The 124,403-nt window shown below is 47.2% G+C and overlaps 3 protein-coding genes and 1 non-coding gene across 8 annotated transcripts; 3 read left to right on the top strand and 1 right to left on the bottom strand.

Moving 5' to 3' along the window:
- Nucleotides 1-34,144: 34,144 nt before the first annotated feature.
- On the top strand, nt 34,145-34,218 carry TRNAG-CCC (transfer RNA glycine (anticodon CCC)). The gene has a single exon. It is a non-coding gene; the product is annotated as a tRNA-Gly (tRNA).
- Nucleotides 34,219-42,506: 8,288 nt separating this feature from the next.
- On the bottom strand, nt 42,507-68,679 carry ZBTB49 (zinc finger and BTB domain containing 49). Of its 4 annotated transcripts, XM_061145521.1 has the most exons (8): nt 68,548-68,671; nt 63,520-63,690; nt 59,118-60,220; nt 55,642-55,688; nt 48,780-48,853; nt 47,239-47,321; nt 46,982-47,143; nt 42,509-43,570 (listed from the first exon to the last, which is right to left on the bottom strand). In XM_061145521.1, exons 2-8 carry the CDS (start codon nt 63,669-63,671, stop codon nt 42,894-42,896), a joined length of 2,298 nt encoding a protein of 765 aa, XP_061001504.1. In that variant the 5' UTR covers nt 63,672-63,690; nt 68,548-68,671; the 3' UTR covers nt 42,509-42,893. The 4 variants fall into 4 exon arrangements, with proteins under 4 accessions (XP_061001506.1, XP_061001503.1, XP_061001505.1 ...); XM_061145520.1 differs by lacking the exon at nt 55,642-55,688 and having other exon boundaries at nt 42,508-43,570; nt 59,038-60,220; XM_061145523.1 differs by lacking the exons at nt 55,642-55,688; nt 68,548-68,671 and having other exon boundaries at nt 42,507-43,570; nt 59,038-60,239; nt 63,520-63,602.
- Nucleotides 68,680-68,738: 59 nt separating this feature from the next.
- On the top strand, nt 68,739-86,756 carry LYAR (Ly1 antibody reactive). 2 transcript variants are annotated; one of them, XM_061145518.1, is made up of 9 exons: nt 68,739-68,887; nt 75,659-75,840; nt 77,155-77,269; nt 78,098-78,205; nt 78,330-78,413; nt 81,987-82,398; nt 82,742-82,828; nt 85,841-85,926; nt 86,431-86,756. In XM_061145518.1, the coding sequence occupies exons 2-9, from the start codon at nt 75,719-75,721 to the stop codon at nt 86,563-86,565; spliced, it is 1,149 nt and encodes a 382-aa protein (XP_061001501.1). In that variant the 5' UTR covers nt 68,739-68,887; nt 75,659-75,718; the 3' UTR covers nt 86,566-86,756. The 2 variants fall into 2 exon arrangements, with proteins under 2 accessions (XP_061001501.1, XP_061001502.1); XM_061145519.1 differs by lacking the exons at nt 78,098-78,205; nt 78,330-78,413.
- Nucleotides 86,757-100,433: 13,677 nt separating this feature from the next.
- TMEM128 (transmembrane protein 128) lies at nt 100,434-111,173 on the top strand. The gene is made up of 5 exons (XM_061145517.1): nt 100,434-100,586; nt 102,078-102,219; nt 106,349-106,507; nt 108,775-108,883; nt 110,549-111,173. The coding sequence occupies exons 1-4, from the start codon at nt 100,490-100,492 to the stop codon at nt 108,872-108,874; spliced, it is 498 nt and encodes a 165-aa protein (XP_061001500.1). The 5' UTR covers nt 100,434-100,489; the 3' UTR covers nt 108,875-108,883; nt 110,549-111,173.
- Nucleotides 111,174-124,403: the final 13,230 nt, after the last annotated feature.

Raw genomic sequence — 124,403 nt, 5'->3', positions numbered from 1 at the left:
CCATGCAGAATGAAAAACTGTGTGTTCTTCCCTGGGACCCCAGTTTCATCCTAACACTAGCACTCTGTAATTCCTGGTGCCTCGCAGGATATTTGACAAGGATTTGGTTTTTCTAAATGACTCTTGCAGGGACGTTTCTAGAGCTATGTTCCCTTCTAGGGACAGACCCATCACTGCTAGATGACTGCAGTAACTACCACCCCACCTACCTTCCATGGGGTAGGGCAAGCAGCTGCTGTTCCCCAACACTCAAGACCCTGTCGTTCCCAGATTCTAGCCTCTCGGCGACTTCCTTTGTCCCACTTTGTCCCACTTTGTTGGAGCCCAGACTGCCACAGCAAGAGGCGAGCCGACCCAGTCTGATTTCCAGTCCTGTCTCTCCCATTTCTAGCTGTGTGACTTTGGACGAGTTGCTTCACTTCTCTGTACTTCAGTTTCTCCTCTGTACAATGGAGAGGATAATAGTAGTCCCTCCATCAGTCTCATGAGGATCAAATGAGCCATTATTTTAAAAGCCCACAGTGCCTGCCACGGCTCTTACTATAGCTTTGACCTCTCATTAGGTGGCCTCTGTTCTTGGTAGCATGTGTTGTAGCCAGGCGGAGGTGGTAGAGGCTGGTCCTGGGTGTAGGATGAGGGCTCAGAATAACTAAGAAGACTCTTCCAGGGTCCTGATGAGCCTCTTTGCAGCTCAGGGAAGTAAATGCTTGGTCCCAGGTCACAGAGCTCTGGGCAAATGCAGGGCAAGCCCTGGGCTCACCTGACTGGCTTCCCAGATCAGCCTGGTCCCCAGGCTAGGAGCAAATCCTGCTAAAAGAACGTAATTTCTCATTTCTCCATCCCCCGTGCCTAGAACAAGGCCTGGCACACAGCGACTCCTCAGGAGCCAGATGTTAAATGGAATAGGCACCCTCTCATCTTACATTCACAGTAGATTCAGACATCCTAATGTCAGGTTTGTGAAGCCAAGCTCAACTGTGTCATGAGAAAATTCATGGTCTAATTCAAGCTGAAGGCAGGCTGGCCTGTAGCATCATTGAGACATTCTGCTTCCTAGGTTTAACCCTGCTGCCAATGCTCATTTCTGGAAAATGTGAAGACCTGGTTTTAAAATATATGATGTGTAGGCAAAATCATAAATACAGTCATTTTTATGATTTTAGTGTTTCATTCACCTTTGTAGTCTGCAGCCCTCAGCACACACTAGGGACTCGGTGAATGGTTAAGAAATGAATGAGTGATACTTTTCTTCCTTTCTCTGTACTTGTAGAAACTAAATAAACAGGATTAAAGGGGCTCCAAGTCATTAGGTGACCTGTTACATTTTAAACAGAACTATGGTATTTGGGGGTTTTAGAAGTCTCCAGGGAGAGTTGGGGGGGTGGTTGTTTGTTGTTGCCTGTATGGCCTTAGTGAACCACTCAACAATTCCTGATTTTCCTCAGATGTTTCTTAGATCTATCTCACTTGGGCTGTGAGGGTAGCGGGGTGGGGATGGGGGCTGTGAACAAGAAAGACACAGGGCTCTGGGTAGTGATTCTGTCCATCCTGTGTCCTCATCTAAAATGATGGGAGTGATCACAGAGGTTTCTTTTTTTCAGCTTCCTGATTTGGGATATAAGAAAAGAAGTTGTTTTTTTTTTTTAATTCTGCATTTTTTAATTTTAAATTTTTTAAAAAAATTTTTGGCCACAACTTGTGGCATGAAGGAACTCAATTCCGCAACCAAGGATGGAACCCACGCCCCCTGCAGTGGAAGCATGGAGTGTTAACCACTGGATCACCAAGGAAGTCCCGAAAATACGATTTTTAAAATGCTTCCTACTTGAGTTCCGCAAATTTTTGCATTTTCCATCAGAGAATTGCAATTTTGGGTGACTGATGGGCATAAAGTCAGCAGAAGTTGATTTTTTTTTTTCTGTTGGGGCTGCCCTGATAGCTCAGTTGGTAAAGAATCTGCTTACAATGCCGGAGACACCAGTTCGATTCCTGGGTTGGGAAGATCCTCTGGAGAAGTGATAGGCTACCCACTCCAATATTCTTGGGCTTCCCTGGTGGCTCAGCTGGTAAAGAATCCACCTCCAACGCGGGAGACCTGGGCTCGATCCCTGGGTTGGGAAGATCCCCTGGAGACGGGAAAGGCTACTCCGTCCAGTATTCTGGCCTGGAGAATTCCATGGACTGTATAGTTTATGGGGTTGCAAAGAGTCAGACATGACTGAGTGACTTTCACTCACTCAATTGTCTCCAAGAAATGCTGGTAGCTCCAAATTCCTATGGTTTGCACAACCCAGGCTGCTTTCAAATGTTCAAACCTGTCCAACCCTGAAATCAAGGACAGTACAGTATAAAGATAGTGAGGACAAGGCCTGTCACTATCTAGCAGAGGGGACCTAAAACAATATCCACTGACCCCCCCCACCCGCCCCACCCCCAGGTTTTCCGCGTTTGCAGGGAGGGAGGGGGAAGGAGGAGCAGCAGCACCTCCATGTCACCCTATGCCCCGTCCCCCACCCACCCCCGTCCCCACCACCCCACCCATCCTTACCCCCCACACATAAGGGGCTGCGGGGAGGGGAGCAGCGCATTCTAAGAACATCCAATGTGGTTGTTTTTTGAGGGGAGCAAGTTCAGAACACACATCTCCACAGTCCTGCCTGGGGAGGAAATGCAGATCAAGTGACAATGTATCTCAGGATCAAGGGCTTTTCAGAGGTTGACTCATCCTCTGGTTCCACACCCTGGTTTCCCATTTTTCATCCAGGGAACCTGAGGCACAAGGGGAGTCTCGTGCACTGTTACCAGCCTCTCAGAGAAGGAGAACCTGTCCCTTGGGCTTTCGGCAGCTCATCCTCCCTGGGACCCCGGCAGTGAACTCACAGACCAGGTGGACTCCCTCCCCCATCCCTTCCCTTCACCTCCCAGGCATCCCCCCTGCGCTGAGGGCACTCCCAGGGATGTGCTGGGCACCCCTCCCCCTGCCCTTTTTCCTCCAGACCCATTCCCACTGTCCCATCCTCTCTCTAATCCTGCAGACATCATCGTGCCCTCTGACCAATGGGATCCTGCATCCCTATCCCTAGAAGAAGGTCACTCAGGAGGAGCCCCGCCCCCTGCTCTGCCTTCGTGCTCCCCAACCTGGACCACACCTTCTGGGCCCCAGACCTCGGCCACACCTTTGCAGACAATCCCTCTTCAAACAATCCCATTTAGCAGGCCACCTGCTACCTCTGGTCGTCTTGACTCATGATACAGATGGCAAGGGAGAAACTTTTTGCTCCTGCCTAGCATCTGCATCTGGTCCCATCACCTCATGGGAAATAGATGGGGAGACAGTGGAAACAGTGTCAGACTTTATTTTGGGGGGCTCCAAAATCCCTGCAGATGGTGACTGCAGCCATGAAATTAAAAGATGCTTACTCCTTGGAAGGAAAGTTATGACCAACCTAGATAGCATATTAAAAAGCAGAGACATTACTTTGCCAACAAAGGTCCATCTAGTCAAGGCTATAGTTTTTCCAGTGGTTATGTATGGATGTGAGAGTTGGACTGTGAAGAAAGCTGAGCGCCAAAGAATTGATGCTTTTGAACTGTGGTGTTGGAGAAGACTCTTGAGAGTCCCTTGGACTGCAAGGAGATCCAACCAGTCCATCCTAAAGGAGATCAGTCCTGGGTGTTCACTGGAAGGACTGATGCTGAAGCTGAAACTCCAATACTTTGGCCACCTCATGCGAAGAGTTGACTCATTGGAAAAGACCCTGATGCTGGGAAAGATTGAAAGCAGGAGGAGAAGGGGACAACAGAGGATGAGATGGCTGGATGGCATCACCGACTCCATGGGCATGAGTTTGAGTAAACTCCGGGAGTTTGTGATGGACAGGGAGGCCTGGCATGCTGCGATTGATGGGGTTGCAAAGAGTCGGACACGACTGAGCGAATGAACTGACTGACTGACTGAGACACTTCCTGGAGCCTCCAGAAAGCCCCCATGTCCTGCCCTGACCACCTCTTGGGTGAGGAACTGTATGCCATTATCCTTTCCTTTCTCACTACTCAAAAATTCCAAAGTTTTTGTGTGCTCATTCATGTCTGACTCTTTGCGACCCCATGGACTGCAGCAAGCCAGGCTCCCCTGTCCTTCACCATCTCCAGAAGTTTGCTCAAACTCATGTCCACTGAGTCGGTGATGCCATCTAGCCATCTCATCCTCTGTTGCCCCTTCTCCTCCTGCCTTCAGTCTTTTCCAGCATCAGGGTCTTTTCCAATACGTCAGCTCTTTGCATCAGGAGGCCAAAGTATTGGAACTTCAGGTTCAGCATCAGTCCTTCCATTGAGTATTCAGGGTTGACTTCCTTTTGAATTGACTGGTTAGATCTCCTTGCTGGCCAAGGGGCTCACAAGAGTCTTCTCCAGCACTACCATTTGAAAGCATCAATACCAAAGTAGTGGGGGCAGTCATTGTTGTTGAGTCTCAAAGTATACCCATTTTACAGATAAAAGAACTGCAATAATAGGTAGAAAGCTCTGGTATCAACCAGAGCTAACAGGGCAGTGAATGCTATCAATCCCTGCAAACCACTGTATGCGGTTCTATTATTCCACCTCTCAGACGAAACCATTGGGTCTGAGACGAGATATGGTCATTAAGACGAGCTCAGGGAACTTCCCTGATGGTCCAGTGGTTAAAGCTCTTCACTTGCACTGCAGGGGGTGTAGCTTCCACCCCTGGTCTGGGAACTAAGATCCCACATGCCTGGTGGTATAGCTGTAAAATTTTTAAAAATAGTAATAATTAAATAAAATAAGGAGAGCTAAGCTTTAAAAAAAAAAAAAAAAAAAAAAAGACAAAGCTCAGAAGAACCTAGCGAAAATGTAGACTCTCCACCAAAACTACCATTTCCTCCTGGAGGAGGAAATGGCAACCCACTCCAGTATTCTTGCCTGAAGAACCCCATGGACACAGGAGCCTGGTGGGCTAGAGTCCATGGAGTCGTAAAGAATGGGACCGGACTGAAGCGACTGACCACCAGAACTGCAGCCTGCCCTCTGCTCCAAGTCCAGACCCTGCCCGGATGCTCTTGTCTCTGCTCTCCCCTCCCCACTCCAGTTTCCACTTAGGACCTGAAATGGGGGAGGGCAAATCCCCTAAATCTGAAACCCTAAACTCTGGCCCAGAGGTTATATGCCCTCACTCCCTTTCCTCATTGGCCAGCAGTCATCCTAGCAACGTGGCCTTGGGCAAACCACCAACCAGCCTGGGCCTCAGTTTCCCCTTCCATAAAATGGACTAGAACTATAACGTAATTCCCCTCCTGCTTCAGGACACCCCCGCCCCAACTGGGTTCACTCTCCCCACGACGAGAATGCCCCCAGGATAAATCAGAACCAAAATTACTGAGGGCATGATGAGGTCAAGCAAGGTACTGCAGGCAACCAGGGAATAAATTACAAGGGCCACGTAATTCCATTCAGCTCTTCCCCTGCTCAGTTCAGAGGCATTTTCGTATCACCCAGCACCAGCTAAGTGCCAGGTTTCCAGCCTATAGCAATAACTCATATTAAATTATTTAGCTGGTAAATGATTAGAAAAGCCCTTTGCCGAAGAAAAGAACCACAAAAAGACCAAATCCTAATAGCAGTAAGACCACCGCATGCTGGAATTAATTATTGAATTTTTAAAAAGCCCACAGATGGCTGAGTGCAACGCATTCCATGCTCTGTGGAGCCAGGGTCCCTGAGAGAGCGTCTAAAATTCACAGCATCCTCGGAGTGTGCTGGAGATTACGCAGCGCCAGGCTCAGCTGCATTGCAGGCAGCTCAGCTATGACCTGACGGGCTGTTCTGTCCAGAATCTGTCCCTTCCTGAGGCTAGGCTGTTTTGAGTAGTTGCAGCCCGGTGAAATTAGCACAGGGCCGATCCACAGGCTCCAAGCTGACCTAGGACTTCTGGCTGTGGTATGATTTTATTTTTTTAATCCATAATTTATAACCCTTTCTATGTCAGACAGGCTCCCCTGTTTCTCTGGTCCAGCTGGGGAATGGGGGTGGGTTTTCCCAAAGATTGAAAATTTGCTCATTTTGGACCACCGTGACTCTAATGTGGAAAGTACGTTACCCTGTCTTCCAAAACAGAGGATGCTGAAAAGAATCGTACCGCTTCTAGAAGAATGGGGTAGCTTTCTGCATGAACTGGACCGGAAGCAGAGAGTCAGGAACCTTCCCACAATGGGTGTCTCCAGGCTCCTGGGCTTGCACAGGGCTGATTATTGACATCTCTGTGGCCTCCGCCCCATCAGGGGGCTGCTGGTAACCCTCCTTAGCACTCACCCCGTTACCTCTATCCAACTTGCTGTGAGCAAAATATCTAAAATGCCAAATTTATTAGAATAAATTTAAAAAGAGAGAGAAAGGGGACTGTGGGAGTATGTGCTCAGTCATGTCCGACTCTTTGTTACTCTATAGACTGTGGCCTGCCAGGCTCCTCTGTCCATGGGATTCTCCAGGCAAGAATACTGGAGTGGGTTGCCATTTCCTTCTCCAGGGGATCTTCCCGATCCAGGGATCGAACCCTGGTCTCTTACATCTCCTGCATTTGCAAGCAGGTCCTTTACCACTAGCACCATATGCATTTTTTAAATAGTCCTTTAGAATAGCAGTCTCCAACCTTTCTGGCACCAGGGATTGGTTTTGTAGAAGATCCTTTTTCCACAGATCAGGGCAGGGGGATGGTTTTGAGATGATTCAAGTGTATTCTATTTATTATACACTTCATTTCTAATATAACGCCACTGCTGATCTGACAGGAGGTACTGGTCCTTGGCCTGGAGGTTGGGAACCCCTGATTTAGAGTTTTCAAAGCATTTCATGGTGACAAATTTCCACAACGGGAGTTGGTGAAGGACAGGGAAGCCTGGCGTGCCACAGTCCATGGGGTTGCAAAGAGTCAGACATGACTGACCGACTAAACTACAAAAGCTTGACAGAATGGCGGTACCTGCTCTGCACTGCTGTCTCTGCCGGGTGGTCCTCACAGGAGCTTGCTAACTCCTGTCCATAGCCTGATCCACAACGTGGTGCTTCCTCCCCTCGAGGGGAGACCCTGCACTGTGGGGTATAGAATCCTGAACCTGCCTTTCAGACCTGGAATGGAACTTGTTGGTCCAAAGCTGCAATTCTCAAGGTGTGGTCCTGGGACCAGCAGCATGGGCCTTACCTGGGAGTCTGGTTACATGTGCAAATATTCAGATTCCCCTCACCCCCTGGACGTGCTGGATCAGAAACTCTGGCTTAACAAGCCCTCCAGGTGACTCCTAGGCACACACAGGTTCCCGAATCATGGCTTCCAGGTTTTTTACAAACCTGGAAAATTTTACACTGGAATTCTGCAGGCTGGGCTAGGCTAGATGCACAGATATGTTTTGCTTGTGTGCCCTTTTAAAAAATGCTTTCATTGGAAATATTGGAAAACCAGGAGATTTTGCAAAACATCCATATTTCCTGCTTTCTGTTGAAAAATTGAGGGATCTAAGAATAGAGGCATTCCTACATGACAGAAATCAGCTGCGTAGGAATAATGCCCCCTCCCACCATGCCCCCATCCTCCTTACACCTCTGCTACCTCACCTGCTTGGCCCTTGGAGGTGCTTGAGTTTGAGATGCTAAGACCTCATTTTACAGGTGGGGACACTAAGGAAGAGACAAGGCAAAGAGCACTTGCCAGCATGTTTGCTGGGTGACCTAGGCAGCTGAGAAGACTTTGCAGGTACTTAGGCAAACACAGAGGTTCATCTGGGCACCTGAGAAAAAACTACAGTCCTAGGAGTCAGTCCCTATTAGAAATCCTTGAGGTACTGCGGGCCATGTGGGGAAGGGGAAGGCAGGATGGGGGCGAGGTCATGGAGAGAGAGACATAGAGATAGTGGGGGGCTGGCTGTAACAACAACTACTACTACTACAAAAGACAGTAACAAGTGTTGACAAGGGTGCGAAGAAATTGAAACCCTCCGACACTGCCGATGGGAATGTAGAATGGTGCAGCCACCATGGAAAACAGCATGGCGGTTCCTCTAGAATTTAAACATGGAATGAAGAGCGGGCCCAGCAATTCCACGCCTAGGAATGCACCCAACACAGGCTCACACAAAAAAGAGTACACCCGTGTTCATTCTAACACGAATCATAAAAGCTGAAAAGTGGGAGCCACCCAAATGTCCATCAGCTGATGAACAGGTAAACAAAATGTGGTCTCTCCACAGAATGGAATATTACCCAGTCTCAAAAAGGAATGATGTACTGATGCAGGCTACAGCATGGATGAACCCAGAAAATATTACGTGGAATGAAGGAAATTGGTCACAAAAGACCACATATTGTGTGATCCCATTGGTATCATCCCAATGGGTATCATCCCATTGGTAGACAGTGTTCACATAGAAAGATTAGTGGTTGCCTGGGGATGGAGGAAGGGGAGGGGGAATAGAAAGGGAGCGATAACAGAACGGGGTTTCTTTCTACGCTGATGAGAAAGCTCTGAAGTTAGACGGTGGTGAGAGCTGCACTGGTCTGTGCTGTGTGTTTCGCTCAGTCACTCACTCGTGTCCGACTCTTTGCGACCCCATGGACTGTAGCCCACCAGGCCCTCTGTCCCTGGACATTCTCCAGGCAAGAATACTGGAGAGGGTTGCCATGCCCTTCTCCAGGGGATCTTCCCAGCCCAGGGATCAAAGCCAGGTGTCCCCCATTGCAGGCGGATTCTTTACCAACTGAGCCACCAGGGAAGCCCAAGAATACTGGAGTGGGTAGCCTATCCCTTCTCCAGGGGATCTTCCCAACCCAGGAATCGAACCAGGGTCTCCTGCATTGCAGGCAGATTCTTTACCAGCTGAGTAGTTGCACTACTTTGTGGACATTCTGAAAACCTGTGACTTGTACACTTTAAATGGCTAATTGGGACTTCCCTGGCAGTGGTTGGAACTCCATGCTTCTACCACAGGGGGTACAGGTTTGATCCCTGGTTGGGGAACTAGAATCCTGCATAACGTGCAGGAAAAAGAAAGGGAAAAAATGGCAAACGTTATGGTGTGTGAATTACATTTCAAAAAAGGGAGAGAATGCTCAGGTCACAAAATGGTTGGTGTGTTGGCGGTTGGGGTGGGGACAGAATGATTCCAAGGCACAATGCTATTAATTGCTAACACTTTTAAACCGTTTACACAACAGGCACTGCATTAAGACTTTTTATACATTGGCTTATACACCAACTTAGTTAAATACCATATTTGCAGTGGCAGCTACTGTGGTTAGAGCCCCTTTGCAGATGTCAAACTGAGACCCGTCCAAGGCATGGCAGGGCTGAGACTCAAACCCAAGGAGTCACCCACTCTCCCTCTATGTCAGCTGGCTTGTGACACTGAGGCTGTGTGTGTAGGTGTGGTTATTTGTGCAGGAGTCCATCTATGCATATATATGTGCATGCATTGTTCATGTGTGCGTATGCATATGTGTGTTTGCATGTATACCTGGGTATGCACGCACATGCATGCCTGTATGCACGTGAGCATGTTTTGTGTGTGTGTGTCTCGCACACCCATGAGAGGAACCTGAGGGCCTGTGAGGGAGCCCCTCTGTCTCCTGGCTGGGTCCTTTCCCAGGGCGGGATGGAGCTGGGTTGAGAGAAGAAAATCTCCTGAGGAAGTCAGCCTGTACGTAAGGGCCAGACGGACCGAAAGATGCTGGGCCAGGGGACCGGAAGCAGCGCTGCCTTTGCCAGCCCTCCTGGTGAACTTCGAGACCACCCACCCGGGGGGGCAGCTCCGCTACCACCCGATCTGCTCCCCAGGTTGAGGCTCACTCCCTCCTTCCTTTCAGCCACAGGACAAAGCGCCACAGCCTGGGACTTAAACCACAGACACTGTGTTCTCGGTCCTGGAGGCTGCAGTCAGGGATGAGGTGTGGGCATAGATGGTCTCTCCTGAGGCCGCTCTCCTTGGCCTGTGGGTGCCCACCTTCCCCCCTGTCCTCACAGGGTCCTCCCTCCGTCCTCAGTGGTCCTCCCTCCGTCCTCAGTGGTCCTCCTTCCATCCTCAGTGATCCTCCTTCCATCCTCAGTGGTCCTCCCTCCATCCTCATGTGGTCCTCCCTCCACCCTTATGGGCTCTTCTCTCCATCATCACAGGGACCTCCCTCTGTCTTCTCAGGGTCCTCCCTCCATCCTCATTAGTCCTCCTTCCATCCTCACGTGGTCCTCCCTCCATCCTCAGTGATCCTCCCTCCATCCTCACATGGTCCTCCCTCCATCCTCGTGGGCTCTTCTCTCCGTCCTCACAGGGTCCTCCCTCCATTCTCTCAGGGTCCTCCCTCTGTCCTTAGTGGTCCTCCCTCCATCCTCTCAGGGTCCTCCCTCCGTCCTCTCGGGGTCCTCCCTCCATCCTCAGTGGTCTTCCCTCCGTCCTCACAGGGTCCTCCCTCCATCCTCTCAGGGTCCTCCCTCCATCCTCTCAGGGTCCTCCCTCCAACCTCTCAGGGTCTTCCCTCTGTGTGTGTCTGTGTCCTAATCTCCCCTTCTTTTTTTTTTTTTAGAGCATATTATCTAATATCCTTTATTATCATCCCAGAAATTTTCTACAAATACAAGCGTCTTATTGAAGTAAACTACTTATTGAAGTGAAGGCCTGTCAACAGTGACTCAGTACTGATTTACTGAATGAGGACTACCTTGAATCTGACCTTCACTTGTTGGTTTCCCATCTCAGAAACTTAGGACATTGATTAAGCGCCACTGGTAACTAACTTAGTGACTAATTAAAAGGAGGCCAGCAGGGGTTAGCGCATAAGGCTGTAAAATAAACACTTGGGCATCCTAAAGCCTTTAACTGGGCCAACGGTAAGTTACCTAATTACCTCTACAAACTCTACCCCACAGCCTAGATCTGGAAAAATCAGGCGGAAAGCCAAAATAAATAAATAAATAAATCCCCCCTTCTTATAGGGACACCAGTCACATTGGATCAGGGCCCACCTTAATGACCTCATTCTACCTTAATCACCTCCTTAAAGGCATTTTCTCCCAATGCAGCCACATTTTGAGGCTCTGGGGGTTTGGGCTCCAACATATGAAATGTGGGGAACAGACTTCAGCTCACAACCTGCTCCCACATAGAGTAATGTTTCAGAAAATAGCTTAGGCTTCCAAGCCTGATGGGCCAGGCTCAAACCTGGATTTGCTCACTTTGTAGATCTAAGGTCATTTTCCCTTTCAGAGCCCCAGTTCCCTCCTCTGAACCACGAGGAGGCCTCGTGAGAGTCCAGGACCGTGTCCTCAGGTCTCTGCAGCTCCCAGAGCCTGGCACACAGCACGTGCTCAATAAATGACACTCCCCGCCATGGGAGTCATCCCGGCTTCCGGTCGCAGAGGCTGCCATGGGCCAGTCCTGGGCAAGGGCTCAGGATTTGTCCACCTGATCCTCGGCGGGCCGGGGGAGGAGGGAGGCACCCTCATTTGCTGCACGTTACCTGTAAGGAAACAGAGTCTTGCCAAGGTGAAGTACCTGCCCAAGGTCACACACTGGGTGTTGGGGTGGGCAGCTGGGGGTGGGTCTGTGTCTCCCGTTAACCCTGAGGAGACAGAAGCTGGGGCTCATCCATTTAACGCCCTCATGCCTGGCATGGGCCCCTTGTGGGTATACTCTCCATAAACGGAGCTTCAGTTGCATTGAAGTGACTTGAAACAGACAAGAGAAGGGATGGGGGTGATGATGGGCCATCACGTTGACTTTGTCCTCTGGGTCATCCTGGCTTCTGAAGACTGTTTTCAAACGTCTAACAAGGCGCTGCAAATGTGAAATGAAAATGTTTTCCCAGCTAAAGATGCCTCTGTCCAAGCGAAACAGGACACTGGGCCATGAACAGCTCAGGCTACGCTGCTCCCCGCTTCACCCCGTGAGGAAGGAGAGGAGATTTATAAACGATACAGCTAATTCTGTTTTTCTACTAGATTAATTTTATTGTCCCATTATCTGCTCCTTCTGAATCCATTCAGGGGTGGATTATGTCTGAGCTTTCAACTCTGGGGCTTTCGTTAATAATTAGGTCACCTTTTAGCCAGGAGCCCTGGATGGTCCAGACCGGGGAGACTTAAACTTGATTAGAACCCCCTAGCGTGTTGCAGTGTTCCCACTGCTAATGTCAGGATGCCCTGGGGCCTGGGTACAACAGGCTTCCTCCAATGCCTAATGTCGGGAGCAGGGGACTGGTACTTGTTTGGGGTTTGCCAGATTGTAGACACTGTAACCAGGGGTAGTTTGTCCTGTGAAACCTCACAACAGCCTGGGAGGTCAGCGCTATTCCTCTTGATAGAGAGGAGGGTGAAGGTCACCTTCACAGGAAGGCATAGCTTGCCCCCAAGCGGGTGCCATCCCCCCACCCGGCCCCACGCCACACAGGCACCTCTCTCTGCAGAGTTCAGAGAGTCAGAGGACGGAGTTTCACTCTCCTGAGATCAACAAGCTAAACCCACCAGAACCGTTTCTAACAAGATGCCTTAAAACATTGAAACCGATTATTTCTCCATTTTGGGAGTTGTCTTTGTTCAGTCACTCAGCCGTGTCCGATTCTTTGCGACCTCATGGATTGCAGCATGCCAGGCTTCCCTGTCCTTCATTGCCTCCTGGAGTTTGCTCAAACTCATGTCCATTGAGTTGATGATGCCATCCAACCCATCTCATCCTCTGTCGTCCCCTTCTCCTCCTGCCCTCAGTCTTTCCCAGCATCAGGGTCTTTTCCAATGAGTCGGCTCTTTGCATCAGATGGCCAAAGTATTGGGCTTTTAACTTCAGCATCAGACTGTCTAATGTATATTCAGGATTAGTTTCCTTTAGAATTGACTGGTTTGTTCTCCTTGCAGTCCAAAGGACTCTCAAGAGTCATCTCCAGCAGCACAATTCAAAAGCATTAATTCTTCAGCGCTCAGTCTTATTTATGGTCCAGCTCTCACATCTGTACATGACTACTGGAAAAACCATAGCTTTGACTAGATGGACCTTTGTTGGCAAAGTGATGTCTCTGCTTTTTAATATGCTGTCTAGGTTTGTCATAGCTTTTCTTCCAAGGAGCAAGCATCTTTAATTTCAAAGCTGCAGTCACCATTGGGGCAGATGGTGGAAGGGCTGGAGGTTAGGATACATTATCATTGACTAAGCACCATCTCTTTGGGAAAGACTCTGATGCTAGGAAAGATTGAGAGCAGGAGGAGAAGAAGGTAGCAGAAGGTGAGATGATTAGATAGCATCACTGAGTCAATGGACATGAGTCTGAGCAAACTCAGGGAGATAGTGAAGGACAGGGAAGCCTAGCGTACTGCCAGTCATGGGGCAGGAAAGAGTCAGACGTGACTTAGCAACTGAATAACAAAGCACCAGCTAAGTGCCAGACAAGCTCCATGCCTGTCCTTGGTCTTCTCCACAATCCTAAAAGGTAAGCTATATCTTCTTCTGTTTTCCAGATGAAGTAACACAGGTGCTGGGGCCAGACACTGAATGATCAACTCATCGATTGGGGCCCAAACAATACAGTTGAACATGTGAGATGTTTACGATTTTTCACGGTGACAAGTAACACTGTAGTGAGCATCTTTGGGCATATACAGGTCTGTGCACAATGATGATAATAACAATTGGCATAACAATTACATGGAATAACAGTTGGCATGCAGGTTCAGCATGCCAGATCTATTGTCTAATATGCTGGAAAGCTAACTGCTTGGTTTTCCACACCCCTGGGGCTAGAGAGGCCATGAAACCCACTCCTGTCCAATGACTGTATACAAAGTCTTCTGGGAGTGTCTATAAGAAAGCTTTCATTTTCCTGCTGAAGAGGGACACACAGACTGCAGTACTCTTCATCCTTCTTCCTGCCTTAAACATAAAAATGATGTCTGGGGCCACAGCAGCCATTTTCTGTCCATGAGGCTCCAAGTCTGAGGATGGAAATCAACCCTCAAAGCGTGGTCATCTTTGCAATAGTTACACCACATGAGCAACCAAACGCTCCTTGTTGTTCAGGAAAAGCAAAGCCTAATTTGCCGAAGCCTTGTTAGGGCAGGACTTCTGTTCCTTCAGGTGAGCGCATTCCTGACTCACAGGAAGGTTCAGCGTGCCAGATGAGGACCATTCCGACACCCATTCTCCCCTTCTTCTGTTGCAATGGAAGTTCCCTCCAGGCATGTGTCTGCTCAGAGTGAAAACAATTGTCTCACCTCCTTTGTGGTGAGGTGTGGCCCATAGGTAAGCCCTGGCAAGAAGAAAAATGGGAGGGAGTGTTGTGTGGCAGCTCCTAGTAACCTTCCCTCAGGGACAGCTGGTGCCCACTCCTTGCCTCTTGCCTTTGCCCCTTCCTCCCTCCTGCTGCCTGCTTGGTGGATGTCACCATGGACCATGAAGATAAGGGCCCCCGTCAGGTTGGAGGAGCAGGGAGCTAGAAGGAGCTAGGACCCACTCGAAGGAGCTCACGGCTGAGCCCTGCCCCCAGCCCTGACCTACTTTTCTCCAGGCTTTGTACCCAGCTCTCTTCTTTGAGCCACTCTTAGGTGGCATTTTCTGTCACAGTCAAACCCAAACAGCTGTATTTGTTTTCTGTGGTTGCTGTAACAAGGTCTCACACACTTATTGGCTTCAGTTCAGTTCAGTTGCTCAGTCGTGTCCGACTCTGCAACCCCATGGACTGCAGCACGCCAGGCCTGCCTGTCCGTCGCCAACTCCCAGAGTCCACCCAAACCCATGTCCATCGAGTCAGTGATGCCATCCAACCATCTCATCTTCTGTTGTCCCCTTCTCCTCCTGCCCTCAATCTTTCCCAGCATCAGGGTCTTTTCAAGTGAGTCAGCTTTTTGCATCAGGTGGCCAAAGTATTGGAGTTTCAGCTTCAACATCAGTCCTTCCAATGAAGGACTTATTGGCTTAAAACAATACAAACTTCCTCTCTTAGGGTTTTGGAAATCGGAAGTCTGAAATCAGCCTCACTGGGTTGGCGGAGTTGGTTCTTTCGGGAGGCTCTGGAGGAGAATGTGTTTCCTTACCTCTTTTACCTTCTCATGGCCTCCTGTGTTCATGGCCCCTTCCCCTTCCTTCAGAGCATCTCTTGAAGTTTCTGCTTCCATCATCACTTTGTCCTCTCTTCTTCCCATTTTCTCCCGCTTGGACCAGTATGATTAGATGAGGCCATCTTGATGATTCAGGGCGACTGCCCACCTCAAGACTCTTAACTTGATCACACCTGCAAAGTCTCCTTTCCCATATAAGGTGACATTCACAGATTCTAGAAATTAGGTCATGGAAGGATTTGGAAGGATTTTACTCAGCCTACCACACTATTATGGACTGAATGCTATGTCTCTCTCTCCCAAAGTTTGAAGCTCTGACCCCCAATGTTACTGTATCTGGAGATAGGCCCTTTGAGGAGGTGATAAAGTCTAACTGAGGTCATAAGGGTAGGGCTTATCTTAAGGGCTGGTGACCTTGTCAGAAGAGGAAAGGACCCTAGAGAGCTCTCTTTCTCTCCACCTCGTGAGGACACAGTGAGGAGGTGGCCGCCTGCAAGGCAGGACAAGAGCCCTCACCGGAAACTGATCTTGCTGGACCTTGATCTGGGACATCTGGCCTTCAGAACTGTGAGAAATAAATTTTTATTATTTAAGCCACCAAGGAGATCCAACCAGTCCATCCTAAAGGAGATCAGTCCTGGGTGTTCATTGGAAGAACTGATGCTGAATCTGAAACTCCAATACTTTGGCCACCTCATGTGAAGAGTTGACTCATTGGAAAAGACCCTGATGCTGGGAGGGATTGGGGGCAGGAGGAGAAGGGGATGACAGAGGATGAGATGGCTGTATGGCATCACCGACTCCATGGGCATGAGTTTGAGTAAACTCTGGGAACTGGTGCTGGACAGGGAGGCCTGGCGTGCTCCAATTCATGGGGTCGCAAAGAGTCGGACACGGCTGAGCGACTGAACTGAACTGAACTGAAGCCACCCAGTTTACGGTATGTTATGATAGCAGCCCAAGCTGGCTTACACGCTGACCCACCAGTCCATTTGGTAACTGGCTCATGGTCATCAGGTTGGTAGGAAGGACAAAGGTAGGAATTGGGATCTCTTTCCAATGCCCAGCCTGCAGTGGCCAGCCTCTGATTGCCATCGGGCCGTGGGGCAGGCAGCATCCTGATGAATGCTGAGGCCTGGGCACCACTTGTGTTTCAGAGATTCAGTTATTGTCAAAGACAAGTAGATGAACACTGCAGTGAAGTGAAAAGTGAAAGTGTTAGTCTCTCAGTTGTGTCCGACTCTTTACTACCCCATGGATTATAGCCCGCCAGGCTCCTCTGTCCATGGGATTCTCCAGGTATGAATACTGGAGTGGGTTGCCATGCCCTCCTCCAGGGGATCTTCCAAACCCAGGGATCGAACCCAGGTCTCCTGCATTGCAGGTGGATTCTTGACTGTCTGAGCCACCAGGGAAGCCCATGTGTGTGTGTGTGTGTGTGTGTGTGTGTGTGTGTGTGTACACTCAGCCATGAGAAAGCAGCCATTTGAAGCAGCATGGATGAACCTAGAGATTATCATAATAAGTGAAGTCAGACAAAGGCAAATATTATATGATATCACCTATATGTGGAATGTAAAAAAATGATATAAATGAAATTATTTATAAAACAGAACAGACTCACAGACACAGAAAGCAAACTTATGGTTACCAAAGGGGAAAGAGGCAGAAAGAGGTAAATGAAGAGTTTGGGATTAACACAGACAAACTACTATATATGAAATAGATGAAAAGAATCTACTGTGTAGCACAGGGAACTATATACTCAGTATCTTGCAATAACCTATAATGGAAAAGAATCCAAATATATATATATATATATATATTTATATTTATATTTATACATGTATGTGTGTAACTGAATTTCTTTGCAGTAGCCTGAAACTAACACGACATTGTGAATCAACTATATTTCAATGAAAATTAAGAACGAACAACCACCTAACCGAGGGTCTCCTCTTAGGAGCCAGGCACAGCGCGTGGTATCAGAACACAGAGATGGGCACTTCCCTCACGGCTCAGTGGTGAAGAGTCCACCTGCCAATGCAGGACACAGGTTCTATCCCTGATCTGGGAAGCTCCCACATGCCCTGGAGTAACTAAGCCCGTGTGCCACAGCTACCGGGCTTGTGCTTTGGGGCCCAGAAACCACAAGTACTGAGCCCTCGGGCCCCAGCTGTTGAAGCCCACACGCCCTAGAGCCTGAGCTCCACAGCAGGAGAAGCCGCCACAATGAGGAGCCTGCACGCCACAGCGAGAGAGCAGCCCCCGCTCGCTGCGACTAGAGAAAAGCCCAAGCGGCCACGAAGACCCAGCGCAGCCAAAGATAAATAAATAATACAAATAAAATTAAAAAATAGTAACAGGACTTCCTTGGTGGTCCAGTGGTTAAGAATTTGCCTTCCAATTCAGGGAATATGGGTTTGATCCCTGCCTTGGGAACTAAGATCCCACCACCCCCAGGGCAACTTAAACCCCCATGCCTGCAATTAGGGCCAGCCTCAGCCAAAAATTAAAAAAAAAAAAAAAATAGTAACAAAGAGGTGAGTCTGTGCAGGCTCTGCTTTCCGAGTGCTGTCACAGAGATCCACTTTCTGTCTCCAATGGGCTGGCCAGCCTCTCCCACAGAGGAGTGTGGAAAGATCTCAGGCTGCTAAGCTGGAGCCCTGGTCATCCGCCTGCACCCCGCCGTGGGGCTGAGAGCTCTGCTCCCTGCTCCCCGAATCAGGGGCCTCACTGCTGTGTGATCTGCCTTCATGGGCTTGCTGCCCAGCGGGAATGAAATGCTATCTATTTAGCTCTTTGCTAACTGGAAAGCACTGTGTCCGCTGGAAGGAGCATGATTTTTTTCTGCACGGTAATTGCATGCCTTGGGCTTCCCCCGTGGTGCTTGTGCATGCGTGCTAAGTCGCTTCAGTTGTGTCTGACTCTTTGCAACCCTATGGACTGTAGCCCACCAGGCTCCTCTGTCCATGGGATTCTCCAATCCGCCTGTGAATGCAGAAATGAGGGTTCAATCGCCTGGGTCGGGAAGATCCCCTGGAGGAGAAAATGGCAACCCACTCTTGTACTCTTGCCTGGGAAATCCCATGGACAGAGGAGCCTGGTGGGCTACAGTCCACGGGGTCGCAAAGAGTCGGACACGACTGAGGGACTAACACACACATGAGGGGATGACTATGAGTGTCTCCACTTCACAGACGAGGATACCGAGGCCCGCAGGGGTCCCCTGCAGGCCTGTGCCAGCCCCAGTGACCGTAGGAACAATTTTTTCAAACCAAGGGGTTCCTGGTTGATGATAGCTGGATCCAGGGTTGGGGAACTGGCAGGACCAGTGAGGGGACAAGCCCTGAACTTCGATCACAACCTTGGAGCTGGGAAGGAGGGTTTGGATTCTACTCTCCCTTCAAGCCATGAGGTTTAAAAAAGAGGACTCACCCAGATGCACCCTGAGTCAGTGGGGAAACATGGACGACAAATCTCTGAGTTCCCAAAAGGTCAAGAAGATAGGCATTTACAATAATTTATCAGGAGGTACAGAAAGCAAGGGATGCCATGAGGCTTATCTGGATCAATTGGGAGGGAGACACCTGCCAGCCTCTTGGAAATGCTTAACATGCCCAGGGATATTTATTGCTCATGAAGCATCGTTTCACTCATGGCTAACTCTGAGCACAGGCCATAGCTTCCAGCTGGGATCCAGCGTTCGCTACTAAAGCAGCATCTACCGGAACGAACCCAATCTAATAACATTGGGGCTGCCACTGGAACCCTGCTCCCAATCCTCTCCACCAAGGCAGACTCACAGCCAATACGTAGAAATCATCACTGATTCTGCTCCATTCCTGACCAGTCCCATCCAGCCCATCAGCAATTCTTGTCACTGCTGCCTCCAAACACAGCCCCAGTCTGACCGCATCTCCCCTGCTCCCTGGCTACCCCCACCCTCACCATCACTACTGCTGTCTGATGTCCAACCTCCTCCAACTCTTGCCCCCCTAGTCCACTCTCCAAACAGCAGCCAGAGGGTTCTTTTTTCTGTGATGTTGTTGTTGTTTTTCAGTTGCTTGGTCATGTCCGACTCTTCGTGACCCCAAGAACTACAGCACAACAGGCTTCCCTGTCCTTCACTATCTCCTGGAGTTTGCTCAAATTCATGTCTATTGAGTCAATGATGCCATCCATCATCTCATCCTCTGTCACTCTCTTCTCCTCCTGCCCTCAATCTCTCCCAGCATCAGGGTCTTTTCCAATGAGTCAGATCTTCGAATCAGGTGGACAAAGTATTAGAGCTCCAGCTTCAGCATCAGTCCTTCCAATGAATATTCAGGGTTGATTTCTGTTCAGATTGACTGAAAGGAAAGGTTTGATCTCCTTGCTATCCAAGGGACTCTCAAGTGTCTTCTCCAGCACCACAGTTCAAAAACATCAATTCTTTGGTGCTCAGCCTTCTGTCTGTGATGCAAAGCATACCTTTCGTTTCTTTTAAAATTTATACACAGGAAGTTTACTTGTGGTCCATTGGTTTAAGACTCCATGCATCAACTGCATGGAGCATGGGTTCAACCTCTGGTCAGGGAACTAAGATCCCGCATGCCATAAATGTTTTAAAAATTAAAATTTATACACAGAAAAATTTGTTTTATAAGGGAGTAGAGTTCTAGGAGCTGTGTGATCATCATCACTCTCAGAGCACAGAGAATAGTTCCATCACCCCCCCCCAAAATTCCCTCTGTTTATCCTTTTGTAGTGAAATCCTCCCATCTCTGCGCTTGGCGACGTCCAGTCCGTTCTCTGTCCTTACAGCTTTGCTATTTCCGGAAGGTCATATGAATGGAATCACAGAGTGTCATTGTCAGCTTGGGCTGCCATAGCAAGAACACTACAGACTGGGTGGCTTAAACAACAGAAATGTGTTTTCTCACAGTCCTGGGAGCTAGAGTGCAAGATCAAGGATCAGCTGTGTGACCTCGCGGAAGTTACTGAAGCTCTCTGTGCCTCGACTTCCTCATCTAGGGAATAGATCTGATGAGAGTTTCTGCCTCGTGGAGATACTGCGAGGGTTAAGTCAGAATCGTCGTGTGGCTGGGCTGTATTAATCGTAAGAGCCCCATCAGGGCGTCCCTGGTGGCTCAGTCACTAAAGAATCTGCCTGCAATGTAGGAGACGTGGGTTCTATTCCCTGGGTCAGGAAGATCCCCTGGAGAAGGAAACGGCAACCCACTCCAGTATCCTTGCCTGGAGAATTCCAAGGACAGAGGAGCCTCGCGTGCTACAGCTCATGGGGTCGCAAAGAGTCCCTGATGCGTCTGTGTTCCGGGCATTCGCAGCACCCTCCGCTGTTCTCACCCGGCCTGTCCCTTCCTTTCTGGGGGATCACACGCAGGTCCTCCCAGGACACGCGCTTGTTTTGATGTGCTCCTCCCGTGTTGCTGCTGTTTAGTCGCTCAGTCGTGTCTGACTCTTTGCAGCCCCATGAACTGCTGCACTCCCGTCTGTGAAGTGATGGCTTCCCTGTCCTTCACTATCCCCCAGGGTTTGCTCAAACTCATGTCCATTGAGTTGGTCCAGAACCGGCCTGGGATTCAGATGCTGCCAGAGATGGGTGCAGAGGCACTCCTCTGGGGGTACCGGTGGGGGGGGGGGCAGGCAGTGAGGGAAGCACCCTGGGGTGTTACTATGGAGATCTCCAGACAGAGGAACCCTGTGGAGGGGCAGGGAGAGTGTTCCAGCAAAAGCAGGTCCTGGCGTGTCTGAGCAGGGCTTGGTGAAGCAGGCGGGAAGACGAGGAGCAGAGGCCAAACACAAGGAAGGACTTTTAATGCTGGTTAAGCCGGCTGAGTAACGATCCCCATGGGCATATGGGTCTTAGTTCCCGGAGCCTCTGCTTGTGGCTTTGTGTGGCAAGGGGACTTTGCAAATTTGATTACATCAGCGATCTTGGGATGGGGGAGATTCTTCTCAATTATACAAGTGGACTCTAAATGGAATCACAAGTGTCCTTGAAGAGGGAGTGTTAGCGTTCGTAGCTCAGACTAACCGAACAACTCTAATATCTGATTCTTTGGGACCCCATGGACTGTATAGCTCGCCAGATTCCTCCATCCATGGAATACTGGAGTGGGATGCCATTCCCTTCTCCAGGGGATCTTCCCCACCCAGGGATCGAACCCAGGTCTCCCACATTGCAGGCAGATTCTTTACTGACTGAGCCACTGAAGGAGATTTGACATGAAAGAAGGCCATGTGACAAGAACGTAAGATGTTAGGCTGCTGGCCTTGAAGATGGAGGAAGGAGCTGCCAGCCAAGACATTCGAGGAGAAACAGCCATGGAAGCTGGAAAAGGCGAGGAAACTTGTAGATGGGATGTGGCCCTATTGACCTTGATTTTGGCCCAGTGAAAGTGATTTCGGACTTCTGAGCCCCAGAACTATAAGAAAATTAATATCTGTTATTTTAAGCCTCCCAGTCTGGGGTTATCTATTATAGCAACCACAGGTAACTCCTATGCAGGCTAAAGAGATTTAAGTTTTCTTCCCCAGGGTCACATACCTCAGTGAAGAGTGTGAGCAGGTGTGTGGCTCACTCAAGTATTTTGAGAAAGTTATGTTGTGATAGGATGGAGGAGAGTCCGCTTTGGTGGCTGGGCAGGCACAGAGGGTTCTGTATTCAGTAGGTGTTTACATCATCCCTGCACCCCTCCCCCTAGGGGAGCTCCTCTGTCTCCTACCAGTACCTATCAAAGCCGAATTTCCCTCTTGGCCCACCTTTTGAAGTATTTCCCCCCCACCCTCAGCATCCCCATTTTCTGACACATGAGCTCGTATGCATCCGTCAGAGCCCGGTATGAATGCCCCTTCACTGCAAGCTATCAGCCCCAGTTGAGGAGTCATCTTTCCTAGCTCTGGGAGTGTGTCTCCGTAGTTGTGCACACTTTCTGTGGGCCACATGCTATTCTAAGTGCTTTGCATAGATCATTGGGTTGGCTCAAATAAAACTGCCAACATCCAATTATTTCTGACTTGCAAAAATGGCAATTTAACATGATTCAACCTAAACAGTTCAGTCAGTGTCAGTATTAGTGGCTCAGTCATGTCTAACTCTTTGCGACCCCATGGACTGTAGACCTGTAGCCCGCTAGGCTCCTCTGTCCATGGAATTCTCCAGGCATGATTACTGGAATGGATTGCCATTTCCTTCTCCAGGGGATCCTCCCAACCCAGAGATTGAACCTGGGTCTCCCACAGGGCAGGAAGATTCTTTACCATCTGAGCCACCAGGGAAGCCCAATACTTCTGTTCATCCTTTACAAATTGTATAAATTAGGTGCTATTTACAAGCAAAGATGCTGAAATTTAGAAGATTAAGGAATTCCTGCAAAGTCACAAAGCTCACGTGTTAGTTTCTTGAAGCTGCAGGAACACATATAGCAGTTGTACTCAGCAGAATTTATTCTTTCACAGTTCCGGAGGCCAGAAGTCTGAACTCAGAGTAGGGGACGTGGCGTGTTCTCTCTCTTCCAGTTTCTGGGGGCAAAGGCAGCCCTTGGCTTCCTTGGCTCGTGGCCCCATTGCCCCAGTCTCTGGTTCATCCTCACACGGCTTCTTCTCCTGTCTCAAATCTCCTTCCTATGAGGACACTTGTCAGATTCAGGGCCCACTTCCATAATATGAGATTATCCCCTCTGGAGGTCCTTGATTAATCACATCTGTAAAGACCTTTGCCAGATAAGGGAGCGTTCGGAGGGCTTCCAAGGTGGCTCAGTGGTATAGAATCCACCTACCAGTGCAGGAGACAGGGGTTCGATCCCTGGGTCGGGAAGATGTCCTGGAGGAGGGCATGGCAACCCACTCTAGTATTCTGGCCGGGAAATCCCCAGGGACAGAGGAGCCTGGTGGGCTGCAGTCCACGGGGTTGCAAAGAGTCAGACACAACTGAGCAACTAAACAACAACAACAGAGGGTCCAGGGACTGGGATGTGGACACATCTGATGGAGGCCACCATTCAGCTCACAACCTACTCACAAGCAGTGTCCTCAGGTGTGGAGTGCCATGTCCATGCTCCCGGTCACCACACTGGTGCTGGCTTAGAACCTGCTTTGTCACCACTGCCCCGCCCAGCTCCATCTGTGCTCACGGAACACCCACCCAGCCCCAGGTACTGCACAGCTGTGGTCCTAGACCCAGACCTACATCATCCGGCGGCCTGGCCCTATTCTCCGTGCTTCTCCCCCAGCTCTGCCACGGGGCCCCAGGCACTTGGGAGGATTTTCATTCAAATTCATATTGAATTTGAATATGAATATGAATATTCATAATCGAATATTGACAAATTGAATATTGGCTACTGGCAAAGCAGGAGGGTCAGGCAGAGGAACTGATACAAACCAAGACCCAAGACTCCTTGAAGGAGCCCCATTCAGGGTTGCCCCAACTGGTCACCCAGTCCCACTTGCTAGAGCCAGGGTTTGGGAAGGGCCAGAGAAAGTGGTGCTGGGGATGCTGAAGGCCAGTCCATGGGGTCTTGGACGCAGGTAAAGGAGTTCAGCTCCACCCTGAGCCAAAGGCTTCACCCTGTCTGTTACTGTCTGGAAGGTAACAGGCAGGGCAGGTTGCAGGGATCCCAGTCAATGTTTCTCAACCTTTGGTTCTTGCTAAGGGTTGCTCTCCCTTTCAATTTGCAAAGCCCTCCACAAAGCCCTGTGGAGAGAAGGTAAAAATGGGTGGGAACATATTCTGGTGGTCCCCTGACAAGTTAGACGGAGTCAGCATATAACCCAGCGATCCCACTTCTGGGTATATTTTCAGTTCTACTTCTTGGCGTATACTCAGAAGAACTGAAAGTGAAGACTCAAACAGACATGAGTCTCAACAGATCTGACTCAAACATTCGTGCTCACGCCGACGGATGAATGGACAGGGTCTGTCTGTGCAATGGATTGGTGTTCAGCCTTAAAAAAGAAAATCGGACACAGGCTACAACACGGATGATCCTCAAAGATGTTATGTGAAATAAAATAAGCCAGTCACAAAGGACAAATCCTGCATGATTCCACTTATATGAAGCGTCCAGCAGAGACAAGTTCATGGAGACAGAAAGCAGAGAGGTGGGCCCAGAGGCTCGGGGGAGGGGCACGGGGATTGAGTGTTTAACGGGGGCTAAGTTTCAGTTTAGGAAGATGACAAAGTTCTAGGGATGGATGGTGGTGATGGTTGTACAACAATGTGAATGTACCTCACACCTTCAAAATGGTTAAAATGCTCAATTCCATGTTAAATATACTTTGTTGTTGTTACTGCTCAGGTGCTGAGTCATGTCCAACTCTCTTGGGACCCCACGGACTGTAGTCTGCCAGGCTCCTCTGTCCATGGGATTTTCCAGGCCAGAATACTGGAGTGGGTTGAGTATTTCCTTCTCCAGGGGATCTTCCCCATTCAGGGAGCGAACCCACATTGGCAGGCAGGTTCTTTACCACTGAGTCGCCAGGGAAGCCCCACCTCAGTTTAAAAAACCAGTAAAGTAAAGGGATCTTCCCCATCCAGGGGTTGAACTCCCATCTCCTGCATTGGCAGGAAACTTCTTTACCACCGAGCCACCTGGGAAGCCCTACCTCAATGAAAAAAACCAGTGGAGTAAAAGTGACTATTATCCCCATTTCACACATGAGCAAGGGGCCTCACAGAAGGGAAGGGGCAGAGGCAGAGCTCGGGGCCCTGCAGAGCCTATCAGTCCAGGTTAGAAAGATCCCTGCAGGTCTGGGATGGGAGGGGACGGGGGGAAGGACAAGGTCCAAAGGTACAGAGAGTGTGGCAGCCGGGGTCTTCTGGCTTCCAGCAACAGACAGACCCCAGGAGCTCTGGGGGTGGGGTGGGGTGGAAGGGAGACCCTGGCAGAACATGGCTCTTGTGGAAAGGACTCAATTTAGACACAGGGAACATTTTGGGATTCGCCCAAAGGCAGGGAGGGAGGGATATTTATGTGTTTGCCCTTCGTCTCTACAGATTGTCTTTTCTGATTCACAAAGCTGGGGAGGGAGGGCTGGAGGGGGAAGAACGGAGAAGACCTTCACAATAGCTCAAGTGTGAACCAAGGCCACTGGGGGCAGGCTTTTAGCGACAACCCCCCTTTGATCTTGGTAATCAGATGCTGAGGGCTGAGTACTCATTTCTCTTCACTGTAAAGAGGGAGCCCAGGGCACCCAGCATCATTTTTCTGGGGAGGCCCCAAGGATGTCACCAGACAGCACAGCTGAGGGCATCAGTTATGTCAAGAGAAAGGAAAGCTGAGCCCCACAGAGAACCGGGGCCCAGGCAGCCCTTGGAGGGCAGGGATGGGAGGAGCTGGCCACGATCTCTGAGGGCTTGGGGAGGCTGCGTCCAGGGCACAGAGTCCAGCTCCCCCAGCCCCCGGGGCCCTCTATGACCAAGGCTGGCCCAGATCTCCAAGCCGGGTTGCCTGGCACCTCTCCCAGCATCCTCCACTGCAGGCTGACGGGACACCCCCACCCCAACGCCCACCCCGTGGCACCATCCCAGGTCCCTTACGATGCTTCGCTCCTGACAAGATGGTCCCTTGGCTATTCCAAAATAACCGCTCAACTGGGCCTAAGAGTTTCTTTTTCCGGCACCCCGACTCCAACCTCAGGCCTACAGAGAGAGTTAGCTGTACCCTCCCCCATTACAGCTCCCTGGTTAAGTGGAGACCCTCTATGAGGACCACAGCCTTCATTTGCAGAATTTCAACCCTGGTCCACAGCAGCTGTCCAGCCAGCACTGACTGGATTACAATGAAACTCACTGTGTAGAAATGAAACTAATTAAAACCGGTCATAAATATACTCATTATAGGTGTATGTAATCACAATAAACTGTGGAAAATTCTGAATGAGATGGGAATACCAGACCTCCTGACCTGCCTCCTGAGAAACCTGCATGCAGGTCAGGAAGCAACAGTTAGAAATGGACATGGAAAAACAGACTGGTTCCAAATTGGGAAAGGAGTACATCAAGGCTGTATACTGTCACCCTGCTTATTTAACTTATATGCAGAGTACATCATGAGAAACGCTGGACTGGAGGAAGCACAAGCTGGAATCAAGATTGCTGGGAGAAATATCAATAACCTCAGATACACAGATGATACCACTCTTATGGCAGAAAGTGAAGAAGAACTAAAGAGCCTCTTGATGAAAGTGAAAGAGGAGAGTGGAAAAGTTGGCTTAAAGCTCAACATTAAGAAAACTAAGATCATGGCATCCGGTCCCATCACTTCATGGCAAATAGATGGGGAAACAGTGGAAACAGTGGCTGACTTCATTTTTCTGGGCTCCAAAATCACTGCAGATGGTGATTGCAGCCATGAAACTCAAAGACGCTTACTCCTTGAAAGGAAAGTTATGACCAACCTAGACAACATATTAAAAAGCAGAGATATCACTTTGTCAACAAAGGTCCATCTAGTCAAGGCTATGGTTTACCCAGTGGTCATGTGTGGGTGTGAGAGTTGGACTATAAAGAAAGCTGAGCGCAGAAGAATTGATACTTTTGAACTGTGGTGTTGGAGAAGCCTCTTGAGAGTCCATTGGACTGCAAGAAGATCCAACCAGTCCATCCTAAAGGAGATCAGTCCTGGGTGTTCATTGAAAGGACTGATGCTGAAGCTGAAACTCCAATACTTTGGCCACCTGATTGGAAAAGACCCTGATGCTGGAAAAGATTGAGGGCAGTAGGAGAAGGGGACAACAGAAGATGAGATGGTTGGATGGCATCACCAACTCAATGGACATGGGTTTAGGTGGACTCCGGGAGTTGGCGATGGACAGGGAGGCCTGGCATGCTGTGATTCATGGGGTCGCAAAGAGTTGGACATGACTGAGTGACTGAACTGAACTGAACTGAATTAGTGAAAGCTGACTCTTCCCCAAGATTTCCATGTCCCCACTAATCCTTAGAACCTGGGAATGTGGCCTTTGGGAAAAGGGCCTTGCAGATGGAATTACCTGGGTGGGCCCTAAATCCAATGATAGTGTCCTTTTAAGAGACACTCAGAGGAGAGACAGAGACAAGGCCATGCAGATGGAGGCAGAGACTAGAGTGATGCAGCCACAAACCCAGGAACACCTGAGCCTATGGAGGGAGCTTGGCCCTGCTGACACTTTGACTTTCGACTTCCAATCTCTGAAACTACGGGAGAACAAATTTCAGTTGTTTTAAGTCACCTGGTTTGTGGTACTTTATTACAGCAGCTCCAGGAAAACTGATACAGGTGTCGTAGAAAGAACACAAGATACTTGGATTCAGATAGCTCTGCCTCTTGCTGTCTTGGCTGAATTCCCTAAGCACTGTTAAGTCTTAGTTTCCTTGGGTATTAAATGAGGATCCTAATTCCTATTTCTGACAGTCGTTCCAGTGAGTAAATTCATCTGGAACTTTTTTTTCTTGGTCAGCCATGACATGTAATCACTACTCAACAAATGATCAATGGGTCTTTATTGTGGTCTGGCTCCACGGTTGGGCTCTGGAGATTCTAGATGAAGAAGTGCTGCCCTTTCTTTTGAGGAATTCACTGCCTGGAGGAGGAGACTGGATGCCAAATGAAGCTTTAGAGTGTAAAAGCAAGTGAGAACTGGGATGGGGTGGGCGCTTCAGAGATTGTGGGAACAGAGGAGGGAAATTCTAACTCACTTAGGGACAGTCAGAGAAAGGGTCAGAGAAGAGGTGGCAACTGATTAGGGTTTTGAACGATGTGTAGGAGTTTACTAGGAGGAAATGAAAGAGAAGTGGATTGGGAGCAGAGGGAAGGCTATGAGCAAACACACAGAGGGATGGAAGAGCATGGCCTATAGCTGATGGGGAGAAAGGTGAGGCTGGAAAGACAGGGGAGCTGACTGGCAAGCACCTGGCCTTCAAACATGGGCCTGGATTTATTCTTTGGTCAGTGGGGAGCTGTTGAAGGGTTTATGGCATGGGAATGAGCTGACTGGATTTGTGTTTTGGAAAATCCCTCTGCCTTTGGGGTGCAGGATAGAGGGATGTGGGGCAGGCAGGAGACTAGTGGGGAGGTGGGGCCGGGGTGGGCTGGTACCTGCCCAGAATGCTTCAAAAGCTCATGTCCATTCATATGCTGCTTGTCATGGGGGATGATTTCTGGGCTGTGACCTCGCTTCCCTCCCCCAGGGCCCACCTCTGTCCCAGAGACAGTCCCCTTGCCAACTTGCTTTTTTTTCCCCCCTCTTCATAGACTCCCTGAAGACGTTCATTATCACAAGCACATCAAATCCTTTCTTTCTGCACAATTTTGTACACATCTGTGGTCCTGTGGATATACAATTGTGTATCCTCTTTCACTTAGCATCGCATTCTTCCAAGTTAGTACAAATTCTGTAAACACTGTTTTATCAAGCTGATATGCCATTGTTTACTCAGTCAATCCCCTATGGTTAGACATTTAAGCTATTTCCAATTTATTTTTTTACCATGATTTTTTAAAAACACTGTAATAACATCTTGGTACAAAAAAACTTGACCACATCTCTGATTATTTCCTTAGGAGAGATGATTAGAAGTGGAATCACTGAATAGAATGGCATGACTCTTTTGGCAGTTCTTGGGGAGCACTATCACATGACTTTCCGAAAGGGCCTAAAGGCCTTGCTTGAAAGTGGCTGTTTCAAACGCATCATTGCCAGCATTGGCAATTATCACTGAAAAACAAACCCAAGAAACTGTCCCTAACGTCAAGGACAAGAAATGGTACCCTGTGTCTGTTTGCATTTGTCTGACCACCAGAGGGGACGAACCATTTCCAGGCTTGTTAACTAGGGACATTTCCTCCTGTGGGTGACATTCCTGCCCTGCCCCCGCCTCCACTCCACCCCCACAACCCCCGCCCCGTGCCGCTTGTCCATATCCTTTGCTTCTGACCTCTTACAAACACAGCAACAGCCTGGTAGCTCCCAACCACAGGCAGGGGGAAAAGATCTGGAGGGAAAATTCTAGAAAGGACAACAAACCAAACCAGAGCAAAAGTCCCTGTTTTGTCAGGATGGAAAGGCACAGCTGGCCCCACACGTGACGGAGCTCTGGGCACTGCGGGGACCGCCAGTGGCTCACCCAGCCTCTCTGGTCTCCTTGTTCTGCGCTGCAGCCTGGGGCTGAGGGCAGATGGTCGGCTTGTAGTGGACTGAGTACCATTCCCCCAGATTCCCATCTACCCGTGAGACGGGGGGGACCTTTGCCGCAGCGCTGCGATGCTTGCACCTGGACACACCTCTCCTCCAGCAACAAAATACAAAGAAACTGCATGGGACTAAAAATAACTGTGTGCGTGAGCAGTTGGGGCAGATTCTGCACAAAAGACACCAAAAAACCAAAAAAGCCCCACTGTCACTTCTGAAGAAGCAAAAGCAAGGGGTCAGGAGAAAAAGCTGAGTAGTGAGCAAGGTATTGGATTAGGCTCCCCCGCCAACTCAGGGTTACGGTATTGTGCATCCCCCTCTCTGCACACAACACCACAAAGGTGTGGGCAAACCACGTAAGCCACCCCTTCTGCCCGACCCATGGACCCACCCCTACCTTCACCCCAAATAAGGAACCAGCTTCACTGGCCCCGCGTTGGAACCAGCGAGCCAGGGAACCTGTTACTTGTGCTCGCTGCCCCCTACGGCAGCAGGGGCCCCAGTAAAGCCTTGCCTGAACTTCTTGTCTGGTCTCTAGTCAATTTTTATTGACTGGGGAAGGCCGGGAACCCTGGTCGGTGTCACCTGGATCCGCAGAACCTATTATTTGGAAATAGGGTCTTCGCAATGTCATTAGTTAGGAGCAGATGATGCTGAGTGGGGTGGGCCCTGACCCAACCCCTTCTAAGAGGAGAGACATAGATGCGGACACAGAAGTCACGTGACGATACAGTGATGGGACTAGAGCGATGGGACCACAGCCAAGGAGCCACCGGAAGCTGGAAGGGACCCTGGGACACCTTGACCTCAGACTTCTGGCCTCAGGACTGTCAGAGAACACAGTGGTGCTGTTTCAAGCCAGCCAGTGGTGGGAATTTGTCCCCGCAGCCGCAGGAAGGAACACAGGGCTGACAGCCGGGCAGGGACAGCCGGCAGGGTGACAGGCGGGCCGTGGACCAGGTCGCTGGCCCGCACCAGCGCTGTGCTCGGCTCAGAGGATACCCTAGGTGGACGGCCTGAGTGCTCCCAGCGTGGACATCAGGAGCTGGGCTCCGTCCCAGCCCTGCCACTGGGCACGGACTGACATGGCCCTGGGCCGCGGTTTCCTCTTCAGTAAGTTGAGGACATTAGCAAGTCTACCACACAACTCTGTAAGGATTAGAGGTGGTGATAAAGCAAACGGCATAGGCCTGACACACACAGTTGCCCAGAAATGTTCTCTCTCCTTGGCCACCATAAGTGTTGGCATCAGATCTCCTGGGTTCGGGCTCCAGCTTTGCATTACTCAGCCCCATGACTTGGCAAGTCTCTAACCTCCTATGCCTGTTTCCTATGTTTGTAAAAGGGGACTCTTACTAGATCAAAGGAAGGGTTGATGCAAAGCCCTTAGCACGTTCCCAGATTCCCAGGAAGGATCTATAGAAAAGCAGCTGTTATTCACACGTTGGAAAGGCTCTAGGGTGAAATGCTATAGTCTGGTAACCCTTAGCTCCTCAACACTGGTCTGAGATCCAGCTGTGTGGGCACCAGTGGGGTGCCGTTTAGAAAGGCAGGCTTCCACCCTCCCCCAGCTGCTGCTGAACCAGAATCTCATTTAACCACCACCTCCCAGCCCCGCTACAAGGCAAATTGTGAGAGGCTCGATTGAAACGTGGCATTTTCCAAATTTGCACTCTGGCAACGGGCTTCCCAGGTGGTGCTAGTGGTAAAGAACCCACTGCCAAGGCAGGAGATGTAATAGACGTGGGTTTGAACCCTGGGTTGGGAAGATCCCCTGGAGGAGGGCATGGCAACCCACTCTAGTATTCTTGCCTGGAGAATCCCATGGACAGAGGAGCCTGGCAGGCTACAGTCCATGGGGTCACAAAGAGTCGGAAGTGACAGAAGCGATTGAGCACACACGCATGCAGTGGGTTATGACTGCAGGTTCCTAGATTCTCAACCTGGACCTGGGGAGACAGAGTCCAGGGGGCGGGACCTGGAAAGCATCTAGCCACTGAGCTTCCCTGGGAGGGTGGGGCTCTCCTGTGGGGAGTGGGTGTGTGTGCGGGGAGGAGATGTACAGCCAGACCTAGAAAGGGAAGGCAGGCATTTTGCTGATACTGTCAGTCCTGTGGGTGGTGGGACAGGTGGCCTGGGGTGAGGCTACAGAGCTGGAATGAGGGGAGAGATTGCAAAATGCCTAGCATACAATCAGAGTGGGTGAGGCATGTTCAAGAGATAATTGTTTAATGAGTGAAAGTTGCTCAGTCGTGTCTGACTCTTTGGGACCCCAGGGACTATACAGTCCATGGAATTCTCCAGGCCAGAATACTGGAGTGGGTAGCCTTTCCCTTCCTCAGGGGAACTTCCCAACCCAGGGATCGAACCCAGGTCTCCCGCACTGCAGGCAGATCCTTTACCAGCTGAGCCACAAGGGAAGCCCTTTGTTTACTGAATGACTGAGTAAAGAATGGATGAAGAGCTAACAGCTGCACACTGGGAGAGTCAGGAAACCATTCAGGATCCTTGCACGAGTGTCCCAGGCCCCTGGGGTGTGCGTTTCACATTTGAATTTAGCTAAGGCAAACTTGAGGACACACCACACACGGGGGCTCGGGACCCGGGAACCCTGACATCTCATTCAAGGGCCTTGCACCCCGCATCGTCCTCCCAAGGACCCCTGGCTGGTGGCAGGAAAGACATCCTCTGATCTACTGCCCATCACTCCGCCCCAGCCCACCCACCCGGCCCTTCCCAGGCGTGGTGGCACCTCCCTGGAGAAGAAGGGCGCGCCCCAGCCTGGCCTTGGGCGACTTGCCTGGCTCGCGGTCTCAGCCTTTGCCCTAATGTGATTGCCCCTCCCACTGCTGCCAAGATCCTATCTGAAAACGTCTCCTCTTACCTAAGACCAGACCTTTTTTTAAATATGTGGTTCTCTTTTTAAAAATTGTAGTAAAAACACAAAACATAAAATTGACCATCTTAACCATTTTGAAGTACATGCTTCGGTTGTGTTAAGTACATTCACATCATTGTGCAACCTCAACCACCATCGATCGCTGGAACTTTTTCATCTTGCAAAACTGAAACTCTGTCCCCACTAAAACGACTCCCTATCTTCCCCTCCCCCAACCCCTGATAACACCATTCTACTTTCTGTCTCTAAGAACTTGTCTCCTCCAAGTACCCGTGTTAGTGGAAGCCTAATGTGTTTGTCCTTTTGTGCTGGCTTATTTCATTTAGCATAATATCCTCAATGTCCATCCACATTGTAATATATACCAGAACCTTCTTCCTATTTAGGGCTGAATAATATTCCATGGCCTAGGTAGATCTAGACCACATTTATTGATTCATTCTTCTGTTGTTGGACTCAGGTCATTTATACTTCATAGCCCTTGCAAATAACACTGCTATGAGCATGAATGTGCAAATATCTTGTCCACTTTGAATTCTTTTGGATATATACCCACAAGTGGGTTGGCTGGGTCGATTTTAAATTTTTTAAAAATTAAAATTTTGCAAATGAATTGAAAAAATTTTGAGGGGTCTCCATGCTGTTTTCCCTAGTGGTTGTCCCACCTGCGTCGAATAAAGGTTTCAATTTCTTCACTTGCTTACCAACGTTTGTCTATTTGTTTTTTTGGTAGTAGATATACTAATGGGTGTAAGGTCAGATTTGTTTTCTATTTGACGAAATCATTAAGTATTAATATTTTTGAGCACTTACTATGCTGCAAACACCTTGGGATCATGCAGGGTGGCTGGAGGAGAGAAGGGAACATCGCACTGGGTTTCACTGTGAGAGGTGTGCCCTGCAGAGGCCTGGGGGCCGTGGGTACAGCGAGTGGGGGGCGGTGTCAGGGACTTTGAGGGGCCGTCACACGTCCACTCTGAGGAGGGCACGAACTAGTGCAAGACAGACACTCAGAGACCAGCTCTAAGACCCACCAGACCGTGAATTGAAAGCATAAAGGCTAAGAAGCACGGTCTGGACGCCCATGACATAGATGATGGAAGTCTAGGACATTCACTCCTTCAGGGGCTTTGGGATCATTTCAGCCTTCCTCTTTGGTGCAGCTGGTCTGGTTGGCCCGGTTTGCCCAGAACATGGTGTTGAGAAGATCCTGAAGTCGGCATGAGCTAAGTGAGAGAATGCTGGGATGTGCAGACCAGTGCAGGCGCAGGGAGGCGGGTGGAGCGGGCAAGCGGAGGCAGACACCTTGGCCTGGCCTGGGCACACGCCTGGGGACAGGGCTCCTCCCTGCCGGGACCTGGCTGGCCCGGCCCTGTGGTTTGGCCTGAGCCCACGGCCTGTGGATTCTACACCAGCTCTTTGTCTGCCATGAAAACCAACACCAACCACAGAAAGAGGACTATAAAACCTTAAAACCACAGAGCCGGAGAGAAACTTAGATTCTAGTCTATTGCTTCCCCAAGTCATGATTTCAAGGAAATTGGTGGCTAATAAATTAAAAATAAGAAAAATTTTAAAATGCCAGGTAACATTTATTTTTGAGCACTGCCTGGCTGCCAGGCACTGTGCTGAGTGCCCTGGCCCCAGCAGTTCTTAACCCATAAGAAATGCTGAGATTCCAGTAACGGATTCCCTCGTTCCTTTGGCCGCCAGGAATCTCATGGCTGAAGGTGAAGCTCACATGTGTAAACTGGTAGCACTGTCTGTGTATTGAGAGTTTGCGAGGGTCGCCATAACAAAGAACTACCACTGAGGGGCTTAAACAACAGACATTTATTGCCTCCCAGTTCTGGAGACCACAGTCAAAAGCAAGGTGTTGGCAGGACTATGGCCCCTCTGAAGGTGCTAAGGAAGAATCCAGACCTCTCTCCTAGCTTCTCAGCCATGGCAGCAGAACTGTAATCGTCAGGATTTCCTTGGTGGTCCAGTGGTTAAGACTCTGCACTCCCAATGCAGAGGGCCTGGGTTCGATCCCTAGTCCAGGGACTGGATCCCACATGCCACAGCAAAAATTGTGAGTTTTGCAACTAAAGATCCCACGTGCTGCAAGTAAGATGTGATGCAGACAAAAGAATAAATAAATACTAAAAAGAAGAACTGTAATCTTCACATGGCATTCTTCCTGTGTGTCTGTTTCCAATTTTTATAAGGATACCAGTCACATTGGATTAGGGCCCACCTGACACCAGTATGATCTGATTTAAATTGATTGATTATATCTGAATGACCGTATTTCCAAAGAGGATCACATATGAGGTCCTGGGGGTCAGGACTTCAGCATAAGAATTTTGGTGGGATGCGACTGTCTTCTTGATGTGTCCTTACATGGCCTTTCCATGGACGAGAGCTCTCTGGTGCCTCTTCTTTCATGAGGATGCTAATCCCATTGGATGAGGGCCCCTCCCTTGTGACCTTATTTAGCCTTAATCAACTCATTAGAGGCCTCATCCCCAAATACAACCACACTAGGTGTCAGGGCTTCATTATATGAATTGGGAGGGGGGACTTTGTGGCTCAGCTGGTAAAGAATCCGCCTGCAAGGCGGGTAGACCTGGATTCGATTCCTGGGTTGGGAAGATCCCCTGGAGAAAGGAAAGGCTACCCACTCCAGTATCCTGGCCTGGAGAATTCCATGGACTATATAGTCCTTGGGGTCATAAAGACTTGGACACAAGTGGGTGACTTTCACTTTTCACTTTCATGAACATTCAGTTCATAACACTTCTTAACATTATATATTATGTTATATTACATATATACATTATACACTACATGTTATATTATACATTCTATGCTATATGGCATACACTTCTAAGTATATAACATATATACACATATCCCCTGGCTCTATTTTCTCTTTGTCTCAGTCTCCTTGGATATTTTAGATATTGTATTTCTATAGTCTTCTTGGAGCAAGGCAAGTCTTAATAACTAATGAGACAATGAAACTACACTGTGTTGATTTGCAGAGGTCAGGTGGCAGGAAATGTGGTGACATGCCCAGCAGTGTCCCCAAGAGCAGGCGTTTCCACAATGTTCTTCTTGGAGTCCCTGGAGATCTCATGGAGCCCCCTCAGGGTCAAGGCTGGTGGGGCATAGAAGGATGAGGTGCTGAGTACGCAGGGTTCTGGCTCCACCCTCCATGAATCAAAGCGTTTCGGTTTCTTCTGCTCTGCGGGTTGGGCATCCACCTGCCATGTGATGGATTAAAGATCTCATGGCCAAGACTGCTTGAAATCCTGAAGCCAAACCAGCCCCAGAGGTCAGCAGGTAGGAAGCATCATCAGTCCTCAAAGCCCATAGTCCCATTTCTCTGTCCTTTTCCTACAGTTGCAGGGTCCGGCGGTCTACAGCCAAGGACCCTGATAAAATCACCTGGGAATTGGAGAATCTCAGGGACCAAAAGTAAAATGACCCACTTCCTTTAGAAGTAGCATTGGTCTGCCACTGGCCTTGCTGCGTGGTCTCTGGGAGTCACAGGCAGACGCTTGAAGTGGGAACCTCAGCACTCTTCTGCTTGCAGCCCCTGGGGGCTAGGGCACAGCTCCCTCTGCTGGGTCACCCAGCACGATTCCTGGCCATCCCTCTGCGCCATGGACTCCAACCTGTCCAGTTTCTCTTGCTCTATGTTATGGGCTGAATTACGAACCCCTCTCCTCCAAATTCATGTTGAAGTTCTAATCTCAAGGGCTTCAGAATATGACTGTATTTGGGGACAGGGCTTTTAAACAGCAGATTAAGGTAAAATGAGGTCATATGAGTGGGCCTTGATCCAACAGAACTGGTGTCCTTATGAGAAGAGGCGATCAGGAAAAAGATAAGCACAGAGGAGTGACCTTGTGAGGACCTAGGGAGAAGATGGCCATCTACAAGCCAAGGAGAGAGGCTTCAGTAGGGCCAACCCCACCAAGCCGTGATCTCAGCCTCCCAGTCTCTAGAGCTGGGAGAAAAGCAATTTCTGTTGTTTGAGTGCCCAGTCTGCAGTACTGTGTTTTGGCAGCTCTGGCAAACTAATATACTCTAGGGTTGGAAATCTACCAAATTCAGGCACAAAATAAACAGGAGAAAATTTTGTCTATGTCTGGACCAACCTTCACTTTCAGAAGTCTGTCAGAAATAATTTTCAAAAAAAAGAAAAAATCATGCCTGTCACAGAGGGGTGAAAATGAATACGTGTTGAAGATTATATTTAACACGTTAATCAGGGAGGGAGCTGGACAGATGTCCTAGCTGGTTCAACAGAGAATCCAAAGAACAGACATATTTTCAGGTCAGGAATATTGAAATGAAATGAAATGGAGGCAGGACTGGCTTTTTACATCAGGGGAGAAGCCAGCTGGACCTCTGCCGTACAGGAGAGGGTCTGACTGTCCATAGACAACAATTATTTTGCCTTGCTGCTGGCCCCAGGCTGAATCACATGTGTGCTTTTGCATGATGTACGTTTAAAGATATTATTCGGAAAATTATTCATTTGTTTCTCTTTGGCCTCTGAGAACTTCCTCCTTGATGACCAAAAACATCCATCTGCCTTGGGTGGGGATGGGGATGGGGGTGGGGTTAGGAATGTCACAGAGGAAGCGAAGAGAAAGCTCCAGGTCCTGTTTTGATTCTGGCATGCAGAATGAATCCTGCAGCCAGACAATAGATTCAAAAGCCAGGGTTTTGTGAGAGAGACAGGATTTTCACAATTCCTTTCTCTTCTCTGTCAGCACACCATGGGCCAGGCCCAGGCGGCTTAGAGAGCTCTCAGGAGACGGTGAGGCCGGCTCTGGGGCTCAGGACACAGGATCCTTTTGTCCTGAAGGCAGAAGAAGGAGGGCAGCGTCAGCGTCCGATTCATGTGTCCAAGAATCCTGCAGGTAAGCTCACTGAGGCCACCCTTTAGGAGCCAGGGGAGCCTGGTCCCCACCTCCTGATCACCTCTGGGGTCCCTTCTTCTAAGGACATGGTTCTATGGGATCAGGTCCCAGACTTACGGCCTCGTTTTGGGGGGAGGGAGACACAATTCAGCCCTTAAGGACCACTATCTAGTTCTAGAATCTTTTCATCATCTAAGGTGGGAATCCCAGACTCATTGGCAGTCACTTCTCATCCCGCCCTCCCCCAGGCCCTGGCAACCACTCATCCGCTTTCTTTCTCTATGAATTCGCCTATTCTGGGCATTTCATATAAATGGAACCATGCAAGACATGTGATCTTCTGTGTCTGGCTTCCCTTACACAGCATCAGGTTTTCACCGGTCACCCGTGAGTCTGAGCTATTTTTAGAGCCCATTTGTAAAGAGGAGACTGAGAACCCAGTGAACCCTAACGTTTCCTCTTAAAGCTTGAACCCTGGAGTCGGGGGAGGTTGTCAGCACTCAGCAAGGTTGAAAAATAAATGAGCAAACGACTCCCCTTCCTAGGACACATCTCTCCAAACTGGGGAAGGAGAATGTTAGGTCACTGACAGGTTCCCATGTGGTGTGGGGTGGAAGGTGGGGCAGGGACTCAGGTGGGTGCATGCGGCCCTGGCAGTCTCTGGGGGCAGCCTTAGCGGTTGAGGTTCCCCCAGCTGCGGTCTCAGCTTATTCTGAGGGGCTATACTGCCATCTGGTGGCCATAAGCAAACCTGACAGGAAACAGCCTCGGTGGCCTGTAGATTTCCTTATAACTACATGGAAGAGACTCCTTTGAAGAATGTTATGACCAACCTGGATAGCATATTTAAAAGCAGAGAGCTTACTTTGCCAACAAAGGTCCATCTAGTCAAGGCTATGGTTTTTCCAGTGGTCATGTATGGATGTGAGAGTTGGACAGTGAAGAAGGCTGAGTGCCGAAGAATTGATGCTTTTGAATTGTGTTGGAGAAGACTCGTGAGAATCCCTTGGACTGCAAGGAGATCCAACCAGTCCATCCTAAAGGAGATCAGTCCTGGGTGTTCATTGGAGGGACTGATGTTGAAGCTGAAACTCCAACACTTTGGCCACCTCATGCAAAGAGTTGACTCATTGGAAAAGACCTTGATGCGCGGGAGGGTTTGGGGGCAGGAGGAGAAGGGGACGACAGAGGATGAGATGGCTGGATGGCATCACTGACTTGACGAACACGGGTTTGGGTAGAATCCGAGAGTTGGTGATGGACAGGGAGGCCTGGCATGCTTCGGTTCATGCGGTCGCAAAGAGTTAGACACGACTGAGTGACTGGACTGAACTGAATTGAACATGGAAGAAAGAGCTTTTTATGTGGAGCACGGGCCTTCTGCCCAGACCCTTCACTAACAGCCTCAAGCCACGGTGGGTATAATATGAGATGGGGACTCAGAGTGGTGGGGTCAACACATTTTTTGACAAGGAATGAATGCTTATGACTCATTGGAAAAGACGCTGGTGCTGGGAAAGATTGAAGGCAGAAGGGGACGACGGAGGGTGAGATGGTTGGATGGCATCACTGACTTGATGGACATGAGTTTGAGCAAGCTCTGGGAGTTGGTGATGGACAGGGAGGCCTGGCGTGCTGCAGTCCATGGGGTTGCAAAGAGCTGGACACGACTGAGCGACTGAACTGAACTGATGCTTATGAGAGTTTGTTTTGTGACAAGGCAAAAAGAAGAGTGTACAGTACCGACTGATCTTTTGCGGAGGAAACAAGTCCAGGGGTAAACAGTGCTCAGCCTCCTTGGGTGTTGAAGGGGCTTAATGAGAAAATGCATGTGAAGTGCAGAGTAGAGTCTGGGGTGCTCAGCAGGATCAGCTGTCGTCAGGACGAGAGTCACATTTGTCATCATCATCAACATCACTGTCACCTCTGGGTGACGGAAATACTTTTCCTTTTCACTTCTTGTATTTTCTGATGTTTCTGTTTCATTCACTTAGAAAAAAGAAGAAATTAAAAAGAAGAGGGTGGAAAAAAAATTTTTTTTTAATAAATAAATAAAAAGAAGAGGGTGGGATAAGCCCCTGCAGAGGTGAGTTTTGTTTCAGGAGCAGGTTGGTCTCTGGAAACCCATCAACCTCCTGGCAGACGAGCCTTGCATTCCGGGCTGGGTCTGATCCTACTTTTGGGGTCAGTAACTCGCCCGGAACCTTGGGACCCAACCTCCTGGCTGGGTGGAACCGGGCAAGTTCCTTGACCTCCCAGGGGGTCCCTTTCCTCATCTGTAGATGGGGAGGATCGCAGGATCTCCTCGCAGGGTGTCATGGAGTTTAAAAGAGTTGATGCTGGTAAAGCGTTTCCATTGTCCCTGGCACAGGACGAACCCGAAGCTGCTGTTGTTCCTCGGCACATTGCCTCCCAGCTCAGGATGTCTATCCGATGAGGGATGCAGACTAGAGCAGAGCCTCTTCAACTACTGTCCTGATACCACCTGCCTGAGAATCACCTGGGAAACTTGTTAAAATGCAGTTCCTAGGCCTTAGCCCTGACCAAGAATCAGATTTGGTTAATTTGATTTTGATAGCAGCAAAATGACAAAGATCTGCATTGTTAACAAGACTTCCTGTTGACCTCACAGAATGCAGAGACCCGTATGGAAACAGGGTATGATTCCTAAGGTCCTGGCCAGCTCTAAGAGGCTGGGGTGCTTCTGAAGACCTGTCCAATCTCCTGGCCTCTGCACTCCAACTTTGTAATGAAAGGCTGTTCTTGGCCCTGGAAGGATCTACAGGAGCCTAGTCATGAGCCATCTAGAGTGTTCACAGAGCAACAGAACCGTGAAGACCTCATCTGGTTGTCAGGATACTGAAGTCCAGAGAAGGGAGGGCATTTGTCACACCTTGGTGATGGAGCTGAGAACACTGTCCAGGTCTCCTGATTCTCGGGCCAGTGATGTGCATGTGCACATGTACACACACACACACACACACACACACACACACACACACACAGAGGCATTCGTTCGTGCTATGGATGGCCATGTTATGTGTGCACCACAAAGTCAAGGCCACATGTACACACACACACACACACACACACACACACACACACAGGCATTCATTCGTGCTGTGGATGGCCATGTTATGTGTGCACCACAAAGTCAAGGTCTGGCGCACTGCAACATAATCTCCCATTCAAGGACACGCTAGCACACTTCCAAACATTTCACCACTCCTAAGTTTTTCCTTATTTAGGTTAAGACTTTGGGGCAGAGTAATAAGGGGAGAAAGAAAGAGGCAGGAAATATGAATTTTAAAGATTTGGTTTTCATTTTTTCCCTAAACTTTTATTTAGGTCAAATTATTGTCCTAGTCATGCAGATTTAGTCAAGGATGGTTACCTTGGCCTCAGTCGCCTCTGACTCTGAGACCCCATGGACTGTAGCTCGCCAGGTTCCTCGGTCCATGGGATTCTCCAGGCAAGAATACTGGAGTGGGTTGCCATTGCCTTCTGCAGGGGATCTTCCCAACCCAGGGACTGAACCCGGGTCTCCTGCATTGCAGGTGGATTCTTTACCCGCTGAGCCACCAGGGAAGCCCTACCTTGGCCTAGGCAAATCTTATTCTTTGGGCCTTGAGGATGGGGCAGGGAGGGACAGAGGCTGGAGAGCACCATGAAGACGGAGGAAAAGTCGTCCAGGAGAACACAGGGCCTCGATCACCAAGGAAGGAGGTCAAACGGACCCCGACCTCACCAGGAGCGAGTTGTGTTAGAAACCAGAGGGTGGCTGCTTCCCGCCAGCCAGGCTCAGCGCCCCATCTGCAGGAGCAGAGGGCAGGGCTCCGCAGGGAAGCTTGACAAGAGAGGCTGGAGGGTGGATCAGAGCATGTCAGCCCACGGGGTACAGCCTGGGAAGGAGGTGGACAGGGACACGAGGGGTGAGGAGCTGACCGACGGGCTGCAGGTCCTGGTGGGCATGAAGGGCTGCTGGGGCTGGCATACTAGAGGGAAGCTGGAAAGAGGTGGTGAGGATGAGAAAGGGAACAAGCGAGGAGGCCCAGGGAGATGACCACCCATATGTGACTAGGGCTTCCCTGATGGCTCGGTGATAAAGAATCCACTTGCCATACCGGAGACACAGGAGATGGGGGTTCGATCCCTGGGTTGGGAAGAATCCCCTGCAGGAGGGCACGGCAACCCACTCCAGTATTCTTGCCTGGAGAATCCCCATGGACAGAGGAGCCTGGCAGGCTGCAGACTGTGGGGTTGCAAAGAGTCAGACACAACTGAGTGTGCTTGCACCTTTCGCACCAGGGGTCAAGTTTCAAGTTCACAGCCAGGCACGCCCCCTCCCCTGGGCAGGTGTTTTCAAGTGAATGAGGAGAGATCATTTGAGCCCTGGAAGACTACCGAAAGCTATTCACCTCGCACTACAGAAAAGTGAACCCACACAAGGTTCTGGGAGGTTGAGGAGCTTGCCCACGACCTGACGGGATGGGGCAGCCAGGACCCAGACTCTGATCTGCGGGTTGCCGAAGCCACTGTCCAGGATGACAGAACTGAACCGGGCATTCATCCTCAGGGTGAGCCCTCCTGGATGCTTTTTATTATTTTTGGCTGCGCTGGGTCTTTGTTGCTGCATACGGGCGTTCTCCAGTTGCGGCGAGTGGGAGCTACTCTCTAGTTGCGGTGTGTGGGCCTCTCATTGCAGTGGCTTCTCTTGTTGCAGAGCATAGGCTCTAGGTGCACAGGTTTCAGTAGTTGTGGCGTGAGGGCTCAGCTGCATGTGGGATCCTCCCAGACCAGGGATCGAGTCCATGTCCCCTGCCTGCCAGGTGGAGTCTTAATCACTGGACCACCAGGGAAGTCCCTTAAAAAAAAAAAAAAAAAAAAAGCCTTTTTTTTTTTTTTTAAAGAAAAGCTTTCAATTTATTTATTTGTCTCTGTCATGTCTTTGTTACAGCATGTGGAATCAGGGTGCATGGCTTCTCTGTGGTTGCGGCAGGCAAGCTCTCTAGTTGTGGGGTGCAGGCTCAGTAGTTTGACTAAGTTGCCCTGAGGCACGTGGGACCTTAGTTTACAGACCAGGTATCCAACCTGTGTCCCCCGCATTGCAGGTGAATTCTTAACCAATGGACCACCAGGGAAGTCCTGATATTTATTTTTATACCACTATGGTCTTTAGGTTAGGGCTTCCCTGGTTGCTCAGTCAGTGAAGAATCCACCGGCAAAGCAGGAGACCTGGGTTCCATCCCTGGGTCAGGAAGATCCCCTGGAGAAGGAAATGGCAACCCACTCCAGTATTCTTGCCTGGTGGCCTACAGTCCATGGGTCCACAAGAGTCAGACACGACTTAGCAGCTAAACCACCACCACCACATGGTCTTAGGTTAATAAGAATGTTGAAGGAAACACAGTATTATGCAGAAAGGCAACTTCCATTTATTCAAATTAAATTATTATATGAGTTCCCTATACAAATAAAATCTTTTTTGTAAATAAAAATACAAAATGCTACAAATTTCACCATGTAAAAATGCAAAAATAATATCTGGATTATTATAGATGTGTATTTTCCCTTTACCATGACCAAAATGGGCAGGAGTTCCCCGCAGTCCATACCACCGGGTCCGTGAGCCTTGTTCCGTCCACATGCACCTCCCGGAGGGGGCAGGAGGCTTTCTCCCGCAGGCTGAGCCCAAGGTGCTAGGATGCTCAGCCCCACCAGGTCAGGGTCGGGCTCTGTCTGGAGCCGGTCATAAGGTGTCCCGTCCCGAAGCCCGGCCCCCGACAGTGAGGCGGGGGCCTCACTGGTCTAGCTCGCTTTCGTTCTGCAGCGTCTTCATCGCCAGCCCCCAGAGGGTCATGCTGGAGAAGAACTGGCCCTCCGAGTTCCTGTAAGCAGGGGCGGCGGCGCGGCTGCCCAGAGGGTCAGTGCAGGGAGGGTGGTCCAGGGCCGCCAGGGACGAGCGCAGGGCAGCCACGCCATCGGCCTGCAGCGGCTCGGCGCTGGCCGGGGCATCCACGTCCGGGTAGCCGTAGGCCTGGTGTTGCACCGGCGGCATGTGCGGGGGCTTGGCCAGCTTCACGGGCTCCAGGCTGAGCTTCTCGGGCTCGCTCGGCCCGTGCGGGGGCTGAGCCACCGGCCGGAACTTACAAGGGCTGTCAAACTCCGCCACCGTGTCCTCGTCTGCCGGGTGCGTGGGGATTTTGACGGTCACGGCGGGCATCAGAGGCACGGACAAGTCCTGGGAGAAGGAGTCTGAGCTCTGGGACCGCTCCAGGTCCGGGGCCTCGATGGCCCGCGCGAGCGCCTCCAGGGCGTCCGGCCCCTCGTCGCCCGCCCGGCAGTGCGTCTTCTTGTGCCGCCGCAGCACGGCCGAGCGGGTGAAGCACTTGCTACACACGTCGCACGTGTACGGCTTCTCCCCGGTGTGTGTGCGCACGTGCCTGCGGAGGTCGCCCGACCCTCCGAAACACTTCCCTGCAGGGACAGACAGGGCGCTCTTAGAGGAGGACGTTCGGGAGGGTGTCCCCGCCGCCCCCAAGTGCCAAACGACCCCGCTTTCCTGTGAACTCGGCCGAGCCCTGCTGTCACCCACTCACGCCGGCTCCAGACCCTTCCATGCCCCTCTGCTGCAGCCCCCCAACCTGCAGCCTCGCTCTGCACAGCCCCGTCTCCCTGCCCAGGAGCGTCCCCTGGGGGCCTGGGCACCTGCCAGACAGCCTAGCTGGGAAACCGCATCAGCGCTACTCAGATATCCCCAAATCGAACACAGCCAATCTCTACTTTAGAAGCCTCTTTTCTAAAGTTACTTATACGTTCAATTTCTAACATAATTTTACGCTCCTTCTCCAGGTCCTATTTCCTTTCTCTAGGTATAAGCTTAGGTGACCTAAGGCCTGCCATGAGGTCAGAACACCAGAAGAGAAAAACCAATACATGACCTTATGGAAGCCATTTACAAAGGACTAAAACAAACTATGCTTTGTTTGAAAAGACACCGCCTGCTCCTTGGAAGAAAAGTTATGACCAACCTAGACAGCTTATTAAAAAGCAAAGACATTACTTTGCCAACAAAGGTCTGTCTAGTCAAAGCTATGGTTTTTCCAGTAGTCACATATGGATGTGAGAGTTGTATCAAGAAAGCTGAACACCAAAGAATTGATGCTTTTGAACTGTGGTGTTGGAGAAGACTCTTGAGAGTCTCTTGGACTGCAAAGAGATCCAACCAGTCTGTCCTAAAGGTGATCAGTCCTGAGTGTTCATTGGAAGGACTGATGCAAAGAACTGATTCACTGGAAAAGACCCCGATGCTAGGAAAGACTGAAGGTAGGAGGAGAAGGGGATGACAGAGAATGAGATGGTTGGATGGCAACACTGACTCAATGGACATGAGTTTGAGTAAACTCCAGGAGTTGGTGATGGACAGGGAGGCCTGGTGTGCTGCAGTCCACGGGGGGGGGGGGGTCGCAAAGAATTGGACACAACTGAGCGACTGAACTGAACTGAAACAAATGACATGATTTACGTGGACAGACCTTTTAGAACTTCTCACTTAATCCTACCCTCCCTGTATTTGAATTCTCAGTTATCCAGCCCTGGTCAAGCAATGGTGGGCTGTTTGGACTGCTTCCAACTGTTTGCTACCATACCTGAGGGTCAGCCCACATCATTCTTTCCCTTGTTTCCTTAAGATAAATTCTCAGTAGTGGACATTATGTGGCAAAAGGTGTCAATGGATATAAATTTCAGCCACAGGAGAGCTCCCCAGAGAGGGGAAATGGGAGGAGGAGTCTCTCCTTTGTACCTCAAGTCAAGACAGGGGCTTGATGCAGGTCCCTGGGAGGTCACAGTGGAGCCATACCTGCCTCCAGCACGGGGAAAATGGAGACAGCTTGCTTACTGTATGGGCGGCCGACAGAGAGAGCAAATGGTCACATCTGCACCCGTGTGGGTCTGCAGACCCTGGAGCACAGAACGTGAGTGTTTCCACAGATCAGACGAGGGTCATGCTTGCAAGGGAGTCAGCCTTGGAACCTAAGAGGACTGCCCAGAGGGGCAATGGGACCCCGACAGGGAAAGTCTCCTCGGAATGAACAGCTACAAAACCGAGGGCTAAAGAAGAAAGTCTGGCCAGAAGAAAATGCACCTTTCCATCCTGGAAAGTGCAGCTAAGTGCTGGGGAGGGAGAACAGGGTAGAAGGGGAGGCTGTCTTAGGAAGAAGGTGAAATGCTGGAGGGGGGGGCGGGAGGAGGAGGGAGGGAAAAAGAGGCAGAGAGGGCCAGGCTTTCAAGTCAGCAAAGCTCGGACTGTGAAGCCACCATTAAATGGAAACTGTCTCTTGAATCCAAGAAAACGAAAACATACACCCACATATACACTTGCATGTGAATGTTCACAGCAGACTTGCTAAGTGAAATGAAGTCAGTTACAGAAGGCCACACATTACAGGATGCTGTTTCTATGAACTGTTTGGAACAGGCAAATCTAGGGACAGAGAGTAGATTAAGGGTTGCCGAGAGAGGGAATGGGGAGTGACTGCTCATGGGCATGGGGTTTCTTTTTGGGGTGATGAACATGTTCTAAGACTGTGGTGAGGGCAGCACAACACTGAATGCACCCCAACTGCTGACTTGCTTGCCCCCAATGCATAGGTTTTATAGACAGGACTTAACTCAGTGAGTGTTAATAAAGAGTTGAACCTGCCACACAGAATCATTCTCGCTCCCTTCCTCTCCCTGCTCTCCCCGAAAGCTGACCTCGTCTGGATGAGAAACCTCAGTTAGTGAGTAGCAGGGAGGGGTGGAAATGAAGGATGGGGGGAGACAGGGGCCCGCTGCACTGCCTCCTCTACAGGGGTCATAGCGGGCAGCAGGTCCTGGCTGGAAGGAAGGGAACAGTGAACCTGAGGTCAAATTCACAGTCGGAATAGTAATTTAGAACTGACATCCTACACTAGGCATTTGAGACTGCAACTGTGATTGAAAATGATGCAATTTTATCTTCTAAGACGGAGCGGACAAGTCACGGAGCTGCAGATGCTGGTGTCCGGGGGATCTGACCCAGCTTATGTGGGAGACATGAAGGAAGCTGCCTCCGGCCACATCCCGCATGTCCTGCCCTATTTTAGGGACCAACCACGAGAACAGAGCCGCTCCGAGGATGCCCCAATTCCAGGCTCCCCATGGCCTGACTCTGAGCAGTTTTCCTCTTTGTTCTAACCAGGTAGTCATAAAAATGGTTACTCAGTCATTCAGTCCACATTGTCAGTGGCACATGTGTACACATGCACGCGCACCTGTGCATGCCCGCGTGTGCACACATGCACACACACACACACACACACACACCCTCCCCCAGTTCTTCAGAAGCTCCAACACTCTGTGATCACGGGTACTGAACTCGAAGCCCCAGTTCCCTCGCCTGTGCAGTGACGTGCCTGGAAATGGAGCACCGCGGGCCTCCTCTTTCCCTCCTGATGACGTCACTGATGCACCCAATGCCGCAGAGGTGACTTTGCTTTGTGACATGTGACACGGTCTCCAGAAGCCCCCTCCTGAGCCCACCGTGTGCCCCGGCCCTGCAGCTGCACCGCACGCTCGCGCCCGCTTTTCCCACTGCCAATGCCCTGTGGCACCCGGGCCTCTGTCACCAGTCACCTTGGTATCTACGGCAGTTGCCGAAACCTCAGGTAAATGCCACACGAACACAGATCAATCAGAGAAGACCAAGGTGGTCAAGAAACAGCAATCACTTCCGTGTTATCCATGAGAAGAGGGGTGACCTATCTGAGCCCCGCTAATGACCAGGATGGCGTGTGGGCAGAGCCCGGCACCCTCCCCGTGGGGAGGAGCAGGTGAGCACGGGGTCTGCGGCGGGCGGGAACTCACCGCAGGCCGAGCAGCTGTAAGGCCGCTCACCCGTGTGCCGGATTCTGTGCTTTACCAACTTCCTCTGCATGTTGAAAGACTTCCCGCACTCATCGCAGGTGAAGACTTTGTCAGCCGTGTGCGTCTTTTTGTGCTCCTTCAAATTACTGAAGTTACTGAACCCTAGAGAGGAGACCACACACCAGGGTTAGGCTGATGGACGGAGAACATTTTAATCAGAGATCTTCACGGAAGAGAAGGGAGACGCTCGGCCATACCTCGACCACAGATGTCACACAAGTGTGGCTTTTCTCCTGAGTGGATGATAATGTGACGCTGGACATCTCCCGAGGCTGCAAACCTGCAAATGCAATTTGGAAAGTCAATTAAGAGCTTGCCTGCGTCACTGCAGACCTTTCTAACTCCCCAAGTCGCCCGGGGAGAAGACGAGCTGCTCCCTCAGAATGTGACCAGGAGTGGCCTGATTTCGTTTGAGATGTTCATTAGAAAAGAACATCTTTTTTTCCTCCTCTTTTTAAAGGAAGAGTAGAGAATGATCCTAGTGTTTCATTTCTAAAATACTTTTTCCCTACCTACTTGCGTTAACCTTTCTTCCTTAGAGGTGATCGCTAGGTGGGCTGGCGGCAGGGGGGCAAGCCCAGCCCAACCCAAGCCCCGGCATGGAGCTCAGTGCCTCTCTGTCCCGCCTCACTTGACCGCAGGACCATGCATCTGGGAAGACTATAAATGCACGCTTTACTTCTAAACGGGAGTTCAGAAGGCTCACACTGAAAACACCCTGAGAAACAAGACTTTCAAGGACCCCCCCACCCCCAGCGAAACAGCAGAGGGCCTGTGCTACAAGGCACCCCAGACAGGCAGGACATGGGACCTGGGTGCTAAACCTGGCCTTCAGTGTCCGGGCAGCTGGGGCAGAGACACTATCAGGCCAGGAAGCCTTTACTTCTGTTTTCTACCATCTGCAGAGACAACTGCTTTTTCTGGAGTTGAACCAAGGGTGCTGTCCCATCCCAGCAGAAGACTGTGACTATAACTGCCCCATGTCATCCCCCCTCCAGCCCACCTGCCCCTGACTCCTGAATACGAACGTTATCAGAGGCAGAGAATGTCAGTGTTCCCATCACAGCACTTAGCACACAGTAGGTGCCTAATAAATGCTGAATGGCTGAATGGTTAAATGAATGAAGAAAACACTAGTGACCAGTAGAGGCCTAGCTGTTGCCTCCTGTCCTAGAACGACCAACCACCAGATAACAGAGGGAGTGGAATCCCCACAAACGCCCCCCTGAGGGGCAGGGGGAACAGGCTGCAGGCCGGTATGCCCACAGGAGGGGGCACCTCCACCTCCAGAGGGAGACTGTGGTTTCCCAAGTCCGCAGCCTCCCTGGCCCTGAGGCTCGCCCGTCCTTCCTGTAACTGCCCTCTCAGCCTTTTCACGGGTCTGCGAGTGGGGCTGGCGTGCCCCCAGCACCCCCCCTCCTGATTCCAGGCATTCAGGCTGCCGAGTTTCACTTCCCTACCAGACGGTCACCTCCGTGGGGCCAGTCATCTTTTAATAGACATTTCTGGAATGAATGGAAATTTTAGTGTAATTGTTTCCTGTAAAATCCCATTTCCTACAATTGTGTCCTAGATTCTCCTTTGATTAACATTTCCATCTCTTTTCTATGTTCTCATGTGGGTCACATGAAAGGCCAGCGGGTTCAGCTCTGCTGGTTCCTGGGTGACCTCGGCCCCTGCGAGGCTCGGGGATGCCGAGACGGCTCCTCTCGGGCAGGTGAACGAGCCTTGCACTGACCTCTTTCCGCAGATCTCGCAGATGTACGGCTTCTCCCCAGAGTGCCGACGTAAGTGAGTCTGCAAGTTACCCGCCTGCGGAAAAGGAAAAGAAAAAATATGCCAATAATGGAAAAAAAACTTTTTTAAGGGCACATACATTCAAAAGGGACACTGACAGATTTAGCCAGGTTCCAGTCCAACTTCCCAGTGAAGATCCCAGATGCACGACTCAGAAGCAGCAAGGAGATGGAGGCCCAGCCTGGGTTCTGAATTGGGAGCGGCCCTTGACTGGCAACTGAACAGGGGGCGACTGATTTCAGCTCAGCTCCATGCCAGCCCCTGGCCCGTCCCTCATCAGGGGTACAGGCCGCCATGTCCCTGTAAAATGGGCCGACATTCTGTGGGGGCTTCTTTTAGGGTTGCTAAGCTTGTATTTTGAACAGCTGTTGATGTATCATATTTCCTATTTTTTTTAACCTTGACCACCTACATGCAAACATCATTTGAAAAAAGGTAGCACTTGTACTTGGTCATTTCAGTATGCACTGTTTTTTCTTAAAAAACATGCTTTTGTTCATAAGGAAGGTAAGACATTTCCAGAAAGTATTTCCTCTGGTGGTACAGTTGCTCTTACTGACAGGTTGGTCATTTTTACTTCTGTGCAAAAAGAGCAAATCAGGAGATTCACGGTGGTCCTTCAGCTGCAGGCCTTCTATGTTTCTAATCTCTGAAACAGCAGGGCTTTACGAAGAATAACTGATTTAAATTGAGATCACAAAATAGATTTCCATGTGCTAATCAACAGGAAATCAACACTAAATTGCCTAAAGTACAGTGAAATTAAACCTGCAAATGCCTGACATTACAAAAGCTACTGGCAAATGTTTCAAATTAGGACTGGAAAACACAATCTTCCATTGCTGTAATTTACATTAACGGTCTCAATCTGTCACTTCCCGACTTAATTTTTTAGTGTTCTGCTATGAAAAACACTGAGGAGGATGAAAATATCCAAGGTAATAACATGCAGGCCTTACGTACAAAATAAGCCAAAAAAAGAGAATGAACAATAATCCCCAACTCCTAAATTTGGCTTGTAATTTTTTTTTTGGATAGGTAAGAAGTGGATTTATTTAGAGAGAAACACAGACACTGTGGGCCGCCTCAGAAGGCACAAGTGGCTGGCTTTGTGAATTTGCAAACTATATTTTAGATGAAACTCAAAGATAGTTCATGGTTGTAGGATTGAAAGTATCAAGAAAACTGTGGATTTTATGTTATGTAACACGGAAGATTCTTTACATCTATCAGACTCTGAAAACACTGAGTTAGATACTATATTTCAAAATATGATAAGTACAGCATAAGGAAAAAAAGCTGGTTTATTTTAGGTAACCAAAGAGAAAGTATTTGGCAAAACAATGGGAAATACCTAGCTTTTAACTGAATGACTATTAATAACAATAATAAAACAGCAAATGTCAACAGCAATAGACATTTGGTCCACTCACACATAACCAAATTACCCTTAGAAATTGGTATTATTGTTTCTGTTTTCTAGGTGTACAATTGAGATTCAGATAAATAAATTAGTTGCTCCGGTTACACAGTAGGCCAGAAATTAATGTTGGTTGAGCTGAGCTTAAACTCTTGTCCTCCATGAGGGCCTGCAAGCGTCTGTGAATAAGCTAGCTTGTGCTGAATTCTCAGTATGACAGTGACTCTGCTATCCAGGAAATGGCTCACTGAATTTAAGATAACACACATTTTAAATCAGTCACTTCCAAATTTCAGAAAAGCTGGTCATTTAAATAACAACTTGTATGGATGGCACCATCTGTTCCATGGTTTAATTAGATCCTTTGTTCAAGTTCTTATATAAACCATGTATTATGGTTGAAATGCATTGGGATTCAATTCTTAGCAATGGTGCATCTTTCCTTTTTAAATACAGCTTAACAATTACTTGTTTTCAAAGTAAATATAACTGAAATGGTCTTTCACTTAATATTACAGTGGTGGTGGTTTAGTCACTAAGTTGTGTCTGACTCTTGTGACCCTATGGACTGTGGCCTAACGGGCTCATCTGTCCATGGGATTCTCCAGACAAGAATACTGGAGTGGGCTGCCATTTCCTTCTCCAAGGGATCTTCCCAACCCAGGAATCGAACCTAGGTCTCCTGCATTGCAGGCAGATTCTTTACTAACTGAGCTATGAGGGAAACCTAAATATTACAGTAAACAACAGTAAAACAAACTTTAAGATGTTTTCTTAGCTATTTAATACTGAAAATGTATCATGAAAATAATTATCATTCTCCCAGATAAAGGAGCATATATTAATCTGATAAATGGCATAAAAGTAGATTAAATAATGGAAAGATTCAGGCAAAAAAATCTAATCATGCATTCAGAAAATGTATACCAAATTACATAGCAAACTGTGGCCCAGATTATCTGCCCTTTAGTCAAGAGTCTTTATTTTTGGTAAATTTTGCTATGCTCTGCGTGCTTGCATGCTAAGTCACTTCAGTCGTGTCTGATTCTTTGTGATCCTATGAACTGTAGCCTGCTAGGCTCCTCTGTCCTTGGGATTCTCCAGGCAAGAATACTGGAGTGGGTTGCCATGCCCGCCTCCAGGGGATCTTCGTGACTCAGGGATCAAACCCTAGGCTCCTGCATTGCAGGATTCTTTACCACTGAGCCACCAGGTTACTAATTATATCTTAAGTACACAGACTATATCTTAGAAATTATCTACATACTGTTGGATCCATGAAAATTCCAGCAAGTGGTAAATACCAGTAGGTCTCCTTTGTTAAGGGTTTGCTATGAGAAGAACACTTTGCTCACCAGTTACAAACTGGCTTTCAGAGAGTCCTCACAATGTCCTCACAAAGTGTAATTCACCTGCTCCAGGAGGTAAACAGAGGCCCTGGGAGGGGAGCAGCCGTGGCCCCTCCATCTGGGATGGAACACTCCCCAATTCGACTTTGTCTGTGGACTCAAAAAGCTTGTGCTGCTGTTGGGCTGAAAAATATTAGCAGAAAAGGAAATTCTACCCTTTCTAAGTGGACACCACTTTAGTTTATGATGGAGTTGTCAGAACTGAAAAACTCTGCTGTAGAAGAGAAGTTAATGCCTGGTTTGTTGAGTAATTTAAAAAATGAACTCCTTCTAATAGGTACCTGAACCTCAGTATTTAACCATGATCAAATCAAGCACATGTTCTCTGGCAGAGTACTCTTCTAGTGGTAGGTGACTGTTTCTGTACAAAATAGGGAACTGTGAAACTTTAGACACAAAAGAGAACTCAGATCTTAAAAGTCATCTAGTTGAGAAGTTTTAAGACTTTAAAACAGAAAAAAAAAAAAAAAAATCTGGAGATTAACATAAAGATATCACCTAAGGAACAATGATTACTCCATTGATAAAAGGATTTTAACATCAAAAGTATGGAAATACCACCTCAGAGTTGAAGATTTAGTAGCTTAGGTTCATTTGAAAAATTACTTCTGGCATATTCACCACGGATAGGATGCAGTTGGCCACCTCTGGCATGGGGCCGCATCAGCGCCCTGGAACATGTCTAAGCAGCCTCCTAGGGGATGAGGTGCCCTGTCAATCACACCCTGGACACAGGAGGTGGGGGAGGGTACCGAACCTCTCAGAACCCATCCTCCTGCAGCAGCTGCTCAGGGTCTCTATTCTGCTTCACTGGAGAGGCGAGGGAACTCCACTCCTCTCCCCCAAGACAGCTGAATACACCGGGTTTCCCTCTGCCTGTTTTTCTTGTGACAGGTAGTCCCGACCTTCGCGGTCTTAGATTTCTCCTCTGTTTGCACTGAACAGCCTGGGTTCTCCTGCACATGGGAGACACGTGGCTCCAAACGGGGCCTCACGCATGGTGTCAAGTCCTGCATGACTCTCACTTGCTGTCATCCGGGCAAGGGCCATGTCCGGAATTCCATTAGTACACGCAGAGCCTGCTGTCACAATCCAGGCTTATCACAGCTTTTCCAAAGCTGAGGTCAACTGTTTACTGACTCATTATTAAGGCTGTGGCTAATTTTTTTTTTTTTAAAGACTAACCAACCCTATTAAATACTACAATGAGTAAAAAGTTAATTCTTATTGGTAGGTCTGCTTTCTGATTGTTGAATCTTCCCGAAGGGAAGGTATTTCCAGTCCACTGTAACCACATGTATTCCAGTTCATATGAGAAATGAAGGACAGGTAAAGTGTAAACACCGCCACTGCTCCCTCCACCTGGAACGCCAGAGCCTCAGGCCCATCAAAGCCTCCCATCTTCAGGGCCCTGCCCCAGGCACGGGACATATCCCATGACCTCACCCACCAAACATCACAACTTTCAGGTTGGAATGACCACTGCCCTCTTCGCCCATACTGTTCCCCATACAAGTGCCATTGAACTTCCACTGTTTCATCGTGCTTTATCACTTTATGCACCTGTTTCTTCCTCTAAACACAAAGCTCCTTGAAGCCTTATTCATCTTTGTGCCCCAGCACAGGCAGAGCTCCTCAGACATTGTAGGTTTGTAATAAATACTTGTTGAAAGAGTTCTTATTCACAAAAACTTCATCATTACATTAGGAAGTAAAACAGCAATATACATCTGAAAACCATAAATATATGGTTATGTTCATTAAAAAAAAAACCTCTTTATAAAAATCTGATAAAAACACAGACACCAATATAGAAGAGGAGGATTTCTGTAGCGTCTGTCAGACACGGTTGCCCTTGGTGGGACTCGAGAGCGAACGTGTAGCCAGGGTCTGAAGCAGAGGACAGGGTGCTGAAAAGTACCAACACTGAAGCCCCAGCCCCAACCAGCAGCACCAGAATCTCTGACGGTGAGCCCCGGCATTAACTCCAGGAGAGAAGGCTGAAGGCAGACTCAATGCCTGAATGTCTGGTTTCACTTTATTTGGCTAACAGTGAAAACCCATGGGATTCTGAACAAGAAAAGGATAGAACCTAAACTGTTATCACAGTGTAAATGTATAAAGGACTTTCATATCCATTTTTTTTCATTTAATCCTCCTAATATCCCATGAGGTGGTATTATCTCTATTCTAAGAATTAGAAAAATGAGACCCAGAGAAGTTGTGATTGCTCATTAGTAATGGTCATTAATCCAGTTTTTATGCTTTTCCATTACACCAAAGCTGGAAAGATTAAAGTGGTGGGGGGTGGAGTAGGGGGGTGCGTGCCTTCGGAAGACTGGTCTATAAGAGCAGAGAGGACAGAGAGATGAGAGGCAATGGCCACAGGAGAGGGACTGCTGATGTGTCCTGAGGACTCACCATGGGCCAGGCGTGACGCTGAACATCTTCAGTTGCTCAGTCATGTCTGACTCTTTGTGACCCCAAGGACAGTAGCCCACCAGGCTCCTCTGTCTATGGGATTTCCCAGGCAAGAATACTGGAGTGGGTTGCCATGTCCCTCTCCAAGGGATCTTCCCAACCCAGGGATCAGACCTTCTTCTCCTGCATTTGCAGGCAGATTCTTTACTACTGAGCCACCTGGGAAGCTGACCATCTTATAAACTCATTTAGTCCTCACATACCACGGGGGTCAGTGGTCCCACACCCTCGCTTTACAGATAAGGAAGCCAAAGTGCCAAACACGTAGCTTGTCCAAGGTCAAAGCAGAAAACCAGAGGCTGGATTCAAATCTAGGCTGTCTCGCTCTAGAGGCCAAGCTCTGACCTCCAGGGAAGGCTGGCAGGAAGCAGCACAGGCCTCAGCCAGAGTGCACAGCAGGTAGACCAGCAATCCCTCCACTCAGCTCCACAGAGGCTTACTGAACACTTAGCAGGGGTGTGCAGTCCTGCCTGGACTGATAAGGCCAAGGACCCCACTGGGACATGGTGAATCACTGCTCACAGCCAGAGGCAGAGTGAAAAGCAGCCGGATGGCAGGTCTGGGTGTTCGGGAGCTCCAGCTCCTCCATCGAGGCCCAGCTCCAAGGTCCTTCCCCAGTCAAGGAGCATCTGGACATGTTCTTACTCCAGGATTATCATGCATGTGTAGAAACAGTTGTGAACTGTTTCCTCAGGGCACTGGGCCTTGCGAGCAGCTTCTGGGAATAGCTACCTTCCGCTGCAGAAGGATAAGCGGGTTCCCACAGCCATTCTCCTGTGTCCAGAATCTCCTCTGAAACCTTTGCCATGTCTGGTGCCCAGATCAGTACAGAGCCCACAGGAGGAGATGACATACCCCAGCCAAGTGAGAGGACGTGTGCAAAGTGTGTGGTCTCTTCTCCAACGCCCTAACATCTACAACCCCAGTGAGAGTGACAAGGTGTCTGTCTTGGGTCCAGCGTGGCATAAACTGACGGGTGTGTTCAGTTGTTCAGACTCTTTGTGACCCCATGGACTGTACCTCACCAGGCTCCTCTGTCCACGGGATTCTCCAGGCAAGAATACTTGAGTGGGTTGCCATTTCCTTCTCCAGGGGATCTTACCCACCCAAGAATCAAACCCATGTCTCCCATACTGCAGGCGGATTCTTTACCACTGAGCCACCTAGGAATCCCCCAGCCCTCAAGTGGTGCTCAATATGGTTTATATCATGCACAGGAAGAGAAGAACTATACTAGAATTAGACTCATCCTTAATGAGGGAAGTTATTGTGAGAGTTCACAGTTATGCTTATAAAAAATGGTACCCCTCACAATGAGCTAGAAATTTTTTTTCTTGAAAATTATTTTCTCCTGATTTAGTATGAAGTCTTTTAAGTTACAGATATCATCAGAGTCTGCTCTCACAAGTCCCAAAATTATGTCTCATCTGTAATAAAAATAAACACGGGGTTTCAGGTTTCCGATTATTAACAATAAATAAAAGTATTCCCACCTGAGAGAAATGTTTCCCACAAATGTTACATTCAAAAGGTTTCTCACCTAAAACAAAACAAAAGACAGCGGGTAAAATCATTAGTAATACCTGCACGACAGTTTTCCATTTTCAATGTTTAAACTGCCTCCTGTGTCCCACCATTCAAAACAGAGTATAACATACTTCATCATCAGGGTACGAACATGGGGAGCCTCTTTCCTCACCACCTCTCTCACCCTTAGATGACAGGCAGAGATGATAAAAGTGAGATCTATATCTGTGTGTGTGTGTGCGTGTGTGTGTGTGCGCGCGCGCGCTCAGTCATGTCTGACTCTGTGACCCCACTGCCCATGGGCTTCTCCAGCAAGAATACTGCAGGGTTGCCATTTCCTCCTCCGGGGAGCTTCCTGATCAAACCCAGGTCTCCTGCATTGGCAGGTGCATTGTTTACCACTGAGCCACCTGGGAAGTCCCAATCTATATTTACTTCTCTCTTAAAAAAAAAAAAAAAAGAAATGCTTCTTCAAATTTAAAGCTGTATTGAAATTAAACGTATTTATCTGCACTCAAAGTATACTTAGGCTTTGGACATAGATTTCTCCTTCAGTCGAAAATCAAATGTGAGTTTTCTTGCTGACCAGCGCAAATCCATCCTTCAGCCTGGCTCCTGCACTGACCACAGCTGAGTCCTAACAGAACCAGGGGGACTCACCCGTATCACACGAGGTATGAACCTGGAACTGCTCCAAACAGAGCAGGGCCCCCTGAGTGTGTGCGGGGAAGAAGCCCCTCCCCACGGCCTTTCAGCCTTGGTTGAAACGTGCTAACAGCAGAAAAGAAGATTCCACCATGGGACATGTTCCCTGGCTGACTGCTTGGCCCCTCTGATTCCAGTAACTCTGAATGATCACATTTTGGGACAGAACAGGTGTAGAAAATGGAACTCTACTACAAAGAAATCACAACGGTTCTGAAGACAGTCTCCAGAAAATGGTCTGTTTAAAAACATACTTCAGGTACTGCCTTTAACCTACAGAAACCCTAATAAACAAACCCCGTGAAGGCCAAGAACCTTTCACTTTCCCCATTCCCCTCAAATCAAGTGCTTTCATTAAGATCCTTTCTAAAAAATAATGCTTCCCCTCCTGTTGTGTTGCTGGAGTTGGCGAGCTTTCTGGGCCTCTGATAAGGTCCTTTTGATCTTTTCCTGAAACTGTTTAATGGCTTCCCCAGGATGAGGGGGGAGCTCCTGACCACAAGCACAGGTGACCCATGAACCACAAGGTTTTAGCTGTGCAAGTCCACTCTTACGTGGATTTTTTTCAATAGTAACTACATCATGGAGGTTGGCTGAATCTGCAGGCATGCAGGGACCGGTACATGGCGGACCAACTATAAGTTACACCAGGATCTGACTGCTCAGATGGTCAGCACCCCTAAGCCCTGCGTTGTTCAAGGGCCAACTGTAATTATAATCACATGAATGCTGCATTTTGAACTACATTTATGTCTGAAGTTAAAGAGATAATAGATAATGCTACATTAAAGCCCCCACTACGAGATACGAGAGTCTGAAAAAAGAAGTTGTTACTAGTTCCTAAGAGTCTCAGGTGACCAGGGTTAATAACCCTATACCAGTGGTTCTCACACTTGTTGCTCTCAGGACCCCTTCACACTCTTAACAGTTGAGGACCCTAAAGAGCTTTTCCTTATGTGGGCCATATTTGATGGTACAGTCTGTATTAGAAATCAAAACGGAGTGATTTTTGAAAAAAACGACTAGGCATTTCTCATTGGCCACCAGGTGAAGGCCTCATCACACACCCTGCAGCCTTGAGCCGACTCCACTGTACACTTGCCCTGGAGGAAGAAACGGCATCCCGCTCCAGTCTTCTTGCCTGGAAAATTCCAGGGGCAGAGGAGCCTGGAGAGATACAGTCCACGGGGCCACAAAGAGTCGACTGGACACGACGGTGAGGGCCTGAGCACTGTATACTTGAGGGGAAAGCAGGAGGGAAGGGCAGGGGGCATCCTACATGAGGGTGCCAACAGTGCTGGCCTCACTGACCCCCTGAAAGGGTCCCCCAAGCCATGCTTTGAGAACTGCTGCCCTTCTCAATCTATTATGTCCCGGGGAGCAACTGTGCCACAGAGCGGTCTGACTACTAGTATCCAAAGACGCTCTTGCAGAATAGAAACAATCCTTGTTTCCTTTAAAGCTAAAACTGCTAAGTTTCTCAAATAAAAATTATACTGATCTTTAGGCTCCAGAAAATTACAGAATGATCTAAATTAAGCTTTTTCAGGGCAAAATTTAGTCAATGGTACTGTCTTCGTATGGAATAATTTTGAGCAACTAATAAAAATAATGATAGTATTTTATATTCAAATACAACAAAATTTATAGAAGGCTTTCATAAATATTAATTCAGTCTCAACAATGCAATAAGGGAGTGAACATCTAAGCCAATGGGGAATTAGGAGTGATAACAGGACATCACACCAATAGTCACAGTCACACAAGCACCTTGAAAGCAGTTACTTTAGAAGCCTCCTGAACATACTCCTTCTCATGCCTCGAAGATAATTGACAATAATGTGTAATGTGTACTAGGGTCATCAGGCTTAAGTGCAGGAAAGAAAGTAATATACACGTATTATATTACATACTGTATAAATATTGCATAACACTTTTTCTAAAGCTTTGGAAAAAATAAATATTTTGGAAAGGGGAAGAGGTATGAGCTAAGGTAATAGAACTTTGAAAATTCAGTGTTCAGATGGAAGAATTTTTCACTTGAAAATACCAAATGGTTAAAAGCTGATCCTCATTCACAAGTTTACCTCCTGCCTTCCAAATCACAATTTTTAAAATCTGACATTCAAAGAGGGAGGGAACATGTACACTTGTGGCTAATTCATTTTGATGCATGGCAGAAATGAAACCAATATTGTAAAGCAATTCTCCTCCAATTAAAATAAATAAACTTTAAAAAAACACCTTAAAAACAAACAAAAAAATCTGACATTCAAATTACTTTCCAAAGCTTTCAGAATTACTCAAACTAAACTACTTTGGTCTGAATTAGCCAACGTCATGCTTTAAAAAATATATATATATTTAATTCTGAAGAAAGAACTAAATATTGCTTATCTGTTTTAGAATTAATTTGAAAATCTGAGTGAATCAAAAGAATCTGCCATACTTTGAGATGGAAAGCTTCTCACAGAAAACCACAATTAAAAGATGAAAAGTGCACCATCTTTTTTAAAATGGCTCTATGAAAGCATTTACTAACTTAAGATTATTCTTTAAACGACATCGCCAAAAACACAAAGCAGAAGATAGCGAACACTCTTTGATTTTGGGGGTAAATATCAACGACATCATCAAGCAACAGCAAAACTTCTTACAAAAACGGGAGCAGGCAGTGGTGTCTGATCGTCTGGTATTATTTCCTTTCCTTCTGCCTGCGGGGACCAAATCAGTGTACCTGTATGAGACCGTCTGTGCAGCTCCAAATTGCTGGGGTGTTTAAAAGGTTTCCCACACAATTCACACGCGTACTGTCTCTGTGACTGTGGCATCTGGGTTTGGTCTTCCAGGGCCGAAGGGTCTTCGGGCCTCTCCATCTCACTCACGCCATTAAAGTTCTCAGAACTGCTGAGTTCCTCGCTTTCCTTTTCTTCAGCGCTGGGGCTGTTCACTTTCTCCACAGGGTGTTCCCTGGCAGCTTCCAGCCTCTTGGTTAAACTATCATCGGGTTTCGGTTCAGAGGTTTGCTCTGCAGATTTCTGTGACTTTAGGAAGTTGAGCTTCTTAAGGTGAACGGCCTTCTTGAGCCTCATCTGCCGGGTAGGTTGCTGGCCGGCGTGGTCGGACGCGGGGTCTGGGGCATTTTCACCCAAAGGCTGGGCCAGGAAGTTGGAAGGCAGGTGCTGGGAGGACTCCAGGACACACTCGGTGTGGCTGACCGCACAGGGCTGGCGATCCGCGGCGTGAAGGTCCGCGGAGGCGCTGAAGGTGAAAGGCTGCTCGGTCACGCGCTCGTGACTGGGACAGCCGGCGTGTTTATAGTACTGCTTACTGTACAAGTTTCTGAGCTTGTAGTAACAGTTGGGCTGTTTGAAAGGCAGTTCTGTGCAGCTGCCATCGAACGGGTCGGGGGCTTGTTTGGAGGTTTCGGCCGTGGGGGGATGAAGACCAACTGAGGCTGGCGTGTGAGAGTGTGACTCGTCCACGGCCCTGCCCTGCTGGACGCCTGCGGAGCACTCGGGCAGCAAGTGAGGCGGGTAGTTCTCATTGAGGACACAGTTCGCGTCGGGAGTCAGGGTGCCCTGCAGGGAGAAGGTGCCGTGACAGGGCAGGCCTGGAGGCTGGTCGACGGTGGCGGACTTCAAAAAGGTGTGACACAGATTGAGGACGTTCTGAACCTGCAAACACTGGGCTGTGTCCAGCATGACTTGGATGTTGTCCTGGTTAAGATCCAGATGCGACGTGTACATGAAGTCCAGGATCTGCCCGATGCCGCTCACATTCTTAATATCCAAATGAAAAACATCATTCTTCTGGCCTGAAGAGTTCTGAAAGAGGCTCCTGATAAAAGAAAGGATATCTGCTTACAGGGTTAACAATCCATACATTCTGATAGCTTTTTATTTTAAGTAATATCCATGCTAATGTTCAAAATGACTATCCTTCAATAAATGCTAAGATTAAAAATTAAGTATGCTTTTGAGAATTCCACAGACAGAGGAACCTGGCAGGTTAACAGTCCATGGGGTTACAGAGTCAGACATAACTGAGTGACTAACACTTTCACACTTCTATTTACAATAGCTTGGACATGGAAGCAGGGCTTCCCAGGTGGTGCTAGTGGGAAAGAACCTGCCTATAATTCGGGAGACAGGTTCGATCCCTGGGTTGGGAAGATCCCCTGGAGGAGGAAATGGCAACGCACTCCAGTATTCTTGCCTGGAGAATCCAATGGACAGGAGCCTGGCGGGCTACAGTCCATGGGGTCACACGGAGTCAGACACAACTAAAGCAACTTAGTGCTGCACAGGACATGGAAGCAACCTAGGTGTCCACAGGCAGATGACTGGACGAAGAAGCTGTGGTACACACACACAGTAGAATAGTACTCAGCTATGAAAAGGAATGCATTTGAGTAAGTTCTAACGAGGTGGATGAACCTAGAGCCTATCACAGAGAATGAAGTAAGTCAGAAGGAGAAAGACAAATATTCTGTACTAAAGCATATATATAGAATCTAGAAAGATAGTATCATCAATGGTGCGTGCAGGGCAGCAAAGGAGACACAGACATAAAGAACAGACTTGGGGACACGGTAGGAGGAGGAGAGGGCGGGGCGATGTGAGAGAACAGCATTGAAACATATATACCACCACATGTAAAAATAGACAGCCAGCGGGAGTTTGATGTGTGACGGCGCTCTGTCACAGTCTAGAGGGATGAGGGGGGGAGGAAGCAGGGAGACGGGGTTCAGGAGGGAGGGGACACACGCATGCCCGTGGACGATTTATGCTGGTGTATGGCAGAGGCCATCACGGCACTGTGAAGTAACTATCCTCCGATTAAAATAAATAGGGAAAAATGGTGACAGTTGTTATGCGACAGGAATAAGCTCTAGAGATCTGCTACATGACATAGTGTTTATAGTTAACAACACTGTATACCACACGCTTAAAAACGTGTTAGGTGTGCAGATACGTTAGGTGTTCTTACCACAATAAAAAAATGCTAAGTCTGTCAATTCTGAGTCAAGATCCAGGTGTGTCTGTGATATTATTGATTCTCAATGTTTTTCAGTATTTTTCTAATCACTCAAAATAAAACATGTCCTTTTTAAAAGCAAAAAAAAAAAAGTATGCTTCAATCCTTTAAGAACTTTTTGCAAGCTATTCAATAAAGCAATTTGGATGAATCGAATTTGTATGCTGAATATCCAAACAAATCTCAAAGTAAGATTTTAAAACATACTCATTGTTCTTTTTTTTCAAAATGTAATGATACATATGCATTATTAATTGCATACAAATAATTACAGAAAACTAAAGAACATACATTTCAATATTTCATGTTTAGTCTGACAAATTATCTATCTCAAACCATAAAACACATACAAAAATACTTCTGTATCTAAGCGTCTTAAAACATCCGAAAATGAAAATAGCTATAATAAACCAACTCTAGATACAGACTCTTTAAAAAAATTTTTTTTAATTTGTTAATCATGGCCAAACACACATAATGTCAAACACCTGGCTATATGGTTCATATGGTAAATTCAGTGGCACTTCGTACATTCGCATTGTTGTGTAACCACCACCACTACCCATTTCCAGAACCTGTTCATCATCCCAAACAGCAACTCTATCCATTGAACAATAACCCCTATTATCCCCAACCCCTCAGCCCCTGGCAACCACCCTTCCACTTTCCGTCTCTGTCAGTCTGACTGATCTAGGTACTTGATGCTTCTCAGCAACCCAGTGGTCCACAAACCAGCAGTGAGAGAGCCCTGTAAGTTAATGCGGAGAAAAGGCACCATAAAGCCCAGGCACTTTATTCTGGGTATAAGTTAAGTTCACAGTGAATGAATTTGTCTCAGTATTTGTAAAAATACTGAGTCAGGTAAGTTGCCCTGCAAGTTTGTTAAAGACATTTTATCAAATAAACTAGCCAATGTATCACAACATCTAGACCTAACTGTCCTGGAAAGACAGAAGAAACAGGCAAAGCCCAAGCAGGGGACCATTTTACACATGGGCACAAAGTCCTGCTGCCTCAGGGAGCCAATCCACTATAATATGACTTGCAGCACATAGGACAGCTGAGACTTAATTTGACGATTCGGGATTATCAACGAAAGAGGAAATCCTGTTTCATGCATCATTTACTAGAGTAGTAAAATAGTATGCATCTTAAGGGGAAAGGTTCTGAAAAAGTGTGTGTGTGTGTATTAGCTGCTCAGTTGTGTCCGACTCTTTGCAACCCCACAGACTGTAGCCCACCAGGCTTCTTTGTCCTTGGGATTCTCCAGGCAAGAATACTGGAGTGGGTTGCCATTCCCTTCTCCAGATCTTCCCAACCCAGGGATTGAATCCTGGTCTCCTGCATCACAGGGAGATTCCTTACCTTTTGAGCTATAGGGAAGTCCTGAAAAAGTGCTTCAGGACAGATAAATCCAGTTAACCAGAAAATGTGTGTAGAATACTTAAATGAAATACTATTGCTATTATTGTTTATAAGTAAATCTTTCATTGAAGCAAAAACAATTATAGAAATAAGTAAATTGAGTTCAAACCTGTTTTCCTAGAATAGTAAAATGTGAAACAAAAATGAAAATGTTTTAATTAAAAAAAATGGCATATAGGATGTTTTCCCCTCTCAGATTTCTTATCATAGAAATGTTCTTACCAGAAACTCTATTCCTCAATCTTTTTCCCTGGAAAGGATAAGAAATGTATACAGAAGCCTGATATTAATTACAACTCAAAAATCAAAGACAAAGTGCCAAATTACTTTCATGGCCCTAAATATATTTTAGTTAAAAAGACTCTTTCCCGCTCGCGTGTGCATGTGCTCAGTCAATCAGTCGTGTCCGACTCTGTGTGACCCCACAGACTGCAGCCCACCAGGCTCCTCTGTCCACGGGAGTCTCCAGGCAAGAATACTCCAGTGGGTTGCCACTTCCTCCTCCAGCGGATCTTCCCGCTCAGGTTACTCTAAACACAAAAGCAAAAAGAGCCCACAGTGTGCTACAAAAGATAAGGGGAATGAAATCCGAGGAGAAACTAAAATGTAGACGAAAGATCTCCATTCCAGAAAAGCTTTCTCTCTGTACAATTAGAACAGTCTAAAACACGTACCTAAAGTACTGGCTGAAAGCTGCTAGAACGTTCTTATGGGCTTTAAAGCAGACTCCTTTCACCACCAACATACAGTCGCAGAGCAAGCCTTGAATCCGCTGCTCGTGCAGCTGCTGGAGAAGGTGGCAGCTGTGGGCAGCAACTGGGTCCATGCTCCACCATCCAGGAGACCTAGGACAAAGGGCGCCGATAAGCAGTGATCCTTGATGCCACAACTGGACGCTAAAGGGCACCCAAACCGACCGACTGATCTGTGCGTCATTGTCATGACGTCCTGTGCAACACGGACGCAGAAAGGCGAGCACTATGTCAGATGGCGCGGCGCGGTCCCCAGTGCCAAATCCTCAGGGCGCTGAATGCCCAAAAGACCGAGTGATCGGTTACCTACCCTGTCCCACTGGTTGCCTGAAAAGAAAAGCCTTCTTGGTTTATCATTATAATTAGCTATCATTTACTGACTACTTACTACAGACCAGGCACTGTGCTAGGAATATTCCAGCCATTAACTCGAAATAATGCTACAAGAACGCTTTGATCACCATTTTACAAGTGAGGAAATTAAGGAGTGAGGCGTTAAAGTAATATGGCCATGATCAGAAAACTGTTATATTCCACAGCCAGGACTTAAACCCTGGTTCCTAAACCCCGAAGTCCATGCTCCTATGCCCATGAGAAAAGGGACAGGAAAAATACAACACAGAAGCTTCCTCCAAAGACTTAAGTGTTAAAATACAGCAAATATCCTGAATCTATATCACACATTCTCTGATTATACAGAAGTTACATGCAAAGTTATTCCACAATTTGACTATAAAAACTGTAACTATTGTATGTTACTTAGCATAGTTCTCTAACCGCTTCATGATATCCACCCTGTACCTTCCCAAGTATGATTATAAAAAGCTCCAGAAAGAAAATTTGCATCTTACATTTTTTATGTGTCTTACAAATAACCACCACGAATCATAATGTATCATATACCTCATAAGGATAATCATGATATTTATCCAATGTTTCCTTTACATCAGGCACTATTCTATCTAAGCCCTCTACACATGTGAACTCATTCAGTTCTCAGAATAGCTGTGAGATAGATAGCACGTACCATTAGCTTCACTGTACAGACAGATGAGGACACTGAAGCACACGGCAGATTAAAGATGGCCACAACATCTGTGACCCAAGGGGAGGTGGGATCTAGCCCTCCTCTCCTTGACTCAGAGCAGCCTCCATCTCAATCAACAGAACAGGTGAAAGGAAGGGTGTAAAGCTGTGCTCTTTTCTGGGCCGAGGCCTTTGAGCTGACAGTTCCCACCTTCCATCTTCTGGACGATGCCTCTGGGAGGCCTGCGTTGCCAATAGGCCTGTAAGGCGCCCAGCTGGAGCGAGTATATGGGGCAGGAGAAGGGCCCTGTTGAACCCAGCCTTCCTGTCATCCCTTCCCAGGGACCAGACATGGGAGCAAAGTCATGCTGAAGGCTCCAGACTGGCCCCACCGCCAGCTGAACCCCATTCCCCACCCATACCACTGTAGGGCTGAAGAACCACCCAGCAGAGCCCCGCCTGAATTTCTGACTCACAAAACTGTGAGATAAAACAAAAGAGTTTTTAAGGTACCAAGTTTTAGGGTAGTTTGCCACATAGCAAATAGATAACCTGACCAGAGTTAGAGAGGACCGACATGGCTAATAATAATAGGCTACCAATAAGGGACAGAGTTGGGATTTAAACCCAGGGAATCTGACTCCAAAGCCCACATGCTTAACTGCTACTCCAAGTTACATGCAATAGCTCAGAGGGCTTCCTTGAAATCCAATCAGCAACCTCTTCAGTCTATTACCAACGCCTGACTGTCCAGGTGACCCCACAGACAAGCACCAGCGTAAAGCACAGCACAGAGGAGGACGAACACATGCAACACAGGCTTTGTGCTACGATACAAGGAGCACGGTACGCTCTCTGTCTTTGCGGCTAACTCACTTTCTGACAAGTAACAAAAACCTACTGTCTTATCAATTAGCCTATCTTTGGTACCCAGAAGAGTGCCTTGGACATAGTAGGTGCTCAATACATGGTTTTGAGATGGATGGAGACTCTGGGCCTCAGTGTTTTAATCTGTAAAAACAGGGTCCCCTATTGGGTTAGATAATCTCTAAGGTATCTTCCTGTTCTAAATGCCACAAATCTACATCAAGAATGTGATGGTGGACTGAATGGCATCAAAAGGAAGGAAGGGAAATATGGGAAAAGAGAAAAAGGGAAACAAGAAAAAGCTTAGATACATGCGAACGAAGAGGTGCTTCTACTCAGAATAAAAACCAGAATGGAATTTTATCCTGTAGCGACAGCTCCTAGGGCAAAGGCCCTTCAGTTCCATTGATCAATTGGCCAAACACCATAGAAAAGAATTTGGGAAATCTGTTCAGTGGGGCCATTGACAGATTATTTCTCCAAGTGTCTGAGGTTCACACACACTTCCCTTAGTGTGGTTCTATCTTCCTCTCTGGTTGTCATGCTTTCAAGTGGCTTGGTCCCCAGCCCCCTAACCCAACCCTAATGACAAAAGCACCGGCTATGTGCACACAAGCCCAGATTCCTGTCTTAGCTCTACAATGACTCTACGATGCTATGTAGACCAACTGAGTTAAGCTGATGTTGTGTGCCTAATACGTGGCAAGATATTTCGGTGAGGATGGAAAGCTAATAAGCTCAGAATGGAAGGCTCCCTGCCCTCCACAGGCTGTGTCTCAGTTTGAGTCACTCACATAACTTCAGAGTGCCCACTATATACAAGGCACTGAGGTGAGATGGTCAACAACTCAGATATAGTCATCCTATGCTTTCATGAAGAGTCAGTTCAGTGGAAGTAACAAAAATAGGGCTTACTGGAGATATTAAACGGGGAAGGTACAAATTAATTTGGAGGACAGGGTCAGAAGAAAACCTTCTGGAGGAAAGACATCTATGCTGAAATCTGAAGGTTAAGTTTGCCAGAGAAAGAGCAAAGAGAATTCACCCTGAATTTTCAGGGGGAGCAAACAAACAAACAAAATGCAGAAGAGCACAAACAAGACTCACACATGTGCTCTGCACACAAACCCACCTCGAGTACCCAGCTTTTAAACCTGGGCAACCTGTCACTTCTGTTGGAGAATATTTCCCTCTCTGTCCACCCAGTAGAGTCCTTCTTTTGTGGGCTGAACTGTGTTTCCCTCCAAATTCATATGTTGAAGACTGTATTTGGAGATTGGGCCTTAAGGGGGTAATTAAGTTAAAATGGGAAAGTTAGGGTAGATCCTAATCCAATCTGACTTCTGTTCTTATAGAAAGAGAGGAAACCTGGACATTAGACACCAGGGATGCCACGCACAGAGGCAAGATCACCAGAAGGCATGGCCAGAAGGTGTGCGGCTGGAGCCAAGAAGAGCAGCCTTGGGAGCAACCAAACCTGCTGACACCTTGATCTTGAATTTCTAGCTCCCAGGACTGTGAGGAAAATATATGTCTGTTGTTCAGGCCCTCCAGGCTATGGTATTTTGCTACCAGAGCCCTTGCATACACCCTCTATTCCATTTCCGACACTGCTCACCTCCAGAGGGAAACCCTCCTTATTACCCCCACATCCGCACCCTAGTCCTAATTTAGCTTCTCACAGTTCTCTGTTCACACCCCGTTCAACCTTCATTTGCTCACCGAAGCCCCACAGTGACCACCATTATTATGTGCAGGACCTGTCTTAAGGGTTGAATGAAAGTTGCTCAGTCGAGTCCAACTCTTTGCGATCCCATGGACTATACAGTCCACGGAATTCTCCAGGCCAGAACACTGGAGTAGGTAGCCTATCCCTTCTCCAGCGGATCTTCCCCACCCAGGGATCGAACCCAGGTCTCTCGTATTGCAGGCGGATTCTTTACCAGCTGAGCCACCAGGGAAACCCAAGAACATTGGAGTGGGTAGCCTATCTCTTCTCCAGCGGATCTTCCCAAGCGGGGTCTCCTGCGCTGCAGGTGGATTCTTTACCAACTGAGCTATAGAAGCTGAAGTCAGGGCTCCCACATTTCAGGCAGACTCCTTAGCATTGTGGGCAGACTCTTTATCATCTGAGCCACCAGGGAAGCCCCAAAGTGAAAGTGAAAGTTGCTCAGTCGCCTCTGACTCTTGGCGACCCCATGGACTATACAGTCCATGGGATTTCCCAGGCCAGAATACTGCAGTGGACAGCCTTTCCCTTCTCCAGGGGATCTTCCAACCCAGGGATCGAAACCAGGTCTACCCTCGTTGCAGGCGGATTCTTCACCAGCTGAGTCACCAGGGAAGCCCGAGAATACTGGAGTGGGGTAGCCTATCCCTTTCGCCAGGGGATCTTCCCGATCCCAGGAATTGAACCGGGTCTCCTGCATTGCAGGCGGATTCTCGACCAACTGAGCTACCAGGGAAGCCCCTTAAGGGTTGAGAAGAGCAGGCAAGCACTCTACTGAGTGCTTTGCAGGAAATCCTACAATAATCGTATCGAGTTAAGCACGGCAGTGTAACACGCGTTTACAGACGCGGATCCGAGGCACGAAGAGGTCGCACGGCCACGGGACTGGGCTGGGCTATAGGAGCTCTTTGTGCCTAACAGCGCTAACTCTCTCAACGTTACACGGCGATGGAGGGAGCTGGGCCGAGGAGAGGGCACCCGCGGCTTACCGCGGGCGGTGCCCTGGGAGGCGGGAAGGGAAAGCGGGTGCGGCGCCCAGGCCAAGGGAGCTGCACATGCCGTGAAGGACGCGCTCCGGAGCCCGGCCTGGTCGTCGCGTCTCCGAGCCGGAGAACCTCACGGCCGCGGGCGGACACGCCCGACCCAACAGCAGCTCCACGGCCCCTCACGGCGCCAGAGGGATGCGCGGGGCGGCGGCCGGTCCCTGCCCTGCCCTGCCCGGCCCGGTCCTTCGGGCGCCCAGCCCGGGGTTCCGGGCCGTTTCCATCGCCCTCAGACCCGCACGCTCTCGCGAGGCCGGCCTCCCAGTCCGGCAACCCCCACCTTACCCTCAGAGACCGCTCCCCGCCCCGTCGCCTCTTCTTCACCTGCAGCCGCCACCGCCGCCCTCAGCGCGCCTGGTCGGGCTCAGCCGGCAGCGGAACCATCGGGACAACACCGCCCCTCCCACAGCATTGGGCCCGGCGGACTCCGCCCTCTGACTTCCAGTTGCGTCACTTCCGCCGGGAGGTGTGGCCGCGGTGCGCAAGCGCACGGGGCGCCTCCGAAGCGAATTCTGCGCGCGGAAGCCTTGGAGGGAGGTGCAGGTTATAGAGCCTTGAGGGAAGCAGCGGTTCCACGTGCTCCTCTCGCGGCGGGTTGAGGCCGTTGGCGGGCGCTGGCTGAGAGGTGAGGGGCGGTGGCCCAGAGGTCCGACCTGGGAGGCTGGAGTTCAGGCTGTGGGGCGGGGGGTGGGGTGGGGTGGGGTGGGCATACGGTGGCAGTTGCCTGCGTTTCCACCGTTAGAGAGTCTTTCCTTTGGCTTAAACGCATGGAAGAAAGAAATGCATTCAAGTTTCATTCGTGCTCTGGGGGAAATGGAAGGAGTCCTGGAGTTAGAATGATGTAATAATCCTGGAGTTAGTTCCTCCGGATTTTAAAATGGAAAAATCGGTGCTGGGAACCCACAGAGGGGGTTCCAGCCGGGATGGTTGTCTGGTCCCCCCACCGGACTGGGTTGTGCAGGCTTGCTGCATGTTGGGGACGAGGCGCTTGTCTTCTTTGAGTCTTGGGGAGCTCGGTCTCCAAGGAGGAGGCCCTTAGGGCATAGTGGTTGAGAGCGCGGGGCTTTAGGGCCGGGAATAGCCACGTTGTGAATCCAGGTTTGCCACCAACTGCACGTGTAGCTTGCTGCCAGTTACTGAACCCCTTTGTGCCTGGTCTGTCAAAAGGGAATAATAATGGAACCTAACTCAGAGGACTCTTGTGTATTACAGGAGCCAGGGCTTCGCACATAGTAGATGATCCATCAATGTCCGGATTTTCTGCAGCCCCTGCCTTTGTGGAGAGGTTAGAGGCATAAGGTGGGGTTTGAGTGCTTGCAAGCCTACCATTCTTGCAGAGTGCCTACCTGGGACTTATTCACACAGTGCCCCCAGTGCCTAACGTAGTGCCTGACGCATTGGCTTCCACAGGTAGTTTTTACACCAGTGAATAGATGCTGTTTAAACCACTGCTGTTGATGTACTATGTGGGGAGGGTGTGAGACTGGAACTTGGGGTTTGAGAGACACTGCTCAGCTTCTGTGGGCCTCGGCTCATCTGTCAAGTGGAGATGGATGTACATTCTTTGAGAGTCTTTGCAGAGCAAGGGAGAGATCCTGCCTGACTATACACCCTACAGTCAGGAGCTTCGGCGTGAGGCTGTGCAGTGTGTGCTGGTCTGTCTTTCCCTTTCACCATGCCCCTGGTTTCTCGGAGTTTTCCTCTCTGGAGGGGCTTGCCTAGTTGGCCTGATGCATTGTTTCACAGCCTAGAGAACTTAAGTCCCTAGGGGACAGTGACTTGCTTCAGGTCTCAGGCCTCACTGGAGGCTGTTGACAGCTTAGCCCTTCAGGTGGGCAGTTTTGGTGGTGATGGTGTCAGTGGGGTTTAGGTCTGTGTGTGTATATGTTTGTGAAGGAATTTTTTTAAACGATAGTTTTTTTTGTTGTTGTTAAAAAAAATAGACAATACAAAAATGTGTAAGGAGGAAGGTTAATAAAGAAATAAATCACTCCAAATACAAGCTTCCCTGGTGACTCAGGTGGTAAAGAATCTGCCCCAATGCAGGAGACCCGGGTTGCATCCCTGGGTCAGGAAGATCCCCTGGAGAAGGGAATGGCAACCCACGCCAGTATTCTTGCCTGGAGAATTCCACGGACAGAGGAACTTGGCAGGCTACCATCCATGGGGTCCAGAGAGTCAGACACGACTGATCAACTTACACATTCACTTCACAGTCCTAGAACCAATTTGAGTTCGTGTTATCAGGGAATAGGGTGGTAGTGTAGGGACTCAGGGGATGGGGAGCCAGCAGAGACTGGGGTGAGTTTATGAAGATAGATGGATAGATTGAGGGTCATATTTAAAAAAGCAGTGTTTGGAGGGGACTGGGAGCAATATCATTGATGTGCAAATAAATAGACTGCAAGACATTCTACCATGGAGTAAGGATTTATTTTTCAAATCTGGTATCTTTTAACTTTCCACACAATACTGTAAGGTAGCTATTAGATCCATTTTATAGATAGGCAGATTCTGAGAAGCTTAGGTACTTCCAGGTCATTTAGGTTTTAATTGGCAGATGCAGACTCCAGCTCAGATCCTCTGGCCCTGAGTCCAGGCCCAGGTCAACAGAAGGTGGCCACCAGCTTGATAAAAGGAGACTGAGGTGCCTGAATTGCTTCACAAGTTCCCAGCTCCTAGAGATGCTATCTGCTACCCATCAGCTCAGCACTGCTGTTCAATACCCAACATCCTCTGCTGTGACATGGGTGGTCTCCTTGTTTAGTGTGGCCTAGCTTAAGAGACTTAGGATCATAATATTTTTAAATGAACCGTCATGACTTACACGGCACTTAGCTGGGTATATAGGTGTCATGAAAGTCTTAATGTAACAAACATGGTTTTAGCTTTTCTAACTTGTGAAGTCCAAATGTTACCAGTTTACCAAAACATCATTTGAAAATGTGACTGTTTAAATTTCTTTCACATTTATTGAGTCCTGTGAAGTTTGAATGAGTTGTCTTTTGTGTGTAGGAGGTGCTTGCTGTTTTCATTTGGAGGGGCTGCATTTTCACAGGGGTGTCTTTTTGTAAGTTTGTAGCATGTCCACTTCTGAAATTGTCAAGCCTGCCCTAATATTTGCCACACTGGAGTCTGCTGTACAGTTTGGATGGTTTTGAGCTTGCGGGTGTTTGCAGCCCCTTTGTTCCACCGCAGACACACATACCAGTGTTTACCGCACAAAAGAAAGGTACTTCCCTGGAGGGCTGGGTGAAGAGGTTTGGGTAAGTTCCTTACAGAGCTTATCTCCTTAGCAAGCAGGCGGCCACACTGCCCGCGGTGCAGGTCAAGCGTCGGTATGCAGCCGTGGCTCTAAAAATCCAGGGGAAGGCCCTGGGAGACTGAGTTCCAGCTTACTGTGCAAGCTACCATTCTGTCTTTGAAAAAAATCCCAATAGATTTCTGAATGTGAGCATATTGCCACAAAAGACCAAATGAAAACGATTGGAGAGGTATCTTTCTGATGTACATGCAACCAAATTCTAATTCTCTCCTGAATTGATGTTTACTCTGTGTGTGGCTAATCACCAGAGAGAAGACATGTTTTGTACAGATATGCCGAGCATCTTTTTTTGCCAGCATCACTGGCTTCATTCAGTCGAGAAATTTCATTCAGTCTGAGAAATCCAGCCGTCCTTCTCAGACCTTTTAATTTCTGACCTTCCATGGCGGGCTGCATCTCTCAACTGGATCTCAAAGCTTGCCGAAACCTTCCTCCCCTCCCCTCTCTGCCTCAAACAAGATACAGGATAGACCTCAAAAATGAAGGCTGGAAAGCTCTAGGCCACTGCTGCAGTTTGAGGGGGTATTTTTTCATGGTTGACTCTCATTGTGAAAGTACTCTCAACATTGTCAGCAGGTAATTTAGTTTGTCCCAGCTGCTTCCACCTTGTGTGAGGTGGCAGTCCATCTCTCGGTGACTCTGGTTTACTCTCGTTTTGAAACCAAAGTGCCCTTTGTATGCATGTGCGTTCAGTCGTCTCCAGCTCTTTTGCAACTCCATGGACTGTAGCCTGACAGGCTCCTCTGTCTATGGAATTCTCCAGGCAAGAATACTGGAGTAGGTTAGCCATTTCCCTCTTCAGGGCATCTTCTTGACCCAGGGACCAAAGCTGCTTTGCAGGCGGATTCTTTACCACTGAGCCACCAGGGAAGCCCGGCTGCTCTCGTTGCTTGCCAGCAACCTGGTCATCCTTCTGCTGAGAGCAGAATGCTGGCTTCGGAGGAGTGGGTCACAGTCCACGGGAGACCAACTCACCCGTACCTGTGACTGTTTCATACGTTTTTCACCGTAACCAGGTGAGAAGCTGCTCTTGGTTGGTGCGCATCCCAGAACAGTCAGGCTTTCTTTCCTTTGGATTTGCTGCTCAGCTGTTACTGACCCCATGTAATCCTGATGGAGAGCTGAAGAAGGGGTCCCTGGGTCAGGGGCCCACGTTTTATACGTAGCACATTAAGCAAACTGCAGGGCAAGAGACCTCCAAGAGAGACCAGCTGAGCCTCTGTAAACCCTGGAGTTGCAGCCAGGATGTACATTTTCATTCGAGGCTGGATGGATGGGAATAGCCCTGCTCCTTTCTTAGGTTTGTCCTGTCTAGCAGTGACTCAGAAGGTGAGAGTGCAGGAGAGATGGTGATCTCGTGCGTGAGAATTTTCCACGAACCAGGAGTAGTCTCTCATTTGTGCCAGAGGAGTCTCAGATGAAGTCTTAACCCTGAACAAACTGTATTGGTGTACTTGACCCTTACCTTCAAGATGAGGAAGAACATGCTGGGTTAAACATTTGTTCTCAGTATTTTTGCTGTGAAACGTATTTATAATGTAAAATGACAATCTAGTGATTAAAAAAAATCAAGATCTTAATAACCCAGATAGCCACGATGGTGTGATCACTCACCTAGAGCCAGACATCCTGGAATGCAAAGTCAAGTGGGCCTTAGGAAGCATCACTGTGAACAAAGCTAGTGGAGGTGATGGAATTCCAGCTGAGCTATTTCAAATCTTGAAAGATGATGCTGTGAAAGTGCTGTGCTCAACATGCCAGCAAATTTGAAAAACTCAGCAGTGGCCACAGGACTGGAAAAGCTGAGTGTTCATTCCAATCCCAAAGAAAGGCAATGCCAAAGGATGCTCAAACCACCGCACCATTGCACTCATCTCACACGCTAGTAAAGTAATGCTCAAAATTCTCCAAACACGTCTTCAACAGTACGTGAACTGAAACTTCCGAATGTTCAAGCTGGATTTAGAAAAGGCAGAGGAAGCAGCAATCAAATTGCCAACATCCATTGGATCATAGGAAAAGCAAGAGAATTCCAGAAAAACATCTACTTCTGCATTATTGACTTTACCAAAGCCTTTGACTGTGTGAATTACAACAAACTGGAAAATTCTTCAAGAAATGGGAATACCAGACCACCTTACCTGCCTCCTGAGAAATCTGTATGCAGGTCAGGAAGCAACACGGGACCTGAAACAACAGACTGGTTCCAAATTGGGAAAGGGGTAGGTCAAAGTTGTATATTGTCACCCTGCTTATTTAACTGTATATGCAGAGTACATCATGTGAAATGCCGGGCTGGATGAAGCACAAGCTGGAATCAAGATTGCCAGGAGAAATATCAATAACCTCAGATATGTAGATGACAGACACCACCCTTACGGCAGAAAGAAAAGAGGAACTGAAGAGCCTTTTGATGAAGGTGAAAGAGAAGAGTGAAAAAGCTGGCTTAAAACTCAACATTCAGAAAAAAGAAAAAAAAAAAAACCTCAATATTCAGAAAACTAAGACCATGGCATTGGGTCCAATCACTTCATGGCAAATAGATGGGAAAACTATGGAAACAGTGACAGACTTTGTTTTCTTGGGCTCGAAAATCTCTGCAGATGATGACTGCAGCCATGAAATTAAAAGACACTTGCTCCTTGGAAGAAAAGCTAGGACCAACCTAAATAGCATATTAAAAAGCAGAGACATCACTTTGCTGACAAAAGGTCCATCTAGTCAAAGCTATGGTTTTTCCAGGAGTCAGGTATGGATGTGAGAGTTGGACCATAAAGAAAGCTGAGTGCCAAAGAACTGATGCTTTTGAACTGTGGTGTTGGAGAAGACTCTTGTGAGTCCCTTAGACCGCAAGGAGATCAAACCAGTCAATCCTAAAGGAAATCAGTCCTGAATATTCATTGGAAGGACTGATGCTGAAGCTCCAATGCTTTAGCCACCTGATGCGAAGAATTGACTCATGGGAAAAGACCCTGATGCTGGAAAAGATTGAAGGCAGGAGGAGAAGGGGACAACAGAGGATGAGATGGTTGGATGGCATCACCGACTCGATGAACATGAGTTTGAGCAAGTACCGGGAGTTGGTAATGGACAGGGAAGCGTGGTGTGCTGCAGTCCTTGGGGTTGCAAAAAGTCAGACATGACTGAGCAACTGAACTGAATCTTGGAAAGTTACAGTGATTTCCGGCACACTTTTAAATGAATTTGTGTTTTGTTGAGGGCAGTAGCACCCCCATGAACTTTTTAAACGGTAGTTATGTGTAGGTGTGGACCCAATGAACCATGGGGCAGTGCTCTGGACGCCTGGGTTTGGGAGTCCACTCCAGTAGTTCAGCACCCAGCACTGGGATACCTGGGAGGGTTCTGTGGTTTCTGATTGATCCAACAGGGGGCCACTCCTGCTCCCGTCCACTGAAACTGAGGCACACATCTGCCTTTTTAACACCTGTGGATACATGGTTATGCCTGTATGGCTGCTGTTTGTGCTTATAGGAATGATTTTTAGGCCTCTTCTCCACTTTCTAAACCTTCCTTGATTCCCCTTTGGCTGTGTCCTTATTGTATTTGGGGACTTGGCGCATTTTTTTTTTTTCAGTGCTCACCTAGAGGCAGTAGAGAGAAGGAGAACTGCCTGTGTGCCCTTAAAGTTATTGGAAACGTCCCCAAACTTCATCTCTAGAGGCAGCCTGCCAGGTTTAAATCCTGGTTCTGCTATTGCATGACTTTGGACACTTTCTTTAGTCTGAGTCCCAATACCACGTGTAAATTGTGGACGATGATAGTCCTTCCCTCATAGGGTTGCTGTGAGGGTTAAAGAAGTCCACACACATAAAGCTCTTAGAATAAAGCCCAGCATGTGGTGAGCACATATTCAATCAGTTTTAGCCGTGGTATTGTTGTTGAATACAGTTTTACTTATGTGATGGTAAAGGTTTATGTAGATTGCGAATCAGCTTTGATTCTATTGTGTTATTTTTCATGTGAAGAGTTAGCTGTCTGAGTCATATATTTGGAAAAGAAGTTTCACATTCCAATGATAATTATCTTTTTTCCTTTTTAATTTTTTTTTAGGACAGGGCTTAAAACCCATCTGGGGTAAAAAAAAAAAAATATTTAATCATTTAGCTAAAAATGGTATTTTTTACATGCAATGCATGTGGTGAATCAGTGAAGAAGGTACAAGTGGAAAAGCACGTGGCTGTTTGCCGAAACTGCGAATGTCTTTCCTGCATCGACTGCGGCAAAGACTTCTGGTAAGTCCATGTGGATCTGTACTAAATGTCCAGACCAGTTATGTGATCGTTGGTTCCACAAAGCATTTTTAGAGAGAGAGAGCAAGAGCAAATTTGGGGAAAGAAAATTAAGAAAAAAATGTAGTGTCTGCCATGACCGTTTGCTCTTTAAAGGTGATACAAAGAGAAGACTCAGAATAAAAGGGAGTTGCAGGTTTGGTCTTAATCTGATGAGTCCATGGCACTTGCTCTCCTGTCCTTGTCACCATTACTGAACCCAGGGAGGTGACCATGCAGAGCAGGGTTTCCGGTGTGGTGTGCTAATAACAGGGAAGCGGTGGATTTACAGACCAGAAAATGAAGTTATTCATTCACAGTGGAGATACCTTGGAGAAGAGACTCGGTCCTGCCCCAGAAAATCAGAGGTGATGGAGGGAGTGAAGCTCCTGATCCTGAGTGTGTCAGGTGCTTCCAGGGAAGGGGTCTCTGGAGAGGTGAGGGCTGAGGGGAGGGGGCGGGATGGATCCTGCTCACCCACTGTTTCTCAGGGAGCGTTGTCTGCAGTTGGCTAATCTCATTCTTGCGCTGATTGCCTTCAGCTTCAGAGGGTTCAGCTTTTGGCACGTGGGCCCTACTGGCCTCTGTGGCACTTGAGGGATATTTGCAAACAGTCTCTTTTAATTTCATTCTAAAGCAGTGATTTAAAAAAAAAAAGTTTGGAAACTGCTAAGTCTTTGTTCTTACCTAAGGAGGAAGGATATACAGAAACAGGTGAAAACTGGGCTGTTTCTCCTTAAGGGACTTTGCCCCTGACCTTGTCCCAGCTTTTCCCTGAGGACCCTGTAGAGCTTCAAAACAATCATATAAGACAGAATCAAGTGTCCGTTTTTCCCAAGACTCCCAAGATCCAGAACTTTCTCATGACCTGATACTACTGTTTTATACCACCTTTTAACTTAATCTACAGCTAATTATTGATTTCCCACTGTATATTACCAGGAAACCCTACAGGCATTGTAATTTAAGATAAAGCCACCCTGTTGCAGAGAATTCTTTTTTATTTAGAGACTATTCTCTTGTGACTTAAAAAAAATACTGCCTATCAATATGATTTTAAGACATTTGGGTGAATGGGTGGAAAGTTTGGTGGTGGGATTTGAACAGCTGGGAAGAAGGAAAATGTGATGTGACCAGGAGGTTATCAACGTAGTAGGTGAAAGGGGTGGGGTGGCCATGCAGAGCACAGATGGGAAGGTAAGTGTGGACTGCATGCTAGCTTTACATGGAGACTCTGATTTGGGAATCACTCTAATGGTGGAACTTTCTCACTTTAAGGGGCGATGACTATAAAAACCACGTGAAATGCATAAGTGAAGATCAGAAGTATGGTGGCAAAGGGTATGAAGGTAAAACCCACAAAGGCGATGTTAAACAGCAGGCATGGATTCAGGTAAGGTCTTCCTAATTCATCAAGGAGCTTCATCTGTCACCTGCTTTCTTGAGAAGCCTAGGAAGCCAAAAATTAATGCATCCTATGCAACCAAGTACATTAACAGTATTGTACATCCATCACCATCATCCATCTCCAGAAATGTCTCATCTTTTGATAGAGGTTACATCTGAACCTTACATCTGAACATCTCTTTAAGTAGTATTGACATCTTACAGTTCTTGGACATGGGATGTCTTTCCATTTGCTTGTATCTTTAATTTCTCTCAGCAGTGTTTTTTAGCTTTCAATATATATGTCTTTTGCCTTGTTGCTTGGTTAAGTTTATCCCTAAGTATTTTATTCTTTTTGATAGTATTATAAGTGGAATTGTTTATTAATTTCCTCTCCAGTTTGTTCTTTGTTAGTGTAGGGAAATGCAGCTTGATTTTTGAGTGTTGATTTTTGTATCCTGCACCCCCTGAACTTAATTAGTCCTAAAGAGTCTTTCTGTGAAATCTTTTGGGTTTTGGACATGTAAGACCATGTTGTTGGGAACAGAGATCATTTTACTTCTTTCTTTCCAATGTGGATGCCTTGTATTTCTTGCCTTGGTCTCGGGGAGGTAGTGAAGGAAAGGGAAGCCTGGCGGGCTGCAGTCCATGGGGTCGCAAAAAGTCAGACGTGACTTAGCGACTGAACAACAACAATAAATTGCTCTGGACTTTACTCTGTTGAATCTGTAAACATAGACATTAACATGGAATCTGGACTTGAGGTGTAAACCCAGTAGTTTGACTTTCATGAAACTCATCTGTTGATTGTTTATTGCTTTTATCTTTTCTGTAGAAAATTCATGAATTAATAAAAAGACCCAATGTCAGCCCCAAAGTGAGGGAACTATTAGAGCAAATTAGTGGTTTTGACAATGTTCCCAGGAAAAGGGCAAAATTTCAGGTATGTATTTGCCTGGACTTCCCTGAATGGAGGGGATGTGGGCACTTCAGTGACAGCTTATGTGTACCTGTCAGCATATGGGATAAGTGGGGTTTTTTTTCTTTTTTCTTTTTCCCCCAAACAGAATTGGATGAAGAACAGTTTAAAAGTTCATAATGAATCTATCCTGGAGCAGGTGTGGAATATCTTTTCTGAAGCTTCCAGCAGTGTAAGTCCGATCTCACTCTAGACTTGCAGTATGGCAAAAGTGCTTAGTAAAAATCAATCAGGAATGTCTTATTTTTGGAGGTCAAGACAGCCTTCTTTTTCAGAGAGCCTCTTTGTGCCTTCATTAATGGGAAGGGATACACTGAGTGCAATGCAGAAAAGATTTCCTTATTGTGCAAAGAAAGGTGTTTAATCCTGATGTTTGATAACTACCAGCTGACATGACTTGATCGGCTTAGACATGAGGTAGTGGGATGATTGGAAAAGAACGGGTGCTTTGGGTTTCTGACAGACCCCATTTGAATCCCTGTTCGCCAGGCATTTGCTCTCGGGCATCTTATTTAACCTCTCTGAGCCTTCGTCTCCTTATCTTCAATAGAGGTGGATGGTTAGACTTAGTAGGGGCTTCCCAGGTGGCTCAGTGGAAAGAATCTGCCTGTGGAGCGGGGGACCTGGGTTTGATCCCTGGGTCGGGAAGATCCCCTGGAGGAGGGCATGGCAACCCACTCCAGTATTCTTGCCTGGGAAATCCCATGGACAGAGGAGCCTTGTGGTCTACAGTCCACGGGGTCACAAAAGAGTCGGAGGTGACTTAGCGACTAAGCGACAACACCAAAGACTTAGTACTTACTGTGCCCGATACGTGTCAGACCCTGAACAAAAAACAGAAAAACAACTCAGGTGGGTGATAGTGGCCGGAAGAAAAAATGAACAGGGTGAGGACAAGAGAGGGCGACCAGGTATTCTGTTAGGTGTGGGGTGAGGGGTCGTGCCCCAGTATTAAAGCAGATGAGGGAGTACAAGCCTCCCAGCTCGTGCCCAGCAGGGCATGGGCACTTAGTCAGTGCTGATCTTCCTTCCGGGGGCCGGAGGGATTGCTTGGAGCACATCAGTAGACCGCCTTCCGAGAAGATGCTTTGATCCGAGAGGCCCCAGATGTGGAATACACCTGCAGAAAGTTGTAGTGTGACATCTTGTAGGCACGTCCTTGCTTCCATTGTTCAACATTTTTTCTCATTAATCCAGTTGCACTTTGTCCCTACTTGGAGCTAATAGCCCACCTGAAGACATATCATTAGTGTTTCAAAACAACAGTGGGATCTGACTGGTCTTTTATTCTCCTCACAGTTGTCAGCAGTTGATGTGCCTTATGTAGAGAGAATAGTTTTGACCACAAATTGGGATAAAAAATGAAACTTTCTCTTGGCAGTGTATCTACCATTTGTCTCTAAACACACAAATTGGCGCTGTGAAACCTTATAACCAATCATTCAGTTGGCGCTTATGTGGCACCTATTTTTTTAAAGGTTATTTCCATTATTTTGGGCTTCTTTTGTGGCTCAGCTGGTAAAGAATCCGCCTGCAATGGGGGAGACCTGGGTTTGATCCCTGGGTTGGGAAGATCCCCTGGAGAAGGGAAAGGCTACCCACTCCAGTATTCTTGCCTGGAGAATTCCACAGACTGTATAGTCCATGGGATTGCAAAGGGTCGGACACGACTGTGTGACTTTCACTTTCACTTCCATTATTTTAACTAATAGTCATAAAAGTTTGTGGTTATTTAGCTTAACTCCAGAGTTCAAAAAATAGAGTTTTTCAATTTCATTTTTAAGCTGTGAATATATTAAGAATTAAATAAGATAACTATTAAGCAGCTTGTGGTAAACTCTGAGCTCTGCAAAATGCAGATTGTCATTGCTTTTGGGCAGTGAACGTCCCGGCCCGTGCCTGGAGTTGGAGATGGGGATGGTGCCAAGGCCCTGGGGGTGTTGGGCTGGAGGCTTTGTATCCTTCTCAGGTGAAACACTCACCACCCTGCTGCAAGGCTCACCTGGTCACTATGGACCCAGCCATCCTTGGACCTGGGTCCTTCCCAGAGGGGGAGCTGTATTCTGGCAGGAGAGACCGACAGCTGCTCTAAGGGCTGATGCTGTGATATCACGTGGTGACAAGGGCCAGAAAGAAATGGGAGGCAGAGGTTAGGGCAGAGAGTGAAGAAGGGGAGAGTCTCACTGTCAGGACAGAGGCAGTGAAATCGTATCTGAAGAGACCATGTTGGAGTAGAGCCTGGAACGAAGTAGGAAGCTGATGGGGAGTGAATCTGTCCACTCATTGATTGACTGACTGCTTGGCGGGTCAGTGTGTGTCTCCCTCCCTCCTTCCTTTCTTCCTGTTTCCCCTCTCTCCCAGAATATGGGGCGCCGAGGGCAGGCTTGGTTAGGAATTGGAGGCAGGGCAGCACCTGGAGACTTGGCTAAAGGGGGAGGCCTGGGGCGGCAGTGCTCAGACCCTGGTGGGTTGAAGCTCATGACACACCATCCCAAAGGACAGAACTTGTAGGACAGGGCGAGGTGTCCTGATCTCCCTTCCTCCTGAGTCCTTTCTGAGCTCATCGCCTGCCTCCCCCGCATGTGCCTGCATGATTTGATCTCTGAATTCCTCTTGAGAAAACTCCAGTTGTTTAGTTTAGTCTCAGAACCCTAAATACTACTCTTTGAGCCTGTGACTGGGTCTTACGGGCTTCATGAGCTCAGCAGAGTGCTGAGTGAAAGCCAGTCCTCCTCCATTTGGTCCCCTGGTGACCTCGCCTCTGAAAGGAGGAGGACTCTATGACGGTGTCAGTCACCTGGCCGGTTACTTAACAGAGCTGGAACTTGACCGTGAGTCCAGGGGTTTGCAGAGCACCGGCAGCTGCCCCGGAGCTGCCGACGCTGACCGTGGCCCTGCCCCTGCAGACACATCAGGGCTTACGGAGCAGTTCGGTGACTTGCCTCATGTCCTCCCTTGGGAAGGTCCAGGCATGGAGGCCACAGCATACCTATAGTCAGAGTGCAGCTGAAGTCACTCGGTTTGAGTCAGGTGGTGCAGTAAATGGGCAGTCTGTCTTATTCCAGCGCGTGTTTCCATGGTTCCTTACTTACCATTCTTGATGTTACACCCAGGTGTCCCTCCCTGACGTCCCTCTCGGGGTAGCCATCCACCTGAACAGTGATGGTGATAAGGGCACCTCTGTCTAGTACTCGCGTTTACAAAACTCTCCCTGTACATCCAGCTGCTTTCTCAAGCTTAGCTTTTCTCCTTTCTCATTTTATTCATACATAAACTGTATCAGGTACGTGTCACCACCTTTTCTTTTTATAGATGAGGAAATAGGTTTGGAGCAGATAAATAACTTGCCCTGAATCACCTGGCTAGTAGTGAACAGGGCTGGAAATTGAACCCAGGCCTGCAGATGCATCAATCTGGTGGTTTCTGCCACACCCACATGCTCGTCTTCTATCTAACAGGCGGCTAGTGAGCCAGAATTAAAGGTCTGGCTTTTCCATGACATAGAAATCCTTCATTTTTCCAGTGGAATGAAAATATCTATTAAATGCAGAGAGGAATGTGGACTGGGGGTGGTTTTTTCTCACTTTGTATATATATTGCTACGTGTAAGCTATGGGGTCGGAGGGGTCGCAGTTATAAAATGGTGAAGTAATAACAGTTTCTTTAGAGAAATTTATGCAGTAGATAAAATGATGTGTGTCTGGAATGAGTATTTATGTGTTTCTTGGTTTTGCTTAATAATAAGGAACCCATCGGTAAGGGGCCAGATCAGCAGCCGGCAGAGCCAGTGAGCAAGCCGTGTGCAGAGAACAACGCTGAGGTCCCGTCCTCCAAAGCAAACAGCAGCACGGAAGAGCCCGCAGAGGCCAAGAAGAATAAGAGAGAAAGGAAGGCAGAACGGCAGAAGAACAGGAAAAAAGAAAAGAAAGAACTAAGACTAGAAAACCACCAGGAGAACGCAAAGGGTCAGAAGCCTAAAAAGTGCAAAGTGGCGCAGGAGGCTGAGCAGGAGGCGGCCGATGGCTCCTCGGGGACGAAGAGCCAGAGGAAGAAGAGCAAGGCCGAGCGCGCCCAGGACGGGGCGGTGGATGGAGGCGCCGAGGCGGGGGAGCAGGCAGACGCCGGTCCAGGCAAGAGAAAGCGCAAGCACTCGGAAGGTTTGTGGCTCACTTACGCTCCGAGGGTTTGTTAAAGAGTGTTTAAGCTGTGAGTTGGGAATGGATAAAAATCTGTCAGACCTTGCCGTTTGAAACCACTAGCAGCAAAGAGCATAAGGTTTGTGGGCAGACCAACCTGGACTTAGTCCAGGGCAGGCAACACCACCTCTCAACTGTCCTTGGAGGAGAAGCCCCCCGCCTCAAGGCTGGGGTGCTTGGGGGCATGAGCAAGGTGATGGGGTTTTTTTTAATAGGAGCCTGGCCCTGTAGGCCTCTCATTAAATGGTAGGTGCTCTTATAAATGTGAAATCTTTTTTTTTTTTTAATCTTCCTAATGACTTAGTTGAATCAGATTCTAAGAAGAAAAAGATTAAGCTCCCAGAAAATTCTGAGGATGGAGAACCAGAAAACCATGAGGCTCCTGCAAAAGGTATGGCTGCTGTGCTTTGCAGTTCTGCCCTCTCCAGGTTGGGGGAGAAGGGGGAGGGTTGGGCCCGTCGGGTGGGTCGTGCCCTCTGGATGCATGGGAAGGAGTCTGGAGCAAAACCCGTGCTCCAGGGTGTGACTGCAGAGTAATAGTGAGCCCTCTGTCAGTCGGTCTCACAAGGGTCTCTCCAGCTTTAAGGGTAGAATGTAGAGCCGTCTGGATTGGAGACGTCTGTTGTCTTTGGAGCTTAAAGTAAGCCCCAGTTCTGAGACCCTGCTTCTCTTGTCTCTGCCTCTTATCACGCCCATAGATGTGCCCTGAGGTCCAGGGTGCAGGAACAGGCCTGACTGTCCCTCCTCCCGTCTCTGGGTCTGTCCCTGGTGTCCCCTTGCTTGGAGCCCCACGGCCACCCTCTTTCAGCCAGAATGTGTGCTTGTCAGACTCCAAAGTGGAGGCATAAGTCACTCAGTCATGTCTGACTCTTCGTGAACCCATGGACTATACAGTCCATGGAATTCTCCAGGCCAGAATACTGGACTGGGTAGCCATTCCCTTCCCCTGGGGATCTTCCCAAGCCAGGGATCGAGCCCAGGTCTCCCACACGGCAGGCAGATTCTTGACCAGCTGAGCCACCTGGGAAGTCCAGGGTTCCTCTTAAATGCTGTCTCCTCTGCAGAGCTGTTCCCACTGCCCAGACGGGGAACACTCCCCAGGCCTGCCACTAAGAACAGTCCTGAGGGCTCAAGTGGGATTTGAGACTTTATTCATGGAAGTTCAGTAACTGCCCAAGTGTAGTTAGATTTCTTAGCTTGTAACTTTGTATATGTGTAGTGTTTTTTTTTTTAACTTACAACTTTTAGTTCTGAGGTAATTGTAGATTCACATGCAATTTTAAGAAATAATTAGACTTCAGGGATCCTTCTGCGGCCTTACCCAGTTTCTTATGAGGCCGAGACCTCCCACAGCTGTAGGACAAAACTCCCCTGGGTTCAACACCTTGACTGTTCAACACCTTGAACAGTCAAGAGACAAACATTCCTGTCCCCGAAGGGAATGCTCCCACTGCCCCGTTACAGCCACGCCCACTCCTCTCGCCCCACCCACCTCTACCCCAGAGGTCAGCCTGTCCCTTACTTCCATGTACCTCTCCGCTTTGAAATTGTGTCATTTCAGAATGTGACATAAATGGCATCGTTTACTGTGTAGTGGGCTTCCCTGATATGATAGCTCAGTTGGTAAAGAATCCACCTGCAATGCAGGAGACCCCGGTTCAATTCCTGGGTCAGGAAGATCCCCTAGAGAAGGTAAAGGCTACCCACTCCAGTATTCTGGCCTGGAGAACTCCATGGACTGTATAGTCCATGCAGTCACAAAGAGTTGGACACGACTGAGTGACTTTGACTTCACACTGTGTAACCTTTTGAGATTGGTCCTTTTCACTCAGCCTTATTCTAGGGAGATTCATCCAGGTTGCCGCACATCTCAGTAGCCCATTCCTCTGCACCGTGAGCAGTGGTCTGTGGTGTGAGTGTCCCGCAGCTTGGTTATCCATTCATCTGTTGACGGACATCTGGGTTATCTTCGGTCCGTGGTCCTGATGAATAAAGCTGCTGTAAGCACTCGTGTAGAGGCTTTCCTGTGTCATCTTTTCTGGAAGAAGTGTTTAGGAGGCGCAGCGGCCGTGTGGTGCATCACTTGCATGTTTAGTTTTTTGAGAACCAGCCAGGTTTTTCACGAGTAGCTGTGCCATGTTGTATTCCCACCAGCAGTATGTGAGAGAGCCTGTCTTCCCACACCCTGCTCAGCGTTTGGTGGTGGCACTGCGTCTGTAGAGCAAGTTTCTGGTCTTGATGAAGCCTCATTTGTCAGTTTTTCCTTTAAGAGATGATACTTCTGAAGTCGTCTAAGAACTCCGCTGGCCCTAAATCCCCAAAGGTTTTTTTGTCTTTTTTCTGTTTTTTTTTCTTAAATGTCTTGCAGTTGCAGATTTTACAGTCAAGTCCATGATCCATTTTGAGTGAATTTTTATGAGATATGAAACTTGGTTGAAGGTTTCTTTCTTTGCTCATCAATGTCTGGTTGGTCCACACCATTTAAAAAGGCCGTCTTTTCTCCCAGTGAAGTGCCTTTGTCAAGCATTGGTGTGGGTCTGTTCTGGGTTCTTTTGCATTGTGTGTGTCCATCCGTCCCTCCACCACACATCTCGACTAGAGCAGGCATATCCAAAGTCTGGAAAACGGGTAGCCTTATCCTCACTTTGTCCTTTTGCAAAATTAAGAAGATTTGTAATAATCTTCTTGCCCATATCTATAAAAAGTCTTGCCGTGATGATAGAGGAATTGGATCAGTTTGGGGAGAATCGATCACTTTATTTACTCTGTTGTCTTCCAAGCCATGAACATGACCTGTCTGTTGATTTAAATCTTTTGATTTCTTTCATCAGAATTATGTATCTTCTGCATACTCGTCTTCATCTTCCCAGAAGCAGAGGTTCCCTAGATGAGTCCTAGCCTACTGACAGTAGTCATTGGTGGCCGTCTTCTCTGGTTCAAGGTTCAGCTCCTTTTGCTCAGTCTTTGCTTTGCTTACTGTGTTTAGACAGCCCCTTGATCTTAGCGGATCCTTAGTAAATCTTGAGTTCATTAGATATAACTCATGTCTTTCTACCGGAATTTGTAGAATGGTGGTACTTAATGATCCTTAGTTTTTCCGGTCACGCTGAGAATGAGTATTGCAGACGATCGTCAGTGCCTCTCGGCTACTGTGATGGGACAGGTCGGGTGCCTCCTACACAGTGCTGTGGCGTCCAGTTCATTCTGGTCTTGTTCGTTTCCTGCGTAGCAAATAGGTGGTGCAGAAATGAGGCAAGACCAGAAACTAGCTTTACAGAAGTAGTGCCACCGCCAAATGTTGGCCGGGGTATAGGGAGACCGGATCTCTCACACACAGCTGTTTCTTAACCCTTTGGGAGTGCCACAAAACACAGTGGTTTACAAATTATTTTCTACATTGTAGGCAAATTCAACTGGAAGGGAACTATTAAAGCAGTTCTGAAACAGGCCCCAGACAATGAAATAACAATCAAGAAGCTAAGGAAAAAGGTATGAAGGGTGTGAGTCAGGTATATAAGCTGGGGAGAATCCGTTCTTTATTTTAAAATGTATGGTTTTGTTCTGTTTTCTCTACATCTGAAATACTGTAAACTTGTAGGTGTGCGTATGTCTCAGTGACTTTCCAGATGCTTCTTTTTGGTCCTTCAGGGTGCGGGTGGGGCTAGAGTCATACCCCATCCACACCCCCTCAGCCAGGGCAGCACCGCTGTTAAGTCTGAAAATCGCTGCTCTAGCTATGTTACTGTCTTTTGATTATTCCAGAACAGTGTTTTTCCCCCTCTTTGTAATTTTTTTTCACTGGTGTCTGACTCAGGCAGCCAAGTGTCACACGTGTGCAGCTGTGTGAATTGCCACAAGCAGGACCCCCCCGTGTAACCAGCATGTGGGTTCTTTGATTTGTCACTGTCCGCCATGCTGGGGGTCAGAGAGCTAACACTGTGGGTAAATTTTCAGGACAAATACCTGTTTGACCGCTGTTTTTTCTTTGTGAAGGTTTTAGCTCAGTATTATGCGGTGACAAATGAACATCACAAATCTGAAGAGGAACTCCTAGTCATCTTCAACAAGAAAATCAGCAAGAACCCCACCCTGAAGTTATTAAAGGACAAGGTCAAGCTTTTAAAATGAACATTTTTTTATTTAATAATTGAATCCATCCTGTTGATCTCTTTCCTTTCACGATTGTTTGTAAAACATGTAGTGAATTGTAACAACTCGAGTTTCGCTTTCCAAAGGTGTATTTTTAAGTTAAGAAAAAAGTATATTTTTGGTAGAACTTCTATGAGAAAAATAAAATATATTCTTATCCCACGTTCTAATTCTGTAGCAGTGAAAATTATTGCACTTAAAATATTCTTGTATGGAAAATAGTACCAAATGTGACAAGTCAAAAAGTAACTTGGTCAGACTAGAAAGCATTTGTTTTTGTCACGTCATTTTTTTAGACATTTAGAGGGTTTACGGGGACTGATTTTCTGTGTGGTTTAAATGTATGTGTGAGTTGCGGTGTTTCCCCCAGGAGCGGTTGAAACAATCCTTTGTGTGTAATAACCCTTGCCCAACCGGGAGTTCTGCTCTTCACAGGGGTTCCTATGTAAGTCTGGCCTGTCCACTCTGACCCAGTTCATCTTCAGCCAAAGACAGATTGGTCGGTGACTAGATTTGGGGGTTGGGGGGTGGCCTGTGACCAGCTATAGGGAACCAGCTCGTTTGAAACTGATCCATTGTTTAGCTATATTACCGTTTCAGTGCCCTGGTCAGATTGGTCTCAGTCCTCGTTCACTCTGCAGGAGGAGAGCCGGGCCACTTTCTGATGCCTGAGTAGGTTCTGCCCACGAGTCCCTCAGCAGCTGGTATGTAGGGTAAGAATCACTCCTTTGGGACTTCCCTGGTAGTCCAGTGGCTAAGACCCTGCGCTCCCAGTGCAGGTGAGCTGGGCTCCATCCATGGTCAGGGAACTGGATCCCACATGCCACAGCTAAATTTCCCACATGCTGCAATGAAGATCGAAGATCCTGCATGCCGCAACTAAAACTCGGCACAGCCAAGTAAATTTTTAAAAAAAAACCTTAAAAAATAATAGAATAAAATTTAAAAGAGAAGAATCACCCCTTTAACCAGTGTTAACTATCGTCCTTAATACCTCTTGCTACAGGGGAAGCAGAAACGGGACCTGGAACAAGTGTGGGAAGGATTAGGCCAGGGGGATTAACAGGAGGAAGGACAGCGGGGTAGATGGAGATACGCTGTGGGCCTCTTGAGTCTCAGGTAGGCCGGCTTACCCTGGACCGTCCCCATGTTCTGGTCTGATTGGGGACAAGCTGCTGTGTCGTGGCTGGATGCAGGGGTGCTGTGTCCAGAGGAAGGAAGACTCTTGGGAATCAGGCCTGGAGTCAGGCCCTGGCTTGGTCCCTTCACTGTTAACCACTTTGAACCTCACTCTTTTCATCCAGTCAGTGAGATAGTAAAGGGTGTTCTCGGGTTGCGATCGAAGGAACTAATTTGTGAAAAGCTGACAGCACCGTACCTGGAGCCCAGAGGCATCTGTTCAGTGGTTGCCATCACTGCTATTAGCGAGAACAACTTCCGAGCCATGAGCGGCTTTAGACATTTTGGAAGTAAAGGGGAAAAAGTGGGAATGTGAAGCTTGACCCAGAACACGTGCAGGCGTGCTAAGTCGCTTTAGTCGTGTCCCATTCTTTGCAACCCTTTGGACTGTATCCCACCAGGCTCCTCTGTCCATGGGATCCTCCAGGCAAGAATACTGGAGTGGGTTGCCATTCCCTTCTCCAGGGGATCTTCCTGACCCAGGGACTGAACCCGCATTTCTTACATCTTCTGCATTGGCAGGCAGCTTCTTTACCACTAGCACCACCTGAGAAGATGCAAAACACAGGGGCAAAGCAGAGCCCTGCATCCAGCCCAGGACGTCTTCCTGTTCCAGGGCTGCAAGGAGCAGAAGCAAGCGCCACTGTCCTCCCCGGGGCAGGGTAGGTATGCAGCACTATTTCCTGTGTGTACGAGCACTACATATTTCAGGATTTGTGTGGATTTTTATTCTTTTGTCAGTTTTGCTGTCATGCCTCTAAGGCAGAGTTTGGCAAACATGACAAAAAACACATACTTGAACTGGGGCGGGTCCTCACTTCTGCCATCCGTGTCAACCGTCACCCAAGATTCTCCTGCGTTAGAACTTGCCGGCAGCACAGCACGTGGTTGGCTGTATCGGGATGCTAGCAGAGCGCGGGGCTGGAGGAGGTAGTAGCAGCCTCTCAGCTCCCTGGTGAAGCTAGGCCAGCAGATGGTGATTCTGAGGGTCAGAGTTATGGTCACGTGTCTCTTTGTTGGAAACTGCAGTTGGAGAGAGTGGCTCCTGGGTCTGCTGTTGCCCCATGTCACTAACTGCAAAGCACAACCCATAGATCCTTCCCGTGGTGTTAGCTCAGAGACCACCCTTTGGTCAGTTGCTGGCTTAACTTGAACTCAAACACACACGATATTGGAGCCCCGGGAACTTCGGAACCACTCTAATGATGTTTGTTTTGGGCTTTACAGCTTGGTTTTGTTTAAGTTGAGAGTAAGATTGAATTCTATGTTCTGCTGTCCCCTTGCTGGTCTGATGGGTCTGGTACTTGGGTTTCCCCAAACCTGCCAGGGATGCATTTTGACACGTCATTAAAATTTTTTTGACTCATTTCTTTCTAGCATTCCTGGTTTTGTCAGCTGGCCATTTTCTGTGATGCTGTTTACAAGCAGGATTTGAGAGAAGATGGGCTGTATTCTGCCCAACAAAAGATTAAGATGTGTTGCAGGCTGGGTCCCCCTCAATGTCAGACACGCCAGGCGTCTTGCAGTCTGATAAGGAAACTGAGGCTCAGAACACTGAAGGGAGGCCACGCAGGAGCGAACCCAGGGCTGCTGTTGCCTCTGATTGGTTGTAGGAGCCAGACTCAAGTAATACAGAAGACTAAAAATTCAAATAGCTGATGACAAGGGGCATTGAGGTGGAGAACGTTTAAAAATCGGAAAAGCACTGGAGACTTCCCAGGTTCATTTTGCTTCAGGCAGGTATAAGTGACTTGTTAACTTGGTGTGAAGTAAGATGACCCCTCTGAGGAAAGAGGCTTTCAAGGACCCTGTGCCCACTCTGTTTAAACCCACCCTAACGGGGTGATTACAAGAATAAGGTAATAAAAGCAAGATTAATAACATTGTTACAGATTGCAGATTTTATGACTATCTTTAAAAAATTCCTATTATCCTTCAAAATATGTCATTTTTCTTTTGAAGTTAAAACTTGAACTGACCAATTCCTATTAAAACAATTTACTTTGATAGTATCAAAGCAGCCTGAAATTACATCTCTTTCCCAAAATAGATTTCTAGGAGTTTGAAAAAAAGATTAGCAGTCTTTGGTATAGACTATTTTCTTTTAGAGAGCACTTTTGCAGTTGAATAAGGAAAGTTATAAGAAATCAGTGGTTTTATTCAAATTCATCTCCGTTAGTGAAAGCACATTGATAGTGTATCTTAGTTCTTTATTCCACCACTGAAAACCTATCTTCCTAGCTGTGTTTTGTTTTGTTTTGTTTTGTTTGTGTGCTTTGTTGTTTTTTGTTTTGGTTTTGTTTGGATTTTTTTTTTTTTTTTTTTTTTGTCTCAGTGATGAACCTGGGACTCAGCATAAATAATTGTATATTATTGACTTTTACTTGAATACAGAACCATGATGCCGTAGCACTCTAAAGATGATAACTCCTTGCCTGTGGAAGGAAATTAGAATTATTATGCTTATCTCACATGAAAGAAACAGCATTTTTATATATTTACCAGTACTTTATGGTTACCGGACGGGCTTCCCCGGTGGCTCAGATGGTAAAGAATGCCAGGAATGCAGGAGACCCGGGTTTGATCCCTGGGTCAGGAAGATCTCCTGGAGAAGGAAATGGCAACCCACTCCAGTATTCTTGCTGGGAGAATTCCATGGACAGAGGAGCTTGGCAGGCTACTGTCCATGGGGTCACAAAGATTTGGACACAACTGACCAACTAACACACACATGGTTACTGGAACAGTGTGTATTCAGCCTTTATCCCTTCTTCTAATTAAGCATTTAATATGGCTAGAATAGGCCTTCTAAGATTCTGTTCTCCTTAGTGAGCCAAGAAGAGCACATTGTATTTCTCCTTTACACAGGAACAGAAGTGTTACTTTATAGGGATTCCTAAACTGCACCTGGGCAGGAGGCTGGTTATGTAGTTCATCCTTGTTCTCTCTCCAGTAAGCTGGATTTTGGCAGAAAAGTTGGTCCATGTGAGAACCTTGCCCCTTTCAGCTTCATACAAGGAATTAGTGATCATAAGCATGTAGTGGGATTTTCCTTGAAGAGATGCTGTTGGGAAGTTGTCTTGTATACACTGATTTTTGCTTTTCCTCACAAACATGTTTGGACCTGAATCGTCCAGTACCTGTAGGTCCTGTGGTTCTGCTCTAAACTCTCTTGTTGTTAAAGTCATTCTAAGTCACAGGAACTAATGAGATAATTCCAGAGTGTCCACCCTGGACTGGGCTGTGTGCTGTCTTTAGGGAAAAGGAGACAGAAGACCCTGAGGCAATCTCAGAAGACCTGGGGGTTGAACTGGTTATTGGGTGTGCCCAGGGAGGGAGGGAGTCATTCTGCCTAGCATTCTGCCTAGGGAGGGCTGGAGTGGTTGGGTTATTACCAGCCCCCTGGATTAAGTGACGTGTATTTATGAACTACTTGCTGAATGGGGTCGTCTTTCTCCTATCTCGGCCCCCTCACTATAACCGAGCAGGACCCTTGAGGCCTTCCCTGAATAGACCTCCACCACCACCCATGTCCTCCACAAAGGTGGCAAAGAATAAATTTTAATCAGAGGAGCAAGAAAATGTCAAATAAGACAAAATAATCATTAGCCATTAAAGTCAAGAACCTTTAGTTCTTCCTTGAGGACTATGGACAATATTCTGAGCCATGTCTTTTGAGCTGTTTTGCAGATACTAAGACCCCCACCAGGTGGAAAAGGTTAACTGTATGTTCACCACAAGCACGTAGACCCCAGTCCAGTTGGAACCTAGAGGTTGATGATACTGACTCGTAGTGACCTCACCACCAACCAATCAGAATGTCCATGAGTTTACCACGCCCTGTTCCCTGAACACTGTAACACTCTTCACTAACCCCTCCAACTGAGGACATGCAGTTTTGAGGACATTAGCCCACTGTGGGCCTCTTTGCCCGGCAAAGCAATAAAACTGTTCTTTTCTGAAAGTGAAAGTCGCTCAGTCGTGTCCGACTCTTTGCGACCCCATGGACTATACAGTCCATGGAATTCTCCAGGCCAGAATGCTGGAGTGGGTAGCCTTTCCTTTCTCCAGGGGATCTTCCCAATCCAGGGATCAGCAAAGCAAAAAAACCATTCTTTTCTACTTCACCCAAAATTCTGTCTCCAAGTTCCTATTTGGTACCTGTGAACAGAGGCAGAATTTTAGCAACATCACTTACCTTTTACCCAACACCCATTCCTATGTACATGGGAGACAGCAGGAGGTGATAAACTCTATAAACTGTTTACTTTGCCCCAAATGCACTGAAACTGAATATTTCTTAAATTTCCATCTCTGTATCTTCACGTATGCATGCTGTCGTGTCCGACTCTTTGCAACCCCATGGACTGTAGCCCGCCAGGCTCTTCTGTCCGTGGGATTCTCCAGGCAAGAATACTGGAGTGGGTTGTCATTTCCTTCTCCAGAAGATCTTCCTGACCCACGGATTGAACTTGCATCTCCTGCATTGACAGGTGGATTCTTTACCACTGCACCACCTGGAAAGCCCATCTCTGTATCTAGCTCCTCAAAAATAGCTGTAAAATTCAACGCTGTCAAGTATAATCTCTGGGGGTTACCACTAGGTTATAAAACTGGAAAACATCATCTCCAAGTTTTCACAGATTTCAGCCTTGAATGATGTTAAAGATAAATCAGAATAACAGTTTCCCTCAGTTAAAGAAAAAATACATCTACTTATTAACAGATACTCTGTGACTGTCCTTTTAGATTTTTTAATTTCTGTAATTTGGGGCTGAACCTTCCTTCTAACTTTCCGTCTTGCTTTCAAACAGTGAGGATTTCTGAGAAAAGCTGTGTGCACCAGTGAAAAAAGAAGTTTCTTTGACCACAAAGGCTAGTTGAGTTCTTTTGTTCTGGGATCCAGAGAAGCTTTAATTTATTCCCTTTGATAAAAGTGATTAAACTGCCCCTTTAGTAGCTTAAATTGTAATTGCTGAGAAAATACATACGTTTGTCAGAGTTGAAAGGTCAGACATTGATGGGAAGGTCAGGCCATTGTTTGTCCACAGAGAAGGTATTGTGAGCTGCTGAAATATGACCTTTGCTGCTGTGCCTTCCTGGTGACCTGTTGGAGGCCTATGGTCATCCATATATTAGATTTCTCCACTGTAGATCAAAGGTGGGTAAAGACTCAGTTTTGTTGGAAAGTTTGAACAACACTGCCCTTGGGATCTGGCATCACATTGACATCGGATACTAATGGTAACATTATAGGATTACCCTGCTCCATCCAATTTTATCCTGAACAGAGAGAGACTTTATAGTTAAAATTGGAATGATAATCGCTCTTCTCAGTTTTAGAGAAAGGTTAAGGTAATAGAAATTTCTCATTGTTAAGCTGTCCCTGCCTAAAATTTCTTCAGCCTCTTGGCCCTTATCACCCTCCATTCTAGTTTAGATGCTGTGAGAATTGACATAAATTTTTATAGAGTGTGGCTATTTTAATTTTTTGCTTTCTAATGAGAACCAATTCATTAGAAAAGACCCTGATGTTGGGAAAGGTTGAAGGCAAAAGGATAAGGGGATAACAGAGGATGAGATGGTTGGATGGCATCACTGACTCAACAGACATGAATTTGAGTAGACTCCAAGAGATAGCAAAGGACAGGGAAGCTTGGTGTGTTGTAGTCTGTGGGGTTGCAAAGAGTGGTACACGACTTAGCTACTGAACAACAAAATTTTTTGCCTCATTTATCCATATTTCATGAGGTCCCCCCCCCAAGTGCTTGGTACTCTACTAATTGAGGATGTTTGAGAATACTGGGTCTAGAAAGAGAGGGAGTGGTTCCAAAGCACTGTCGTGGTAGCAGGCGAGGGTGTTGTGCTAAGCTTTCTGTGTATATGTATATGCATGCATATACATATAATTAAATCTTTCAACAACTCTGGGAGGGTGATATTACCGTATCCACTTCATTGATAATGAGTTACAGGGAGCTTAAGTGACTTGCCCCGGGTCACACTGTAAGCAGCAGAATCAAGATTCAAACTCAGGTGTTTCCCTGATAACTTAGATTTTTTCCCCCTTAGGTCAGGATCCCCATCTTTGCTTGCATTTGCCTTTTCCTAGCACTGATGATTTAGATCATCATTATAAATTCCAGGTAGAGCTTTTTTTAAAAAGAATGTCCAGGCCAAGGATTTCCAAGTGGTTTCCATAATGGGTCATGAGATCAGAAAGCCCTTTAATGGTTTTATCGAATTCAAGATACTTTGTGGTGACTGGATGTCAGAATGTATTGTCTTTATCCCTTCTACCAATTAAAGCTTTCAAGAAATGGCTAAAATAGGCCTTCTAAATTTGTATATTTAGTGGAAATGGATGACAGTGTGAGATAGTGAGGGAGGAAAGGGACAGTCTGAGCTGACTCCATCTGGAAAAAGAAGGAAACTCCATCTCGCACTTTCAGTGAGCTTTGGACTATATGCCTGGTAGCCATGGGGATAACATACTTATGGCCGAAGTGGCCTCCGGGACTGATAAGCACCAGATTCCATACCAAGATTTCCCGTCGCCAAAAAGAATGCAATAATCCCCTATGTAGTCAATCACCTTTGTAATCTTTACAGCACCCATCGGTGTAGGCTACAATGTATACCCAGCTGACCCTCCTGATTATGAATCATGGCTGTAACCTGATTGTATCTCCCTTTAACACTTTCCAGGCGAGGTTTAAGGAATTTGGAGATGTGGGCTTAAGCAGTACACTTAAGATATATAAGGTTTTCACTAAAGTCATTCGGGGTCCCTGGCTAAGAAGACTCTGCCCTGGATGGGCCCACCGGTGTAATAAACAGCACTCCACTATCTGCATTGTCCTTTTGAGTGAGTTTGTTTCCCAAAACGTGTGGTTACAACAGTAGAATATATTATTGAAAATATAGGAGTTGTATGAAAGGAAAAAAAATTGTTTTATTTGATGACATTAGTAACAGGCCAAGTTCTAGGCCCTGAATAATTTAGATCGTGTCACTGGTATGACCGGCATTAACAGCCTGGAAGATTCTGGGCACCTGGGCAGGAGAGGCAGCCAGGACACACCTTCATCCTTCTCTGGGTTTGTAAGCCTGATAGCAGGTTTCAACAGCAATTTAATACAAGGGACTGTCCTCCCACAGCACCCAGTGGACCCAAATGTAGTTCCCAAACTGGCCACACAGCCAGAAATTTTAGGAGTGTTTGGGGACACGCACCGGCTAGTATTCCTGCCTACCTAGCCTCTCAGTGTTAGGCCAGTTCCCGCCTACCAACCTCCTCTTCTTTCTTGTTTTAGGAATGATCGTTTTCTCTGTCCTGATCTTTTGGTTGAGACCAGCACCTGTCTCTCTTCTGCCTGATGAGCTAGCAGCCACAGTTTCTCCACTCTTCTCCCCAACACCCTGTCCAAAAAAATAGCACGCTGCATGGCCTTAAAGGGTGCCTGAGGGCTGCCTTTGCTAGTTCAGTAGACATCAGTTTGGTTCATGTTGATTTCCCTTCTGCAAGAATTCCCTCTCTCTCTCTCTCACTACTTAAAAAGGAACGGCCAGAGAGAACCCCAGGCATAGTGACATCTGGGCTGAGTCAGCAGCAGGCTGGCATGCACAGAAATGCTAAGGGCCAGAGGAATGGGGGCAGGCTCACTGCCATCTGCTACAGGCTTATTCTTGCTTGCTTTCCAAGAGCCATCCTCGGTGTCACCCTCACTCAGACTTGGTTGAAATCCTATTTGTCTTTCAGTCTTGTGAAATACTTCAGAGGCATTCCACTAAGTTTCTTTCTTTTCTCTTTTTTTGCCATGCAGGATCTTAATTCCCCAGCCAGGGATCGAACCCATACCCCCTGCCTTGGGAGCACAGTCTTAAACATTGGACCACCAGGGAAGTCCCAAGGTTCTTTTCCTTCTGCTTTTTTTTTTTTAATTGTACATGTATTTTGTAAGGATTATTATTATGGCCATCATTATTGTTGCTTAGTTATTTTCAGTTGTGGTTAACTAAAATAACTTTTCCCAGTAGTTAGTTGAGTAACAAATGGACAGGGAATAACTAGGTCCACGTGAAGAGGGTTTGAGTTGTAGTCACTATGGAGTGAATATATACGAGCACTGCCTGGGCACTTTCCACCTGCCTGGATCACCCATTTAGACCCCCACATGGCAAATTCATCCAAACTGTCCATAACAGACTCTGGAGAGTGAAGAAAAACAAAACAAAACAGAGGTATGAGCATGATCACCCTCAAAAGGTAAATAATAAACTGGAAAAATATATACTACCCACAAATTTGATATTCAATGATATCCTTAATCTATAAAAAAAAAAAATAAGGGATGAAAATCCCCAAAGAAAAATGATGTACACATGGCCAATTAGTGTGTGAAAAGAATTGCTAATAAAAAATTGAAATGATAGATTTTCCCTCCACCTATCAATTGGGAAAATTTTTACCAGAATGATAAAGCCAGTGGTTGGTGTAAATGATGAAGATGGTTGCTCCTGCCCACTGCTGCTACAAGTTAAGTAGTACAGTCTGCACTTTCTGAAAGAAGCTAGTTTTAAAATGTAGATCTTTCTTTCAACTGAGTGATTCCAGTTCTATTGCTTTTATCAGAGAAATAGACATGCAGAGAGACATATTTCATTGCATTATTTATATAATAAAAGGGAGACTTTAAAAAAGCTGCCTTTGTCTTTGGAATAAAGGGTTGCATTCCAAATGATAGATATTATCATTTACTGAGCATTGTCCACATGTCAGGTGCTTTTCTAAGAGCTTCACATATATGAACTCACTCCTGGAGGTATTTGCAGTCCAGTGAAAGACCAAGGGGGCAGGTACATGGTACAAAGAGAGAACACGGTACATGAGAGGGTGGTATTGGTACGGCCTCACGATTGCAAGTATCAGAAAACCACTCAAATTAGCATTAGTTTGAAAAAAATCTTCTTTTATTTTTGGCTCAGAAATCTGTGAAATGTCAACAATGGATAGTAACAACAGCTAAGACTTATTGAATTGTGTTTGCAAGGCACTGCTAAGATGTGACTGTCGCCCCCAGTCAACTGGGAAAGCCCAAGCAAAAGGAAACTGCAACAAAGAGAAACTGGAGCTCAAGCAGAAAGGAAGAACTGATAAGGAGGTAAGCAGGAAGCAGATCCAGAAGACCTGGCAAGCCCAATTAAGCAGCAAACAATGACTTAACCTGAACATAACCCTGCTTGGCCATGGGAAGGGAAGCATTAAGCGAAACAGTCAGCATACATGTATCTTCACTCTGGTACCCTTGGTGTCACTGATGAGGAAACTGATACCTAGGACAATGAAACAGCTTGCCCAAGGACTCCAGAACGATGGAGCCAGGATTCAATAAACACCTTGGACCTAACCGCATTGCTAAGGCGAGGCCAGCAAAGGTCATGGTCAAATTTATTTTTCCCCCACAAGTAATCCACATTGAAAACAGAATTTCTTGGTTGGTAGCAATCTGATATCATATATCTACCATTATGGTGCACAGTACACACATTGAAGAACTTATTTAATGGGCCCCAGCAATGAAGATGTGGTCATTAACACTGGATTTTTTCCAACCTGTTTTCAGGTATCATCAATGTGGTCTGCAAGCTGTGCATTTAAAATATTAGGGGGGAAAAAGGCTGAAAGGAGTTCAGATCCAAATACAAAGACTCTGAAACCACCAAAGGGGAAACGGATCTGACCTGAACATACTACATATGGAAACCCTGGAATGCCTGAGATGCTCTTGGGAATATTCAATTACAAGGGAGACCCTGCGCTGACCTTTTCGAAAGGAGACAATCAACAGAAGACTGTATTTGATGAGGAATTTGCTTCCTATTAACAAGGCTTCTAGCCTCATACCAGAGAGAAGAGAAGGGAGGGTGAAGACCCCAGGTGGCTTTGAAGAGGTGAACTCTGGTTCTTTACAAGTCTGAAAAGAAAAAGGGGGGGGGGGGGAAGCAAGACAGGAAAAAGAAGGTATTGTGTAGGAAGGCCATATGATCCACCCAGCTGTTAAATCCTATGTGCCGAAGTGTTTGCTAGAAAGGCTGAGGAAATGATATTAATAAACCTGTAGAAACTTAACATTCTTTTCTTGAATATTTATTACATTTCTTCTGCAAATACTCAGGACACATAGAAGGTATTAAAAAGTGACTACTAATTCAAATTTTACTTCTGGGGTTACTTTTTGGACTATCCATCCCTGTATACAACCCACCTCAAGCCGCTCTGTGATCTCCACACAGCCCAGCAGAATGAAAGGCTGCCCTTTATTCATTGAGTCACTTAGTCGTGTCTGACTCTTTGTGACCCCCATGAGCTGTAGCCCACCAGGCTCCTCTGTCCATGGGATTCTTCAAGCAAGAATAGGGGAGTGGGTTGCCAGTTTCCTCCAGGGAATCTTCCCAACCCAGGAATCGAACCCAGGTCTCCCACATTGCAGGCAGAGTCTTCACTACCTGAGTCACCAGGGAAGCCCTTTATTCAGCCCATATACAGTATCTCTGTCACAGCCTTGGATGGAAATTGTCTCTTCCACTAGATCTAACTTATCTCTGTCCTCAGCATTTTAGCAGATGTAGCTGCTCAGAAACGTTTGTTAACTGAATGAATGAAATGCTTTCACACATTTATAAATACTGCTCTCTACTGTAGTAAGTCTCTGTGGTCACTTTTAGCCCAGGAGCTCCTCAAGTGCAACCTCATGTCTTATCTATCTTATCTCCATTGTCTAGCAAGGTGCCTAAGAGTTCCTAACAGATAGTAGATGCTCAGCAAAGGTTGGAAGGGTTAAGAACAAAATTTCTCAACAAATGACATGGTAGGAAAGAGGCAGGAGAATAGTAAACAGGATTATTATTATTTTTTTTTACAACTACATAACTCTAACTTCATGCATTTGCCTTTGAAATCTTTTTTAAAAATTTATTTATTGGCCATACTGCCAGGGCATGTCAGATTTCAGTTCCCTGACCAGGAATGGAACCCCATGTCCCTGGCATTGGAAGGCAGAGTCTTAACCACTGGACTGCCAGGGAAGTCCTGTAAACGATTATTGATGGAGGAAAACTTCCGAATTAGTGACAAGAGCCTTTTTCAGTTTATGAGCATGACTAATGGGAAATCTTAGTTTTCTGAATGTAACTAAGATAAAAACTAAGATTTCCCATCAGTTATGCTCCATCACTTCATGGCAAATAGATGGGGAAACAGTGGAAACAGTGGCTGACTTTATTTTTCTGGGCTCCAAAATCACAGATGGTGACTGCAGCCATGAAATTAAAAGACGCTTACTCCTTGGAAGGAAAGTTATGACCAACCTAGACAGCATATTTAAAACCAGAGACATTACTTTGCCAACAAAGGTCCTTCTAGTCAAGGCTATCATTTTTCCAGCGGTCATGTATGGATGTGAGAGCTGGACTATAAAGCAAGCTGAGCACAGAAGAATTGATGCTTTTGAACTGTGGTGTTGGAGAAGACTCTTGAGAGTCCCTCAGACTGCAAGGAGATCCAACCAGTCTATCCTAAAGGAGATCAGTCCTGGGTGTTCATTGGAAGGACTGATGTTGAAGCTGAAACTCCAATACTTTGGCCACCTGATGCGAAGAGCTGACTCATTTGAAGACCCTGATGCTGGGAAAGATTGAGGGCAGGAGGAGAAGGGGACGACAGAGAATGAGATGGCTAGATGGCATCACCTACTCGATGGACATGGGTTTGGGTGGACTCCGGGAGTTGATGATGGACAGGGAGGCCTGGCGTACTGCGGCTCATGGGGTCGCAGAGTCGGACACGACTAAGCGACTGAACTGAACTGAAATGGCGGGTTCCTGGCCAAATACCATGTACATGAGTTTAAGCAAACTCCGGGAGATAGTGAAGGACAGTGGAGCCTGACATACTGCAATCTGTGGGGTCGCAAGGAGTTGGACACGACTTAGCGACTGAACAACAACCACCTGTTTAGCTCCCCCGATTCTGGCTTTGGGCAATTTCTCACAAAAGTCTTAAGAAGGGAGCTAACACAAACCACACACAGGTGCTTCACATTTAAACCCCCAAACATATCCAGGAAGCAGGTATAATCCCCATGGTACAGAAGAGCAAACAGGCTCAGAAAGGTTTTTATTTCTTGCCCGGAGTCCGTCCAAGCGGTAAGTGCCAGGCCCAGGCTCCACCGCAGGTTCCCGAACCCGGCCCAGCGGTCCTTTCCTCCTCCTGGGCGTCCTCCAACCCTTTCAAGTCTAGCTGGGCGATTCCTGAGGAGGAGGAAAGAAGCTGACGGGCTGAGACGCTATGAGCACAGGGGAGACACGGACGGTTCCGGATGCAGAGAGCGGGAAGCAGCCAAGTACCAAGGCAGGGACCTACAGCCCCGCCCGCGCGCATCCGCCGGCACGGGTAAGTTTTATCCTTCTGGCTTTCCGTAGCTCGGAATAAACAGACGTTTCCTTTGGGAAAGGTCAAGATTTCGAAATTCAAATCCTGTTTGCAATTTTGAGCACGGAGACAGCGAAGTCAACGTTACCCTACGTTCTTACCAACTAAAACCTCGCAGACAACATAGTCTCTACTTTTCATAGACAGGAACCCTCCTTCCGCCAGGATGTCTCTACAGGAAGTTCCGGTGAGGTTAACGTCACTTCCGTCCCGTTTTTGGGTGGTACCAAGATGGATGCTCTACGGGCTCGGGAGCAGCTCCGGCGGCGGTACCTGTTCCCGCCGGACGCGGAGGTCTCACTGGAACGCGAGGGCTACTCCAGTCCGGGTGAGGCGCTCCCCCCGGGCACGTTCCGAGCCGCCTCGAGGTTCCCGCAGGCGAGGCGCCCGGAAACGGCCGGCCCCGCCGACCTCCCGCAGGCTCACCCATTCCCGAGGGACTGGGATTTGTTTTTATCAAGGCTTACAAAGTAGTTCTGCAAGTTAGAGATCAGGTAGCCTTCCGCATCTTCATCTCAGCTGCGCTTCAGGATTCCCCGGAAAGCTGGTTTAAGACGTATTTGGCAGTATCCATTAAAGTTAAAAAAAAAAAATCCACTGGTTGTGTCTCCCAGAAAAGAAGCATATTTGTAGCAGTACACAAGGACGTATGCGCATGTGCAAAGTGTTTAATCTCAGCAGTGCTATTGCTAGTAACAGAGAACTACTGGAAGCATCTAATTGTTCGTCAGCTGGGAGCTGGTTAAATACAGATGTACGTCACACAGCAGGCCAACTTTATGTACCAGAGTGGGTAATTTTCAAAGGGAGGCGGAGAACAAAGTATGATATACCACCATTTGGACTCAACCAGATAACATGAAGTATATGCTCACCTGTAGATGCATAAAATATGCAGGAACTCAGTAGACGTTGATACTGGTAGTTGCTTTGGGCTGGGGAACTGAGGTTAAGGATCGAAAGAGATTTCACCTTAGAAGTTTTTGTCCTGTATGATGTTAAAACGTTGTGTATTTATTACCTTTAAAAAAATAAACACAGAAGACTTCATGATCAGGCTTTCTGGTTTATAAATTTTGAGGGTGTCTCCCAGAATTTGTATTATGAGTAAGGTGCCCGGGAATTCTGATGGTCAGCTAAAGTCAGGAACCTCGGATTCATACCAGTGGTTCTCACATGAACTGAGAGAGGGTGTGTTAGTCACATGGGGAACTTGTTAGACCCTATTTGACCCAAAGCCAGCCAGTTATTCTTTCAGATCAGGTCCCAGATGGAAGAAAGTTGACTTGTCCATCACTAGTCTAGACAGTATGGTGTTGGAACTGTACCTCCAGTGTGACCTTTCCACTTTCAAGCTGCCTGAAAAGGTTGTGTTTGTTTAAAACAAGAAAAATATGTAGTGTTTGTAAGTAGTGGTTTTGGAAAATCACAAGTCCATTTTGTGTTCTAATGTTTGCCACTTGCATTTTTCTGAATTAACAGAAATAATCACTTTCCTAGCCAATATATGAAGCACATTAAAATTCCTACACTACCAGATGGCATTATTATTTCCCCAAAAGACTATATAAGTAAATTTAGTTTCAAAATTCATTTGGTGGAAAAAAGTTGACAATACTGAACAAGTTTTATAGCAGCTCCTATTATTTCTAAAAATATAAACCTATTTTGGTGGCTTTACAGAAGAAATTGGTACTCTTAATAGAGAATCTGGCTGTTAGAAAGCTCTAGGAAATTATTTTATTTGACTTGAAATAGGTGTAATTTTTCCTGTGAAGCTAATGGTTACTTGATCAGTTGAAATCTCCCTTATTTGCAGAAACCTCTACAGCTGTTGAGAAAAAGGAGAAACCTCTTCCAAGACTTAATATCCATTCTGGGTTCTGGATTTTGGCATCCATTGTTGTTACCTATTATGTTGATTTCTTTCAAACTGTTAAAGAAAACTTTCACACCAGTAGGTAAGAAAACTTGATGACTCTTATTTTTTCACATTATGTTTTGTTCGACTCTTAGTAAGCACCTGCTTTCTGCCAGCCAGGGTGTCAGAGGTGCTGGTGATACAAAGTTGAAAAATAGTGGACGTCCTGAGCACGTGCAACAGAGTGGACATTATTTCAGTGGGCCTTTTCAGCCTAGATGTTTTGTAGGATGAGGAAGGCAGTGAATTTAAGAAGGACCTAATGATTTGTAAAACATGGAGAGAGAATAACTAAAGGGCTTTAGGAGATCAGATCCACAAGCCCTGGGAGGAAGGAATGAGAACTATGGTGGATGAGAATCAGGTCTCAGAGCTCATTTTTAGAGAGTAGTTAGTGGCCAATGAGGTACACATACAGGCTGTGATTGAACTAGAGTGAACCAGAGTTCACTGGTGCGAGGTCAGGAGCTTTGCAGCAGGATGTCAGATAGTCCATCTTTCATGTGGATTGAGATCTCTTTCAGGAGCTGACGGTGGGGATGGTGGGGGGGTTGTTGATCACCCTCCTGAGTCCTCACTGAACGTTAGAGAGTGTTCTGGAGGCCCCTAGATAATAGAAAAAGCGGGGGAGGTGTTGGTGAGCGTTAGAGCTGGCACTGGGAGGGGTGGTTCTCTTAGAGAGCAAGTGTAATTTGTCTGGACATGTCAGTCAGAGTTCCCTGGTGGCTCAGATGGTAAAGAGTCTGCCTGCAATGCGGGAGACGTGGGTTCAGTTCCTGGGTTGGGAAGATCCCCTGGAGGAGGGCATGGCAACCCACTCCAGTATTCTTGTCTGGAGTATTCCACGCACAGAGGAGCCTGGTGGGCTACAGTCTGTGGGGTCCCAAAGAGTCAGACACGGCTAAACGACTAGCACACACACACATCAGTGAGGCTAGAAAGGTGCAGACAGGACTGCTGATGGGGTGTTTTCACTGGGGATGGGGGCATACAGTTTTTCTCTGCCAAGGCCTTCAGGAGGGGCGGTGACTGCAGGAGGGGCGCCTGAGGAGAGTGAGGGAGCAGGCAGCCAGGGGACAGCAGGGGTGGGGGAGTTGATGTAAACTGTGGGAGGGAGAGAGCGTGTTCACTTTCCTTGTCTCCACAAGGAGGAGCTTTCCCCAAACACTCCCCACCACTGCTTCCCTGTCCTTCCCCATCACTGCTCCTTCCCTGGGAGGTGCTGGACCTCCTGACGAGGTTTGGGATGCAGAACCAGACTTGGAACTCAGCACCTTCTTTCTCTTTGGAGCCAGCTGCTCACAGGGAGCATGGATTCTGGGATGCTTGTCTGTGCCATAGTTTTTGTTGTTGTTTGTTTTTGTATTTTTGGAGCTCTTTTTATAAAAAACATTTTTTTTTTAAAATTTCAGTTTTAATTGTTTTTTGCTTTGGCTGCCCTGAGGCTTTTTCGGTGTGGTGCACGGCTTTCTCCAGCTTCAGTGCGTGGGGGCGTCCCTCTGGTTGTGGCACAGGGGCCTCTTGTTGGCGAGCACAGGCTCTAGAGCACATGAGCTGAGCAGTTGTGGTGCCCTGGCTCAGTTGCCCCGAGGCACGTTTGATCTCAGTCCCCGGACCCGGGATCGAACCTGTGTCTCCTGCATTGGAATTGGAAGGTGGATTCTTAACCACTGGACCACCAGGGAAGTCCCCGCACCATCATTACATGGGGCAACCCTAAGATGAGAAGGTCTCTATGTTTTCATTGTGTCTTGAAGCCCAGTGACTTAAGTCTTGTCTATCCCTGGATTTCAGTGTGAGGAAGCACTCTGTTACCATTCACCAAAGCCGTCTTCTTTCCAGAGCTCCATTAGTTAAAAAAAAAAAAAAAGCTGACACTTGATCTTCATCAGCCTGGCTGCTTTGTCTCTCTCAGTTGGCTGGGGAAAGGGGGACCATTCACTTCAAACACCACCCGTGTCAGCCGCGCCTCCGTTCACTGAATATTTAATGAGAACCTGAAGCGAGTCCGATTTCGGTGCCAGTGATGAACAAGGCGCGATTCTCACCCTCCACCAGTTCATTTTACGCTGTGATAGGTGAACAGGTCACGTGGTGTGTGCTGTGTTCGCGTATGAGCGTGTGGGACACCATAGGAGCGCCTTGAAGGGGCTCCTCGTCTTGCCCAATCTCAGGTTGTTGTTGAGTTACCCAGTCATGTCCGACTCTTTGCGACCCCATGGACTGCAGCACACCAGGCCTCTCTGTCCCACACCGTCTCCCGAAGTTTGTCCTAGTTCATGTCCATTGCATCTGTGATGCCATCCAGCCATCTCGTCCTCTGACACCCTCTTCTCCTGCCCTCAATCTTTCCCAGCATCAGGGACTTTTCCAGTGAGTCAGCTGTTTGCATGAGATGACCAAAATCCTGGAATTTCAGCATCAGTCCTTCCAAGGAGTATTTAGGGTTGATTTTCCTTAAGATAAACTGGTTTGAGCTCCTTGCTGTCCAAGGGCCTCTCAGGAGTCTTCTCCAGCACCACAGTTCAAAGGCATCAGTTCTTCGATGCTCTACTTTCTTTACCATCCAGCTCTCACAACCATACGCCAACCTCGGGAGGTGGGCGTCTTTGAGGTTTTAGAAGAGATGAGAGGATTTATCCATTTGTGTCCTTCTCTATCCTTACATAAGAGAATACTAAGTATTAGCAGTTAAGGGAGGTGGGAGGTGAGGAATAGCTTCTTCCACTGTGAGATGTTTGGGGGCGCCTGCAGGAGTAAGAGGCATGCCCAGGTGTGTGGCAGAGCCTGACTTGACCGCCAGACCAGGGCAGTGGGGCACGAAAAGGAAGTGGCAGTCATAAGTCTGTCCTCGAAAAAGTGTCATCTTAGAGGAAAAGAGACAGAAACACCCACCCAGAGGCTGAGAATTTTGAACAGCGTTGTGTTCTTGCCGAGGTCTCAGTTCGTGGGGAGTTGGAGCAGCCACGGTGTGAGAGTGCTGCCCAGAGGTGGTCTGCGCAGGCTGCCTCTGTTTCCTCAAAAAGAGTTCTTTCCTCTGATTTTCCAGATCTGGCCATGTCCCTGTGCCTGGCCAGGGCTGATGAGGCTTCCTCACATAGACTGAGCCAGGTCTTGGATGAAGTTGGAAGGAGAAGAAAGCCATTGCCCCTTGGGGGAGTACTGGGAGATAGTCTAGGAACGTGAGCGTTTCATTTAGAAATCTTTTATGACAGGCAGTTTAACTCCTTCCAAACTGATTTTCATTATTTCAAGAAACCCTGCCTAGTTTGGAGAAGTTGATGGTATCTGTTGAAATCTTTATTAATCTCACACTCAAAGCTTTGAAACAACCAGAAAGCTGCTATTTTTCCTGTATTTTTAAAGAAAATGCAGTACTGTAACAAGGGTTCTTTTTTGGTTGGTTAGTTTATGAAAGAGAGACAATGTGTGTTTAAAGTCTTCCTTTTTCATCCTTTCGTGTGTCTCACTCTCATCTTTCTCACCCATTTCCTGCTAGATCTAGACTTTCTGAAAGCCGGTATTGAGTAACTGGGTCCCTCTGTGCCCCTTCCCCAGTTGACACTCTTCTTAGAAATAGGTATCTTGTCTATTAATGAAAACTTTTAAGATCCCTGATTTGCTAAGTGCTGTCATTCAGCACTTTTAAAAACAAATCATTGCAATTTTGTGTCCATATTTGCTAAACAGTCACAGAACTTCTAGGCCAGCTTCCGGGAACTGAAGAGCCTTTGTAAGTAGTTTATATTGTCTACACCCAAGTTATGCGCACACAGTCGGAGCAAAATTGCAGAACACAGGCTTGGAAGTTCTAATCCGAAGAATCGTAAAGACACTTCCTTGCTCCAGTAGCAGGGCTGAGTCACACCTGGCTGGTGGGACAGCAGACACAGGTACAGCCAAGAAAACAGGGCAGACCCCCAAAAACCAAGCTGTCCACCCTGTGTGTGGTTCAGGTCTCACCATTCAGCCCACCTGTGTTCAAAGATAAGCTTGTAAAACCTTTGTCAGGCACGTACACTGTTACGAATGGGATTGCTGCCATTGGTGTGGTTAGCCAGCAGCTGTCCTGTGTCACATTTGGGATGTGTCAGAAAAGACTATCTGCCCTTGGGCCTCAGAGACGACGTGTGAGAGGATAACGGAAGGGTGTTATCTTGTCTCTGCAGTTGGTTTCTTGTCGGCAGTGCCTTGTTGCTCGTTAGCGTGTCGATTGCGTTTTACTGCATCGTCTACCTGGAGTGGTATCATGGAATTGAAGATTATGATATCAAGTATCCAGCGTTGATACCTATTACAACTGCTACTTTTATCATAGCAGGAATTTGGTGAGTTACCTGTGGAATGACTAATAGGAATAAAGATTGTTTGATCGGGTAGTGATACACACGGTACAGAATTCCACAGGGGAGGAAAAGGGATAACGAGAAAGTCTCTGACTCTCTTTTCAGTACTGTCTTTCTTTACTTATATAGTAATTTAAAATAAAAATGGTAACATACTATATATATTTTGCATTTTGCTTTTTAAATAATTTTAATTGTGAAGTTTAACACAGAAAAGTGGAAGAATCTCAGTTGTACGGCTGGGAGAACTATCATGCAGTGAGCCTTTGTGTAAACCCTAACGAGGGCAGGAGGAGAACGGTGCCGCCCCCAGTAACCCCTCCCCTGCCCCCCGCCCCGGTCATCCCCTCTTCCTTCCTGCCCACAGGAAGACACTGTCCCCACCTTCCTGGTAGTTCCTTTCTTTTGCGTCTCTTAAACACTTATTTTTTTTGAACTCTATATAGATGGGTTGCTGTAGTATTTGTTCTTTTACCTTTGGCTGTTTACATGCGACGCGACGGATGATCCTCCGTATTGTTGCACGTAACAGTTGCTTATTTTCATTGCTGTTCAACATTCCATCCTTTAACTGAATTCCAGTTTATCCATTCTGCTCTTGATAGAATTTGGATTGTTTCCAGTTTGAGGTTGTCACGTGTGATGCTGTTAAGTAAGACGTTCGAGACATAAACAAGACATTCTTGTATGCATACCTCTGCATAATTCTGTTGCATGTCTGTGTACACTCATACATATGTATATATAGGTCTCTCTAGAAGGGAAATCGTTGGCCTATTGGGTATGCATGCCTCCAACTTCAGTAAATAGTGCCAAACTGTTTTCCAAAGTGATCTTTTTTTTACACTGAGTTTGTATTTCTTCCGTATTGGTGCGTGTAGATGTGCCTCATTTTTAATGGTTACATAGTTATCACTGCATGGATATATCATGATTTATTTAACCAGCTTGATTTCTTTAAAAAATTCTTTTGCCATTATAAAAAATGCCACAGTTAATATCCCTTTTCATAAACTAATAGGTTGTCAATGAAAAAAGTGTTGTTTTTTTTTTAATGTTTATAAAAGTATTTTATAACTTGCTCACTAAAGAAAAACACAAAGGAAGTAAATCCCATGGTTCCTGCCAGCCAGTGAGGAAACTATATTGAACATGGTGTTTGGCCTTTTAGGGTTTTTTCCTCTCTTTATATTAATGGAATTTTAGTTTGGGGAGAACCACACACCATTGTACATTTGTTGTTCAATCACTAAGTGGAGTCAAGCTCTTTGTGACCCCATGGACTGCAGTACTCCAGGCTTCCCTGTCCTTCACTGTCTCCCAGAGTTTGCTCAAACTCATGTCCATTGAGTCTGATGCTATCTAACCATCTCATCTTGTGCTGCCCCCATCTCCTTTTGCCTTCAGTCTTTCTCAGCTTCAGGGTCTTTTCCAATATTCAGTGTAAATGTGTTTTTTCTGTGTCTTTTTTTTTCTGTAGTTGAAGTTTATGGGTTTTTGACATGTTACACTGTGATGTGGTTATTATTAACTTTTCAGGAACAAGTGTAGACAGGTGTGTTATTCAACAATTTCTTAGAAGACTAACATCACTCCCAAGAATGTTATTTATTTTTAGCACAGTAGGATTGTAGCTATTTAAATTTCTACTTGTCAAAGTATTATATATTAATCATCAACTCTCTGAAACACTTAATTGACTATAATTTTCCTTTATTAGCTTCAGCTCTTAAAAAATGTGGTCCATAAAAATCATTTGCACTTTAGAAAGTGTTTTATTCTTAACCTTGGTGACAGGAATAGTGTTCTTCTCAATGGAGAATTTAATAGCAGCTTATAAATGATGTTTTTCATTCTGTTTTCTAATGGGAAAATACTTTAACCTTTTTTACTGTGATACTTTGGTGGTGTGTGAGATCGTAAAAGCAGGCTGTGGCCATTTTATTTCATGTTCCTTCACAGACACTTCACTTTAGGAGACTGATGTCTCTGTTCAGCCAGCTCAGCGCTCATTAGAGGAGCTCTAGTGATTCCAGGTCTAAGTACTTTGTGAAGAGGTGGTGATATTTCCAATATTGGCTAAATCACATGTCTGAGAAACTGTATACATGTAAGTAAAGTTCTTGGCTGAATGAACTTTACCAACCTGGGTAGAAAGTGAGTCTTCTAAATCTAGATTCTACAGTACAGTATGTTTGTAGAGAGTACAGCTACAGTTGTCAATGGTGTGGGTTTTTTGTCCTTTTCAGCTTCAACGTTGCTTTATGGCACGTGTGGTCATTTTTCACTCCACTGCTGCTGTTTACCCAGTTTATGGGGGTTGTAATGTTGACCTCACTCCTTGGATGACTTCTAAAGGTAAGATTTCTGGAATTGTAATTCTAATAAGGAAGTAGTCTCTCATGACAGTGTTCAGTGAAAGTGCAAGTTGCTCAGTCATGTTCGACTCTTCTCGTTCCCATGGACTATACACTCCATGGAATTCTCCAGACCAGAATACTGAAGTGGGTAGCCTTTCCCTTCTCCAGGGGACCTTCCTACCCCAGGGTTCAAACCCAGGTCTCCAGCATTGCAGGCAGATTCTTTACCAGATGAGCCACAAGTGGACATAGCAATAATGGACATAGCAATAACAGACTAGTAAATTATTTCAGCCTTGTTTATACCAAGCTGTTTGTCCATGGAACTCTGCAACGAAAGGGACTGTGATCCCTTCCCTTTTGTATTATTTAGTTCTAAGGGGCTGCTTCTTAGAGAAGTCACCCTGCCGGTCCAAGATCTCATGAGGAGGGTATCTTTCACTACAGATACGTTCACACAGTAGTCCATTTTCTATTGCAGTTAACTTCCATCAGCTTCTGTACAGATGACTATTGGCCAGATGGTTCTTGTGTGCATCTTCAGTGGCTCAGTCGTGTCTGACTGTTTGTGACCCCGTGGACTATAACCCACCACGTTCCTTCATCCATGGAATTTTCCAGGCAAGAATCCTGGAGTGGATTGCCATTTCCTACTCTAGGGGACCTTCTCAACCCAGGGATCAAACTTGCATCTCCTGCCTTAGCAGGTGGATTCTTTACCACTGCACCATCTGGGATGTCTGGATCATTCTTAGTTAATGGAAATACAGGATTAATGGGAGGTTTTACCCAATGGAGAAAAAAAGGCTGTTTTCTAATTGTCACGACTGTCCTGTAAAAGTGTGATGGATGGCACATCAGCCTTTTTCTTCCAAGTTATAGAATTTCTGCCTCCCCACAGACCACTGCATCCCTGGGCCTGCCACCTCTCAGTGGGGTCTATTTGCTGATTGTCAGATAACTCATTTACTAAATAAGAATGTCCTGAGAGCACTCAGGCTTCATGCTTAGGGGCTTGGTAAAAAAGACCTCTCTTCATGTTGCTGATGTCAGAACCTGGAGGAAATCTACTCCATGTGTCAGTTTGCAAGTATGAAAACGGGGCCCAGAGAAGTAAAAGGTAATACGCTCAGTTATTGGGGTGCAAATGAAGACTGACATTTCAGCTCACAGACAGCATGTTTTCCCTTTGGAGTTTTAAAGGAAAGTCCCTATAACCAGGTTAAGAAGGAATGGATGTCCTCTCGCTGACTGTCTGTCTGAAAATAGTTGCTCACACACACATGCCGCTGTGTCTGGGACCATTTGGACTCTCACAGTCCGTCTTCTGTCCTTGGTGACCTGTCGCCACAAAAACGTTCCCTCATCTGAGCCTCTTTGCTTTTGACTCTTTGGCTGTTCAGTATTGACTTTTTCCACGTTTTCGGGAATTATAGTTTAGAAAAAACACTAGATTGTGAATCTAGTAACAAAAGACTGTACCTTCTTATTTACTGAAAAAGTATGCAAGAACTGCTAATACTATGCTTTTGATTTACTGCTGACATCAAATTATACTTGGTAACAGAGCCACAGAGTGTTGTAGATGGGGAGATTGAACTGAGCTTTGAAATATGAAATCCAGCAGTCTAAGATAGATTGTCTCACTTGGATTTTCTTTCAGGTGGAAGGTCGTGTCAGTGATTAACATCCTGCTAGCTGAAAGCACTGCAGACACAATGGTAAAGCTATGGTGTGTTTTTGCATCTACAAAGTGAATGGTTTCCTTGGAAGAATTTTAACTTTATAACTCTAGCTGAAATCAGAATAAATTATATTTCATTTGCATATTTCTAAATTCAAGTGATTAGCGAATTTTTCAGACTCTAGAAGTCTTCTATTCAAGACAGGAATAACTTAATTTGCAGTGTTAATCTGTTTGGATCATTGGAAAAACTGTTAGTGTAAAAATTTAAACAAATTTTCATTAGAGATGCATAATGTACTCCAGTATTATAGAGCATTTAAGGGGTAACAATTCATTGTATGAAGTGACTGGCTGTGTATTTAAAGGTGTGATAGTGTCATGTGCCTTTAACCCAACGTCAGCAATTCCTATAGAATTTCATTTTGATAATAGTTTTGTTAGGGGGAGGACCAATTGAAAGGATTTGTGTTTTCCCAAATTGGGATTTTATCACTGTGTAAATTATTGGGTTTTTAGTGTTTGTTTAACATAGGAACTTTTAATCATTTTAAGTATGTGTAATTTTTCTCTTAATATTTAAATAAAATATTTTTATAGCTTTCTTGTGGGTTTTGTTACTATAAACTTTGGAGTAGTTTCTGTTTTCAGCTATTAGCACTTTGAGTTGACGATAGAAATCAGGCTTCTTTTCAGAGAAGGCTACTTGGCCTTTCCAAGACCAGTGGAAGACAGGATCAGCACTTGCCAATGCAAGCATGTTTACATTAAACCTGAAATGTCATAAGCATTGTGACATCTTCAGTACCCTGCACTGATTTCTGCCTCCCTGTCCCAAGCCTGGGGGCTTTCAGGGACGAGGTTTCCCTCACACTTGTGTCTGGCTGGGCTCACACCCTGTGCCTGCCTGCAGCATTGGCTAATCTCGGCCTTGAGTAGCAGTGAATCTTTCTCCAGCTGGAGGCAGGAGCAAAATCTGTGTCGCTGGGTTGTGGGTGATGTGAATAATGTTTATGAAACACCTGTTACAGTGGCCAGCACACAGTAGGCACTCACCCAATAAATGGTAACGGAGAGGGATTGGAAGACAAAATCGACCTAAGGTCAGGAATGGGAATGGGCAGGCATGATCGGTAAACAGAATCAAGCCCAGTTTGTGTACACAGGTATGGGAGGGTTTCTAGAGAGTCTTTTCAGTTAAGCTGCAAAGTTAGGCAAAGGTCAGAATCAGGAGGCTGAGTCAGTCAGCGATGGGCGGCTCTAGTGCAAAGCTGAGGTGCAGACCCAGAAAGTGGGATTAGAGAACATGGGTTCAGATTCTCCAGAGAGAACTTGGGTGGAGCCAAGGGACAGCGCCCCAGTGACAACTCCCACAGATTCTTGGGGCAGGTTCTGCAAGTAGAAGGAAGGGAAGTCCATTCCTTCCTTCCCTCTTTTCTTGTGAAGTTTAACTACTTGGATAGAAACCTAAGGCTGAGAGTTTCTGTTTAATCCAGTTTATTACAACCCAGCTAGCCAGTGCTGATACTGTGGCCAACTAGGGTGGTAAGGAGATGGCTCTGTTGCTTATAAAGAGACATTTGAATAAATTTGCTTAAAAGAGATCATGCCCTGTCCCTGTTTCTGTAAAAGAAATGCTATGCAGATTGATTATGGGTCTTTTCCTATTGTTTTAGTCGCTAAGTTGTGTCCGACTCTTCGCAACCCCATGGACTGTAGCCCACCAGGCTCCTCTGACCATGGGATTCTCCAGGCAAGAATACTGGAGTGGGTTGCCATTTCCTTCTCCGGGGGATCTTTCCCACTCAGGGTTCGAAACTGCGCCTCCTGCATTGGCAGGCGAGTTGTTTGAAATAAATAAAAATTGTGTCAAGCAGTGTTGTTACTGCTTCTAAACAAGCCTGTGGGGGGAGCTTCCACTCAGAATAGTAGTGAATAATAGAATTAACAGTTGTGAATGTTTATCGTGAAAGGCAAGGATATGATAGAAGCAAGGATGTGCTCTTAAAAATGTCCCTGACAGTCCCAAGTGTCAAGACCAAGTCTTCGACCCGGGTTACACACTGTTCATCCAGGCCTACCACTCCCATGCAGCTGATGACAAGGCTGTCTTATGAAGAGTTCTCTGGGTGATTCTACCCTGCAGTCTCAGTCCAAAACTATCCTGTTCCAGTCATCACTTTGGGCAGAGATGTCTCTGCAGAAGCTAGAATGTTCAAAGTGTCTGGGAACACAAGAGGTAGTGGAATCGAACTTAGCTCATTAGGGTAAAACTCAGATTGAAGCTCTCCCCAGATCTATGTGTGGGACCTAGCTTGGGAGGCTATGGTCTTTCTTGGAGACTTAACAGGATTTAGTACTGGCTGTATCAGGGTTCCTTGGTTTTATGCAACAACAAAGGTCTCTGGCTATCCTTAAGCAAAAGAGAGATGCATTAGAAAGGAAAAGCTAAGAGCCACATCTTTATAGGTAGGGTTGTTTGGGGAAGGGGAATGGGGCTGGGGAGTAGTGGTTTTTAGATTGCCCTCTTTTGTGGCCACAGGTAAGAGAACTACCCTTCGCTTAAACATGTGCCACAACTCCAGAGCTGGGCAAACCGCAACTTTGGAAGCTGGTGTGCCCTGGAGCCTGTGCTCGGCAACAGGAGAAGCCACTGCGATAGGAAGCCTGTGCACCACAGCTGGAGAGTGGCCCCCACCCGCCATAACTAGAGAAGAGCCCATGCAGCACGGGGAGGCCCAGCACAGCCAAAAATAGATAATTAAAAATATCACAAAGTCTTTGATTCAGCTCAGTGAGTCTTGAGGTGGGAAAGCGTGTGGCAGATTTTAGGAAATGTTTACATGGAACTTGTAAAAAACATAGCAATCAGGAACACTTTGTATACACTAAGGACTAATTTTTAAAAAGATGTACTTCTTTATTTTTGGCTGCACTGGGCCTTTGTTGCTGCACATGGGCTCTCTCTAGTTGCGGTGAGTGGGGGCTACTCTGCCACAGTGCAAGGGCTCAGCAGTTCGCAGCTCACAGGCTTTAGAGCGCAGGCTCCGTAGTTGTGGCCCATGTGGGCTTAGCTGCCTCACGGCATACAGGATCTTCCCGGAGCAGGGATCGAATTCGTGTTCCCTTCATGGGAAGGTGGATTCTTAACCACTGGGTCACTACCAAGGAGACCCAAGGACTAATTGTAAAGAGTAACATGGAAACTCACATTACTGTATATAAAATAGATAGCCAGCGGGAATTTGGTGTGCGGCTCAGGAAACTCAAACAGGGGCGCTGTATCAACCTAGAGGGGTGGGATGGGGAGGGAGACGGGAGGAAGTTCAAAAGGGAGGGGATGTATGTATACCTATGGCTGATTCATGTTGAGGTTTGACAGAAAACAACAGAATTCTATAAAGCAATTATCCTTCAATTTAAAAGATTTTTTAAAAAATGTAAAGTAGCATTAAAACAAAAAACAATGCTGAACTGCAGGCTCTGGGTCAAGGGAAGATTGGGACTTAACAGAAGAGAAAATTATTCCCCAAAGGGCCACAAAGATGTCATCTAAGCAATGGATTCAGTTCCTGAGGTTGAGGAACAGGACTTTGCCAACTTGGCAGAAATGTCATGAGTAGCTGTTTTGTTTCGAAAGCAATGTGAGCGACTAGCTTTTAGCAGAGCTGCAGCTTCTCCAAGCCTTTCCATGCCTCACTTTGGGTGTATTCAGGATGTCTTGAGATGCATCGCTCATATCTGCATACCAGTGTGTTGTACTGTTTCCCATCTTCAAACACACCCCACATAGGGCTCCCTCATGCTTCTCCAGTTATTAACCACTTTTGGGTCTCCTTTCCAGCAAAACTCCACCAAATAATTCTTTAAAAAAAAAAAAAAAATATATATATATATATATATATATATATATATATATATATATATATTTGGCTGCACAGGTCTTAGTTTCAATGTGTAATTGCAGGATCGTTAGTTGTGGCATGTGGGATCTAGCAACAGTTCCCTGACCAGGGATGGAACCTGGGCCCCCTACATTGGGAGCGTGGAGTCTTAGCCACTGGACCACCAGGGAAGTCCCACAAATCCCTCTGATATTTTGAAGTTCTCCTGCCTCTTCTTCCATTGTCATTGGCTCTGACCACCACCCCCCTTCCACCTGCCTCCTTCATTCCTAAGGGCCTGTGTAGATACATTGGGCCCACCCACCTGGGTTACCCAGGATCATCTCCCTGTTTTAAAATCCTTACTTCATTTCAGTGTTCCTTTTGCCATGTAACACAACGTTTTCATAGGTTCCAGGGACGAGGGTGTGGACATCTTTGGGGCCATGACTCTGCCTGTCATGGTGTTCCCAAAGACAGGAAATGGAAGCTACTGTTTAAAGCGTAGACTCAGAAGCTGAGCGTGTCACTTCCATCTGTTGCTATTGGTCAAGCACTCACAGATCCCAGACTCAAGGGGAGGGGATGTGGCTTCCACACAGCCTAAAGGAATGCCAAAGAACTTGAAGGTCGTGGTTTAAAATGGCCACAGTCTAGCATATACTATGGAGAGCAGTATGGAATTTCCTTAAAAAAACTAAAGATAGAGTTGCCGTGTGATCCAGCAATCCCACTCCCTCCTGGGCATATATCCAGAGAAAACTAAAATTCTAAAACATACATGCACTCCAGTGTTTACAGGACTGTTCACAAAAGCCAGGTCATGGAAGCAACATAAATGTCCATAACAAATGAATGGATAAAAAGGATGTGACACATGTACAATGGAATACTACTCAGCCATAAAAGAGAATGAAATAATGTCATTTGCCGCAACATGGATGAACCCTAGAGATTATCATACTACAGTCAGACAGAGACAAATGTATGATATCCCTTATGTGTGGAATTTAAAGTGTGATACAAATGAACTTACTTGATGATTCCTAGACATAAAAAACTTATGATGACCAAATGGGGAAAGAGGGTTGGGGAGGGATAAATGAGGATCTTGGGGTTAACAGATACTACTACATATAAAATAGATAACAAGGTCCTACTGAATATATGCATATTCTTTTTTATATATACATATACCAGAAACTAACACAACATTGTAAATCAACTATACTTCAATTTAAAAAAGGGAAATTGCTGCAGTGTAATCTCTGTTCACAATTTATCTAGTTTCCTTCCACTTGCAAGAGTCACTTACCTTCCAGGGATCCCACCTACAGCATCAGGTTTAGGCTTTAGCTCCCCGATCACATCGTCTAAATAAAGGGTGTGTCATCGGGGCAGGGTCCTCTTGATGTGCTCACCTTTAAAGGTAAAAGTTAAAGTGTTAGATGCTCAGTAGTGTCTGACTCTATGTGACCCATGGACTGTAGCCTGCCAGGCTCCTCTGTCCATGGGATTCTCTAGGCAAGGATACTGGTGTGGGTTGCCGTTTCCTGCTCTAAGGGATCTTCCCGACCCAGGAATCAAACCTGGGTCTCCTGCATTGCAGGCAGACTCTTTACCAACTGAGCTACAAGGGAAGCCCAAGGGCCTACGAGGGTTCCAGAGAAGGTAGAAACCTCACAAAGCAATGCTTGCTCTCTTCGGGATTTCTCCCATGTCCCTCCTGGCCACTCAACCATTATCCTGGATCAAATACTAAACTAGCCTTACTGGGGATGCGCTGGCCCACTAAGTAAGAGAGAGGGATCCATACATGGCAAAGTTACTTCAGGACCTGAATAACAAATGATAAATGTCAGGAGTGTGTGATCCTGGTGGTGCTGGATTAAAAGTGGATAAGTGAGCTATTTCAAATCCTAAAAGATGCTGTTAAAGTGCTGCACTCAATATGCCAGCAAATTTGGAAAATTCAACAGTGGCCACAGGACTGGAAAATGTTAGTTTTCATTCCAATCCCAAAGAAGGGCAATGCCAAAGAATGTTTAAACTACTGCACAGTTGCATTCATTTCACATGCTAGCAAGGTAATGCTTAAAATCTTTCAAGCTAGACTTCAACAGTACATGAACCAAGAACTTCCAGATATACAAGCTGGATTTAGAAAAGGCAGGGGAACCAGAGATCAAATTGCCAATATCCATTGGATCACAGAAAAAGCAAGAGAATTCCAGAAAAACATCTGCTTTATTGACTATGCCAAAGCCTTTGACTGTGTGGATCACAATAAACTATGGAAAATTCTTAAAGAGATGGGACTATCAGGCCATCTTACCTGCCTCCTGAGAAACCTGTATGCAAGTCGAGAAGCAACAGTTAGAACCAGACATGAAACAACGGACTGGTTCCAATTTGGAAAAGGAGTACATCAAGGTTGTATATTGTCACCATGCCTATTTAACTTATCTGTAGAGTACATCATGAGAAATGCCAGGCTGGATGAAACACAAGCTGGAATCAAGATTTCCAGGAGAAATATCAATAACCTTGGATATGCAGATGACACCACTCTAATGGCTAAAAGTGAAGAGGAACTAAAGTGCCTCTTGAAGGTGAAAGAGGAGAGTGAAAAAGCTGGCTTAAAGCTCAACATTCAGAAAACTAAGATCATGGCATTGGATCCCATCACTTTATGGCACATAGATAGGGAAATAATGGAAAGAGTGACAGACTTTATTTTCTTGGGCTCCAAAGTCATTGCAGATAGTGACTATACCCATGAAATTAAAAGATGCTTGCTTTTTGGAAGAAAAGCTATGACAAACCTAGACAGCATATTAAAAAGGAGAGACATCACTTTGCCAACAAAGGTCTATATAGTCAAAGCTATGGTTTTTCCAGTAGTCATGTTGTTATAGTCACGCTTTCTGGGACACAAACTCACTCAGAAGGACAATGCAGATAGTGGAGTGCAGTTTATTACACCAGCGGGCCCAAGGCAGAGTTTCCTCTTAGCCAAAGACCCTGACCAGCATTTGTGAAAATCTTTTATACCTCACGTGTATGTGTCCAAACCCACCACCCCAAATTCCTTGAGTCTTACATAAACAAAGGAAGCGTAAATACAACTACAATAACCTCATCATTTATGTGTTATGTGTTCAAACAGTTAATAATCAATAAGCCTGCGGTCACATCCCAACCAGTTAATAATCGATAAGCCTGTGGTTACATTCTGATATGGAAAAAAGTTATGACCTGTCTGGAGGCAAGGATGATTAGGGTATGTTTCCTCTTAGGCTGTGAGTAACCTGGATATGATCTTCAAGATTCCCCTGCCCAGAGCGGGGTCTTATCCTTCCATTGTCATTCCCATAGGCGCTAATCACAGAGCTCAGAGTTCACTGGAGAGGTGGCTGGGTACGATCAGCATGGACAGGCCTGAGATGGAGTCCAGGCCCTATGAATTCCTTCCTCATTCCCCCCTCTTGATGCTCTTAGTTTCCATAACGAGCATCATTCATTGAGATATATTGTACCTTAGCTCTCCGGCCGCCCACATGAGAGAAAGCTATCAACCTCTGGGTTACAAAATTCACAAGGCATTGTAAGAAGCAGGGCCCACAAAGCAGTATGATTAAGATTACTATAACAACAGTTACAATAGTTTTCCACCAGTCTCCCTCTACCCAGGACAGGACCGAAGTCCAAAAGGGAATATTGTCATTAGACATGGCTTTCACTTGATTTTTCATATCCTCCAAGGCAGTAGATACATTTTTGGACAGATCAGGCATGTATACACAACATTCGACTTTAATTATGGTGCAAGTCCCCCCTTGGACTGCAGTGAGTATGTCTAATGCCATCCTATTTTGAATTACTGCCTTCCTCATTTGGATTTGCTCTTCATTTAAGGCTTGGATGGATTTTGTTCTATCTAGGAGGGCCTGTTTTGTGAAATTAGTCAAGGCCTCTACTTTAATCATAATATCTGTTGTCCCTATAGAGGGTACAAATAAGGCAGCAATATACTCATACCATTGAAACACAGATCTTGTCCACCTAGCATGTAAATAAGGTAGATTTACTGGGGCTTGTTGTAGGTTAGGCTTTTGTTACACTGGCATTTATATCAAATGTAACCCCATGACCTGAGTCTATTGACTGTAGGTCTTTTACCAAGAGAGCAACGAGAGGTTATGATTGACAAGAGAGAGAAAAGTCTCTTTTTGTCATCCCAGAAAAGAGCAGAGTGGTTTAAAATCTCGTTGGTGGAGTGGTGACACCCACTAAGGAAGCCCATCCATCACAGACAGAGGCATAGTCCCACATACCCAGCAGTTGTAGGTGTTGTGGAAGTCCGCGTAGGAATGTGCCCATGAGATGAAAACATTGTCCTGAGTTGAGACAGAAGTTAAATTCAAAATCACGTTGATGAGGCCAAGCAGCAGTAGTGGATTGTGCGGCTTCATCCTGAAGGGGCTCGTCCGGGATCTTCTTTTCCTTCTTCTTAAGGATGGTCTTAGTCTCTCGAGGGTCAGTGGGGTCCCTCTGTGCAGTCCACTCAGCGTTTCCTGGGTCTGCGTGGTATGTTCTCTTCACCCTTGTATGATGGATCCAAGGGACAATACCTGCAACTTTAACTGCAGCAGGGGTAGTTAGAATAACATAAGGGCCCTTTCACCAAGGGGCTAGCAAATCATGTTTCCAATCTTTGACCCAAACTTGGTCACCAAGCGTAAACCATGAATCTGTTCCCCAAGGGGGAACGGCACCCTTTCTTGTACAAACTTAGTTACCCAATTTATTACCTTACCCAGTTCCATCTGCTGTGAAATCCTATCCCCCCTTACCTGAGGCAAATTTGTTGACACCTGTTTTTTTATGGGAGGGGGCCTCCCATACACAATTTTGTATGGAGAATAGCCTTGGGTCTGTGGGGTCATCCTGAGTCTGAGCAGAGCCGTCGGAAGCAAGTCCACCCAGGAGCAGTCAGTCTCTATGATCCACTTGGAGAGTCTCTAAGCGTCCGGTTGGTTCATTCCACCATCTCAGAACTCTGGGCCTATATGCAGTGTGCAGTTACCATTTGATGTTTAAAGTTTTGCTTACTTGTTGTACTAAATCAGCTACAAAAGCCGGGCCATTGCCTGATCCAATGCTGGTAGGAAATCCAAATCTGGGAACTATTTCCCTAAGCAGGCACCAGGCTACTTCTGATGCTCTTTCAGTCCAGGTAGAGAAGTTTCTACCCATCCTGAGAACATACATACCATGATCAGCAGGTAACGGTAGTGTCGGTGAGGTTTCATTTCAGTGAAGTCCACTCCCAGGTGTTCAAAGGGCAGCGTGCCTTTCAGCTGAATACCCGGAGGTTTTTGTCTGAATGCCTGAGAGGCAGCATTAACCTGTGAGCAGGCAGCATGGCCTAGGTGGGTCGCTTGGTGTGTCTGACTTAGACTGGGTGCCAGCTCCTCCAGTACCAATAATTTGCCACTTGGCAATTCCCACCATTCCTTTTCAGTCTTGATGGCCCCTTCCTCTTTGACTAACCTGACAGCCGTTGTCCTTGTTTTATCAGGCTAGTGCCATCAGTATATAGGACCCCAATTAGGGTCTGGAACCTTGAGCCCTTTTTAAAAACAAACCCCAGATACCTTACCTCCTCCTTGCAGATCTGTGCCTTCTTCTTCAACACCTGGTAACCTGCTTCCATCAGCAGCTGGAGCAGTGCATTTGTCCCTTTCCAGCATTTTCCCTTGGTCTCGGCAGCCAGCAGCAGGTCATCCCCGTATTGTAGGAGCTGACATCCGTACTCTTCCAGATGGAATGAGTCAAGGTCAGAAGCCAAGGCTTCCCCAGTGATGGCTGGGGAGTTCTTAAACCCTTGTCGGGGGGTCCAGGTGAGCTGTTGTTTGGTGCTCCCGACTGGATCTTCCCATTCAAAGGCAAAGATGGGCTGTGACGCTGAGGTGAGGCATATGCAGAAGAAGGCATCGTTGAGATCTAGGCGAGTATAAACTTTAGTCCTCGGCGGGAGGAGGCTAAGTACGGTATAGGGGTTTGGAACAGTGGGGTGTAAAGTCACAGTAGCCTGGTTGACTAGCCTGAGATCTTATACAGGCCTATAGTCCCATCCTCCTTCCTTTTTGACTGGCAGGATTGGCGTATTCCAAGCCAACTGGCACTCTATTAGAATGCCTGCTTGTTTCACTCTATTGATGTGGGGCAGTATGCCGACCCAGGCCTCTATCAGTAGCGGGTACTGGCACTTTCTAACTGGGATGGTGCCTGGTTTGAGTTCTGTTATCACTGGGGCTTGATGTTCAGCCAGCCTGGGGGGAGGGGGGGTGGTCTTCCGCCCAGACCCCAGGGAATGATTGAGTTAGCTCTCCCTCATGCTCTTCCGGCCACCCGGTTCTGCCTTCAGAGGCTCATGCAACCTCCACTCATCTTGGGGTGGTATTGAGAGAGAGAGCAAATAAGTCATAGTGCCCATCCGGAAGGTGGGCCTCTCCTCAGGGGAGAAAGTGACTTGTGCTCCTAGTTTGGAGAGCAAGTCTCTTCCCAACAGGGGTACTGGGCACTCAGGAACGTAGAGGAATTCATGAATCACTTGGTGCCCCCCATCTGACATTTTCTGGGCTGGCAAAACGATTTAATCATCTCTCCTCCCAATACCCCAGTTACAGCGGTAGTCTTTTTGGACAGTGGTGCCACAGGTTTTGTTACTACCGACAGTTCTGCTCATGTATCCACCATGAAGTCAATGTTTTGGTCCCCACTTTTAAGGTTACCATGGGCTCCGGGGACCTGATATCTCTGAGCCCCGGCAGCCCTAGTTAATTTCCAAGTCAGCAAGCCCCACAACTGCGGGAGCTTCCTCTTCCTTCCTTGCCTTAGGGCATTCATTCTTCCAGTGGCCAAAACCTCGCACCGGGCACACTGGTTTCACCAGGAGAGGCAGGTATAGCTTGGGCAGTTCGGCTGGAGCCGGATCCTGGAAGTGTTGGCCAGAGGTTTCTGTCACCGGGATCGGAGCCTGCCAAAAGGGCGGCTCTAGGACCTCCAGGAGAGCTGGTGGAAGAGCAGCGGCTGCTGCAGGAACTTCACCTGGCCCTGGATCGGGCATTAAGGCGGCCTCCGGTCCTGGTGGAGCACTGGGAGGCAGGCGTGTCATCATCCAGTATGGGGGAGGGGCCAGGTCATCCCCATCCAAATCCTGTAGAACTTCCTTTTTTATCATCAGTCAGTTTTTGTGTCATTAATATTTTTCCATTTCCCTTCTGAATACAGAACCTTGTCCAAGTAGGAGGGTCTTTAGCTAACCCTAGCTATGAGTCAATATATGGATATTGATCCAGGTGTCCTGGCTCTCCTGTGACTACTGGATAGACTGCTTCTACTATTTTTGAGTTCATGGTGTTCTCTGGTGGCCATCCTACTCCCATAGCGGGCCATTCGACCTCACAGAGTATGTGGAGGTGGTTAGGCTTCATCTTCACCCCATAGTCTCCTCCTAATCCCTTTAAATTTTTAATCATGCACTACAATACAGTTGCCTTAGATTCACTTCCCCCCATCTTGCTTACCTCCTCGGACTTTCTTCTACTTTTCCTTTCCGTTTTATCTACCAAGTTCTCAGTACCCTGTGTACTTCTGATATTTCCACTCAATGACACTTAAATTGCCATTCTGCCTCCTTCCTAATTGGGGTGAGAAGAGCCTCACCTGCCAGATCCCAGAGGGAGAAGGGGGATCAGCGTGTCTTCACCTGCTGGTCAGCACAGCTGAACCAGAACACCACATGGTCCAAGACTGTTTCTCCCTTAAAGTCCATTCTGCCTTGGTGGGCTTGATCAGGTGCAGATGAAAACACAGATGGGTTATATATCCCATGTCCCAGGCCATCTCTGGAAAAGCCAATTCATACTCACTTATGTATCCCCCTCCTTCTAGCCTAACAATTCTGAGGGGGTGAAGAATTTCACAGCAGAAGGGACACCTCCTGGGGGAGAGCAGAATATGAGCATACAAGGACCAGTTTCCTATCCTAAAAATCCCCTGGCGATCGCTTGGTAGTAATTTTCCCCGAGACACGGCGTGGACACACCTCCTAAATGACCTTCATAAATTTCCTTCCTAAACCCTAGCACGCTCGTCGACCTGTGTACCAAGCAATCGCCACCTGCCTATTCCAGGCTCCTGTGGGTCCCCGCTCCTTCTAGTCCCTCCCAGGGGGGTGATCAGGCCCCCTCTTCCACCCTGCCGGGTGGGTTCCTCCTCACCTGAGCGCTCAGTTCCCCTGCTCCCGCCCACTACCTGCGAAAGCAAAGAAACCGGGCGTTGAAAGGCCGAATTCTTCCAGAGGGGAGAGGCGCCTTCTGCCCTCTAGGAGATTCAAGCTACAAATCCTCGGGGTGGCCTCAAATGAGACCTGTCTCCTCCAAGTGAGGAGTTTCCCGGCCAATGCACCAAATGTTATAGTCACACTTTCTGGGAAACAAACTCACTCAGAAGGACAATGCAGATAGTGGAGTGCAGTTTATTACACCAGCGGGCCCAAGGCAGAGTCTCCTCTTAGTCAAGGACCCCGACCAGCATTTGTGAAAATCTTTTATACTCCATGTGTATGTGTCCAAACCCACCACCCCAAATTCCTTGAGTCTTACATAAACAAAGGAAGGGTAAATACAACTACAATAACCCCATCATTCATGTGTTATGTGTTCAAACAGTTAATAATCAATAAGCCCGTGGTCACATTCCAACCAGTTAATAATTGATAAGCCTATGGTTACATTCCGATAGATACGGAAAAATTTTATGACCTGTCTGGAGGCAGGGGTGATTAGGGTATGTTTTCTCTTAGGCGATGAGCAACTTGGATATGATCTTCAAGATTCCCCTGCCCAGAGCGGGGTCTTATCCTTCCATTGTCGTTCCCATAGGCGCTAAGCACAGAGCTCAGAGTCCATTGGAGAGGTGGCCGAGTACGATCAGCATGGACAGGCCTGAGATGGAGTCCAGGCCCTATGAATTCCTTCTTCAATGTATGGATGTGAGAGTGGGACTATAAAGAAAGCTGAATGAACCAAATGTAGATCTTGCTTTTGTGTGTGTGTGTGTGTGTGTGTGTGTGTGTGTGTGTGTTGTGTTTAGTTACTTGGTCATGTCTGACTCTGCAACCCTTCAGACTGTTGTCTGCCGGGCTCCTCTGTCCATGGGATTTCCCAGGAAAGAATACTGGAGTGGGTTGCCATTTCCTCCTCCAGGGGATCTTCCCAACCCAGGGACTGAACTTGCCTCTCCTGTATCTCCTGCATTGCAGGCTGATTCTTTACCCACGAGGCCATCAGGGAAGCCCAGTTCTTGCCTTTAGGGATTTCAGAATAGGAAAGACAGTTAAAAGATAGATTATACCACGTGGGAAAGAGAGGAATGGAGAGGTAGATAGGTCCTCAGGGGACCACAGAAGGAATACGCTGGATGTCTTATTTTCCCACAACTGTTCTAACAAAGACCACACTGGATGACATAAACAACAGAAATTTATAGTCCACAATTCTCAAGACTAGAAGTCCAAGATCAAGGTGTCGACAGAGTTGGTTCCCTCTGAGGGCTGAGAGGGAAAAATCTGTTCCAGGCCCCTCCTACTTTATGGTAGCCTCAGATAACCCTTGACTTGTAGATGGTATTCTTTCTGTATCTTCACATTCTCCTCCCTCCATAGGTGTCTATCTTCAAAGCTTGCTTTTTTAAATAAAGATGCAGTCCTACTGAATGGGACCCACCCTATTACCTTAACTTGATCATTTGCAAAGCCTTTATTTCCAAATAAGTTTCCATTCACAGGTACTTCAGGGCTCCTCTGGGGGCTCAAAAGGTAAAGAATCTGCCTGCAATGCAGGTTCGATCCTGGGGTTGGGAAGATCCACTGGAGAAGG

Source organism: Dama dama, chromosome 6 (assembly GCF_033118175.1).
Source record: "Dama dama isolate Ldn47 chromosome 6, ASM3311817v1, whole genome shotgun sequence".
NCBI lineage: Eukaryota > Metazoa > Chordata > Mammalia > Artiodactyla > Cervidae > Dama > Dama dama.
Note: the sequence above shows the minus strand (reverse complement) of the source record. Positions and strands in the feature narration are given on the sequence as shown.

Bases quoted from the DNA above. Each gene is read 5' to 3' on its own strand.
- TMEM128 (XM_061145517.1), top strand. From the start codon at position 100,490: ATGGATGCTCTACGGGCTCGGGAGCAGCTCCGGCGGCGGTACCTGTTC. The intron at 100,587-102,077 runs GTGAGGCGCTCC...CCTTATTTGCAG, and splicing joins CGAGGGCTACTCCAGTCCGG to AAACCTCTACAGCTGTTGAG. The intron at 102,220-106,348 runs GTAAGAAAACTT...TTGTCTCTGCAG, and splicing joins GAAAACTTTCACACCAGTAG to TTGGTTTCTTGTCGGCAGTG.
- LYAR (XM_061145518.1), top strand. From the start codon at position 75,719: ATGGTATTTTTTACATGCAATGCATGTGGTGAATCAGTGAAGAAGGTA. The intron at 77,270-78,097 runs GTAAGGTCTTCC...TCTTTTCTGTAG, and splicing joins AACAGCAGGCATGGATTCAG to AAAATTCATGAATTAATAAA. The intron at 82,399-82,741 runs GTTTGTGGCTCA...CTAATGACTTAG, and splicing joins AAAGCGCAAGCACTCGGAAG to TTGAATCAGATTCTAAGAAG.
- ZBTB49 (XM_061145520.1), bottom strand. From the start codon at position 63,671: ATGGACCCAGTTGCTGCCCACAGCTGCCACCTTCTCCAGCAGCTGCAC. The intron at 47,144-47,238 runs GTATGGCCGAGC...TCTCCTCTCTAG, and splicing joins GTGTGACATCTGTGGTCGAG to GGTTCAGTAACTTCAGTAAT. The intron at 43,571-46,981 runs GTGAGTTCCCGC...CTGTCCCTGCAG, and splicing joins TTACAGCTGCTCGGCCTGCG to GGAAGTGTTTCGGAGGGTCG.